General features: G+C 39.6%; 1 protein-coding gene across 5 annotated transcripts; it reads right to left on the reverse strand.

Annotated features, from left to right (window-relative positions):
* Window positions 1-45,335: 45,335 nt before the first annotated feature.
* Window positions 45,336-114,372, reverse strand: LOC131129406 (transcription factor Sox-2). 5 transcript variants are annotated; one of them, XR_009129836.2, is made up of 6 exons: window positions 113,884-114,369; window positions 87,381-87,680; window positions 82,049-82,128; window positions 80,544-80,626; window positions 61,278-61,354; window positions 45,341-45,771 (listed from the first exon to the last, which is right to left on the reverse strand). XR_009129836.2 is itself a non-coding variant. In XM_078790012.1 (4 exons), exons 3-4 carry the CDS (start codon window positions 84,221-84,223, stop codon window positions 83,090-83,092), a joined length of 975 nt encoding a protein of 324 aa, XP_078646138.1. In that variant the 5' UTR covers window positions 84,224-84,310; window positions 87,381-87,680; window positions 113,884-114,371; the 3' UTR covers window positions 82,952-83,089. The 5 variants fall into 5 exon arrangements, 2 of the variants coding, with proteins under 2 accessions (XP_078646139.1, XP_078646138.1); XR_013627255.1 differs by lacking the exon at window positions 82,049-82,128 and having other exon boundaries at window positions 45,336-45,771; window positions 113,884-114,372; XR_013627256.1 differs by lacking the exons at window positions 80,544-80,626; window positions 82,049-82,128 and having other exon boundaries at window positions 45,336-45,771; window positions 113,884-114,372.
* Between the last annotated feature and the right edge of the window lie 29,807 nt (window positions 114,373-144,179).

The following is a 144,179-nucleotide window of genomic DNA, read 5'->3' on the forward strand; positions in this document are numbered from 1 at the left end:
TAGAAAATGAATGAATGAATGAATGAATGAATGAAGTACACATTAGGGGCTGCACGGCGGTCGAGTGGTTAGCGCGCACACCTCACAGCTAGGAGACCAGGGTTCAATTCCACCCTCTGCCATCTCTGTGTGGAGTTTGCATGTTCTCCCCGTGCATGCGTGGGTTTTCTCCAGGTACTCCGGTTTCCTCCCACATTCCAAAAACATGCTAGGTTAATTGGCGACTCCAAATTGTCCATAGGTATGAATCTCGCCTGAAGACATCTGGGATAAAAAAATAATAGAAAATAAATGAATGAATTAAGTACACATTAGGGATTATTGCTCCTGGTGGTGGAGATGGCTTCACAGAGGTAGGGATGTAACACTTTCTTCAATCATGACAGATGCTCCCTACAATATGTACACATAGATAGCTACCATCTAACACCCCTGCACAACAAGAAGAAGATGCATTGTTTCATTGAAGGAAAAAGCACCCTACATCATGATGGCGTCTCCTTCTCTGTGCCGTGTAGATTTTTCCATTTTTCAAGCCAGTTTCTTGTTTTCGCTATTTGTCTATAATGGCTCTCACTGTGGTTTGCTGGAGTCCCAAAGCTTTTCACACAAGGCCATGTAGATTCGGACTTTAATAATACAAAGTTGCATTGAAAAACTGCATTATGTATTCAGTTGTGTTGTCACTGACTAATATGTGTGCCAAACATGCAAATACACACACATATATAGGTAAGTTGAGGATGAGAAACATATATCATCTTAGTCCCTCACCTGGCCTCCACACCTGTCCGGCTAATGTGGGCCACACCTTAGACCAACATGCTAATGCTCACTCTCTCTGACTGCTCTGCAAACTGTTACTCCGCTGCAAGACCAAGCCTGCCCCTCAAACTTTGTTTTTCATCAGCATGTGTGTGTGTGTGTGTGTGTGTGTGTGTGTGATGCAGGGCTAGGGCGTTGCTCCAGCTAGTTTACTCACTTCGAGCAAACAAATCTCTGATGTGTTTTTCTAGCCCTGATAGCTGCAGCTGACATCAAGTCGACAAACTAGGAGACGTAAAAATCTATTCCTTCTATTTTTATTTTCATCTTTTTCTTTATTCTTTTCCAACTGTGTTTTGTTAACAGCTTTCATTTTTAGCGTTCTTTTGTCTTCATCTTCCAGGTCCTCTCTCAACGCTGGTTTCCTTTCTCTTTGCATGCTCAATGCCGATCCACCCCTGTCTTTCTTTCTTTCTTTGACGAGAAAGAGAAAGCCGTAACCGCAGACGTTGTATTTAAAAAGGAAGTGACTGATCCCCGCTTCTCACACTGTTTAGTGAGCTCTGTTACTAATTTGTATCCACGTCTATGAAGCTCCTGTTTGTGTGTTTGTTTGAGCCCAGCCAGGTGCTCTGGGTGTGAGCCAACCCAGATTAAAACCTCAAATCCCATTTCCTATTATATATAGATGTTATAATAGCTTGCTTTGATGTAATTTTTCCTCTTCTATTGAAAGTTTAGTTTGCAAAGTCACAGAGGTGCTGAGTAAGTTTCATGGCCTCAGGCTTCGTGAGACCATTTCAAAACAAATGCACAGGAATCGCAGATGCAGTCAAACATTTAAAAAAAAAAAAAGTCCATGACCTGTCACCGTCACAGCAGAAAGTTATATCAGTACAAAATCCAAACATCTCTCAACACAGGATATATTTGTTTAATTACAAACTTTAATGATACTATATATTTATTATGCTCAACATTACCAGTATATATTTACCAATATATAATTTCTTATGATACCTTTTTCCGATTAAGACATTTACATCTGTTGAAAAATGTCATGGTTTGTATGACAAAGAAGAAGTTCTTGATCCAGAAGTGGGATGATACTTCACGTTCACCCGTGTTCATTGAAGTGGCAATGGTTCAGTGGTGGAGTGGTTGTTTTCCACCCTGCAAGATTTGGTTTGAATATAATGATATGAATATGTCAAGGTATCCGTGAGCAAGATACCGAACTGAAGATGAATTGTCAAAGTGTGTCAAAGTGCTTGGAGCACCTTGAAAGTAAAAAATAAAAAATAAAACACAAGTGACAGCACATTTTACCATTTAGGCAGAACGCCACAAGAGTCCTTCTTCCACAAACATTCCCAGAACTCTCGGAGATGGACGGGTTCATAAAAGTTCGGCAAGTCCGTAAGGAGCATTTTGGATACAGTCATAACTCATTGGTTAATTGGTTAGTGCATTTTGGCAAAATAGGATTCATTTTGATGCTCTAAATACAGTTTTTAACATTATTAGAGCCCTCTAAAGAGGAGATAACACCCCTATAGTCACCTTTACGCTCATATTACCCAATTATATTAGACATGAAATCAGAAAATAAGCAATTTGAGACATAAATACGACACTGTGGTGCTATAAATATGCTATCGGTGTTGGGGTTCAATGTTCAGTGTAATCCCATTTCAAATCTTACTCCAAAAATTCAGTACAGTGGAACCATTAATCCGTTCCAGAAGGTCAGGTGAAACTAGAAACCGAATACTTTTTTTTCTCCCAAAACATATTCAATGAATCTGTATCTATTTTTTGTTTGTTTTGAGTAACTTTTATTGCAAACAAGCATTAAAATGAAACAGGCTGTTCAACAGATGATCAAATGTTTTAGACCACAGCCTTTAAAAGGAAAAACCTTGGCAAAAATGTGGATTCAGTGTAATTTTCTGTCAGAAACATTTGATTGCAAAGGCAAAAAAGCTTTCTCTCATTGAACATGGTTGAATTGTTGAGCTGCATAAGCATAGCCTGGACGCAGTAGGACGGTCATTCTAAACTTCTTCAAAGATCCCAAGAGTTAATTGGTATAGACCCCAAAAATGTCACAGGCCCTGAGCCGCAGGATGCGATTGGCTGTCCATCAAGACATGAGATCATCCTCGGGCCAAATGAAGGTTGTTTGTTAGTAACTATCAGTCCACTTCTGTGAGAGAAGGTTTAAAAACAACAATGAGGGTTCCATCTCCTTCAATGCCACAAAATTGCCCATTTGGAATTTGTACGAGCGCATCAAACATGGGACATGGAAAGGTGGAAGAACATTATTAAAAATTTTACTTTGACGACCCTGATGACTTCCAATGTTACTGGCATTGCAAGGAGATCCATCTAAGGTGTGTTCAACGTGGCATTGTGGAGGAGCGTCAAAATTGCCTCCTTGAAAATATTAGTCCATTTTTTTTGTTACATCAAGAAAATAAATGTTTGGAAAAAACAAAAAAATGAATTAATCAACAAACGTGACATTGATGGTAGTGGTAGTGGTGCATCTTCTCTCTGATGTGTTGTCATCCATCCTTTAACTCCCTTAATGGTGGTTGAAACCCTGGAAGGAGGTATGTTAAAACCTTGTTGAACTATTATGGGTGGTGAATCATACCTTCACTGCTATACATATACACATGCACACTCACTGGGGTGTTTTGACTGGTATGTCAGGGTTAAGAGATCAGTGCAGACCACCCTAGAAGAATGAAAAGAAGAGGAACGGATTATAGTTTTAATGTTTTTTCCTCTTAAATCAGAATGCTGACATTCAAAACACAACCTAAGGCATGAACAGTAAAAAAAAATGGGTAGTGCGACATACATACATGCAACATCTGCATTTGAAATGCTCAGAAAAAGAATAAAAATGAATTATATTGGAAAATGAATGTAGCTGTTTTGAAGATTGTTTCACTTAGAAAAATTAACATTGACAATTAAAACAGGCGTACAAATTAAATATGTACATCAAGGTTTTCGCAAAAACTATGGATGAAAGGTCATGGCAACACATTAGAATACGTTTGGCTCCGTCTGGGGACCGAGTCCAGTCGGTCCGGTTTGTGTTGTGTCTCTCCACATCACAGCTAAGCCTTCTTCTGTGTAACCTGTGTTCCCTTGTGTTTAGTCTCACGGTAGAGCCGCCCTCACTCTGGACAAATACCTTCCGGAAAATATCCGCTCCGCCTCAAAACCACTTCTATCACTGGCCCAGACAATGCACCTCACAAAGACCTTGGAAAGACTGCGACTACTACACTAAAGTACCAGCACAGGTTTACGGATTTATTTAGCGGTACTTCAAATAGCTTGCTTCAGTACATATGATTTCCCACATCATTTTTATTGTAGTGTATATATTTAATTAAACAAAGATTAATTAATATAATAATATATGCCGTTTATCAGGTTAAAAATCAAATAAAACTTTATCTATAAAGCACTTTTCAGGGGTTTTAAATTCAAAATATTTTATGGACTATAAGTCACCCCGTAGTATAAGTCGCACTAGCCAAAAATGCACAATGAAGACCAAAAAAAAAACATATATAAGGTAGTAATGATTTAATTTTATTTGAACATGCATCAGGTTACAATTGAATGCATCACATAATCAATTCACAGTTCCACATGCACAGTTGTTCACTTTTTGCCTTCCTGATATTTTTAAATTTTTTAATTTTAATTTTAATTTTAATTTTAATTTTAATTTTAATTTTAATTTTAATTTTAATTTTAATTTTAATTTTAATTTTAATTTTAATTTTAATACTGAAGCACAAGGTGATGTAACCGGATAATGATGTAATGGTTACCATAGTAACCGTCAAAATAGTGATATATAACACAACATGACTTGTTCAAGACTCCTCATCCTTGTATTTAGCAAACATGAACTGCTTGTATTGGTTCTTGAATTCTTGAGATCCTGCACTGGACAATATGTTTATATTTATATTTACCTTCCGATCCTTCCCAGATCGCCTGTATTCCGTCGAGGGGTGGAACAATGAGGCACACCCGGAGCAGATTGGCAATCAGTACGCTTTTTACGCATGCATCTCCACAGGAAGACAGCGGATCATTCCTTTTGCATTCCTTTGCATGACTACCCCACATCCAGTCCCTGAGAGAGCTACTCCTCCTTTCTCATTTTCTTAGTTTTTGTCAGTCTTCCATGACGGCTGCATGGGACTCTTTGTATTTTTTATTATTGCTCTTACTCCTTTCTGGTGTGGTTAAGAGTTACTTGGCTATGTCTGTCTGCTTTGCCTCATTGTGTGATCAGTTAGGTTTGTTTCACGGGGCTTTAGTCATCTTTTGCTCCTGTTTTTGTCATTTACACGCATCTGTGCTTTTCCTTTGCTGCCTCTGTCACGCTGTCGCTAGTAAAAAGTTATAGTCATAATTTTATGGCTGTAATGTAAAATGGGGGAAAATAACATCATTTTAGTAGCGTGAGGTTGAAATATCTTTTTTTTTAATTTCTAGTATTAGGGAAACGTTGTGGGAAAAGTTCCGTTATGAGAATAAAGTCAAAATATTATGTGAATAAAGTCAAAATTACAAGAAGCAAATTTACAACAAGAAAGTTGTAAACTAGTTGTAATTTTATGACATGATAAAAAAAGTTGCATTGTAACAAGAAAAAAATATAATACATAAAGAAGAATGTCATTTTATTATTATTATTATTTGGGCATTTTTGCTCCAAAATAATATATTTTGAAAATATTTGCACTTCTTTATCCGTCATAGAAGTGACTGCTTGTACTGTAAATTTTTACCATATTTTATATACATTTTCTAGGTATTTTTTTAAAGGTATTCTGAACTTCTGACCTTTTCTTTATTCATGACCTGAGCCAAGAAAAAATACACAACTTTTGTACCAGAAGCATTTTGCTTGTAGATGAGTGTAATTTATGAAAAAAAAGAATGAAAAATGTTTGACACCCCTAATCTAATATGAAATTTTGATTATTATAGTAATAATAATTAATTTATATATAAATAATTAATTTATTGTGCATCAAATGTTAGTAGGATCGAAAAAAATACGAAAGAGAAAGAAACTTAGCTAATAGACATGGTCTATGTTTACACACACACCAGTACACACAAATGTTCATACTATATAGAGACCAGACAGGTTGGAATGAATAGCATGCACTGCAATGTTTTGACAATGAGTTGGGTGTCGAGTGACAGGCAAAGCTTTAACTTGACATCAATCTGGACTGACATCCTCAGCACTTCCCTTCCTAATTAGGTACCATATACGTTTAGATTTGTATCATCAAACTGTAACGACAAGATATCATCACAATGGAAGACATCTAACAAAAAGTGTCTTGTGAGCATGTAATTTAAGAACGCTATGTATGTTCTGTACAGTTAAACTGCGGTTTTGCCTCGGTTTGCGTAATTTTTCATAATGTATTTTTTTTCTTATTCCCCAGCTACATCTTCCGCCAATGACATCATCAGTGGTTGACTCTGTAGTTCTTTGCTAACTCACACAGTTACACCACAAGTCACTACTGCAAAATAACCCACAATGCAGCCAAAGAAAGTTGATTAAACATTTGATTAAGAAGGTTATAAACACATTGAACTCTGGAAATAATTCATAGCAAAAAAAAGTGTCTGTGTGATTCTGCGCTAGCCTCTGCGTCAAAGCCGTCTTTGACAGACAGACAGACTACAGTACTTTGTCAGCAATCAAGTCTCCAATCAAGGTAAAAAAGACAACAAATAATATAAAACTAATTCTGGTTTTGTCCACCTCCTGGACCAGAAAAGTGTTGTTTAAACACACTGAAAAAAGTAGAATTCACGACAGCCGCACACCAGAAAAATGGGCAAAACTGCGTAAAACTAATTGTACAACTGTTATAGTGTTTTGTGTTAACTGATGAATTGATTCAGGTTCCACTGTATATTTATGTGATCATTGCAAATAGCAAGCATTATCATCTTCCAGTATGGCATCACACACAATATTAGTGGTCATAAGCATAAATATGATGTTTATAATATGATAAGTGAGGCATCCACATTTAGTTTCTCCGTGTGATTGTTGTCAGTTAAAACATCCGGCTTTGCCTCAATGTGGGATAACCTGAAATTGTTTATCAGGAACCAAGTTTTTGGCTTCGAAGCATTGTTCAAGTTGAGGGATGTCCCAGAATCAGGGTGGGTGTGGGTTGCCTCTATTGAATGCAGCTTAAAGTCTGACTCTCGGTGAAGTTGTCTGGGAGGGAACCTGTTGGAAAACAATTACCTTTTTCCTGTCCGGATTCACGGTGATATTTTCACTTTGAATGGAATGTTCAGTTAGCATAAAGTTGTAAAGCTAGATTTGAATGGAATGCACTGTTAACCGAAAGGATTAATAGAAGCTTTGACATGAATGGTGGACTGACTTAAAGGAGAGGAAGATGTCTGGGGCAGTTCTTAGAGTTTAAGCATCACTCATTCATAAATATAGCAAATGTTCCCATCCCTCTTCTCGCTATGTCTCTCACCCATACACATACACACTTACTTCCTGTTGTTGATGTTTGTGGCATGCCGGTCTCGGTCTGGTCTAATCCTCACACTTCAGCCAGACAGACAGGCCCACCCATGTGTATGAATGTACACTTAAGTAGAACATGTGTTTCTGCATGCTTGTTTATGTGTGTGCATGTTCGGGTGTGGATGACAAAAAAATAATTATGAAGAAAAAGTGGGAGGAGCCACTTTGACATTTTACATTTTATACATCAACCCCTGTAGATATGCAAATATTTTTTTTGTACTTCAAGAAAAACAACCTGCATTTTTGTGATATAAATATAAAGTGTTTAAGTGCTGTAAACTTTTTCTTCTTAATTCACATTTTTGTTTTTCCATGTCTACTCTTGTGTTTGTTCTAAATATTTCTACATTGATCTCAGGGAAGAACTAAATTTGAAACACACTACGTTAAAAAGCCATAGCCATAGCATTTCAGTATATGGAATCAAACTATGGAATGGATTGAGTTAGGAACTCAAACAATGCACAACGATGAGCCAATTCAACCAGTCATGATGTTCTATATATATCACTATATTGACAGTTACTATGGTACCCATTATGTCATTGTATGGTCATATCACCTTGTACTTCAATACGAGGTGCATTATTAAAAAAAAAACAAAAAAAAAACCTAAACTGTATTATGGAAAGCAGGAAGTGAACAAATGTAACAGTTACTGATTGTAAAATTACCATTACCCATTATTCCATCTATTACCATTTTTCCTTGTCTTACTTTCCCTGTACTCATGTTGCTGCATCATACCTGCTTCCCCAACCCCCCACCAAACACACTATCCACCTTCTTTCTTTCTTTCTTTCAATCACGAACCTCACTCTCTCTGTCTTTGTTTTAAGTGAGTCCTGTGCTCATACTTGTAGGTGTTTAGAACCATTTTGATGTTAGATCTTGATTTCATGGCTGTGTGTGTCTCTCTCACACACACACACACACACACACACATGCTGGTGTAATCATGTCACGTAAATTACCCATCTTCGCAAGAAGCCTCTTCACCTGCAATCAGTTTTTCAGTGCTTTCCTCAAACAGGATCAAGGAATTTAACACATGCTACTTTTCATGATGTTGATCTAACATCATTGTCTAATATATCATAGAATTATAGTGGATGTTTGTCCAGATTGATCAACGTATTGATCAATGTGGCGCCCCCTTTAGGTTGTGCTGAAAGACGTTTGGAAGACAGAAAGTACTACCGTATATGTAATGCAGATATCCTCAAAGTTTTAGACAATGAGTTGCTATGGTCTCATGTTCCCCTGCAAAGACATGTTGCCTGATTACGGTTATGTGCGCCAAATTTCATGGTGACTCTTCAACTTATGAGGCTTTTTGAGGGGAATTTTGTCCATCATCCATGATCTTTATGTGAAACACGTATGTTTTAAAGATATTAAAACAGCTAAAACAAGATAACTCATTACTGCATGTATGGGACGTACTTATTATATATTACTACAGTGATGTATTGTGGCTATGAAATTGTGTGAAAAAGTATCCAAAAATGCCATCAATGCACATTTACATATAATGTGTCCATATTAACAGTGACGTTGTTATTATCATTATTATAAATAATGTTCGGCGGATCGAACACACTGGCTCGCTATTAGTGGACGAGCTTCACTACAGTGTTGCGCTCACAACCCCCCATTGTGGAATCAATGCGCTGAGCAAGGAAGTTCCAATATTTCGGTACACAAAATACTGTATTACATGTTATCATGGATATATCTGTTACTACATGCTCATAGTATGGATATACAATATTGTTAGAGGTTTTTCGAGTGTTTTAATAGTGGCCTGTGTCAGTGGGTCTCTTTACGTGTAGTACTGAGTTATGGCTTTTTATCTGTTGTCGTATCTTTAAAACGCACAGAAAAGAGAAAGACATATGTGTTCATGTGGATTGTGGATGATGAACATGTATATAATTATATATCTAATATATCTGTAATTTAAAAAGTAAAAAAAAGTGTGTGTCGGGGTGCTGCCAAATCTAGTCGGGCTTACTGTATTTTACCTGCCACTGGCCATAATGCAGTTGCAGCTTAATATACGACAGGCTAGGCATGGCATAAATAAAGATTAGCTATTTGTCACATGCGGTGCATAAAGTATAGTTGCAACATGTCTCACTTAAATATAAAATGCAACTCAGCTTTTAATGTCAGCTGGGGATGGCTTGAACATGGATTACTTTTTTTTTTTAATCCTCAAAGTCATAGTTATATTGTTGACATTTTAAGTTGCAGGAGCTCAGGCACCAGATAACCATATGACACAATATAATTAAAAGTGTAGAACTAATGCAGTACTGCACATGCAAGTTTTACCCAGGGAGCAGGTGCAAGATCAGCGTCTCAACTGGTAGGGAGTCAAACCAACAACTGCCTGGTTAAAATTGTTTGTTATCTAAGCAGACATAATACAGACAACATTAGGAGAATAAAGTCATCATATTATGAGGAAAAAAACATTTTTAAATTTCATATCTGGGAAAATTTGTATTTTGGAAAAAAAGTTATCATCAAAATATTATGGATGTATATTCAGAAAATGTAAATGTAATGGTAATGGTTTTATTTCATTTGAACATGCATCAGATTACAATTGAATGCATCACATAATCAGTTCCCAGTTCCACATGTCCAAAAGGAATAGGAAGAAGCAAAGCTTATTAAATCCTACCCCTCTATCTGGTACAGTAATTGTTACATTTGTTCACTTCCTGCTTTCCTAATATAGTTTAAGTTTTTTTTTATCACGTACCGAAGTACGAGGTGATATGACCATACAATGACATAATCGGTACTATTTTAATATAGTAAAATGCAGTGAAGCTTTACAAATGTACAAATATCAAAGACAAGGAAAATGTTTACGCGTATGCACGCGGACGCAGGTGACAGACGGCATGGTCAAACTTGCTGCAAAGCACCTGAAGAAACAACACAAGACTGACATGATAACATCTTCTCTGAGTCGTCTTTGCAGCTGCTGGAGTAAGGATGTGTGTGTTTAGAAGTCTGCCAATTTCACTTATTTGTATTTTCTATTGTCTGAACTTTATGAGCATTGAGGTGATCTTTATGAATTAGTGTCACTTGCAAACATCTAAGAACTTAATCTTTTGCACAATGGACACATGACTCAGTGAATATCCACAAAAAAAAGAAAGAGTTGTAGTTTCGGTCATACAGCTGATGCCGCTAGCCCGACCCAGATGAAGATCCACAAAAGTAGGGGTGCTCAAAGTGCAACTCAGGGCTCATCTTTTCAACTATGCCATGATAGCCAGTGGTGTTGTTTTTTATATTTCCTGGTTTTAAAAATTAATTTGGAGCAAGTTGCATTTTAAATCTCATTCATTTTCTACCGCTCACAAGGGTCGCGGGGGGTGCTGGAGCGGGGTACACCCCGGATTGGTCGCCAGCCAATCACAGGGCACATATAAACAAACAACCATTCACACTCACATTCATACCTATGGACAATTTGGAGTAGCCAATTAACCTAGCATGTTTTTGGAATGTGGGAGGAAACCGGAGTACCCGGAGAAAACCCACGCATGCACGGGGAGAACATGCAAACTCCACACAGAAATGGCCGAGGGTGGAATTGAACCCTGGTCGCATTTTAAAACTTTCATTCAAAAAAATCATAAATACAAATTAAGCAAATATAAAGGTGAGTATCTATGAAGGAATACAATTCCGTGTTAATGTGATTTGGGAATGTACAACCACATCCGAGGCCTGCCCTCTACCGTGTGACATTCTAGTTCACCTATTTCTTTTTTTGGCCGTTTTCTGGATCGCCCAAGCAGTGTTGGATTAGCTGAGTTCTGCTCCGTTTACTTCCACCTGTCAACGCTGTTAGGCCTTGTCTATGTGTGTGTATGTGTGTGTGAGAGAGACTACCTTTGAGAATGTGTGTGTGTGTGTGTGTGCATTCAGCCGTGAGAAACTACCTCTAAGACCCTGCATCATGGGTTCGTGTGTAGGTGACAGCTAAACAGACCCACCCATTACGCACACACACACACCGAGGGATGCCACACAAGCCAAATAAGTTCTATCGATATATCAAATATCATCAGTAGCGATACCCAAAATATGGAAGTGATACCTTGAACTATCCTCCTGATATGTATCTTCAACTGTGAAAGACACACAGCTAAAGACAAAAAGTAACAACAGTGTGTTGTCATGTTGTGTGGTCCCGTGTGAACACGAGGAAGCTGCACCTCCATGCTTCACTGACACCCCCCACCCCCTCCCAGCATCGAGAGCCTGCTCTGGCCTGTTTGCAGGAAGTTTCTCCCCAGCTGACATACATGCACTAAATGTTAAGATGGTCCTCGGGATCACCGTGGACCTCAGAGACAACGTCTGAACCTCTGCAAAAACAACAAGATCTTGAGCTTTGCAATGGAATTTGTATGCTTGTCTGCAGAGATATCTACACAATCAGTGAGTGGTACATCTTAACCCTCGCCACTTACATTAGGAATGAGTTATTCATAAGCACATACTGTATGTTTTGGCCTCTTATGAATGTATTCTGTCCCTGTAATGTTTGAAATCTTCAGTTTCCTGTTGGGATGTTCCGATCAGGGTTTTATTATGCCGATACTGATCCTGATTATCCACAAGCTACCACTACAGTTTACATAAGTCTAACTGCTTAAATGTACTACTGGCTATATTTGGAGAAATGGAAATGGCCAAGAGCAACTCATATATGTAACGTTTATTTTTTGTAGCCAAACAAAGCCAATATGATTGTTTCAGATAGAACTCAAAGTGTGAGGTGTGACAATCTCTGTTTAGCTGATCTGTCAGTCACAAGGTGTGCCAAAGAGCTCTGTTCTGGGCCCACTTCTATTCACTATTTATATACAGTAAATAATGTGTGCCTTGATGTAATAGATACAATAAATCACATTTATGCTAATGATGTGGTTATTTACTCATGTGCATCAGGATTTACAGTATATAAGATGTTGAATACAAACTAAAACAAACATTTACATGTATGTATATATGTATTTCCCAGAAGCCCCCTCTCAATAAAAATACTAATGTTTCCTATTCGGTACCCAAGCATCATAACCAAAATTAATTTGTGATTGAGAGTGCAGCCCTTAAACACAACACCAGAGCCTCCAAACGAAACGGAAAACTTTTCAGTTCTGCTGTGTCTTCCCTTCCTGTGAGTTCAGAGAGGGGTGGCGTGTCTAAATACCTGAGTTACTGTGTAAAAGAGAGCGAGGGGGCAGGAAAAAGGTAATTAGAATGCAGTGATTAATGTTCTAATGAGTTTATTCTCCAAGGGGATTAACATGGAAGCTAATATCAGTTGTGCTAAAAACACTCACAAAATTCCAAAACACAGGAGACAAAAGGACGTCAAGTACGTAGGATTTACGGGCCTAAGAGAAGAAACAACATACGTATATTTGTTGTTGTTTTTAGAGTTTAGTCTAGTTAGACTAAACACTTATGTCTTTCTCTTTTCTGTGCGTTGCAAAGATACAAAAACAGCTAAAAAAAAGTCTGCGACTAGCTTCAAGACATACAGTATATTGCTATTACATGTTATCATGAATGTGCCTGTTACTGCGTGGTTGCTGCATGGATATAAAACCATAAAAACTCATTAGAAGTTTTAAGCGACATAGGTGTGTCCCATTACATGCATTTGATGTCTCTTTTTGGCTGTTTTCGTATCTTTAGAATGCACAGAAAAGGTAAAGGCAAGTGCGTTTCATTCATTCATTTTCTACTGCTTATCCTCATGAGGGTCGCGGGGGTTGCTGGAGCCTATCCCAGCTGTCTTCGGGCAAAATGCGGGGTACACCCTGGACTGGTTGCCAGCCAATCACAGGGCACATATAGACAAACAACCATTCACACTCACATTCATACCTATGGACAATTTAGAGTCGCCAATTAACCTAGCATGTTTAACCGAAGTACCCGGAGAAAACCCACACATGCACGGGGAGAACATGTAAACTCCACACAGAGATGGCTGAGGGTGGAATTGAACCCTAGCTGTGAGGTCTGCATGCTAACCACTCCACCACCGTACAGCCCTGCAAGTGTGTTGTAAAGAAAAATAAGGATACATAAGGATTGTGGATGACGGGCAAAAAAAGTGCAGTTTCCTTAAATAGGATGAAATCAGACCTGCCCATTAGCCAATAAATGGTCTTCTTTCAGCTAAGAGGACTCTGCATGTGAAGAACATGGTTTCAACTAAAGCAAGTATACATAATGTCAACATAGTATGATGACATATACAAACTTTTTTTTCTGATTAGGTGCATCAACGTACAATTTCCAAATATTACTATCATCCACTGCAGACGTCCCCAAATAAATGTGATTTTTCCTCCAGGTGATGAGAAGTTGACTTAGTCGAAGTGAGAGGAAGCTGAGACAAACAAATAAGGGAAACTAAAAAGAGGCGAATATGTATCCTTGTAAGCAAAGATAGGTAGAGTGACACTTGTGTTGCTTTATCCCTATTCCGGAGGAAAAGGAGAGATTAAGACAATCTGCAGTCGGACACCTTCCCTATGCCAAGGTGCTTAGGGACCCTCGGAGCAAAGAGGATTTTAGGAGAGAAAGGACTCGTGGGATAGTGTTGAGGAATCTTAGAGGGCATTAGTACTAACATACTCTACCTGAGATAGAAAGTGAGAGGACCACATTCGCAGCACAGGACACTTTTGTTGACAGTTTTAGTGAACTTCTGTAAGACACAAACACACACAGTGTGAACCTATCTGCACACACACACACACACACACAGATACATCGAAATTCTCTCAAAGGTGCTTGTTGTGTTTCTTTTCTGCTGCTGACAAAATTCAACTTGCATTAGTCAAGGTGTCATTCTGACCTACACGACCTGTATTCACTTCACTATGCTACTGACAGCCAAATGTTGGAAATGGAACGGAGTGGAAGCATTATTTACAGCAGGGGTGCCCAAACATTTCCACCCAGGAGCTGCAGACAGATGTTGGGGGGCACTTTGATACATTTTGTGCATTAAAGATGCTAAAGCCAATCCAGTCTAGGTCAAAATATGTGAAGATAGCTGTATAAAACATTGACATTGTAGCTATGTCTTAGATGTGAGAGTGATATCAAATTATATACTGTGGAATTTTGGTTAGTGTATGCCCAGGTTTTTGCCCGTATTTTCAAAAATGTTGCTTCAGTTTGTGTACTTCCGGGTTAGCCTACTATATGGTGCATTTTTGTCACAAAACGTCCTTGTTAGCAGCGTGTTTGCCTCAGCTTCAGCACCCGTCTATGACATCATCACCTGTTGACGATGTAGTTCTTTGATAACTAACAAAGTTAATCGTTTTTTTATTGATGACGGCTGCAAAATCCCACAAGAGCCAAACAAATTTGCATCTTTCTGCACTTTTACAGAGAAGGTGAGAAATATTAACTGTCATTGCCAACAATCAAAAAAATTATTTTCAAGCACGCAGCCAGGTCGCACAGGGTTTAAAAGTACATCATGTACATTGGCCAGCCATTGCAGTGGCTCCACTTTTGGCAGGCGGCGGGTAACGTACTCCTCCAGTTATACACTCCTGATCTCTGTGGATGCACGGTGGCATAGCATATCTGACATTAATGGCCATGTCAGGCGGCTTCTCTTGGCCAACTCTCTGGTTGTCCTGGTCACAAGAGTTGTTGGTACTTTAGGGAACCAATACGCCCATATTGTAATTGAAGCGAGCGGACTACATCGGCCTCGTACAATGCCCACACACATATGTACCAGGTGAGTGGAACATACGACATCCTTACATGAAGTGCACCTAATTCTCACAAGTCACACACACGACTTTCTCTACGTGCTGCCCACGGCCAACACATTTCCCCAAAATTGTGTAAGTCCTGGTTTACTTTGTGTGATCAGGTTGGATTCCCTGCAAAACGGTCGACTCAGTATTTTGCATTAATTCTTTTTTTGACTGTATTTCTCCATTTCACAGCAATGCCACATTGTAGCAGAAGTTAACTGTAATCTGACTTCTGCTAGCTTGTACCTTTAAATGAGACATTGAGGAATTAAAGTGGAGATTAAGGTGAGAAAGATCATCTATGAGAGAGTTTATTTGTGAAGTTGAAACATGGATTGGGATGATTTTGTAAGTGTATGTGTGGATTATAGGTTGTGTGAGTTGAAGTGTTTGACTTTAAAAAATCCCCTTGTGTGCAGTTGTGCCGTCCCGCTGCTACACTTACATGTGAATATTGTACACAGATTCACACTGTGATCTGCTTTTTTTCCGTTAAGATCAGCTGTTACTGTCTTTGTTAAGAAAGTGATTCATGTGGCAGTAGAAAGGCCTCCCGGCAGTGTGTGTGTGTGTGTGTGTGTGTGTGTGTGTGTGTGTGTGTGTGTGTGTGTGTTCATGCCCTGCAGCTGTGAGAGGCAACAGAACAAACCAACCTCCCTGCTTCTCCATAGAACATAATGGCGGCTTCAAAAACATTAAGTTGTGTTCAAAGCCAATTGATATGGTTTTGAACCATTTGTCTACAGCGTCTCTACTCCATAACTTTCTCCCTTCTATACAATTGCAGGTCTTCTGTACCAGGTGGGCCTTAGAGGAGGCCCAGATCAGTATGATGGATTGATGGTGGCAATGGATGGTGCCAACCTCTGTGACAAGGAGAAGCAGCTGAAACAGAAGGTCCCCTCCTCTTGATTTGCGTCTATGCGAGTGCATTTGTTGTCACACTGCATTGGCAGGGGTGGCACCACCATCTGCCGTGCCATGTGTATTTTTGTGTGGGTGTGCATGTGTGTATATGTGTATTTCACGACGAAGACAAGTTTGGATAAACGAGTGATTAAGTGTTTTCGGGCTGCTTGATGTAATTGAATAGACTACTGGCACTGGAAGATCTACAGTCAGCTGTATCCATACGACATTAGGCTATGGTTGACATGCTTGGAGCACATGCAGTGTTTGCTTACCAAGTGTTTGTTTGTGCAGAAATCTCAGGAAATATACCATTTGTATTTGCTGATTACAACATTGTTTGAGTTTTTTAATATACAGGTAAAGATGTTGTGTTAAAGTCATTTTTGGAAGGGGGAAAAAATGCAAATGTAACGAATGCCAGCTGGTGTGGCTGTGAAAAAATACGTTGGATGACGACTTGACAGCTTGACAGCTAGTATTGCTGAACACTCATCTTTGGACTCTGGTGTGTGCAGGGGTACATCAAGTCTTGTTAGATCTAGAATTTCACTATTTCTTGTAAACTAGTGATCAAAATGTCATTGTCACCTCATTCATAGAATGACTGTTACCAAAAAATAGCAGATCATTGACAAGACAGGACCAATGAGCATCTCAGTATCCTTTACAAAGTAATCTTTGACTGATGTTTGAGTTGGACACATTAGACACATGCAATCCAGAAAATGATATGTAAGTGTTACAATTAAGGGGAAAAAGTAGGCTAATAAATTGCCAATAAAAGCACAAATACTGCGGATTTCAGAAAACAACAGATGGAATGATACAGCACTCTACAAAAAACAATGAAGTCGTTACAAAAATCGTTACAACTATAATGATGAAAATGGTAATATTAATGATTATTATAATAACGGTGATAATGATAACAATAATAATGGTAATAATGATAAAGATTATAACAATAATGATAATAACAATAATAATATTACAATGATAATAAAAACAAGACTGTGGCATGAACTTGATTATGTCTTGCAAAAAGGGGTAGGCATTTATAAGCTTTTGCTTCAGCCTACTCCTTTTGGGCTTGTGATCACATGAATTGAATACAAATGTAAATAATGGAAAGTTATATTTTGATTGATGTAAGAAATGCACTGTAATGTTTCATATATTTGCCTAAAAAAAAAAAAAATCTTATATTTTGCCACTTGACAGTTTTGTCCTTCTGTCTGTCTTCTCTATTTCCATCTCCACTTCTGACTTGGACAGAATTCATTGGGGGCGACTAAAGCAATACAATCTGTTGTAATTGCACGTGTCTGTCTGCAGCCTATTGACTATCTGCTCAACTGAAACCTATAAATGTGTGTGTGTGTGCGTGTGTTCCGGCCTGCTTAGTTGAAACCATACCACTCTAGGGTTCCACTCTAGTGTCACACAGAGGTGATGCATTCATGGCAGACTGATTCAACTGAGAAATGAATGTGTAAAAATAAGTTTTATGGTAATGATCCAAATGTTTTGTAGTAGTCATTTCAGTGTTTCTTAGGCCATAAATTAATTACTGCTGGGAAGTTACCATAGAGTTCCATGAAGTCTGCTTAGCAACAAGTGGCCAACATTATGTAAGCAATTCTGATGACTATATACTCAACAAAAGACATATTGTTCACAATTCTGTCTCAATGTATGTTAGTGACCATTCGTAATCCATCCAACTCACTGATGTGGCATTGCATGTGTGTTCTTTAAGCTTACCACAATAATAGGCCTTTTATTATAGCCAGTCAAAGGCATTAGTGCTGTTAATTTTGACTCATCAGTGCTGACTAATACAGATTTTGACAAATCTGTGAACAGAATTACAGGCCTTTTGAGTAGATATAAAAATATTACACCTAAATCTAAAAAATGGGAGCAAAAACAAAGTGCTGCATTTATATTATAGTCGCTTGTACATTTTTTGCTGCATCTGCACAACATTAAAGTTGCCCGAAATCATTTTTGTTTGCTATATAATTTAGGATATTTCATGATAAACTTGTAGTTAACTAAACTTAACTAAAAATGTTAGAAACTGTCAATATTTATTAAAATGGTAAATAAATGTAATTTACAATGGCACATGATAATGTGTATTTGTGCAGTTTTAATTCCAACAGCGGCTCCAATGGTATTATATTATTGTTGTAATTCCTTTAAGACTTTAGTATTCAGCACCTAGTATGAAAAAAAAAAAAAAACGCCATTGATTAAGGAATTGCTACTTCTAATCAAAGGTACGACAAGTCCTCGTGTGTTCGGTCAAACTCTGTATCGGGGCATCTGCCTCATCCACCTCTCTAGTCATTTTACTTCCACTCATCTGTCCCCCTCCCCACCCCTCTTTGACTTATAAGCTTTCGCCCTCTCCTCCCTCCCTCCTCGTCCTACCTGCCAGCTGCCGCTCAGGGCCTCCTGGCTTTTACAGTTTTCCACCAGACAAAAGAATGGACAGAACTTCAAAAAAAAAAGAAAAAGAGAATGACTAACAGCAATGAACTTCTTTGTTCAGCGGACTAGTTTACCCTCATTCTCTGCTGTTTTATCCCTGAGGGAGTTTTCATGGTCTCTGGTGTCTCGGTCATGTCTAACGGTCACTCACACCATCTTGCCCTCACGACTTGAACTACAATGGCCCTGTTTTCTACTAGAGCAAAATGAAGGATTTTTTATCTGTAGGGCTTCAACAGATGCTCAGTCTTTCCTTTCAATCAAGGCTGACCATGACTGCAAGTAACATTTTTACATTATGTCTCATTTTGTCTGGCTCTCAAGTGTTTTGGAAAGTTTTTCTCGCCTGTCCTCACCTGAGCCATGGTACATTCTCATCTAGACCGAGATACCCAGCTACTTGACCACCTGTCTGCGCTCACCTTGTTGCCCTCGGGCCTCTTAATAATAGAGGAGGAACTAATTTTAAATTTGACACCAATGAATGATTGCCTGGCTTCAGCTTTACAAAACGTCTCCTCCATGAATTATTGACAAAGCAAAATCCACTGACACTGAGTCCAAATGAAATTGATTATTTATTTAAGAGTATGTTTATTGATTATAATAATAATTATGTAAACAAACCTACATGGCCCTGTGTAGAAAAAGTGATTTCCCCCTAAACCTAATAACTGGTTGGGCCACCCTTAGCATTTACAACTGCAATCAAGCATTTGCGATAAGTTGGTATGAGTCTCTTACAATGCTGTGAAGGAATTTTGTCTCACCCATTTTGCAGAATTGTTGTAATTCAGCCACACTGGAGGGTTTACAGCAAAATTTTTAGGGTCATGCCACAGCATCTCAATAGGATTCAGGTCAGGACTTTGACTAGGACACTCCAAAGTCTTTACTTTGTTGTTTTTCATCCATTCAGAGGTGGACTTGCTGGTGTGTTTTGGATCATTGTCCTGCTGCGGAACCCATGCTGTCAGGTACAGAAGGCCGGACAGTAACCTTCAGGATTTTTTGGTAGACATCAGAATTCACGGTTCCATTTTTAACCGCAAGTATTCCAGCTCCAAAAGCAGCAAAACAGCACCAGACCATCACACTACCACCACCATGTTTTACTGTTGGTATCTTTTTTTCTGAAATGCAGCATTACCTTTACACCAGATTTAATGGGACACACAACTCATCTCGTCAGATCACAGCGTGTATTCCCAAAGGTGTTTGGGGTCATCAAGATTCTGGCAAGACTGAGACAAACCTTAATTTTGTTTTTGTTCTGCAGCGATTTTTGTTTTTGTCTTGGTAGAGTATTGAACACTGACCCTGGGCAAGTGAGGCCTGCAGTTCTTGGGATGTTGTTGTGGGGTCTTTTGTGACCTCTCGGATGAGTCGTCGTCAAGGTTCACCACTTTTTGGAATTTGTGGATAATCACTTTTCCCACAGTCACTTTTTCACACACGGCCATGTTGGTTTGGATTTTAATAATAAAAACGATCTAAAAACTGCAGTGTGTGTTCAGTTGTGTTGTCACTGACTAATATTTAAATTTGCTTGATTATTAGTGTGAAAAAAAGAAAGGAAGAGGACATACATGTACAATATATATTATACATACATACCTTGACAGGAATCCGGAAGCAGACTTAGTATTTTATATTTATAGTCGCATTAATATAAAATATAGTATTTTATATAGTATTTTCTGCTGTCATAAATTAATATGATATTATGAGCACAGTTACACTGGCCATAACAAATGTATTAATTTATATTCATTTTTCAGTTGGGGAAATTAAGTCAAATGCTTGTCACTAAACAAAATGTGAATTTTTTTACAGCTCATGGGTGAGCTGGAGCCTATCCCAGCTTACTCTGGGTGGGTAGTCTTGAATATTTAATAGCCTAAAACCAGGTTTTATACCTATAATAGCTGTTTGACATTGTTCTATTGTGCATCTAATTCAGTGTACATTTTACACTCAAGTATGATCACCATCATTATCTTATGTTAACCTACATTTTTCTTTCCTAGCTGCTAAATCCCACCCGGGAATCCAGTTGGGAAACACAGAGAACCACAACAGAGGAAAAACTGGTGCGTGAGTTTGATGTAGAGTGAGGATTACCGAAGCTAATACCAGGTGTTAAAGACCAATCACCCAGTCCACGTACACACAAGTACACACACACACATACAAACATGTGCGCGCCATAGCCTGTCTCCAAACACTGCCGCTCTCCATCAGCACACAGATAAGACAAACACACCCACAAAAAAAAAGCCTGTGTGAGTCATTTCACACACACATACAGGTATGCATGGATATGTACACCTGTGAGCTCACAACCTGAGTGAAAAACATGTATACATTAGCACACACATCATAGTGCATTTCCAGAGCTGGCTCGGAGCCCAAGCTGCTAATTACACCTGTCCTGTGTGTGTAGGTGTGTCTGCATGTGTGTGTGTGGGTGTAAGAGAGAGAGACCTCTCACTCTCAGTGCAGTGTCAAACATGCCAACTTTAAACAGCAGAGAGTGAGAACCTCGGGAAGCTCCTCTATAATCCATATTTAATGGCTTATTTTGTTGCAGCTAGTGTTCAGCCTGTGTTTTCATTACGATAATTAGAAGGATATTTAAAGACACAATCTGTTCCGCTTATCGTATATCTGCGTGTATAAAATGACTGTATCAAATGGCACTGCACATTTTGACCTTTTTCCATTGCAGCCAAAAGGTGGGCTGATGTCAATTTATTCCATGTTCATGCCCAATATGCTAACTATCCATAATAGAACATGTATGCTTTTTGGCTGTTATCAGGGCTCGACAATAACGATGTACCGATGGCCCGGGGCAAGTTAAAACAAAATTGGGGCAAGTAAATCCAATCAGTGATATTCCCGTCGGGCAAGTGCACTTTGGCATGCCATACTGCCAAGAGTTTTTTTGTTGGGTGTTGGTAAAACACGGACTGCGTAATTCCGGTGGTAATTTTGCAAACCAATCCTCGCAAATCTTGAAACGGACCAATCAGAATCGTTTATTTAGACCGCGGTCCATGTTTTACCAACACCCGTTCTTGTTCGTAATCAACCAATCAGCGATCGTTTGACTAGGAAAACATCCATCATGGCGTCCCTGCCAACATCGTCTAATTCTTCAACAACTTGTGAAGGAAAACAGCAAAAAGTGATGAACCAGTGCCGCAAATTAAATGATGGCACAGGTGAGTGAATCACATTGCTGTGACAATTTGAAGTGGTCACAATGAAACACCACCGATTAGATCCAATACCAAGTGCTGATTTTGCACAAGCTACAAAATCTAGCGCTTCCATTTCTCTGTGGATTTTTCTCACCTTTGCTTCACAAATTATTGTTTGAGCGTTGAGCATTTTTTTCTAGATTAAAAACACTTTACTAGTACACAAATGTGTTTATTCAATAATGTTTCATTGTGGTGCACAACTTATAAAAGGCAAAGTGCCTAGAAGTCTCTTGACAATCCAGATTTCCATGCAACGTCATGATCTATGTAGGAAAACCACAAGAAATGATAATCATTTCATCTTTATTTGAGATTCTCATATGATGCCACAAAAATTAGATGATATCATTATGACAGTCTTTTCATTTAACATGGGGCAAGTTCGGGCAAGTAGTTCTCACCTTAAGGATTCCCCATGGGCAAGTCATTTTTGTTTTTAATGTAGAGTCCTGGTTATAAACAGAATGGCAGCACAGTGGCAGTATAGTATGTACTACGTCCGCATTGTGTTTGCGTGTGGTCACTCCAGTACATTCTAAAGAAACTCCCCCCACACCTAAAACCCCTCCCACCACCGCTATTACACACACACACATTGCATATGTTTTAGGGACAATTCCTCCTGCTGCTGAGAGTGCGCCAACTTTCGAACGCATTGCAATTTTATGACTTGCCGTTTTGTAATTTAAGTACGCTGATGTAACACACACACACACATAAACACTTGTTAGCTAATGATAGCAATTTGACAAAGTTTAGCGACTAATAGTTATTTCATGAATGTCTGATCAGTTTTACAGTATAATGAAATATTGTGCACAAACGTGTTTTGCAGGTGCAACTAAAGTTCATTGCACATTCTCATTGTTCTGATATTCCGGTGTATATGTGTGTATGCAAGCATGCATATCCCTCAATTATGGTTGTTCTGTCTCTTGATGTGTGTGTGTATGTGGGTGTGTGTGTGTGCCCACAATTGTGTCAAGGATGAGGTGTTGACAGAGGAGGAAGGTAACAGTTCCAAAGTTTTGGAGTTGAATGCCTCTACGGATGCCTCTGGCTATAAAATAACCACAGATATGTAGTACAGCACAATAATGGGTGTTAAACCAGGTATTGGAGAAAGGTTACACATATTTATCACGCTGACCTCATTGCAGCATAACCCAGGGTCACATCCTCTATGACACCCGTTCCCCCTGTATACAGAAATATTGAAGGTGATAAATTGTTAAAACCAATTTAATGTCGATATATGCAAACATTTCTGAACAAAACATTTTGTGTTATAGGTGACAATGTAAATTAGTGTCTTAACTAATAATTACTTTCATTTTTAGAAAGGTCCCAAAAAAAAACCAAGATGAAAACTGTCCTGGGATGCACTCTGGACGCTCCTTCTCTATAAAATTTATTTAAAATGTATTTAATTCAATTTTAATTATAAAAAAGCACAAGTCCTCAATTGAATTCAAGTCAGGTTGGTTTTTGACATCTTTTTCGCAGTGAAGGTGTATTACTCTACTCCACTAAGTGCTTCCTAACTATGAACCATATAGGGAAGTCCACCCCTCTGTGACATCACAATGTTGCAGTTTTACCACGCCTTTTGAAACCAAGCATTTTCAGCCACCCCAAACTTCTTTCAGGGCTCACTTCCAAATGTTCAAACCTCATTATCTGAAACTTTTGCTTCGTTTAACACTGGAATACAACATTCTAACTACTTTTAAAAGTCAGACAAGTAGAAAAAGCAGAATATGTCCTCTTTAACAGTTACTTAAAAGCAAAACATTTTTGAAGATTTGATCATATTTACATTTTTTTACTGGAAGGAAATAAATCCGTTGAGATTTCACTGAGAATTATCTCCAATGTGTATTCAAAATCTTTTGAAAAGCAAAAAAACTGAAGAAGAAAAAAAGCAGTGGCATTTTTAAAGTTGAACAATCATAAAGGTCATACCATTTGGAAAATACTTTTTTGTTGTTACTAAAATGTTAACTTGTGTTCACACTCGAATGAATTGAATGTCACTCAAAACCTCGGTGTGGTGGAAAAAGTGTATTGAGGAAATTTGTTTTGTGTTGCATATGAATGAATATTGCTCTGTTTTGGTGTGGAAAAAGTCTAAACAAAACAAAAATAATATCTCTTTTGCCCTGAAAAGGTTAACGGCAATTGTATGTAATGTGCCAATTAAGAACTAAATCTTTCAAGGCCCAGCCAGCTGCTGAGTGTGTGTGTGTGTGTGTGTGTGTGTGTACAGGAGGAAGTGGTAAGGATGAGCCTCTGTCAGCAGGCAGGATTAAATGCACAACAGCGACAACAAGAACAACCTTTTCAGTACTTTTCATCAAAGATCCTCCACCGAGGTTCACACACTCACTTCCACACATAAACCAATGCTTCCTGTACAGTTTGACACTGTGTGACTAAATCTGTGTTCACACTAGGTGCAGCACACCTGTTGGTGTGTGTGTGTGTGTGTGTGTGTGTGTGTGTGTGCAAGCCCTCTTTCAAGCAGCAGGGTTTTAGCAAGTACTCTCAGGGTGATAATGCTGTCGATTCAACTCCCCCCAACCAAATACACCTGAAAACACTCACACAGGTGTGTATGTGTGTGTGTGAGTGGGGATAGGAATAGGAGAGAAGGTGTGAAAGGGAGGGAAAGTGAAAATGGCACACAACCACCAGTTCTCATGCATGAAAACAAACATACAAGCTCACTCTTATATATTTTTGTTTTTGTTTCCGCACACACATATACACACACACACATACACAAAGGGACGCAACATACACATTTATGCAGGACTTACAGGCAGGGGATTATCTCCTGAAAGATTACCTACAATGTGAAACACAAGGAGTGCTTCACCTGAACTGTAAAACTAATTCAATAATTACCTCTGCCAGGGTGGTGTTTCCTTTCCACTCTAGTTTTAGTTGGCTGGGTGGGTTGGTGGTTCCGTGCCAGTTCCCTGTCTGTCATTTCTAAATCAGCCCTGCTAAGTCTCTTCCCGAAGTAGACTTGCTTTACTAGCGGTCAGCGCAGACAACCCAGTCTTTCACTAGTAAGTGGATGAGAATAAAAACATGTAGATATTCTCCTTAAAGGGGACCTATTATGCTCATTTTCTGAACTTTGTATTGAGTTGTGGATTCGGACACAAAGCTTTCTAGATCTTCCAGATTCTCCACCTCTTCCTGCAGTGTTACCATTGACTTCCTGCTTCTGACTCAAATGATTTGTTTAAATCATTTGAATTTGTTTAAAAACACTTTCAAGTGCTCCTGAGGACTTCCGGTTATGTACATTTCTGGAAACTTTTGTGAGGGCTCACTTCCAAACCTCATTATCTGACGCTTTGGCATCGTTTAACATGGAAATACAACATTTGAATCCCAAATGACAGGACAATACTAGACAAAGTGTATTCATGTACTTTCTTTATTTTGCAGTACACATTCTAATTGATTTTACGTTATTATTATATTATAATAGTCAAATTTAATTTGGAAATGCATGTCAGTGATTCTGATTGTGTTGACGGTGCACCACTAGTTACAAACATGACTCGTTTTTTATTCCATGAAAGATTTAATAAAAAATTGTAACAAAAAAAAAATCTAAGGTAACCTTTTGCTCTGTTCCCGTCTGATTTCCTCCATTCTACTTGATCTACCTGTGTGTGTCCTGTTAATTATCAGACCACACAGGATTTAGCAGTTCGCTGTAAGAATAGTGTGTATTGTCGTTTCCATGGTAACATAATATATAGGGCACACTGGAGGTTTCAGGCCCTACTGACTCACCTGGTTCGCTACTTTGACAAAGGCTCGCACGTAGCTTTCATGTGGCAGTTACAGATGACTTGTGCCTTCTCAACAAGGTGTTACATGTAACTCACATGCTGTACGTGGCAGCAAACCTTCACCACAACCCACAACTTCACAACTTCACTACACTATAACTTTTGTTTGCAGTACTTGAATATTTTTCTGTTCTTACTGTGACTTGCCTCGTGTTCTTAGCAGGAATGACACTTGACGGATAATACTGGAATATTGGTTAATTATTGTTGACATTGTTGGGAATGTTGATAATGGTAATGATAATGGTAGGTTCCAGCAATGTGCAGGTTGCTCATTTAGAGGTTAACATAAAAAGAAGAACTTCGGTTAAAAAATGTTTTTCAAATTGTTGTCAGATACTTATTTATTTTGTTATGAACTGAAAAACATTTGTGTTTTTACCTTCTACTATATAAGTGCCTGAACCCTCCTTCAACAGTCTTATCACCTCCTGGTGAGGTTGCGTAAACAATCCTCAATCAAAATCATGCATTGATTTATAAGCTTATGAAATAGCGTGCATTTGACTTGTTTGAAAAATGTATCTGTAGTCGACAGTGCTGTTTGTGTATGTCAACATTTTTCCTCACGTGTCAAGTACCTTCCAGTTCATGCACGTCTGACCCTTTTAAGATGCATCGTTACTGCAAGTGCAGTATTGTCCAATTAGCAAGAATAATCATATCATGCTTACATTAACGACATTAAACAGGCTTTAGCAAGTCATTGTGTATAATAAATGTTTCTGAAATCAATTGTGGCCTCATCTTAGGTTCATGTAATAAATAATAGATGTCTATGTAGGTTGTGATGTAAAACATAGCCATGCAGTCAACATTACCTGGGCTGAGAAGCCATCTCTCTCCACCTGTTGTCTTCCATCTGTGGGATAGGCTCCAGCTCCGAGTAACCATGTATAAGATACATTTTAAATGGCCTCTCTTAATCATACCAATGCAAATGCAAAAGAAATTCATATAAATATGAATTAAATTCATTTTCTAATTAATACTAGAAGTAGTTGTCTAGGGAATTTACTCACACAGCATGAAGCTAATCCAGGGTAATAACAAAGATTGATGCTTTGTGATGAAAATATCCATGTATGAATGATGGATAAAAACCCAACAACATAAACAAAAACAATGGTGAGCTCACACTCTAACATTGGTGGTCTTGACGTGTGTGTCACTGTCAACTCACTCCCACCGAGTGAGCATGCATACAATGTCTATATTCAGTTTAAAGTCATGGAAACGTGCGCGAGTGGATGTTGTGTGTGTGGACCACATGAGCTCATTGTAGCACTATGAATGGTAATCACACAGAGCCCTCTCAGCAGCCGTGTGTAACCCACTGAAACCCAAACAGGAGATGGAGTGTGATAATGCAGACACACTTGCACACACAGATAGTTCCACAATAGCTGGGCTATTGTGGAACTTGAACCCTCATGTCTCACTAGCAGGTGAGCTCATGTTTTGGCCGAATAAAGAAGGAGTGAACGAGAAAGAGGAAGACAGAATTTTAGAATTACATTTTAGGGTGGCTTCACAGTCAGAAGATTGAGAGTTTGAATCCTTTTTGGGGGCAACTGTGTGTTTGCATGGTTCCATGCAGGTTTGTTCCCATGCCTGAAGAACATGCATGTTCATTGGTGACTCTATTGTACGTAGGTGTAAATTGTTATTTATTGTCTTTGTTTATTATTGGCTGCACCCATGCTATTGGCTGTTTGATCTGAAAATAAGGGGACCAGAAAATCACCTGAATTTAGACAAATAACATATTTTCTTTAAGGAGACTACGGAGCTATGTATGGCAGGGCGTCCAGGTAGCACAGCTGGGCTCCAAGTGACAGAAAGGCTGGTCATGTAGTCTGATGCATTCAATTATTTATCCGGTTATTTGCTTATCCTTCGAGTGATTAGTGCGCAGATCTCACAGTGAGGAGACCAAGGTTCAATTCCACCCTCGGACATTTCTGTGTGGAGTTTGCATGTTCTCCCCGTGCATGCGTGGGTTTTCTCCGGGTACTCCGGTTTCCTCCCACATTCCAAAAACATGCTAGGTTAATTGGCGACTCCAAATTGTCCATAGGTATGAATGTGAGTGTGAATGGTTGTTTGTGCCCTGTGATTGGCTGGCCACCAGTCCAGGGTGTACCCCGCCTCTCGCCGAAAGACAGCTGGGATAGGCTCCAGCATCCCCGCGACTCTTGTGAGGAAAAGCGGTAGAAAATGAATGAATGAATCTTCTGACTGTCATGCTCATATGAGCGAGTGTTGACTATGTTAGCTGCTGTTCGACCGACTGTTGCTGCACTATGGGACTCCAAAAATGTCAGGTTAAATTAATAAGCAAGATTTTGTATGGTAAGTCTTGCAGGACATTATTATACATTATTGTATTTATTTTCTTGCCTAAAGTCTACTTTTATAAACCCTGTCAGCCACACAAACAAACACATTCACATACAAAGACACTGAAGACCCCCTACCATCTTCTTGACCTCTGACCTTAAGGTGTAAACAAGTGCAAACTTATAATAATCACCTTAATTAGTTTGGTGGCCTGGAAATACTAACATCTCACTTCTTCCAGCTCTTCTTTGACACATTTTAAGAAAATAAAAAAGAAAGAGAAAGACAGCAATCATGTCTACACAGGCGGTCCTCGTTATGATGTTTCATGATTGCACGCCCTTAAATTAATACTGCTCGTAAAGAAAAATACAACTAGTCATGTGGGTGGAGCAGAAGAAAGCATAAACCACTGAGGACATCACTTTTCATCTTTTTACTTAACGTTTTTGCAATCAATCATCATTAACAATAAAGTTGGTATCTTTGAAGATGTGTTTTCACAGAGATCTTTTATTACTATATTTTTTACACCCTTCATGTGTTCTGTGTGCAGTGATACAGACTTGCATCACTTTTTTTATTTTAGGTATTTTTGACATTGTATTTTTTGTACTTTTACTATTTGGGGATATTTCAGGATCTTTCTCACATATTTTGAATTATATTATTTTATTATATTTTTTCAAACCTATCCAACAATTTTAACTGTTTCATAAGCGATACATTGACTTCAATGTGCAGAGGCTCTGTTTATTAAGAGGACAGATACGCAAATGGCTGAGAAGACACAGTCGGGTGAGGAAAAAGGAGGGAAGAAGAGACCCCGAAAAAGGAGGGAGGCAGGGTAAAAGGGATGTAGAGAGCAATGGAGGGCAGTCACCTGCGGTGTGGGAATGGAGCAGCACTCTCCACGGGGGTTGGTGGTCTCTTTTACCCCCTCCTCACACTTACCTCATCCCCCTCATCGCTCCGTCCTCTTCCAGCTGCAACAGAGCCTAAATGGGAGGGGTGGAGTCATGCACAAAAAAAAAAAGGGAGGAGAACGTAAAGATGACGCTCGTAGATGATAATTTAAATGTACTCTACTTTGTGTGCTAGATTGAATATTTATCTATGATTCCAGGGTTCTGTAACTAGTTTGCTACAAAGTCCTATTTTGCAAATTATTTTTTTTATGTTAAGTAACATTTTAGTAATAATTTCCTATTCAAAATAATTCAATTCAAAATATTTTCCATTTTGGGGAGAGTCAAGATTTCTTGAACTTGAACTCCATTGTGACAAATTTGCCTCAATACCCAATTTTTTCATCAACTGTTGGCAGTATTTCCAAAACTGTGAAGACAACTTATCAAAGTACATGTGATGACATCCCTCTTAATGGCCGTCGTATGTGTGTGTGCTGCCCTCTGTTCCCTAGGCAGCTGCTTCCAGATGACCCCCAGCAGCGAGCTGTCACTAGACATCTGCATCACACACACTTGTGTGTGTGTGTGTGTGTGTGCGATTCATGAATTTGAGTATCTGTACGGACATACAAGTGTGGTGGCCTCTTTTCTGCTTGGCTGGGCTTCTGTCACAAGTATTTGAGGCGTCTCCCAGCCACACACACTGACAACCGCTAACATACACAGAAATGTAGCTTTGGTGGGTGTCATTCCTCAACGCATAATAGACCTTCAACAAGGCCCAAGGTTTCTATGAAACACCAAACCAATAAAATAGTATCCTATATCAGCCTGGCAAATGAATCAGAAAAAAAATGCAATATACAAACAGACGTTCAATTCCCAGTCGTTTCCTAGTCGGTCTGCTGTGGACACAAGCTGCATGTCTGACAGGGCAATCTCCTCTAATCTGTTGAAACAATGTGATGAGGTGTGTGTGTCAGTGTGAGAATAGAGTATGGGTAGACTCGGGTCCCACACCACTGTGATTGGGGTCAAAGGTTGTCAGGGAAACGGGGGGCTGTCATGCCCCATTACATGGTGCTATACCGGACAGAGCTAAAAGTGCAGCGCACTAAAAAATGGTTTAGGTCGCTTAATTAACAGCCTCGTTTTACACTCATTTGGACACACACATACTGTACGGCGGTGCTTATTAGGATATAGTAGAGGGTAGAAAAGTGCATGTTCATATTAGCGTACTAAAATAAATCATGTCTTATATTGCATTAGATAACAATGACACGATGCCACCACATGCGAAAGGAGATCATTTGTAAGCATTTTGACTGCTCCATCACAGGTTGAGCACCCCTGAAGCATGAAAACGACCACTGAAGAATGTTGATTGGAGAGGTTTATGCTTTCGTCGGAGCCCATATTCCCACCAGCATATTGTCTGTTTCCCTGACAGACGGTCCTCACGGCTGTCCACAGTCTATTCATCACTCCAACAGGTTGGCTGACTTTATGTCTGCTCACCCTGCAGAGAGACACGTGATGATGGAGAGTACGGCAGGTGTGTGTGTGTGTGTCTGTGTGCGTGCATGCATGTGTTTATCTTCATCTTGTCTGGTTAAACCTTGACATGCGTGATAGGATAAAAGATATAGAATTGACTATTAGCGATAAACACAGTTTTATGTTCTTCCTCAAGGTCAAATTCCAAAACTTTTGAGAACATTTTTTCAAGTTTTGTCAGCAATTTTATATCAGTTTAATCAGATTATATAAATATTTAGTATCATTTATGTACTGTTTACATGCATATACCGTATTTTCTGGACTATAAGTCACTCAACGCCAAAAATGCATAATTAGGTAGAAAAAAAACATACATAAGTCACACTGGAGTATAAGTCGCATTTTTTCAGGGTAATTTATTTTACAAACTATTTGACCAAAACAGACATTACGTCATCTTGGAAGGCAAGTTCTAACAATAAAAGAATAGAGAACAGGCTAAATAGGTGTAAGATATGCTAACACAATGGTTATTCAGCTACACAACAAATAAACATGAACAGAAAAGGTGTCCAGTGTTTATGTAACATAAATAGTTTTTTCCTTTGTAAGTCGCTCTGGAGTATAAGTTGCAGGAACAACCAACCTATGAAAAAAAGTGTTATTTATAGTCCGGAAAATACTGTAAATCAAAATTATTATGTTTGTGTTTTGTTTTATGACTTAAAAACTGTTCAAATTCAACCACTTTTTGAAACACATTCAATTGTAATACTGTTCAGATTAGGGATACTCCAATCAATCAATCAACCACTGATCAGTATCGGCCAATTTCCGTGAAAAATCATGTGGATTGCAGTCTGTAATCGCTGCATATAGTGTAGCATCTTCCTCCGACTTTCCTTTTCACTGTGCAGATGTGCCAAAACATAAACAATCATGTCTGCTGTTTGGAAATGACCTGCTAACACATGACATTATAAATATGTAGGGGTGGGGCAATATGTTAAAAAGCTTTAATTTAATACGGCATTTGAAGAACCAACACTTGATGGCATATGGTAAGTTTGAGGCCAAAAAGTACGACACTCGAAATTTTTGATGAAAATTAATTCAGTTAATCAGACAAGGTGACCAGCCTGTGTCAGCGGTGGAACCCACTACCTGGAAGTCCTGCTACGGTTCCAACAATGAACACTCATTATAAACATTTATAATGAATCCACAGCTGCATGGCAGGCGAGTGGTTAGTGTGCAGGCCTCACAGTTAGAAGACCCGAGTTCAATTCCACCCTCGGCCAGCTCTGTGTTTGGGAGTTTGCATGTTCTCCCCGTGCATGCGTGGGTTTTCTCCGGGTACTCCGGTTTCCTCCCACATTCCAAAAACATGCTAAGTTAATTGGCGACTCCAAATTGTCCATAGGTATGAATGTGAGTGTGAATGGTTGTTTGTCTATATGTGCCCTGTGATTGGCTGGTGACCAGTCCAGGGTGTACCCCGCCTTTTGCCCGAAGACAGCTGGGATAGGCTCCAGCACCCCCGCGACCCTTGTGAGGATAAGCAGTAGAAAAAGAATGAATAATAAATCCATGTTATCTGTATCGGATGATTTCACTCATGGATGATTGTTACTGGAATCGGCATCGTCAAACCCTGATTGAAGCATCCTTAGTTTAGATTCATTTTCTTTCATTTGTAGTTTAGAGATGCTTGAAAGGTGGTGAAAGTGGGCCGATGTAGGTTGAGACCCGGTACTGACCAAAAACTATGGAGCACACCAACATTCTGAAACTGGGACTGGTTGACTGCCAGCAAAAGAGAGTTATACAAAAAACACTGTGGCTCTTGTAAAAGTACTTATAATCAAATATACAGTATCCATATAATAGCTTGTATCACATCATTTCTGTTTTTATGCTGCTACCAGTACCACCCGCATTCTTTTGCAGCATTGCCCTGTCGGACAACTTTTGCCTGTTGATAAGGACACACAAAGGTAACCTGTGAGAACTGCTGTTGCTGAGATGTTGGGATTCCCAGCAGGTCTGTGTGAAGTGGGCGGTGATGGTGCAAGCCGCTCCAAAGCAAGCAGCTCATGTTTAGTCGAAGTCGAATGAAAAAAAAACAACAAAAAAAACTGGCCTAACCTGTCCCATAGTCCTTCTGCTATGTCACTGATGGTGTGTGTGGGCTAACTTACCTCACTGGCTGCTGCAGAAAAACATCCGAACATTCATCAAAACAGCAAAACACAGATAAAGATAAGGCGGACCGCTGTATGACATGTCTGTTTTTACCGCGTGTCCCCCCTCACCCTAGAAGAAGAGAGAGGTAGGCGCTACCTACAGTAGTGTTTGGGAGGGACAACCAACAGGTCACAGCTTGTTTTCAAGGCTTACGCTGCCACCAGGTCAAATGTCTGCCTTTGATTGGAATGCTCACGGAGTGCAGATAAGAAAAGCAGCATCAGTGATGTGTGTAGATCTTTTTCGGTTCTGATAACATTAAAAGGGAGTTCCGCCCAAGCATCTTTTTGAACAGTGTAGGTGGGCGAAGCATCCTAAAAAAAATATATAGAACATGGGTGGTTTTGCTTCCCTGTTGCCACAGAAAAAAATATGATCATGACAAGATTACAAGCAGAAACTGAGTCAGTTGTACTTAATGTAATTTACTAAACCAACACTTGATATTAGAGACCCGTAAAAGTTCTCATGTTTCTAGGTGAGCTACCATGCACCTGTCCAAAGCACGACTGCAGGGCTTTGACCACACAAACCCTCTGTGGAAAATTACCAGTTATGCTTTGAGTTAGAATTCCTTCATACTCACACGTAGATTCTCTCAGGGGAAGATGTGTATACAGCAAATTTTGGTCTGAGTTAAAATTGACTCAATCTGATTGTACATGCGTGACCATCTATTGACTACACAAGAGAGTTAATATAACTCTGCTTTTGGAGTTGATCTTTTACCCCCTATTCAGAGTTAAAACGGAACTCTTCTTCGTGTTAAAATATTAATCTTTAGAGAGTGAAATGTGACTCTTGAATGGAGTTGATTTTAATATTAACTCTTAACCGGTGTTAAAAGGCAACACTTAATATATAGTTAATTTAACACTATTTAGAGTTGACATTCATTTTATATGCGAAAATTATTACACTGAACATTTTACTGTGTACGACATTCATTTTCTACCGCTTTTTTCTCACGAGGGTTGCGGGGGGTGCTGGAGCCTATCCCAGCTGGACTGGTCGCCAGCCAATCACAGGGCACACATAGACAAACAACCATTCACACTCACATTCATACCTATGGACAATTTGGAGTCGCCAATTAACCTAGCATGTTTTTGGAATGTGGGAGGAAACCGGAGTACCCGGAGAAAACCCACGCATGCACGGGGAGAACATGCAAACTCCCAAACACAGAGATGGCCGAGGGTGGAATTGAACTCGGGTCTTCTAACTGTGAGGCCTGCACACTAACCACTCGCCTGCCATGCAGCTGTGGATTCATTATAAATGTTTATAATGAGTGTTCATTGTTGGAGCCGTAGCAGGACTTCCTGGTAGTGGGTTCCACCGCTGACACAGGCTGGTCATCTTGTCTGATTAACTGAATTAATTAATTACCCGAAGAGAACATGCAAACTCCACACAGAGATGACCGAGGATGGAATTGAACCCTGGTCTCCTAGCTGTGAGGTCTGTGTGCTAACCACTCGACCGCCGAGCCGCCCGTCTCCGCTGTTTCACAGTTAAACACAGTCATTTTTACGACAGAAATATAAAAAACATTGTATGATAAAGCTAACCCTGACTTATAAAAGAAAGCGTTTTCGCATAACCGCGTTTTGGCGCTACTTAGAATTGTTTCTTTCCTTACAGTTTTCGACAAGCAGACACAGACTGAAGAACAATAAATATTTTCAGGAATGATTAATGATGAACAGAAAGGTGGTTAGCTAACGCAAAGTAGTTTTTGTCAACAAACTAGCTTCTTTTGTGTGCCACATACGGCGGGCAATACAAAAAAAAAAACTGTTACTCACCAACTCCAGGGGTGTGTCAGTGCAGGTCCCTGAACACCCATGAAATCAACTCCAAAAAAATGCCTGATAGTAGTCCTTAACACATGTGGTAGTCAGGGTTAAAAATTCAACTCTTTAACTCTTTTTACTTTAACTCCAGATTTTTCAACTCTAGAAATTTGCCGTGTATGGAACATACGACACTGTGGGTAACCATTGGGTTTAGTGTTTTAGCAATACTTTAAAGCAAGGGTGTCCAAGGTCTTTATTTGTCCTCTGCACGTTCCAACAATACAGTTAAGTTAAAGAATACACCCAAGTCTAGTCAAAATAGCTTTGGTTTGGTTTGTATTTGTTGCATAATCCTGCTTATTGTGTCTGTTGTCCAAATTTTTGTATTACTGAGTGACAGTTGTTGTGAAAAAAATCACAAAAACAATAAAACAAGTGATGGGCTCAGACTCTAAGTACTGTTTGTTAAACAAAAACACAACAGTACTTTTGATTTGATGGATACATTGGTGGTAAATGATGTGTTCAGTGTCTTGGAAGAGAATATTGCTCGGGGAGATCCACCCTTTACCATTACCATGGTGACCCTGGATAACCTTTATTAATCAATAATATTGATGGACCAGCATGCTATGTTATGTTAGTACTGGTGTCTTCAAGTGTAGTAGCCTATGTAGATGGTTTGTTGTTTAATTGTATGTTCATTTTGGAACATAATAATAACTGACGATCAAAGTTATTTTCAATAAACAGATTCATTCTTTAATTTATGACCTTATGTTAATTTTTACTTCCATTGTGTTGGCTTTTCTTTTCCGAGGCGTATTTCCACCAGAGGAGACTGCCTTACGCTTGGGGGACATAATGAAGTGCAAAAAGTTAATTAATAAGCACCGTTATTCACTCAGTATAGCTGTGAATGGGGCCTGCACTGTTTTCATTTGCAGCGTGTGACAAGATGGATACAGCACACTGCGTTCTTTCAGCATGCAGTACGTATTCATCTCAATAAAAGTCAACAAAATTACGTTTTTAAGGGATCATAAGCACAATTTACTATTTAGCCGCTTCTATCCTTTCTATTGGTGAATTGTCTGTTATACGTCGCTAAATGGGGATTATTAATGTTGTAAGGGTCCATCAAGACACACTCACTATTTTGAGTCAACACAACTGAACACAAAATGCTGTTTTGAAATGACAAAAGGGAGTAAAAACATGGCTCTGTGTGAAAAGGTAATTGCCCCCTAAACCTAATAAGTGGTTGGGCCACCCTTAGCAGCAACAACTGCAATCAAGCATTTGTGATAACTTGCAATGAGTGTGTAGGAATTCTATCTCACTCATCTTTGCAGAATTGTTGTCATTCAGCCACATTGGAGGCTTTTCCAGCATGAAGCGCCTTTTTAAGGTCAGGACTTTGACTAGGCCACTCCAAGGTCTTCAAGGTGGACTTACTGGTGTTTTGGATCATTGTCCTGCTGCAGAACCCAAGCTGGTTTCGGCTCGAGGTTATTCTTCAGGATTTTTTGGTAGACGTAGAATAGAATTCATGGTTGCATTTATCACAAGTCTTCCTGGTCCTGAAGCAGCAAAACAGCACCAGACCACCAAATACGGGCTGCGGTTGTTTGGATGTTGATGTGGGGTATTTTGTGACTTCTTGGATGTGTTGTCGCTGCACTTTTGGGGTATTTCTGAGCCATGTAGATTTTTTTCTGCGTTTAAAATAATAAAAAGTTTCATTTCAAAACAGCATTTTGTGTTAAAAATATTAGCAAGATTGAATTTGATCTTTTCCTTTTTAAATTTATCCCAGGTGTGTTCTTTGAACACATGCTCATATATGACGTAACACGCAGCTCGAGACGTTCTTCACTTTTAAAAATGGAGGTGAGCAATCGGCACTGGACTGCTGCGGAAAGTTTGTTTTTGATTTAAACTAAATTTCAAGACTCGAAGAACGGAAAAACTGGCAATACGGAGTTATTCCAACAAGTGAAAGAAAAACTTGATGATGTTTGACTATTCTGTTTGATTATAGCGGCACATGTAGACAACAGATTGGAATATTCCTTTTCATGTATACCATTGTTTTCGGAAAAGTCATTCGGAAAGAGAAAAAATTCCTCATGTAAACGTGGCTACTGACTAATATTGAAATTTATTGGAGGATGTGAAAAATTCAAGTGTGACAAACATAAAAAAAATAAACTATATCAACACAAATATATTCAACTCATCTATATGAAGGACAAATGAACATTCTATTGGTTGTCTATTTTACTAATATTATTCATTTAAGTTTCATTTGAAAGAAAAAACATTGTCAATGTTGTTATTCACTTTGCTGAATGATGAACATGCTGTGAATAAGTATGTTTCTCGAAACTGTAAAATTATGATTGACCTTTCAGTTTGAGAAGTGCATAGAACTCCATATCATTCAATATATCAATGTCCTTCTCTCTGACTCAAGTACTGTACCGTGGTTTAATCCACAGATTAATTGACTCAATCTTTAGAGGCCGTAACACATTGATTTGTCTCAAAAAGATCCTCCCTTTCTTCCATATGACGGCAGCAAGACAAATCCCGCCCCTACTGAACTTAAAGCCAATCCGTAAACAGGCGACATGTTTTAACAGACGTGCAGCTTTAACGTTTAATCACAAATAAATCTTTAATAATTCTTCAAGCCAAGAAGTATTATTTAGTGCCGGATTGCTGGTGAGGATTTTCAACATGTTCCTTTTATAAAAGTTCAACTTTTAAGTTAAAGTGTTAATATGTTTGATGAGGGATGGGCTTGTGACTTTCATCTCTACCGCCCAACGCCATTTTAATATGTTACACATTAACTTTGCAGACAGTGTCGGAGGTGACAGACCAGTGTGTGTGTGTGTGTGTGTGTGTGTGTGCGGCAGAGGCGTGTAATTGTGTCTTTCCTCGGTTCTAAGGTTTGTTTTCCAAGCTGAGAGATGATTGGTACTGATAAGGTGCGGCTCTAAATATAAAGTTGTGAAATCATTAAAAGCACGTAAATATACCCTTCCAATCCCTTTATACTAATCCTCACCATAGCCAATGAAACTATTCATTAGAAAATCATCAGCTTTGCTACATTCCAGGATTTTTTGACTCTGTGCATGTGTGTGTGTGTCTGAGCGTATGAGTGTGTCATATGGAGCTTAGCTGCAATTATGCATTCGTGTCTGCGTGTTCATGTGTTGCTTGGGTGTTTATTGCTTATTTATGTAAATCACTGTGCCGTTTTTTGTATGAGTAAAACTGACAACATTAGCTTTAATCCTGGATAGAAAATATCAGACTTTATTTCTGGAAATGCTGGTGGGTTGGTCACCTCAAAATGAGAATTCCCAGGTATGAGAAGCAACGGCAAGTTTGATGAAGCATTCAAGTGGACTGTGTGAAAATGTGTATTACTACTACTACTATTACTACAAACTCAACAGAGCTTGGATTGATCAAACTAAACCTGTAACACAGGTCGCTTGCTTCAAGAATAGGACATACTACTTATTAATCAAACCTTGGTTTTCATCAAAATTTGCCTTGGTTTTTGTACATTGTCGCACGTAACAAGCAAGGTTGGTTTACCTGTACTGTATCATTCTGAGGCATCGAGTGCCCTGACATCCTATGTGTTGCTGACTCACTGTCAGTGTGACTGCCTAATAACCCACCATGGGCACAAAGAAAGTTTTCTTTCATATATCAACTCTCTTACTAAAATGACATACATTTTCTTTTATGATTGTATTTTCATGCTCATAAAATTACAGTTTTTTTTTTACATTCTACATTTTTTTTGTTTTTTTTCTAACAATTATGACTTTCATGCCACAATATTTTGACACAACCTAAAATGTAAAGTGTAGAAAAGTGTAAAAAATACACATTATTCATTACATAATAATAATAATAATAATAATAATAATAATAATAATAATAATAATAATAATAATAATAATAATAATAATAATAATAAATGACTTAAAAATATTTTTATTTAACATTTCAAATTTATGCTTCTGAATGATGTCATTTTTTTCTCATAATAGTATCATATTTTCTAATTATTTCAAAACTTCAACTCCAAGTTCAGAAATGTGAGTTATTATTATTGTGTTATATATTATTATGTGTTATTAGTGACATTTTACCAGCAGCCCCTGGTCACCTTATTATACACATTATTATACTTTTTGAGGTCAATTTGAAGCAATGTGTGCTATGCTGCAAATCACATGCCATCATCAAGATGGAAGCGAGGGCCTCCATTTCAGGTCAAGCAGTGGGTATCGGTGAACCTTCCCCCAGGTGTGTGTGTGTGTGTGTGTGTGTGTGTGTGTGTGTGTGTGTGTGTGAGTATGAGACCAGGCAGTCTACTTGGCAGCCAGTTTGAGGAAAGATTATCTTGACAAATTGGATAAACATCTTGTGTGTGACAGGATGCTGATGGAGGGTCCGCCTGTCCACACACAAACACACACACACAGTCACACACAGCTGGGTGGTTGGTTTGTTTAGCCACAGAGCGAGTGTGTCCTTGTTGCGTGTGTGCGAGTGTGAACCCAGCCTAAAGGCAGGTAACAACAGGTCTCCCTCCTCAAACAGAACATGCAGGTTCTCAGGTGTGTCTGCTTTCTCCCTCTCTACGCTGTTCATGTTTGTTTGTGTGGAAAAGGGAACTCCACCGGTGTATTAAGTTGCCTTTCGCTATACATACTTATTTCTCTGCGTTGCATTGAAACGATTATGCAGTATTATAGAAAGGCATCAGATTGACCTTTTCAATAAAAATGATCAAAAAATGTGTACTTGAATGCAATGTTTGAAAAGAAAAGTGGAACATTGAACCAATATGAAGTCCTCATCATGAGGAGTTCCCTCCGCATCCTGTAAAACCAGTTGGCCAATACTTCTTACACTGTGTGGTTTGTTGGTAATGCTTAAAAAAAAAAAAGACTGATGCGGTCTGAGTCTTTGCTTAAGAGATACGCAAGAGGGAGTCCCAGAAGATGCAAAAGTTGAATGATCTTAAAGTCAACACATGAAACTGGTCAGTAGTGAAGATGTATCCACTCATGACACATATTAGGACCACACTACGGAAACATCCTAACGAGGTGCATTATTAATCAAATGGTGAAAAGAAGTAGGGTCCCTTACTTATAAATCAAATAGTTCTGTAGTTAGAGCATAACAAACCTGTTTATGATCTTCTAAATACGGTTTTCAACATTATTAGAGCCCTCTGGACATGAACTAACACCCCCATAGTCAACTTGACATCCGTATTACCCAATATAGCAGACAAAAGAGACAATAAGCAATATAAAACAAACAAGACTCGTGCTTGTGTGTGTTACTATAAATGTGTTCCCTAGGGGAGCTGAGTGCCGGGTGTACAGGAAGTGACATCGGGGGTGCAGAGTTGCATTTTCGTTTGCCATGGGTTACAACCATGTGTTTTTATTAGGGATTTTTATTAGAGATTATTGGACCTGTTGTGAGAGTCTGGCTTTTGTGTCTCAATGAACATTACAGACATCTAGTGGCCAGTGTGGAAAACTACATATCATTCACAGCATCTTTGAAAGCATCTTCTGAATGCCTTATGTTTGGATTTTAGTTCATTTTAGTTGCTTAATTTAAACAACAACAATATGTTAATATTGTTATATAAAATATATGGTGTTTTTTTTTACTAACAACAGGTCATATTTAATGACGAAACAGCATAATTTATTCATTAATATAAATATATATGGAAAACCATGATATAGTTAAGGTGCAAAATTTGAACTGCTAAGAACTGCAAAACCTGCCCCAACACAGATTATTGTTGATTTTGAACGTGGTCAGTCAAAGTGACGGTTATTCCAGAAGCTGACGACTTTCAAGATTTCAGACTGAGTTTTCATCATGGAAGGTTCCTCGGTCTGCTTTGTTTGCACTTGGCAGTTAAACATACTTTCACCATGCGTCATAGGGTTTGGCCAGGGCTGTTTATTAAGGGTGGTTTATTTATAGCATTGGTGCTATGTGCTAAGATCATTTGGGGTTCAAATGAGTTGAAATGAATTCAGGTTTTGATTAACATTCTGCAATTATATTTCCAGTACCAAATATCTCCAATGACAACAGAACAAAACAAGTAAACAAAGAGTTTAAATAATGAGTTACATTGTCAATGGAAAAATGCATTGTTTGATAAATTAGGTCAGGTGTCGGAAGAGGCTTTAAGAGTGTGAGATTGTTACGCACTGGAAATACAGCAGGAGAGACTAGAACAACAGAAGAATGCATTACAAATAGATTGCAACATTGCCACCTAAGCTTGAATATACAGTAGTACTAATTCAGCATTGCTAAATCAGAAAGGTCTTCATAGGGAAAAGTGGCTCTTCGTTAGGCGCTAAAATACTGCCAACAAGTTTTTGCTTGTATTGGATGAATAGTTGAAATACAAGCCAAGGAAAAACACATGATGTATCTGTGAAACACTGATTTATTCACTCATCAATTTTGGAAGATGTCTGCACTGGACCGAACCTGCCCATCAGAAGAGTCCAGTATAGTCACCCCCAAAGCAGACATGGTAACAACAGTGAATTCACCAAAACCATTTCCATAGTTTCATTCAGTAACATCTCCATATTGATCTGAAGTTCCATCGTTAAAGTAAACATGTACTTCTTTTGCAGTTTTTCCCATCATCCACAATCCTTATGGAAGACAAGAACAAACATGTATCAGAATCAATGTCATCTGGTCCAGCTGGCCTTTGGTGCTTTTTTTCCAGTTGATTTTGGGTAGGTGGAAAAGCGTTTCTCCCATTCAAGGATTTGTTTGCAATTCTTTGTTGGTTGTGATGCAGTCTCTTGGGGCAGTGTCCTCCTTGCCAGATACACAAAGCATTCCCATTGATGGTAACACTGTGTGCCAGTCAGCGTGGCAGAAACACTCCATTTCTGTTGGCATGGCTTGGCAAGCTCCACATTAACACCACCAAGTCGTGCCGACACCGGTGCTGACTGTCTGGTACGACGTTTCACCCTCTCTCATCCTTTGTATATTCACACTCAAAAAGAGAAGGTTCCGGATGTGGTTTTCCCAGAGTAGTCGTTGGCAGTGACTTTCACAAAGTCTGTTATTATGAGTAGTTGACGGAAATAGCATTAGTTGCTATGTGTGTCATATTAATGTGCCCAGGAAAGAAGTAATGTTGCAGTTTTGGAATGTGACTGTTGCGTTTTGTGTGTTGGCTATCTGGAACACACAAACTGAAAGATGTGTGTTCTTGTGTCCCATAGGAATGGTGGATGATGGGTTATTTTCTTATGGTTATTGGGCCTGCAGTGAGTAATACTTGATTTTTTTTGTGTACAACTACCATAAGCCTCAGGATATGCTTGATTTAAAATCACTGTCTTGCTGCATCCAAATTCGGCAGAAATAATCTTGCTTTCAACAACCCTGTCAAGTTCAAAGACAGAAAGCTTCTTGCCTTTGCCATCAGAAGGTCGTAACACACTCTAATTTTGGTTCTACCTATAATCTGTTTTACAATCCTCCTGTGCTAAATGCTAATTTTGACATTTCCTAAACATCCACGGTTGTTGTCCATGGTATTTTCTGGTTAGGAATGGACTTTTGCACCCGATGCTTAACTTAATAACAATCTGCCTTCTACTCCATCAATTCCCCTTTCAATACGAGTGTAATTGTTTATTTGAGCAATATAGCCCCTCGATGTCAGAGTGAGGACTGCCACACCGTCTACTATTGTCCTTTGCTACTGCTAATATACGACTTACTGACAGAAATGACCTTAATCCCCTGAGTGTCCCTTAAAGTCTTTTTGTTCTTCATGCTCCAAATACAATTACACACATCAGCACACAAGACGACATTCACTTCATCCTGAGCTGTTCACTGGTAATGTACGGTATCGTCTTGTTTTTTTAAAGAAAAATATAAATGGTACTTTGACACCCTGCCCACTTGCTTTTATAGTTTGGGTTCACGAATGCTCAGAGTTGGTGTCAAGTAAATAGTCTTTAGGAAAACAAACATTCATAAATATTCTTCAATGTATCGAACCTCGACCCAAAAGTGCTTGAAAAACACTACATCAATAAATGGGCTATTATTTTCAGAATACCTTCACAGATTTTAAAGTGTATCAATTATTATATATATATATATATTTGTTATTCAAAGATCCAAAAATAACAGCATTAAAGGGGTCCTCTTATGGTTTTATGTAATAAAGTCACATGCAAGGAGAGACTCGGTGATGTCTGACGACGCTGCCTTCTGACTGACCTCAAAAATGAACTGTAATATTATTATTTTTTTTTATCTAGTTGTTCCTCTGAGGTGAAATGGTGAGAGTATTCCACGGCCCTTGAGGGCATTTCACATTGTGAAAGGTGTGGGTTTTCAATTACACTGTCTGTGAGTGTGGATGTGAAGCCACATTCACTTCCCTCATCTAGTTAGCACATACTGTATACGTGTAATAATAAAAACACTCATACTATACAGTCCTACACCAAAATATGGTATAATTCTTACTACTACTCATTTCAGCAAAGTAGGATTCTTATTTATCAATCAAATTTTTCCATAGTTGAGCATAGAAAACGTGTTTAGAACCTTCCAAATAAAATTTTATACCATCACAGTTGTCCCTTGTTTGTCACGGTTAATGGCAATAAGTTTTTTTAAATTCCCGCTAAGTATGGTCCATATTACTAAAGGCGATATTTTTGTAGTTACAGCATAGAAAACCTGTCTATGACTTTTGGGTTTTAACATTATTTGAGTTCTATAGAACCAAATAATCACTTTTACACTCCTATTTGTGCATTTTGCAGGTTATGGAAATACAATAGATAGCCACTGCTAGCATAGCAAGCTAATTAGTTAGCCTCTCCAAATTTATTTTTTCGAAACAGAGTGTGTTGTACCACTGATACCCGGAATGAGAAGATAACGTTTTTCATTATTGTTATTGATTATTAAATTATGAATGATGTTGATTATTGTGCCTGTTGTGAGATCATTCAAATGTCTGATAAAAGCCTGTTGCTACGGTGATAAAGTTTTTTCCAACATTACAGTAACAATACTGACATCTAGTGACTAATGTAGATGACTACATCATTTTTGAATGTGTCCTTTGAATGCCTTATATTGATATTTTATTTCATTTACATTTGAACCGCAAAGTGGCAAGTGATGACTGTGGTCTGTGGTAAATATATAATGATCAAGAGCCGCACAGCCTAATCACTTGTAATGATAACTGAATTATGTACAACTATCATCGCTGTACCATTTTTACTCACTTGACTATGTTTACTGATTAATCTGCTATCCATCACTATCAGCTCATCTCCACCCAGCAAACAGAGATATCAGTGATTGATCAGCTTGATCTGTGTCAAAAGGCAATGACCTGATCAATAAGGTTAAACACACTAATATAGTTCTTGAGAGTGTGCAAACGTGTGTGTGTGTGTGTGTGAGTGAGAAAGAGAGTGTGTAGCTTGTGGGGGTAGAAGCAAATAGTGTAACAGAATCGGTTTCATCACCCGAGGCATTGAAGAAGAGGAGGAAGACACAAGGGTTGGGGGGGGGGGTGGGGGGGGGGTGGAGGATGAGAATGGGAGTGACATAAGAAGTATAAAATGATTAGGCACAAACACACACTCACTCACATAGTGTCATGTTCCATGAGTTGCCTGCAAAGCTGCACGGTTATGACCACAGCCATGTGATCATTTACACACTTTGCTGTAGATAACCAGGGGCTACTGTTCTCACTCTGAACGTGCGAGTGTGTGTGTGTGTGTTTGTCTGTGTGTGTATTGTGACATAGTGTGGCAGAACATAAACACTACTGCAATACTGTATGATTTTTTTCCTTGTATTGGCCAGTCTAAGGTAAGATTTTACCTGTCCATTCTGTCATGTTATCCAGCATCCTTAAAGGCACTGTTGAGGCTGACACTCATGTTTGTAGTATTTAGTGCCAATGCCAGTTGGCAATCTGTTCAACTTTAAACTCTTAGATATTTTAGGTCCCGGTTAGAGCCTGTTTGTTTTCTGAAGGTTAAAGGGTAAAGCGTTTTGGTTTTCTCGCAAATTGTCACATTATGTATCCCTCTTTTGTTTATTTTCTACCGGAAATGGCCTGTTTCCAGTCAGACGCCAATGCATGATTATAATTTTTTTTTTTGTGGCCTATAATAAAGGATGGACTTTCTACATAACAATGAAGAATAACTTACCAGCTTGAATAATGAATAAATTGTTATTATGTAAAGTGACGTAGGGGATTTGGAAACCATTTGCAAACTAAATTTTTTATTTTAGAATACGGTAACCTACCGAGTCATTGAGTGGTCAAGAGTTGAACTTCGCAGCACAAACACTGGGGATAACCGTATATTTCAACATGAATGGACAGGTTTGGCGGTGCGTTTAATATATAACGATGATTGGTTGATTAAGTTTTTTGACTTTTCGGAAGAAGACAAAAAAAACAAAGAAATGAAAATCATGATCGTACCATCATGACGGCAAGTCAACTGAAGCCTTGACGCCTGCATTAAGCTTAACTTAACCACGTAATCAACCAGACTACAACATCATCAGCAAAACCATGCAGCATCGGAAGTCACACTCATGATAAGAAATATTTTATTATTAATTAGCTTCAGTACAATAAGCATTAAATGGTTCTTATGGAAATACATTCGGAAAAATTGACTTTCGGCACAAAAGGTTGCCGACCCCTGACATACGGTATTCAAATAAAGCATCTCCACTGCAACCTCCTGCTCCAAAAAACCAATCAAATTCATTCCAAATTGTTGCATCAATACTTTTAGTGTCATCTTTTTCCTCCACACATCAAGCAGCGACTTTCACAATCCTGCTTCAGCTAAGATCAGTTCAGTTTCATTGACTTTAATTCGCTTCCGCCAGGAGTTGGCTTAGACACCCATAAGACATGTCCACTTGTGATGATGTGAATGTGTGTCCGTGTGATGTCAGCATCTTCGCCCGGTGGCCCATTGGTCTGATGTAACACCTTCAGTAACAGCTCCTACACAAAAGAGAGAAGGCAATGTCAGTGTGATGCTGAGAGAGAGCGATACAGACAGGTTAGTGTATCCACATGAAAGTCTTCTCTCGCTCCGTGCAATCATCCACGTAGGATGAAGGGATCCGTGTAGGGAAGGGAAGGGGACACTGCTTTTGAGGAATAATGGTAAAAGAAGAGTTGGGAGAAATGCTCCGTGCATTTATGATTTATCTTAAATGTTTAGACGGTTTGGTAATTCAGTTAGAAATTAATAAATACATCAGAGAGAACACTATTTGGATAGATCAGGTTTCTGCGTAGAGTCAGGTGTACACACACACACCAGTTTCTATAATGTCTTAGGAAAGCCTTAGGAAATGTATCGGAGAAGCCTCTCACAAGTGGAAAATCATTTTTGCACAGCAGTGGCAAGAGAACACATATGAACAGTTTGTCATCATTCACTCAAGGTTTATTTATTTTTTTTCAACTTTTGGAGAATGTGGCCTATAATAACTCAGACATACAACGTACCCGGTCTTTAGCATAATGCAAATGTGCAATATTTCCATCACTGCCTATGTTACTACCTCAATCATATTTATTTTATTTAACAACCCAATACAATACACTCATATGTGACTTTACTCATCTGTACACACCATTATTTGCACTATGACCCATTTATCATTGCACTAAAATTAATATATCTGCAATATGTCTGCTCCTGCATATGCTCCTGTGCAATACTAGGTCTATATTTTGGATATCTTATACGTATATATCTTGTGAAATTGTCTTTTTTACTCTACTTTTATATACTTTTTTTAACTTGACTACTGCACCGAAAGGAGAAGCTCTCCAATCTTGTACATCTTGTATAATGACAATAAAGGCCATTCCATTCCAATCAAGGATGCACTTTCTACATAACGATGAAGAATAACTTACCAGCTTGAATAATGAATAAATTGTTATTATGTAAAGTGACGTAGGGGATTTGGAAACTAATTTTTTATTTTAGAATACGTCACAGATCAATAAAATAAAATAAGATGTGGACTGAAAATGGTCCTCGGGCTGCACTTTGGACACCTCTGGTTTGTTAGTGGAATAGTTGCAGCTTGTAGAGCATTCTCGATGTTTACTGAACAATGTTGACACACTGCTTACATCACATGCACCCATCTTTATAGGTACGTATTTCACCAGCGGGACAAGTGTTCAAAACTAGGATATTTTACAAACAGAAGAGGGTTTTTAAGCTCCGAAGGCCTTGTCTTTGGTTCTGCTTTCTGGCTCATGGAGGTCCATCATAATGCCACATGTATACTTCACTTGAAATGTGTTCCGTGTGGGAAAGTGGTATAAGAATTATGCCGCTATGCCTACAAGAACTAAAAATGCAAGAAAATATGGAAATGTTATGACAGTACTCCCTCCTTAATATGACAGAGTGTGTCTGATGGATTTTAGTCCATTCATCAAGAGCATCGCATTGATGAGATAAGAGTTAACTGAGGTTGTTGGGCTCACCATCTCTTTACAATCACCGCAGAGATAGACGGGGTTGAGGTCAGGGTTTTTATGTTCGTCCACATCCAACTTGTCCAAGCCTTTATAGAGCTTTCTTGATGTCACTCTGGAACAAACAATTCCCTATTCTGTTCATATCAACTTACTCAAATTTGGGTTGAAGATTCGTCAATGCTCCCCTTTTTATATCATATCTTCTCTGCACTGTAATATTCCAGTGTTTCACAGGGCTGTGCAATAATTCAAATCCTACAAAAATGAGAGGAATAATTTGTAGAGCATCTCTTCAAACAGCTCGGTTTTTAAAATTAAAGGCCTCTGCCTTCTTTTTTTTTTTGTCTATTCTCATTTTAGTACAGCTAGTTTCCTCTTGATGGATTCCCTTTGTGATTTATCAAATACAATTATTGTGTGACTTATTTCGGAGGACCATTAGTATGTGTGTGTATGTGTCAGCTTGAGTGTATTTAAATAGCATTAAGTAATTGGAAAAACAGGACATTTCTGAGATAGAAAAAAAATAAATAGTCTTGGAATTACTCAACTACCCCCCTCCCATTTTAATATACTCTCATCCTCGCCACGGCACCATCAGAGATGTTTAGAATATAAATTTATAATTATCTTTTGTATTAATAATTACAGAAAATTGGGAGAGGGAATCGTCTCGTTTTTCATGCTATGTCGATTGTGACAAGGAGAAAAACCTCTGCTAATGAAGTGTAGTGGCGTCCTGGACAGTGCAGCTAATTGTAGAGGGAAGATTACAGCGCTCCTTGCTCCTCACTGGAAAAAAATAGGTTATACTCATCAGTCATTGCTCTATAATATTTGTTATGTTTATTCTTAAATGAAATACATAGATAGTAGGGGTACAATAAAAAAATATGCATGAATAGACAAACAAAATGTTATTTAACTGCATCACAAAAAATGTGAGTGTATTTTCAATGTTTATTGTCCCATAAATTGATGCTAAACAATATTATTGTTAACATTTATGGAGACCAAATAAACCACTGATGTTCTAATAATATTTAATAAACCCTAATAATTAGGGATGTCTGATAATTATTGGTACTGATAATTATTGGTACGATATCAGCAGAGAAATGCGATATTGCTTGATATTAGTATCTGATTTTTTTCCCCGATCATTAAAACCGATACTTAAAAAATGCTGTTCATTCCACCACAGGTGGTTATGTTACACCTATCGATATCGGTTGATATCGGTAAGTTGGACAATATCGCCGGTTATCAGCAAAAAAGCCAAAATGGGAAATACCTAATAATAACATATCATAAAAACTGAAAAAAAAAATTTGTAAAGTTGGGGAATTGTCGTTTTTTCTCACACATAATTTGTACTGTGTAACATTTGCAGCATTTCTTGAAAGAGGCTGGTTTGTAAACCAAATCATCTAAACATGCTGAGAAGTTTTTCATATTTAATGAAAAAAAGGTTTTTGATCTAAGATAGATTTCCAGAAAATTGCAACAATATTCTTTGTTTTGTCTTATATTTTTGCTGTTTTTTTTCCTTTAGTTTTCTTGTTTAATTGTATTTTAAAAATATGCTGAGGGGCAATAAAAATCTGCCTCTAGCCGTAAATGGGCTCAACTTGTAAGAAATGAAACAAAGTGCTTTAACATAAATATCTTAAATATGTTAAAAATGAAGCAGGGTAGTAATTCTAAATACATAATATTAACATGCTCCATATGAAATCATAACCCTAAACCACACATTTGTAGTGGTTCATACAGTGGCTAAATGCCAAATTGGTGCAGAAGCTCTAACTGGTGTTTTCAAGTGCAATACGGTGATGTGAAATTGCTTGAATCAAACAAAAGATGCAGAATAAGGTATAGTCTAGTTCTTAATTTACATTAATCTATTGTGTATTTCAATTAAAGGAACAAACCCCCTACAAATACACACAAATACATAGCATTTTCATCTTAGACCTAATGTGAAAATGTTGCCATCTGTATACCCTGACTTTCTTTATTGGGCTCATCCATATATTCCACGAAATACATGCAGCTAGCTAAAGACCCCTTTTCATGCATAGGTGGACAGGACCTTGGATGGACCAGTGACCACTGACAAGTCATTGACAACACTGACCCATTCAACTGGTTTCCTCACACTGCAAGCAGAATTCCACTTGCCTTAATGAGGAGAAAAACAAAACTCTTCTCAAAGTCTGTCACATCTCTTGCCCCACTGTATCCCTCCTCTACCCTTCTACCCTCCCCCCTCTGTTCCCTCTGCAGCTCAGTGGGACCCTCTCTCTCTCTCTCCCCGTCTCTTAACCCCTCTCACCCCCTCCCTCAGGGCAGAAGTAAACCACGCCTTGAGGCCCTGCTCCCATTGTGAGCCCTCTGCTACTTCTGTTTGGGACCTTTGTGTGCCGCTAATCAGGCGTGGGGCCATGCTCAGCCCCAAATGTGTGTCCACGAGTATGTGTGTGTGTGTGTGTGTGTGTGTCTGTGTCCCTTGCCCTCATTACGTAGCCACACTGGGAGGCCAGCATGGGAAGTTTCTGCTGCAGTACACACCTCCCTCCATCACCCTCTTTGCTCCCCCCTAGCTGTCCATCACTCCCTCTTAACCCCCTCTTATCTCAACCACAAGACTTTGAGCTAAACTGCCTATTTATTTTTGCATCATAATCATAACTCAGTTCCAATAATATTACACAGTAACTGGAAGTTTTACTGGTTTGGAGTATGTTAAGGTTCTCAGGATGTTTTCATGGACTTGTGTTGTTGTCTTAAAAAGGTTTCTCAGTCAATATTTAGCCGTGGTAGAAAGTGCTAATAAAGTTTGAATCTCAACCATCAATAATCCCAACACAGACTAGTAATTCAGTAAATGTATTATCACTTTAAAAATATGAGCTGCACTGAGTCAACTGGCCGTTGCACTTTATTGCTCCCTCTGTCACCCGCTGGCCCCCCCCCCCACCCTTCTGTTCCCTCTTTACCTCCCTCTCATCTGTCCATCGTTGCTTTTCACTTGCTGATTCCCGTGAACACCCCATGCCTCCCGCCTCCATGATGTATCACCTGTCTGAGAGGGTGCACGCTTGTGTGCGTGCATCTGTTTTGGTTCGATGACTTTTAGCTACCGTGCACCTTGACATGACGACAACCTTTGTTGTTGTTCTACACGAAGCTCATATTTCACAGCGGGTCAGACAACAACGTCATATTTCAGACTACGTTAACGCTTATATTTGCTAATTGTGTATATGTTACATGTTGCAGCTCATCTTTCATTGACCTGGAACTGGGGAGAACTGGTGTTTGAGACGAAAGTTGTTACGTCGGCCCACATAGCAAATTGATTCAAGTAAAGCGATGCCAGTTTCACGTTTAGAAATAAACCCAACTTCAGCTGTCGTATATATTGTGCTAATTTCTAGCCTATTCCATGGTAGCTGGCTGACTTACTTTTGAATCATGGCCAATTTTGAGTCATGTCAGGCATTCTTAGTCGTACAAGGATGACGTGAGGATTTATATAAGTTCCCAATTGGTCCATAAAGTCTCTTTAAAGTTTCTAACAAATGCAAATGAATAGAGAAATATACGGAAAATTGCTAAACTGTTATATGTGAAAAAAACGTAACAAAATGAGGCTGCGAAATTCAAACCGCAAAATAGTGAGGGATGACTGTATATGGTATAATGATATTTAAAGGGGACCTATTATGTGTTTTCCACTTTTCTGACCTATAAATATTGTTAGAATGATGTATTCTTGTGTTAAACAATGCCAAAGTTTGGACATGAGGCCTGAAAATGTTTAGGATGGCTCTGACTTCCTCATATAGGTGTGCCCAGATACAAGCTGTGGGACCAATCACAGCGGAGTGGGCATGCCCGGAGGCGGGACTTGGTTGGAAGAAATTAAAACAGACTGGAATAGGTGCAGATTCTTGGAAGATCTAGAAAGCTTTTTGTGCAGGTTATTGTGTGTAGCTGCTCGAAAGGAGTCCACAACTCAATGAGCATGAGTACGTATTATATATGTATAGTTATGCAGTTAAGGGTACTGGTAAGTACCATACCTGTCAACATTCACATTTGAAAAGAAGGGTCATTTACTCCCCTGACAAGAAAAATTCTCTAGCCGAGGGGTGAGGGGCTATCATATAAAGACCACTGCCAATGCCCACCGCCAATGCACCACCTCGCAGATTGTTGTCCCTCAAGGGGGGATACCACCACCATTGTCACATGCAGTACCAGAGAGCTAATTTAACAGGAAGGCGGTAGGAAAGAAGTAAGGTACTATAAGCACACCTTGGTGAAGTTATATGTTATAAACAGGCCGGCACTTGACGGTAACAAACCCTTCATAAATCTGACATCCGATCTTACCCATTGGTGAATGGGCTCATTGGTCCACCCACTTAGATGCATGACTCATGTGTTAGGTATAAACAAGAGAACTCATGAGCCACTTTGAGCTAGTACTGAGCATACTGTATGTATCATTAGGCGAAGCAAAAACAAAAATAAAAGTAAACTAATTAAGTGAAAGGTGCGTGAGAGGTCATATTCACAGTTACTATATATCATTATTTAGAGTTTGTTGGACCACTAAGTAATTGAGTGTGCATGACGGAAGTCAAGAAATAGAAAGAGGTGATGATTACTGGTGACTCAGGGTTAGTGCGACTATAATCCCCTGAAAATCTACACTCCTACAGGTGCTCAGTAAATCCCATTACCAAGCGAGGAGGTGGGGAAATGAGGAAGAGAACGCAGAAAACCTGTTACGCTGCATTCATCATGGAAGTGAAATAAAAAAATATACAGTATTTATAAACCTCTCACAAACACGATTTTTTGTATGATATTTCACATGGTGTCGATGCATACCAGTGAAGCTCACACTCTTATGGTCATTGAGCTTTGACTCACGGTTAATTAGCACATCATCTCAGTGGAGTTTCATTATGTAAATCCAGATGTACAGCTCGGATGTGTCTCTGCAGCAAAGTACATACCTCATCCTTTGATCCACTTAACAGTGAGCAGACCACACAGCTCTGAAGAGGCTTACGGCTCATTCAAAACAGCACCAGAGTTTGTGTGGCTTCTAATTGAAGGAGATCACTCCGGGGGCACCGTTGAATTGGAATACTCAATAAAAGTTATAGCATTTTTGTGTTTTGTGGTGTGTAAATTGAAATCATATTCAATTAAATTCAATATTTTGGTTAAAAAAATATATGAGGTGTGAAGAATTGTGCACAAAAGATGTTCCTCCTTGTAGTAACTGTTTGGCTAAGTATCTTCCTGTCATCACATGACTCATTATCCAACAACGGTGTGGTGCGGCAGACAGCTAAACTTTACAGCCTTGTTTTACACCGACATGTACAACGTGCTGTAAATGTGATCCTACCATGCTGTTTTATTGGTTTACACAATACTGTGTTCAATGCTGTGATCATCCGAGTTTATGCCGATCGTCAACATGTAAAACTGGTATTAAAAAATACTTGAAAAGAACACATTCTAGCAGAATCAATGAGTGTGATGTAATGTTGGAGAATGTTGTTCTTTAGGTGTTGAAGCATCTTACTTAAAAGGTGATTACAGACGTGCCTCACCACTTTGCAGGTTGAATTTCATCCATCACGTTTTTTCATTAAGTCATGTTGCTTTGTAGTTGAATATGGCGAATGAATCCAAAAAAATATTGAAGCAAATGTTACTTTTTTTTGCCTAAATTAAGCATTTTCAAGCATGAAAAAGGCTAAATGAACAAAATTACATACAGTACATAAAGCATTCAGATTCGACACTTGTGACTGTAATATTACTCAAATATTACTCATGACTCAGTCATGTATGGTGAGACACACACACACACACCGGACTTGATCACCGGAACAGGCGCTCATTGCAGGTTTGAATTATCTCACATCAGGCACATTAATCCATGATAAAAATATCTAATAGAATCAACTCAATCCCAGACTGAAGGTCTGATGTCACTTCCTGTCCACCTGCCACTCAGCTCCCCAAAGAAAAGCTAGTCATTGGGGCACTCCACATCCTTTTTTTTTTTTTTTTTTACATTTTTACAATATGTGTATGCAATTTAGTCTACTTTTTTCCTGCTTTTAAAATCTTACACCTTAGTGTCATCTCACAGCTGAAGTTGCTACTTACATAGACATGTTTACATAGTATCACCCCCCCAAATCCATTTGAAATATTAATATTTATCATCAAGTGTGAATATGAGAAAAGGCTCATATTCCCAAGGCCCTTGGAAATTTGGGAGCCCCGGGCAATTGCCTGTGTTTGCCTAATTGTAGGTCCATTCCTGAATATTATGGGTAATTAGTAAACAGTTTTGTGGTCATTCGTGTATAGCAGCAGTGTTTTACATATACAATAAATACAGTGTAAGCAGCAATTAGGCAAGATTATACTTTAAAATACTGCAGTTGCACTGTGTGTTTTGGGATGTACCTCATCCCTCATTTAGTTAATTGGATCCAGACCTGACAGTGATAAGTGAATTGCGCAAAGTCAGATTATTTATTTATGAAAGGAATATGTTTATGATTACAGCATAGAAAACATTTATTACCTTCTAAATATGAGTTTAACATTATTAGAGCCCTCTAGAAATGAACTAGCAACCCTATAGTTACAATTTCACTCATATTACCCAACAAAGCGGACATAGTAAGAGTAAATGAGCCATTTAAGACATAAATATGACTCATACTCGTGTGTGTGTGTTACTATTAGTGTGTTCCCTCGGGCCCCTAAGTGACTAAATACACCTCTGATAATATTATGAATGATAAATTATACATACTGCAGTCAGATTTTATAGCCGTTATATTTGTGGAGTGACTATAATGTCTGTCCCATTGTGATACATCACAGCATGTTTACATGTAGATCTTTGCATTGCTGCATTAGTTCTTCCGCCCGTTTGATTGTACAGTAACGCAAATATTATGACTGACGATCGCGTCCTCCTCTTAAATAATAAAAGGAAAAAAGCAGAAGAAATAAACAAGGATAAGACTGCTCGAGCTTCCCGCCAGACTAGTAATGGAGGTTTGATTAGCAAGCATGTAATGTACTTTACCCCCACAGCTGGAGACACAGGAGGATGGTGAAAAGAGGAGAGGGATGGAGGGAAAGGTATTGCAGGAAGGAGGAGTGCGTATAGGCAGCCCTCTCAGCAGGTCCCCTCATCCCCCTTCCTCTTACACTACTTTAGATCAGGACAGAAGCCCCCCCCCCCACCCTCCTATTCTAAAGCCTAACATAAACTCCACTGGTTGCAGCCCCCCCCACACACACTAACGCCATCTCTACCGCCACCTCCCCTCCTATAGATGCATCATGCTGTGTAAGCGGCGGGTGTGGGAGGGGTAGGATGGGGTTGGAGGTCAGAAGCAGGAAGAGTTTTTTTTTTTCTTCCCGCCCCCATTAACAAGCTGCAAGTCTGCATGCAGGAAGTTGTTTGTGCACAGACAATACAAGTTTATTCGAATCCAGCAGGGGAAAATTGGCTGTGTTGTCACTCAGCTGCTTTTAGGGTTAAAGGCTCAAGAAAATGTTGAGGTAGCATCCACCAGTGTGTTGTTTTTACTGCAATAAAAAAAGATGAGTGTGAAAGGAATTTGAAAGAAAAGGACAGGAGGTAAGATGCAGGAATTCATCAATGAAAATATGTGACTTTTTCCTTGAGAATAATGTCATGAAATATTTTACTTTGCTAAACACAGGAAATATCACAATGGTTGTTTAAAAAAAATGAAAATGAAAGTCCTACATTTTACATAAATTTGCCCTTTACCAACAAATAAGAAAATACAGTTCTAATAGGTCAGCCAAAATCTAAAAACGAGTAGAGGGAGGAGAGCCAAACGGATGCCGTTTCATTCTAATCCGTAACAAACTTTACTTTAAAAAGAGTGGACGGTTAGAGATGTATACTTGCTGACTTTATTGTGAACTTCAGCAGCAGGTCCAATCATCTTTACACACACTGGTCGGGCTCACTTTCTGCAACTTGTATGAAGAAGATCCATTATATTACAAAACCAATTCCAACAGATCTTCAGCAAAATCTTGGCAACTTTTTGATATTATGGTGGGTTATTTTTCAGGCAATACAGGGAACATAGTACTTATTAGTACTTTCTTCTATGAAGAAATAAACCAACGTGTGGATGCTTTGTTAAGTGGTTTAATTGCGCGAATGATATGTTGGCAAACTGACTACTTTGCCAGACACAAGAAAAAACTTTTGAAGACAACTTTTGTTGAAAATGGAATGAAATCCTACAAAAATTGAGGTTCTATTGGTGCAAATAATGAGCATACTATTAATGTGTATAACAGGTGAAAATGGACAAGAGTGTTGATTCAGGACTATTAATTGATCAACAGTACATAAACAATTAAAAAAAACACACAAACAATTAATGAAGCAAAACTTCTTTACCCTGTGTACCTCCCACCATGCCAGATCAGCATTTCTGCCCCCCCCCCCCCCCCACCCACCCACCCACCCTCTGCTTCACTGTGCTGTCGGCTCAGGGTGTGAGCAGAGCAACGCTAATGTGTGGAGACACCTGACAAGCTCGCAGGCCTTTAGGGCTCAGCCTAACCACTCTGGACCCAAACCCATTGGGAATTAAACCTGCAAAACCAAACAGTCGCTGTGGGAGCTGGTTGGCATCTGCTGGGCAGACGAGGGAAAGGGTTTTCTAAAGGAAAGCGGTGGTGAAATTGTACGAATGAGAATGAGTTTCAACTTTTTGGGAGATTAAAATGACTCCAAACTCATTTTATTATTCATGTCAAGCGGTCACATGAGGAGCAAGTTAAAATAAAACCCTGTCTAAAATCGGTGATATTAAATCTGGCAGATGCGTGTATTTACTTGACATTGATAGACAGAAAATTAGAATTCCTAAATGCTTTTTGACAACAAGAGGGCCAAGAGTTAGTCTAATGTCCCCACAATGTGTTTGAACTAGCACTAAAGCTCTTTTCCAACAGTCAGAGTACAGTAGTGCATTAAGTTAAAAAAAATTAATGAGGATTTCCCAGTGTTTAAAGTACAGTAGCTTGTTAACTCCAGTATCTGTTAAGCCACACACGGCCCCTCTCTACTGTCTCTCTCCAGATGCCCTCATTAATTTTAGATTGCCTCTAAATGAGTCCCCTTCATCGTAGCGGAGGTTTGCTAAATTAGATTCATTTATATTTAAATTGTGAAACAGCCATTGTTAATGAGAAAATTGTTATTTTGGGGGTTATTCTAGATTAGCTGATAGTTGGGCAAGTGCCGAGTGGACTAAAGTCAATAAAAGAGACCCGCATTTGGAATACAACATTAAACTCATGTTAAAATATCTGTCTTCAATTTTAGAATTTGGATCATCTTTATTCTTGTTTTAACCTCCCAATACTGGGGGCAACAAGAATTTTAGATTTCGGAATAACATTTGCAATAAATGTGCAATAGATTAGCTTCAACTCCTCCCCTTCTCTCTTCAATATCTCTCACACACTTATTAAACACAATTTTAATTCTAAAATGTATCGATACTCAACATGAATTAATGATAACGAAAGATGATCGATGAACTGATGGAATCGGAGAAGAGGTTATACATAAGTATCACGTTTGCATCTCACAACGGATAATTTTTTGGAGGGAAAAAAATCAGCAAATGTTGAATTGTGAGTATGTATGGTATAAATTAATAATCATAGTCACTACACCAATGCTATATATATGCATGTAACGTGATGCATATCAGCTGAAAGCCCAACAAAAGCATCAGACGCCAATTCAAACCACCAAATAAACAGGAAAATGTCAAAAGCACGCGTACAGTACAGGGACTAGCATATGTCGCAAACAAGTCCATAAAATGGTAAGACTTCCCCAACAAACTTTGACTAAGTAACAGTGAAGTGCAAAAATGATGCATTATGAAGCAATGATCATAACATGAGAGCTATCACTTTTGAACACGCGTGCTTTGTGCCAAAATGTGTTACTTGCGGTCGAAAAGTGCTCACATGTATCCTAATCAGTTCTAAATTGTCCATAGGTATGAATGTGAGTGTGAATGGTTGTTTGTCTATATGTGCCCTGTGATTGGCTGGCCACCAGTCCAGGGTGTACCCTGCCTCTTGCCCGAAGACAGCTGGGATAGGCTCCAGCACCCCCCGCAACCTTTGTGAGGATAAGCGGTAGAAAATGAATGATTTTTTTATGTGGAAACATACAAAACCGTCAAATTCAGTAATGAAAAGCTATACAGTATCGATATATCAGATCTGTTTTACTATATTTTTGACAACAATGTTCGAGGGCTGAAGGGTTAATTCATATTTTTAAAGTAGGCAAACTCAAACTACTATAACCAGTAATAACCAAATACTGTGTCCACTATTTTTACTTTTCTGCATAATTCAATCAAAAAGAAAATTGACAAAAAATGTCCCGAGCAATCAGTGCACCTTCAATGCATCTCCATCGTTTTCCAACAGTGCATGGGAGACACACACATGTTGACTCAACAGGTGTCTCTAGCATCCATGATGCGCACAAAGACAAAGCAGCCCTTTTGACCTGAAGTTCTAAAAATAGGGGGTTGGGCTGCTCTAGCCGAAAGAACAAAAAAACAGACAGAATTTCCCTCATTTTCCATCCAATTTTCCGCAAAAATGTACCTTATTTTCAAATGTAAATGTTGACAGGTATGCTATGGAGATGAGACGTTAGGTGGAACAAGAGTGTTTCCTCCATCCCCATGAGCCCATCCATCCAACCCGCTCATATAAAAACACACATCACACAGTGTTTTACAGCTGCAGGTTTCCTTACAAGACTTCTCACAGCTCCCAGCGTCCTATAGCAACCCCCAGCTTCTCTGCGGCAGGAATTTGACTGTTAGCAATCTAAGTGCCAGGCGTTTAAAACCCGAGGAATGCTATTGTTCTGGTCACAGCTGCAGTAGCTTGAGCCCAGCTACTGCTGCCACTGTGTGTATGAGTGTGTGTTTGTCAGTGTGTGTGGTTTTTTTTTGAAAAGGGGGAGGAGGAGGAGGAAGGATTGCAGGAGGAGTGGAAGGTGCGAAAAAGACAACTTTACGTGTTTCCAGCGCTCTGTGGTCTCATGACAAAGCAACACATAGTTGACAGCAATTTGACACATTCCTCATGCCCGGGAGGTGGTGTCACTGATGTTTCACTACAAACCTTAAAAAAACACTTACCAACAACAACATGAGGTGCAATGTCATACAATTTAATACAAGATATCATCTCTACCTTAATGTAGATTACAATCTTCTGTTTTGACTGACAACGTCAAAGAAGCAATACTAATAATAATGGGAATGTTTGTTAATGTTGTAGTTTGCAGTAGTGTAGAAGGTCATACTACAGTCACTACAATGTTATTACATATTATAATAACCTACTTTATTATTATAGATTCTGCAGGCGCACCCAATGAAATGATCAGAGAGAGTACACTACATACGTATTCCCATGAAAAGTGTTGTTTTAAATAATTGATGGGTGTGTGATGGCTGCGCACAAAACATTCTTCCAACCCAACAACATTTGAGTTATGCTTGTGGATTATGATCCAGACTTATTGGTATTTTTTATGTTTACATTATGCAGGCATGTAAAAAGACTGACAGATGCACGGCGTGGAAAAACAAACTTAATGTGGTCGGACCAGTTCACAGAATTAAAGTGCCCACAACTCAGAGAGGCTATGTACTGCTGCTGTACACGTTGAGTCACTGTGCCTTTGTCAGTCCAGTGGACTTAAAGGCAAAAAGGTCACCAACATGCGGCGCAGTGATAAAACAAACAAAAAAAAATTGTGGTGGGTTGCTCAGTGAGTATAATAACTGTAGAGGTATAGTAGAGTTCTGCATTGATGTCTTTGAAATTATGATGGATTTTTCTTTTTAAGGCGTTTTTAATGCAATCAAGCATTCTTCATAACTTGCAATGTGTCTCTTGGTTCCATTAATGGTTCCATTTATCATAGTACGTCTTCCACTGAAGCAGCAAAACAACCAAAGACCATCACACTACCACCACCACATTTGCCTGTTGGTATGAGGTTCCTGCAGGGCTGCACAGCGGTCAAGTGGTTAGCACACAGACCTCACAGCTAGGAGACCCAAGTTCAATCCCACCCTCGACCAACTCTGTGTGGTCTGGGTACTCCGGTTTCCTCCCACATTCCAAAAACATGCTAGGTCAGAGGTAGGGAACCTATGGCTCGGGAGCCAGGTAGGGCTCTTTTGATGACTGTATCTGGCTCTCAAGCATTTCTTACCACAATAAAAATGTATTTTTGCTAACATTTTAAAGTAAACATCACAGAAATGATAAAAAATAATATTAAAAATCAACAACTTTTTTATGCATTTTAATTCGTCCATCTATTTTCTACTGCAATACGGCCGACCATATCCATCTTTCCTGATATTTTCCAGGTCAAACACCAAAACTCGATTATTACTGGGTAATGCGGTAGTCTACCTCGGTCATTGAGATGTCAACATGTAAATATAAAATTTTCTCCTTTAGTCAAATAGTCACCTAGCTAAAGCTGCAGAACCAAGCCTTCTGGCAAAGATGGCCAAAAGAATGAAATATACTGAGTATGGTGCAAAATTATGCAGCAGCAGAAGTTGTATTAATGGCAACAAGTATTTGATTTATTATTAGACACTGCGCTGCTCACGAAAGTGTGCTGGCCACACCCCATTGGCGTGGGGTAGTGTGCCTGGTCTACGTAATTAGAGCCCATTATCTAAAACTGTTGGTCTTACATAAAAATGCACACATTTTATTGCATTCAATGTTTAAAAAAATGTATATGGCTCTCACAGATACACATTTTAAAATATCTGGCCTTCATGGCTCTCTTAGCCAAAAAGGTTCCCGACCCCTGTGCTAGGTTAATTGGTGACTCCAAATTGTCCATAGGTATGAATGTGAGTGTGAATGGTTGTTTGTCTATATGTGCCCTGTGATTGGCTGGCGACCAGTCCTGGGTATACCCCGCCTCTCGCCTCTCACCCAAAGACAGCTGGGATAGACTCCAGCACCCCCGCGACCTTGGTGAGGTTAAGCGGTAGAAAATGAATGAATGAATGAGGTTCTTGCAGTGTAACGTTACTTTTACACTAAATGTAATGTGGGACACACCTTTCAAATGTTTCAATATCACTATTTTCCATTGGTTAAGGTACATTTGCTTTCACCTGGTTTGTATCTGTGTTTACACAAAGCAGAATGATGAAACAGCAGCACACCTTTGTGCTGTTTTTACAAGTTAAACAGCTATTCTTACATAAGATACTGAAAACATGCCACTTAAGAACACACAACCCACAGAAAGATCTTGAACATAGAACCAACGGGCTATGTATGAGGCTGATGTGCTAACCACACTCCAAAGTTTGAGTGTAACTAATCAAGAAAGATCACCACGTGTCTTTATGCGGGTGTTCAGGACCGTTGATAAATAAAGATGGTTAGATCTTAAGCGCATGCAGAGTGTGTGAAAACACAAGCCTATACAGACAATGAGCCGATATTGTATAACCCTGAAGGATTAAAAGTATTTTCAACAATAAATCACGTGTTTATGATACATAGAGCCGGAAAGAAACTAGTGGGGCAGCAAAGCTTCTCTCACTTTCACTATATTTCTCTCATTATTTCTCTTTGCTCCTGTCGGTCTTTCTAGTAATTACCATCCAGCTGCTTGGAGGAACAATGCTTGGCATTCTTCCAGACGGCTGACTTCATACACTGTGCCACGCTCAATTTGGAGCGCAACGGAAGCCGGGCATGACTGGCACCCTCCAGGGCATTACTGTGTCTCTCTGTGGGACCTTGTGTGTGTGTGTGTGTGTGCATACCCTAAATCCTGCAGTTCTTCTTTGCCATCCAGCTCATTCATTGTCTTGTCCTCTTTATTACGTCTTCAGTCACCTCACTGAAAAAGTAAAATACATGTAAAAAGTTAATTAATTAGTTGCAGTGTAAATAATGGATTGATGGATACGCATAGTCCTACAATGGAGAAATTCGGGATTTGCAAATCAGAACATATTTTGATTGTGTTGATATGTTTACAGCAAAAACCAGACCTACCTATACTAAATAAATCTAAAAAATCTAATACTAAAAAAATCTAAATCTAATACAATTTATTAATGAGATATAGTATAAAAATCAAGACCATTTTCAATCAGCATTACATATAATTTTATCATACTATAATATAATCACCATAAGAAAATGAGAATTTTTAGAATGAGAATGTAAAACTAGAGTTAATCTTTAAAAAAAAAGTCAATAACTTGAACTAGGTCACTGTTTAAAGTGAATTCTTTGATTCTCCAAGTGTTTTATGATACAGTAAATTACTAACATCTCCATGATAACTCCTCTTTCCCCTTTAATGCGCCGAACTAAAGTTAAGCGGCATAAAGCTTATCATGGTCTGATGTGTTGCGTTTATTAAGGTGCAAATTAAGCACCCCAAATCCAAACTTAAAATGAAAACCTCATTTTTATATGGGTCAAAGGAGGTCATTGTTGCCCTGTTCCACTCTCCAAGCACACCCCGGCACCCAAACAGAGTATTTTGGTGAGAGATACAACATCCACAACTTCATTCTACATGGACAGTTTATACAGTCATTGTACACACTGTACACACATACAAAAACACACAATGCCTCTCTCACTACAGACTTGAGTGAATAGGGAACAGTACAACCAATCTCTTCCACTTTGAGTACAATGAGGACCTGTCTGCATCCAGTTCCCCCAATCTTTTTTTGCCAAAAAAGCAACATAACGAAACACAACACACACACACACACACACGGCCCATCGCAGTAAAGCACTTATTTTTAGGACAGAAGCTCATTTAAAAAGAGGAGACAAACGATAGTTGATCTGCTAAGTATAAAAAATGTCAGTGTTCTACACAAAAACATAAAGCTTCACAGTGCCTTCTGATAGTCCCAACATTCAGCTGCGATTCGACACTACTTGACACCACTTTAAGAGCACACACATTATTGTTTCTACAATACAAAGCTCATAGGAGTGTTTGTTGTTGAGTGTTTGTTTATTCACTGAGAAAGTCACACTTTTCCTCCAAAAGTCACTCTTGTTCTTGACCATGGCATGATAAACATCAGACATCTAATCTTTCTAAAAATCCCAATCATTACTTACATTTCTAGTTTAAAAAAATAATCTGACAGGATTAATAAATCTTACATGTCGACATTCTCTTCAAATTTCGGATCAACCGTTGCAATAAATGTGACTGCCGTAAGCTCCTGACCCCACCCCTTCTCTCTTCAAAGTGACTGACACATTTTTAAGCACAATTTAATGCACAAAATGTATTTGTACTCACCACTATTTAATTATAATGTAAGTCACAGTGTAGAAGTTTCACTTTTGTGTCTCACTGCAACTACGATGTGTTCAAGGACCCCCAAACAAAGTGCAATATTTCAACAGCAAAACAGTGGAACATAAAATCTTACATTTAAACTATGTTCTTTTGTAAAATGGTATCATGTTTGAATACCGAAGACTGGTGATTTTGGAAAGTTTTTACATTACATTACAAGCTGTAAAATTGGAAGCGTGAAGTAGCGACGGATTACTACATTATAGTATAACATGACATAGATGCAAGCATTACGCAGTTTTGTTTCTTCATGTGAAACTTTGACAGAGAACTGAAGTACGCATGAGGAAAATAGAACATGTGTTCTACTCGTAGTCTCACAGAAGGCAAGTCTGGTGGGTTCAGGTGGAGTCAAAGAGTTCCCTAACGACGTGTGGTTTTAATCTCAGTCTGAAAGTAGGTGGGGAACTGTATTGAAATTGTATTGTATTGAGAGGCTACTTAAGGTATTTATCTGCCATTGTAGTGATGGAGGGATGAGGTACTGAGATACACACAAAAGGAGAAATACATTAGAATAGGCTTTAGACTTTGTATACGGTATCGCAAATAAATAAAGACAAAACTTTATCAAAAAACTGGAAGCACGAGGAAGCAGTGGTAGCTTCGATGTTTTCAGTTTCAGCAGCTCCCCTACAGTACGCCATGGTATAGAAACGTGTTAGCATGGCTTCTCACAGTTGGCATCTTTGCATGAGCTCCATGTCAAATGCAATAAGAGTAATGTCATTCCCGGCTTGAAAGGCATGCAGGCCGGGCTGGTGCAGCGTGGCAGAGAGCCAGGCCAAAGCAAACAGAGGTGTGTTTTAGATTTGACTGCTCACTCACCGGCTCTGGCAAATACTGACGATGAACCAAACTGTCTCATTTGGAAGATGAATGAATGTGGTTGCAGTACTGTTTGGTACTAACAGGTTTACCAAGCCTGTGTACATTAATAAGTATGTATTTAAAGTGTTTGTCTGTTAATGGCAGCAAACACCCAAGACGGGGCCCCCCAACAGTGCGCAGTGGGATTGTGTGTAGCTGGGAAAGGTTTTGGATTCTGGCTTTGTTTGTCTCTGTGCGCTGACATCACTGTGCTGATGGCACCAAATCCCTGTTCTCCCGCACACAGCATTTTCTATACAAAACACCACCACATGCACATTGTGCACACATACGTGCGCGGTACCGCTAATGCCAGCTTGGCCAAAAGGGAAAAAAAAAAAATCCCAGCTCCACACATATGCCGACACCAATTTATGCACCAGTGATCTACATAGGCAATGTAGGGTGCCTGTCAGGTTTGTGGCTTAAATTGGCCTCATGTCAATGGCGAATCTGCATTGGAAAAGATGTGCGGTATTGTCTTATGGCCTCATGCTGTGTTGTCATATCACTCACTGACATGATGCTAAACTGGTTTGCAGTAAGGAGAATATCAGTGTTTCTCTCAGCCATGACAGGATCAACCGTTAATGGCCCCCTAATGGTGGCCCTCTCAGGTTTTTGTGGCAGTACTAATATACAACAGTATTAGTAGTATACGATAGATATACAATACATGGATCATGCTGGGACAACTCGTAAATGGGGAAAAACTTGTGCCCATAAAAATGTCAATACTGATGTGTCTAATTTACACGTAATCTACCCCTCCAAGAGAAGACGTTATACATTACATATACAAAAGTTGTCATTCATTCATTCATTTTCTACCGCTTATTCTCACAAGGGTCGCGGGGGTTGCTGGAGCCTATCCCAGCTGTCTTCGGGCGAGAGGACTGGTTGCCAGCCAATCACAGGGCACATATAGACAAACAACCATTCACACTCACATTCATACCTATGGACAATTTGGAGTGGCTAATTAACCTAGCATGTTTTTGGAATGTGGGAGGAAACCGGAGTACCCGGAGAAAACCCACGCATGCACGGGGAGAACATGCAAACTCCACACAGAGATGGCCGAGGGTGGAATTGAACCCTGGTCTCCTAGCTGTGAGGTCTGCGCGCTAACCACTCGACCGCCATGCCGCCCTACAAAAGTTGTAATATATATATATATATATATATATATTTCCATGTGGCATTTGTCATTTTATTGACTTCCAGCAGGCGGCACGGGGGTCGGGTGGTTAGCGCGCAGACCTCACAGCTAGGAGACCAGGGTTCAATTCCACCCTCAGCCATCTCTGTGTGCATGTTCTCCCCGTGCATGCGTGGGTTTTCTCCGGGTACTCCGGTTTCCTCCCACATTCCAAAAACATGCTAGGTTAATTGGCGACTCCAAATTGTCCATAGGTATGAATGTGAGTGTGAATGGTTGTTTGTCTATATGTGCCCTGTGATTGGCTGGCGACCAGTCCAGGGTGTACCCTGCCTCTCGCCCGAAGACAGCTGGGATAGGCTCCAGCACCCCCGCGATGAATGAATGAATGAATGAATGAATGACTTCCAGCATGTACATCTTATAGATATTAGTTACTTCAGTGCCCATCAGAGCTGCAGTATACCCATGCATGTCGGCCATTAAGCTAATTGTCGACCCACACACAGCTTATTTACTCATAAGCTCAGCTATTTGACCGTGTCTTTACATAGCCTGATTAAACATTAATCTGGTGCCTTTCTCTTCCCTCCAGTACCTTCTTTGGTATGTATGAAGCTCAGGACAGGGAGGACTCTGCACTAATCAGGCTGACAACACTTCCTCTGAAACTAAAAGGAGGGCTAATGCTCTTTCTCATCACTCCATGTTACCACTTCTTTGCTATTTACAAAAAATGCTAAATTATTTTCCCTGCTTGAGTAATTGAAACATTGTAGAGGATCAAACCGAGGTTGTGGCATGAAAAGACGATCCAGCAAGTTCGGTTTATGAAGTTGAAAATGCAAAAAAAAGTGCACAAAACGAATGAAATGGATGAGTTGTTTTAAATACTGCCACCTAAAAGCATGTTTGAATGAGTTAGGCTAACCTTACTCCAGGAAATATTTTATTGGAACAAATGATGTGTTTGCTTGGCATCTCAACCTTTATGCTCAAATAGTTGGAAAATCAGCCACATGGGAGCTCGAACAAAGGACAACACTGGTGATTTCTGTGACATTATATTTAGTATGTGACAGTATATTTATCTTTTCATGATTATTTTCATTTTTATCTGAGGCAAGAATGACATTATTTATGTGTGATGGCGTGATGGTTTGACATATCCTTACAGACACATGACCACACATAGAAATACAATACTGTACCAAAGCAGTGCTTACGTGCACAAATGGCCAACCACTCACTCCAGGGACCCGGGAAGTGGCTGGGCTAGACCCAGCACTCACAGATACTCAAAGTCAATCAGAGCTGATGATAGTGCAGACATACACACCACACATCCATCCTCTCTTCTCTCTATCTCTCTTTCTCTCTCTCTCAAGCACACACACTGTTTTTAGTGTAGTAAACTGGACACCTATGAAGGCGCTCTCAAGAAAGAGAAATAAATATTTTTCGTGAATAGCTGTGTGTTTTAGGTTTGTGTGATAAGTGAGAATGTCAAAAAAAATTGATGAATGAGGTGGCATAGGCGACGCAAATCACCTTCGCATTACGTCAAGTTGAGACTATAATATAAAAAAAGACCAACTCAAAAGTTAACATTCATTATTTTTGATCAAATGAGTGTTTATACCTTGCTTTCAGTCAAATTTACAATCATAGTTATAATAATTAATAATAATTGTAATAATTAATCGTCTATAGTGGTTTCCTGCAACATACGGTTTGAACGTTGTGACTTCACTATCACAGTTTTTCAAAAATATATTCATAAATCATTCATAAAAAATTGTGGTTGAATACGGCCTATTATTGATTTTAAAAAATGCATATTTAAGCAAATTGTATTTTTGCCTAAATTAACTAAAATACAAATATAAGGTATTCAAAAAATGGATTTAAAATACATTGAAGATTTATTACACTGGTCTTTAAGTGTCAGACACACAAGCACCAGACTTGTACGTAGGAAAAACAGGTTCCCATTGCATGTTTGAATTATCCCACAGCAGGCACAGCAATCAATTTTTAAAATCCCTAACCAAAACACCGGCTACTGTTGTGGCCGTAACCCACGCCAAGATGAAAATCAAATCTTAACCATGACATCACTTCCTGCCTGCCACTCACTCACATTTGTAGTAACACACAAGCCCAAATCTTATTTACCATTCCATGATATCTATACTTAATACGAGTGTAAAGGTGAGTGTCGGTGTGTTAGTTCATGCAGGGTTCTAATAATGTTAACTGTAATTCCGCTGCGTTTAGAATGTTGTAAAGATTTTTTAATACTCTAACTACAAAAATATTCCAAAATCCTACATGGCTGAAATTCACTTTTCACGGTCAAGTCTTAAACCTTCCTTTCCTGTTTCCACACTTTCTAATACATAAACAAGTTTTAACAACTTTCTAATAAACTTTTAATGACCACTCAAAAGGTTCAGCTCATCAGCAAGTGCTACTTAAAACACACACACACACACACACACACACACACAGGGTCCTGTCAGGGCTAACTAAGTGAAGTGGCCGGCAGGGCAGCATTTGGATTGGCTGGACAGAGGTTGCCGGGGGTTACGGGGGATTTGGTGGACCACCTGCTGTGTTCCAGCCACCAACTGACTGAAAACATTTACATCAGAAACCCCTCGCAATGGAGACAGGTGAAGAAATAGAAAAAATAACATTTGGCACAAGGGAGGAGAGAAGTTTCATTTTTGGGGAAAAATGTTACCAAGATGTCTTTACCGAACAACTCGGACAATCAAAGTCCCGCCTTTTCTTGTTGCTTAATAGTCATGTCGCTGAAGTCATACTGACCTTTAAAAGTATTTATAGGTACAAGTGATGGCTTCACAGGAATTTAGCCATTTTCTACCTGCTATAAAACAAATATTTGGGTTGAGGATGTCAACAAATATTAGTTGTGGAGGGTTTCCATCTTTACTTTGAGCATCCATAACTTTGTTTTGCAGCTTATTTAAACTTGTTTATTTACTCAATCTGACACGTGTGCCACCAACATTTCAAATCTGTGCTCGACAACAACTAATTAGGTCTCCAAGTCAACTCCAATACCGGACATTTTGGAGTGGTTGTCATGTGACTAATGAAGGATACGACCTCCTCAAATGGCAAACGGGCTTTTAGCCTTAAAAGGTGCTATGGATGTGTAGTTGTCACAATAGCAAAAAATATATAATACGCCACTCAAATTCCATTGATTAATTTACTTGCAATTAATATATGTTCATTTTTAAAGTATATCTGAGGTATTATGCAGAAAAAGGGAATACATTTACTACAGTATGAATACCCATCGCAACAAATCTTTGACATTATTTATTTGTATTTTATGGGGGAAAACATTAAAATATGTTTTATGTGTTCCATTTGGTCTGTGTTATATCCTTTTAAGCAGACACGGGTCTGGGTTCTTATTCATTAAATAATAACAAAACAATACTTTATATTGCACTATTACCATTACAGTAATCATCATTATATTCTATTAATTTCCCAAGACATCTAACATGATGTCTAATGCCTGTGAACAGTTACGGATTTATATTGAAAAAAGGGTTGGCTGTCACTGAGGTGTATACAGTATTGTTATTGATAGAAAAGTAGACAAAGATGAGTTCAAATGTCAGATGTCAGCTATAATCAGCTTAATTTCAGTTCCTGAAAAACTTAAGGTGTCACAAAAGTTTTAGATGCTGAGTTTGGCAGTGGCCCCTTCACCTCCTAAAAATATCCATTCAATCTCCTCGTGTATATGAGCCCGGCTCATAAAGAGTCCCCCACAGCACCCCTGCTCTCTGTGTGTGTGTGTGTGTGTGTGTGTGTTGCTGGGTTGGGGGGTTGTGCTGGGCAGGGGGGTACTCTGACCCGCAGACTGACCTCCTCAAACTTCAAACTAAATACTTCTGGCAGTTACCACGACGACAGAGCTCTCCAAGCTTTATCCTACTTACTGACATGAGACGAGGAGTGGGGAGAAGTAGGAAGATGAGGATGAGGAGGAGGGCAGCCGTGAGAGACCAAAGACAGAGGAGATGGAGAGCGAAAGGTGTGGACATGGAGGGAGAGACAGAGATATGGGTGGAGAGAGAGAGAGAGAGCGCGAGAGAGGAGGGGGGTCAGCAGCCACGCAGAAAGCGAGAGTTGCTGCTGTTGCATCTCTGTGTTTTTCATGAGTAGACAGTTTACTGGGAGATTATTCACAGTCTGGTATTTAGCATTATTAGGCCACTGCTCCCCACCCATCATCCGCAAAACATACTGGGGTCTTTTGTGTTTGTTTTTCTTTCTATTGTCAGTGTTTTCCCTTTGTTAAAGATGATGGACCAAAAATGTATTCCATTTGCTTTGAACTGTTCTCTATAAATACACTTGACAGTGGGTCGGGTATAAAATGTGTTTTCCGCATACTCAAACAAAAAAAGACTTGACAAAATATGAGACAATTCAATTATCTCATTATAGAGCACACCATTACAGGGCAAGAGGGTCTAAAGTGTCATTTTTGCCCATTTGGAGACTATATGACATTTCTTATTGGTCCGTAGCACATTCAAAAAATACAATTAAACAAGAAAAAAAAAATGTAAAAAAGTAAAAAAAAAAAAAAAAAGCTGCCTGTTACGTCCCAAAGATGTCAAGAGCAAAAATGGGACATAACAAAAGTGTAAAAAGAAAATACCGGGCAAGGAAAAGGTAGCACACAAGCAGTATTTAATTCCAGCAGCAACAGAAAACAATCTGGGTATGGAAACAAAAAGCAATACTAAACACCAGGATGCAAAATAAACTAGTGAAACTAAACAATAATTGACACAAAATGGCTGAGTACACAGCAACACTTCCAGGTGAGCAGCACGAGAGCCAAAGAAAGAAAGAGCACTGCTTGCTGCCTGCCTTCCTATATGGAGGCTCTACCTGATTGGCAATCAGGCTCACCTGGGATGCACCTTCCAGGTGTGTGTCACCACTCTGCAGAGTTGGGGGAGGGGGGAAGAAAAAAAAAAAAACACACACACACACAAAGCGTACGACACACTATGGGACGTTCGTTCATTCATTCATTCATTTTCTACCGCTAATCCTGGAATCTATCCCAGCTGTCTTCGGGCAAGAGGCGGGGTACACCCTGGACTGGTCGCCAGCCAATCACAGGGCACATACAGACAAACAACCATTCACACTCACATTCATACCTATGGACAATTTGGAGTCGCCAATTAACCTAACATGCAAACTCAACACAGAGATGGTCGAGGTTGGACTATGGGACGTAACATATACGAAAAAGTTGGAACGGTTCCGTATATATTCATAAAATATATACAGTATAACTTCCTAGCATGTCTACATAGGTTGATTTTGCCTTTTATATCAAAACTACCCTATGACCTTTCGATTTTTTAGTATGAGTCCCTTGTGAAAAAAAAAACCCTCCGTTTAGAACGTTTTGTTGGGTTTATTCAATTTTATATCTAGTTTTTTATTGGCATCAGGGTGGTATTCAAACAACAAGACCATGTGTTACATAAAACATATTGATTGTATATGCAAATATTTTACTGTGTTGATAGCCATGGGAAGACTTCAGTCAGGGAGATGTGATGGAAGGCGACTCAAAATCAATAGAACCCATGTTTGTGTCCCCCGGCTAGCCGTCACTGAGCAGCCAAAAGACTGAAGTGACTGATACATCACTGCTTTAATCTGTGCTCAACACACACACCTGGCTCGTTCTCAAGCACACACTCTCTTACAGATAATGTTACTCCTCATGACCCTCACCACACTTATTATATTTATAGTTACTGTGGAACCTCGATTTTTGGGATTAATTCATTTCAAAGGTCCGACAAAAATCAAGAACATTTTTCACACAGGAAATTAATTTGTTAAAGACACCCAAAAATATTAACAAAAAATAACTTATCAAAAATAATAATAGTTTTACATACAGAACACAATGCATTCACACGATTATTTGGAGTCACACTTGCTAAAAAATAAAACACAGTGCGTTAGCAACATGGACAGTGCGAGGTTTGCGGACCAGATTTCACAAAAGAAAACTGTACATGGCGATTTTTTAGTTTGTTACGTCCTTTTCGCTCAAAACATACACTTTTTTGACGATATTCTCATTTTAAGTGTAGTTATCTTGGCAGGGCCAAGTTAGCTACACTTAAACTGTTTTTAAAATGTAAAGAATTTTAAGAGAATAATGTAAATAAATAAATAACAAGAGAATGTCCTGTCAGTAATATTTATAAGCATCGAAAACAGGATTACTAAACAACAAATTTGAGAAATTTTTCATGCGGTTGGTTAATAAAGATATTTTCCTTCCTATATTTTTTTATATACTTCATGTCCTTCTTGACATATGTTGTACTGATCATTTTTTTGCATTAGAAATGAACAGTGTACTCCAGTGTGCTTCCTCCCGGGTCACAGTGGGGATGGAGGATGATGTTCATATTAAAGGGGCCCCTGTGAACATAAAGTGCAGGCTGTCATGGCTAACAGTCCTGAGCCCTCCCTGGGGGCTGCGTCGCCGCCCGTTCGAGCTCCGCCAGTTGGTAAATCGGTAAATGATCTTGGCTGTCATTTAATCAATATGAACAGGCAGCAGCTGTCACACATCATTGTCTCCCCTGGGGGTCATTGTCAACACAAGATGAAAAAATGTGTGTGTGTGCCAAAGTGTGTCTGCTCTCATGTAGTATTTCATGCGTTTGTCATTAGCTGTTATTGAAACAAGCAGATGGACTTCCTGTAGCCTTGGATGGAAGCTACATCATTTATCAGATGAATAATGGCATTTGCAAATGCACAAGAAAATTAACGTATTTTCTGGACTATAAGTCGCTCCCGGAGTATAAGTCGCACAAGGCCAAAAATGCGTAATTAGATAGAAAAAAACATACATAAGTCGCAATGGAGTATAAGCCGCACTTTTTGCGGATTACAGACATTACGTCATCTTGGAAGGCAAGTTCTAATATTAATAAAAGAATAGTGAACAAAAAGGTGTCCAGTGTTTATGTAACGGTTTTAAGTAGTTTGTTTTCTTCGTGGCAGTCAGAGTAGCCTCCGCTTTACGCCAGTCCCTAACAAGTTCTCACTTACTTAAACTTTCTCTCTGCTGCTCGATTACTGTTTTCAGATGCTAATTTCACTACTTGCAGCTTGTAGTCTGCAGATCAGGGGTCTAAGCTAAAGTCGACTGTTTAAATATTGAATTGTTAAGTAGTAGGAGTTATCGGTGTAAAAGTCTAGAGTGCCCTCTTGTAGCTGTCTGTGAAATTTTATATATATTTTTTCATTTATAAATCGCTCTGGAGTATAAGTCGCAGGAACAGCCAACCTATTAAAAAAAGTGTGAGTTATAGTCCGGAAAATACGGTAATTACTACATTTCTTTCATCATTTCAAATCATCCTGCGAGCAGTAGAATGGCAACCCCTAGAGCACAGACCTCAACCAAGGGCAATAATTTGGAAGAACAACAACTTGTACAACTTGGCATCCGCCTCTTGAATTGCGTCATGACTCAGATTGATGTAAATAATTATTAGGGCCACTCTAAAATGAAAAAAAAATACTTAATACTGTAAAAGTAAGTTAATTGAATTACAATAATAATAATTATAAAGTAAGCAATTCATTTGCAATGACTTTATTAATATAATCTAACATTGGTTCCGATTTTATTCAAGGTCAATATTTAGCTCATGTAAACGATAGCATGCAAAAAAACTGTAACTTCATTCTGATTAAAAAAGGAGAACCCATGTGACTGGATACATTTATTGCATATACAAACAAATCCAAATCCGCAAATAATTGAGACGCCCATAAAAATGTACTTTGATGTTGACGTCCTTCAATTTAGAGTGAGTGATCATCCAGAACCCCGAAGCTAACAAGCTAAATGCACAATCTAGGTTTAAGCCCAAAATATGCTTCACACACTTAAACGTAAATACATGCTCACCACTAATGAATGATAATGTAAGATGATTGATAAACAGACACAACCAGAGTCACAGTGTAGATGTTGAGCGGATTCTAAGTTATTATCATTAATGCTTTCCATACAGTCCGAAGAAACCTGAAAGGTACTCTTTATAAATTATTACCGACTAAAACAGAAGGAAAAATCCACAAATCTGGGCGACTGGGAATGCTGAATCGCGAATGTGTGTAGATCCCGTGTATATGATTACACTTAAACAGCACTGTTTGTCTCATCAGTCTTGATTGGTCTTAACTGTAGGGATGGTCACATCAGGGCTTCACGCTGCCGATTGGAACGCCGATCATCGGTGATTGAAATCGGCCAAATTTTTGTAAGGAACCATAAAAACTTAATTTAGACAAACATATTTGACTTGTGAAAGTTACAGAAGATGTGACAACTTCTTTAAGGAGATTTAGGATGTAAGGTTGTACACTAGTGGAGCTCAAGCAGGACTTCTAGCAGTAGGTGGGTTCCCAGTGAGAGAACAGATACAGGGTCAGGCAAAATGATCTGACACATTTGTAGGTTAAATAAAAGGCAAATAAAGTAAAGAAACAAAAAAGTGTTTTTATTTTTGCCATTTTGCTTTGTTTCTTTATAATATCATTGTTTTTCGTTTCTTTTTCAGTTGCTGCTATGAATTGGACTGGTGAGCATCACGCGTTCATTGTGGAAACGTTTATCAAAACAAACAAATCTGTAAATGCAACACAACGAGCGTTCCGTTTGCACTTCAATCTTGGTAGACATGATCCCGTACCAGCTCGAAACACCATCTTGTTATGGGTTACCGACTTCAGAGCTACTGGATCTGCATTGAAACCTTGCACCGCCAGAACTGATTTAATTTGTAAAATATAATGAAACTGAATGGCATTACGTATATGTACATTTCGAAAATAAAAACACTTTTTTGTTTCTTTACTTTATTTGCCTTTTATTTAACCTACAAATGTGTCACATCATTTTGCCGACCCTGTACAAGTCCATGCTACGTTTTGGCTGCGTTAGCTGCCGTTTGACTGATGATCACACCGTGAGCCTCCAAAACTCACCATTCTCTGTCAAGTGTTTGTTCTTGGTGCATTAAATTAAAGCGTATTACTGTGCTCCCACCGCATGGCATGTGTGGGCAGGCCTGCGCAGTGCGAAGGGAACGCGCAGAGGACAAGACGTTAGGGCATGACACTGCAATGCATGCAGGGATCGTCTGATCGTCTGATCGTCTGATCGTCTGATCGTCTGATCGTCTGATCGTCTGATCGTGATCAGTGGGAATCAGAGCATCACTCGTCTTAATTTTTATTTCACAAAGCATCTGTTGCTCCAAATGTATGAGTCTGTGTTCATCCTCGTCCTTTTCTGACTCTGAGAGATGGCAAAGCCGGCAAAGGTTCCAGGATGTTAAACGACTGGGGGGTATTCCTCTCGTCTTTCTTCCTTTCCTTTCTTTCTTCCCTCCCTCCTGTGTCCAGACGTGAGATAGTGAAATCTCATCCAGCCACTCTGCCACCAGTGATAGCCAGCAGGGAGGGACATGTCATTTCACTTGTGTCCCGTGTGTGTGCATGCGTGCGTATGTATGTGTATGTGTGTGTGTGTGTGTCCCTTGCTGTGCAACACACAATGACGAGAGCAGAGGGAGGAGGCAGGTGATAGGTGGGGGGGGGGGGGTGACAGGGCTCTGATCTCTCAGATAGGGAGATAGCCACCTGATTCAAATGGCTCGCTTGTTCCCAGCAGTCACTTGATCGGCGTGTGAACTGACTCCTCTCTTATTTACAATCAGATGCTACTACTGACCTGCCCAACTCAGCCAGTCCAGAACCCCAGCTCGCTCTCTCTGTCCTATATTTACCATGTCCCTCTCCCACACAGACATACAGGTGGGTGAAGGAAAAGCCACGAAGGAAACTTGCAAAGAAGAGGCTTGCATGCTAGAGCTAGTTCTGCAAGGAGTAATCTAACCTTTGGAGCTACTTAAGGACATCTTTATCACTTTAATGCGTAGAATTAATGAAAGCAAATTTAATCTGTGACACAGTATGCAACGCTGTGGGTATATACTGTATGTACCGGTAGTTCCATCACGTCTACTTAAATGTTTTGATACACTGCAAGTATTGTATGGCGAAGCTCACCTGGTATGAAAATATGTTTGAATTTATTGTACATCTACAGAGTTAATAGTGCATGCAGGAGAATAGGTAATTGCATTTTATTTAAAATTCTAAATCATAAAGTGGAGCTATATATACGTATATATATTGACTTTTTACTGCACAATAATCATTTGCAGTGTCTATGTGGTGACGGCAGAATATGCAAGTATCCTCAGTCTCAAGGCAGAGCTAACGGTAAGGCCATTCTATTTAATCAGAAAGATAAAAATATTCCTTTTCTAAAGGCTAAAATGCATACACAAATATAAAGTGGAGGAAATAATTCAAGAAAAAACATGAAACAAAGGTTTTAAATTTGGACTTGACTGAATAATAAAAATACATATTGTGGTAATCAATATAACAGTCTGACTCACAGTGTCATCTTTTATAGAAGGCTAAAATCCTCACACAGCAACTTAACACTCAACATCACCAATACAAAGTCTTAAGAGCACGTGCTCACACTTATGTGTAACATTTTATTTTGCCATTCAACAACATTAGATAATATTGTGTTTGTACTGTTTTGGGGTCAAGACGGACTCAAACTGTTCTCAAATTTGACAGGAAACGTGGTTGACTTAAAGGGTAAGTATAGCCTTTTTTTTTTTTTTAGATAGAGGTCCTCACTGTTTGAGGAGACACGTTCAGTCTATACTGCATCTGCCTGGCTGCCAGTCTGTAACTGTCCTGTCTGATTATCTCACCCAGTTGGCCCCAAGGGGACACCCATACTGAAAGAGGCCAGTCTTCCATTCAACAACAGCTTCTGTCAGAGAATCAGAGAGAGACCTCAGAGTCACCAGTTCTATATAGCCTGATAGCGACTGATGCAATCAATAGAAATCTACACTGCAGTCAACTGGAAATATTTTTGGGGGGTTTTTAAAGTAAAATGAAAAAAATGTGCTCTTCATAAAAATGTCTAGTGATTGAACCATTCAGTGTCCACACAGATTGGCATAAGTTAGTTCTTGGTAAGACCCATGAACTTGGAAGTCGGCTTGAAAAAAGATCCTGTTTTCACAAGAACTCAGTAGAGTGTACGAATGGGTCCTCCGTCTTGATGACGCACTTGCACAGAGACAGGGGTGGCGGTTTATTACAATAAACTTTGACAGTGATCAGACCAAACCAGGATGGCAAACAGATATTTTACATATGAAATTGATGGCCGCAGCAGTGTATAGAAATGTGATAATTGAAACGCATAACAAAACGGCCCACAAAAATTCCCGCTCCCCATCCTTTCCTCTCTCCTCCTTCCTCCCCTGCGCAAGCAAGTGTGCCCCATTTATTGCCCCACACCCCTCTAGACCCCGCAGATACCAAATACCGTGCTCTCCACCAAATCTCTTACAATTCTAGTGTGGCTTTAATGCCTGAAAATTAATGATTAAATATAAGTCCTTTTTATTATCCATTCCAAGTGTATAACTGCATTTAAATTATTTTTTAAAGGTTTAATGGCGTGACTTTTATGAGTGATATGAGTATTTATGTGAAAAACCTATGTTATCGGAAGAGGGAAAAAAATGTGATTATTTAGGCATTATGCCGACTACAATGGGAGTAAAGCAGCAGACAGGTCGTATGCATTAACCCCTGAAAGCGATACCGCATTTTCACATGCAGGAATGTAACATTTCTTATAACAAAAGGGTGTACACCTGCCCTGAAGAGTCTACATCCATCAGCTTGTGTTTTTTAATCAAACCCGTAACACAAATTGTGTTGTTAACTAATGTTTTGAGAAAATATTCATTAAGTTAGAGATACTTGTATCTAATGTACAGACACAGAAACACATTTATTTGCTTTCCCTGTCCTCTGTTCTGTTTGTGTGTGTTCTGCTACAAATTTGTAACTGTAACTTCATGTATGTATGATTTAGTGTAAGTGATGCAGGGGCGTGTCGTCATAGTATATTTTCACTTTTTGTGTGGGGTTAACTTGCTGTGGATGTGTTGTGTTTTCGTTTTTTTTTTGCACAGTGAGTATGTCGTTGTTTGATAACCACCTATATCAAATTTTTTTAACCCAATGTGGCCCATGAGTCAAAAATTTCACCCGCCCCGTATTACACCAATTTGCTTACGATATGAGTTATAATGTTGTACGTTGGATTGGTTTTCGCATCTTTAATGTACAAAATGAACAAAAGTGGCTCCCCGTGTTCCGTCAATTCAGTGGAAAAAGTTTGGATATCCCAGAAAAAGTGGTTCAGTGCGGTTCTACACACCAGAACCTGAAATTATAATAATAAATAAAAAATATTGTCAATTAAAACTATTGTAAAAAAAATTTACTTCACCATAACTAAAAAAAATTATTCAATTTTATCCAGATTTTTTGTAATTTTGCACAGTGAGTATGTCGTTGTTTGATAACCACCTATATCAATTTTTTTTAACCCAATGTGGCCCATGAGTCAAAAATTTCTCCCGCGCCGTATTACACCAATTTGCTTACGATATGAGTTATAATGTTGTACGTTGGATTGGTTTTCGCATCTTTAATGTACAAAATGAACAAAAGTGGCTCCCCGTGTTCCGTCAATTCAGTGGAAAAAGTTTGGATATCCCAGAAAAAGTGGTTCAGTGCGGTTCTACACATCAGAACCTGAAATTATAATAATAAATAAAAAATATTGTCAATTAAAACTATTGTAAAAAAAAATTACTTCACCATAACTAAAAAAAAAATTATTCAATTTTATCCAGATTTTTTGTAATGGTGACTCATCTATCCTCAGTGGTGCTTCCTTTCCCAACTAAAATATTTCAGCCCCTGTTTTGTCAACATACAATTCTGGATGTGTCATATTAGAAATTAGGACAACCCTTGTTGCCCTGCTCTTCGTTTAATGTGCGAGTGGAGTTGTTGGTCAACAGTTGGGTTGGGGGACTTAGGAGAGGGAGGAGGACTTGGAACAATGGACGGTGCTGTTGTAAGCTGGAGTCGGTGGAGAGAGAGAGAGAGAGAGTAAGATAGAGAGAGAGAGAGACAGAGTCAGGCTGATGACAGAGTGAAAGAGGTTAGTGTCTATGCTGGGAATTGAGACCAGAGAAGGGGGGAGGAGGATGGGGTGTTCCTGTGTCTGTTGGCTTGTTAATGATGATTCAGTTCCATCAGCTCAACAGCCTTCTATCAAAGAATCTATGAATGCCTACAAACAACGTCCAGCATGGCCGGGGCCTTCAAAAAAAAACTTTAAAATAGCAGCTGTTAAACGTGATTAAAATCACCACAATATCAACAAAATGTTTCAGAAAGTTGTATACAGTTTTACATACTGATGTGGTATAAATAATGACCTCTTTTCATCTACAGTCTCTCTCGCTCCCCATCCTGGTGGAAACTCCTTAAGCCGCTCATCAGATTCATGTTATGCTATAATATCGTTCTTCTTTGTTTAAAAAAACAACATGGAAATAGTCTTATTTTTTTACCCAACAAAATTAGACCATGAGTGCTTTATTTTCCTTGCAGCCTAGCAACTCCTCTGCCCCCCCCCCCCCCCCTCTCCCAAAACCTCCCCAGGCCTGATGAGGAGGGGCAATCACCACCACAGCTACCAAATTTCCGGACAACAAAAGAGCAGCAGACCATGCAGCACTTTCACTTGTAGCTGCTCCCATGCAGTCACCTGTTGCCTCATGCTGCTTGCAGCTGCTCAACAGTTTCCTCACACTGAGATGATCATGTCTGCTGCCTACGAGCATTTTGGTTTCATTCAGAAATGATTCATTTGGAAATATGATGTGATTTCTGCCATAACTGTGGTGACAAGCAGTTGCGCCAAAGGCTGTTCCCTGTATCTTTCTTGGCTGACTGTATATAGCAGGGCGTAAAGCTTCTTAATTTGAGCTGCATTGTGCTGTTTGCATCAGCAGTCAGCACAGCCAGCCAAGCGTTTGACCTTATTCAAATAATAAAGAGATGCTGATCAATGTTGGGAGACGAGACCAATTAGAGGGCTTTTTATAGTGTTATTATGGATGTATTAGGTCACATTTGTTTTACAGATTCACATTTTTTAAACAAATGTGATAAAGTGATCCATTTTTTTTAATGATTTGTCAGCTTTTTTTTCCCATGCTGACAATTATTGTTCATAATTAAACGGTGATCTTTGAAAATGCATCAAATGAGATGGAGTTGCCACGGTAATGTAGCATTTAAATAATGATCTCATCTGATTTATTAGCGCCAAAGTTATTTTTAGTGCTGGTTTCAGAACAGAGTAACCGCAGAGCAGGATTGCCCTAGACAACAGGCCTTATATTGTTGTTGGTGGGCTCTTCTCACAAATCCTCCTCTCCACAACACCCTCAGGGGCCTGCACCCCCACCCACCCCCTTCCTGCACTTTCTCCTAGCCTATATGCTAATCTCATGAAGAAGCAAAATAGGAATATGTTATCAGAGGCGTGAAAACCAAGGTTCTGTGTTTTCTATATACTCTTATGACATAAAATCCATTAAAAGTTATAACTTCACTCATAATGACTGTAATGCATAGATCTGTGAAAGAAGTGCAACCTAAGTGAATTTGTCAAACACCCCCCTATCCCACCCCCATGCTGTCCTTTAAAGAGTAGTATGACAAAAATGTAGCGGTTTGTTGTGGCTGTAGTCTGGAGCGGTGATTCGCTATGAACCGTGCATGCCATTAATGATGGAGCTTTATGAAGCTGTCAGCATCAATGAGCAGAGATGATAAACGGAACTTGCTGGTGACGTGATGGTGGGGGTGTGCGGGGCGCACAGAGGCCTCGAGCCACCTAGAACACAGGCCTGATGGCATGCTGGTGTGTTAGTGTGTGGTCCTATTCACTGGGACTGTGCGTGTGTGTGTGTGTGTGTGTGTGTGTGAGTGTGTGTGTGTGCGCCAATGCAAGTGCAGGTGCAGGGAAAAGAAGCAGGCGGTGCTCTCTCTCCCTTTCTCTTACACATACACACAGACACCCACACTACAGCTCTCTGGTCTGACACTTTAGCTATTCAAGCCCTCTTGCAGAAGTAAAGATGGCTGATATCCTGCAAGGTTGTGGGTTGCACAACATGACACAAAGTAGGAGTAACATCAGCAAAAGATGCCCTCTATGAATAATGTGGAGAATTAAAACTGTATGTTTAAAGTTATATTTTTATGTTTGATTTAGTAACTTTTTATTTGGACTTTAGGGTGGGGTGACAGAGGGGTGTCACAATTTCACCAAATTGTTTTAGGACACATTGACAACATGAACCTACAATAACCTGAGGTTTTAACCAGGTTTCATGGAGGTGGTGTTGATAAAAGCCCCTTTGAAAGCTAGCCAGAAGAAACATTGGATAACCACACACCATGGCGGGTTATCATTTGTAACATCTGGGGTTTTTTTTCCATCCCGAGGCAAAAAAGGCAGAGGCGCGCGCTTACCACCTGTTGCAGTCCAAATATCCTCCAGCGTCACCGCCACACGCTGCACGCGAGCCCCGGAAGTGGTCAGACCTGGTGGGGTGCTGGAAGCAGAAGAAGACCAATACACGCCAATATGCGCATTCAAGAAGACAAATAATGTTAGCAATTTTGTAAACAATTTAAAAATATATATTTTTTAATCATGGTGCTTTCATTACTTGGATTTAGAGTAAAGGGCGATATTTTACATTTGAAGAGCACGACTAATTGCTGGCTAATTTTAAAGCGTTTTACATATTTTACTCAAAAACATGGTTTGTGAAACGAAAGCGATTTGTATATATGTATACCGTATATGTACTTAGAGAAACCTCTTCATTATTGGACCTTACAATCTCAAAATTGAGATAAAAGTGAGAGTCTGTTGGAATGACACAAATTAAGCAACATTTTTAAAAATCTTATTCTTGCTTTGTAACACTTCACCATTTTTTTCACCGCATCAAAGATTAAAAAATAATGTATTCTGTCCTCGGGGCCTCAAAAGGCAGGATAGGCAGGGGTGTTCGTACAAAGAGAGAGAAAAAAGGCGACAACCAGAGACTTTCTAGTACATTCTTTATGACACAAATTCTTTATCCTCGGTGTTCTCGGTTATTAGAAATAATTGATCGTCTTGGATCAATAAATAATGAAGGGACCAACGATCCCTTGACCTCTTGTAGGCCCGGCTGGGAGACAGACACACATAGGGGGCCTCTTCAAATATTCATCTGCCGGTTAATGTGAGCTGCGCTCCCCCGGGACACAGCCTACAAAACACAACGGCCCCTAATCTTAATCTACCTCGCTGTGCCCGCGCTCGCATACACACACACGCACGCACGCACACACGCACGAAGGCACCAGACCAGATTTAAAACCGTTAGTAATTCAAAGCGAGCTGTTAGCTCATTTTAGGGATTATTTTTTTCCCCGAGATGAGAGCGCTGGCTGGCTGGCTGGCTGGCTCAAAGACGCGTTTGGGAAGGTTTTATGGAAGAGGTTTGATTGAACATTGTATTAAAAATACACAGGCTGGATGATATTATTCTATATATATATATATAATTATTTTAGAAAGAGGATAGAAAACGTGAAAGTATATTCACCAAGAAAGTATTGTTTCATTTCGTTACAATTTTGAGCCTTATCCCTTACAAACTAATTGTGCAATGCAAATTCGAATTGTGCAAATGAGCTAAAAAAAACCTTCCCAAGCCTTTTAACCGGTCCTCAGCTTGAATTGAACTCCTGAAATTTAAAACAAACAAACTTTTGCAGGATATTCCAATTTGATAAGGACTTGCATTGTTGTAAAGCACTGAAATTAAAATCAAATGTAAATAGCAAGTAAATAAATGGGAATTATTTTGTTGTTAATTGTATGTGTCATGACATAACTTGTTTCCAGGTGTCATTCCAGTGATTTTCTTTTTTCTTTTCTTTTTTTTTTTTTTTTTTACAAAAGGAGCCATATGTACCTGCAGGTCTTGGGTATTTTGGTGGATTTATCTTCCCAACAAACTTGAAGGGGTTGTGAAGGGGCGAGCATCCACAGTCACTAGAAAATAAAAACGTGGTTAACCCACGAAGCACAAAAGCAAGCAACTATTTTGAATTTTAAATGGACACTGAGCCCCACCAGGAGTGGTTGTAAACGCTCCAAATCCATTCAAAATGCAGAGAATGGGTCTTGTATAGAATAAAACATTAACATTCAGCCCTTAAATAAAGGTGACAACTCAACATGTGATTACACACACACACATACACACACACAATGGAAACACATAAATAAAATCAAAACTCAAACCATTTCAAGTATCCAAATTTCCAAAATTTATTCTTTTCAAACTGCATATTGGAAAAAAAATATACTCAGTTGAAATTGTAGCTGTTATAAGGATGGTATTAGTTTCAGTATATACATAGTGGTTGGCTTCTGCGTACAGGCCACAGTGTTTTTTGTGTTTTTTTTAAATACAACTACAGGAATGAATTCTGAGATAAAAACATAAAATATCACAGTAAATATACAGAAATTGTACAAATCAAATAGAAAATAAAGAGCACAAGCGTCATACCTCAAACAGATGAGAAGTGGGAGACGGGAATATAAATTAACCTTGAAGATGTATGAGCAGGGGGGAAATTAAAACCTTTTAGTAATATTGACCTTAATTTAAAAGAAAAAAAAACAGTATTACCTGTTTCGTTTCATGTCCCTTTTCTTTCCAAAGTATGCAGTAAAAACGAGCATAACTGATCGCTCCAATAGTTCTGCATCATTCTTATATTTTCTGCAAAGCTGGCTTAGTTATTTATATATATTTATATATATAAAAGAAGGAAAAAAACGATGCAACCTCTTGCCGTTTAACAATTTCATCTGATTGTAATGTTTCTTTGATAAATACTGTACAAAATGTGATTGCAATAATAAAACATTTGATTGCGACTCCCAGTTTCTCGTCTTCCAAACTTCATCCAGCAGTGAAGAGGGCATCTCCCACACCGTTCCTCTACAGCTTCCTTAAAGAAATGAAAGGGAAAAATTTGTCCTTTTCCTGGTGACTTTTATACAACTTTTCCCACCCCATTTTTTTCTGTACAAAAATAGTCCAACGTTAAGTAGTCCACAGTTTGTTTTTATATAAAAGTTCATTTCCTTTTCTTTGTCATATGTCTTACATGTGTGTTAAGGGCAGCGTGCCGTTGATCGTCGTCCCGGGCACGGTGCTCTGGTAGTGGCCGGACATGTGTAGTCTGGTCTGGGCCGTCTGCTCGCTGACCTCCGCCCCTGGCAGGTACATGCTGATCATGTCCCTCAGATCCCCGCTTTGGCACCCGGGGGCGGCCCGGTGGGAGGACGAGGTGACGATAGGCGGACTGGAGCTGCTGGACTCGGATTTGACCACCGATGAGGGCCCCATGGAGCCCAGGGCGGTCATGCCCGGTGTGGTCTGCTGGGAATAGGACATGGAATAGGTCGGAGAGCCGTTCATGTAGCTCTGGGAGCTGGTCATGGTGTTGTACTGCAGGGCGCTCATGTCGTAGCGGTGCATGGACTGCATCTGGCTGGGGTTGTGCGCATTCAGTCCGGGGTGCTGGTAGCTCAGCTGGTCCTGCATCATGCCGTACCCCCCGTTGGTCCAGCCGTTCATGTGAGCGGCGTAACTGTCCATGCGCTGGTTCACCCCGCCGCCCAGCCCGGCCCCGACACCAACACCGACCCCGGTGCCCATCCCGTTCCCACCAGGGGCCAGCAGCCCACCCGGCAAGGTGTACTTGTCCTTTTTCATGAGGGTCTTGGTCTTCCGCCGGGGCCGGTACTTGTAGTCAGGATGCTCCTTCATGTGCAGGGCCCGCAGTCTCTTCGCCTCATCGATGAAAGGTCTCTTCTCGCTCTCCGACAGAAGTTTCCACTCGGCGCCGAGTCTCTTGCTTATCTCCGAGTTGTGCATTTTGGGGTTCTCCTGCGCCATCTTCCTCCTCTGCCCCCGGGACCACACCATGAAGGCGTTCATGGGTCTCTTGACCCGCTCCGGACTGTTTTTCTGGTTGGCGCCGGTTCCGGACGTGTTGGTGTTGCCCGTGCCCCCCGTGTTGGTTTGGGGGGCTGGGGGCTTCAGTTCTGTCTCCATCATGTTATACATCAGGAACAGCTTTGTCGGTGCGCGCTCCCAAAGCAGGTGAAATCGAACACACACACAAAGTCCAACAGGACAAGGCTAGGTGAAGATCTGCCAAAAAAGTTACCTGTCGATTCTCTCTGTAACTTTTTCTCTGGCCCCCCTCAAAAAAAAACAACAAGCCGAGCCTCCACACACACACGCACACACAAACACACACACACTCGTCCTCTCTCTCTCTCCCGCTCGGTGAGTGTGTGTTCGACAGCCACACACGGAGCGCCTTCTCCCAAAAAAGGTCCCCGCTAAGCTGTGTCCACAAAACTTCTTCTCTCGACGCAAAAAAGCATCAACAAACTCGACTTTTTCTTCCCTGTACGCCCGAGCCCTGACAAGTCCAGATAGTTTTGGAACAAGTTAATAGACAACCATTCAAGTGACGCGGCTGTCAGCAAATAAATGGCCTCGACCTGGCCAATCACAGCCGGCTGGCTCCCCTGACACACCAATGGGAGGCTCTAATTAGCATAAAGGGGCGTGGTTTGTTGTGCCCTGAGAAACGCACTCACCCTGAATCTGCCTGGATGAGTCAATGCAAAGTACATATTTAGTATTTCATATGCAATAATAACACATACATGTCAACACTTTCCTAGCATCATGCAGGTAATGCTGTGAAGCGTTGCGTTTGCTTGACTATAACGATATTTTCGTTCCATAATTTTAAAAGAAATGTAAAAAAAGTTAGCGATTAATTAAAATATGAAATTGGTAAACGAATACAACTTAAATATATATTTTAATACACACACTTCTTTCAATAAATCAAACTACCCTGATGAGTCTGAAATGAATAGTGTCACTAGGCCCTGAATGTGAAGGTATAATTGTTATTACAAGTGCCAGTAGTTCAATATCAAAACGTCACTAATGCCCCCACTTACGACCCCAATAACATAACAACACTTAAGTAAACTTTGTTAGTTAACTCAAAGCATTGAATTGCTGTGTGAATGTGTGCGGGGTGGGGGTGGGGGTAGGGGGGGTTGCTTGTTGCTTTTTAGCGTTGAAAAGAGTAAAAGGTAATCCAAGATGTTTTCCCATGCAGCCCCTTTTGTTTAGTGAAGTTGAATGCCGACACACAGAAGGCAGACGGGCTCATCTCAGCACAAATAAGCGCGTTTTGTGTGGGATGTTGTCGCTACATCTGTCCGAACAAAGACACAACTCCACTCCACTTCCACTGCCACAGTGCTGCTGTTGTTGGGGGGTGGGGGGTGCTTTGCTGGGGTGCTGCTGCACACTGCATGCAGACGATTTACAAGTGGACGAGGAATAAAAGTGAGGAATATTTTAAGGTAAAGAGTGTTTGGAGTTAAAGGCAAAAGCTCAGCCAATCAGCCAATTAACGATGAAAAGCAACTTCTCTTCATGTTTTCAATCAAACAGAAACCGAAAAACAGATATCACGACATGAGGCCAGCCTCACACACACTTTAATTTAAATAATTCAAGCATATTGGTTGATTTTTTGTACAAACTTTCTGTACAGCCTCAGTCTCTGATGACACTTTTGAATCTCCAGTCTGAGTGCATGGCGTCTTGCTGCGTGGCAACAATGCCGTCTAGTGGCATTGTGAAGAACTACAAGCAAAGTTGTATTGCGTTTAGCTACAAAAAGTGTTCATGTTGTGTCCACGGGGGTTAATTAATGAATGGAACACGGTAAGTGAAACAAAATGAAATAACAAAAATGTACATGAATTATTTTTAGCAGTTATAGACACGGGGAAGAGTTGATATGAAATGATTTTTGCTTTAATTGGGAGTTGAGGTCCAACAAACACTCGATCTGCAAAGACTCCATAGCTAATACATACACCTGGATTAATTACATTAAAAGGAGTGCCTGTAGATCAAATCGTAATTGTGCGTGAATAGATCAAGCCTCGTTATTTTGTTTTAGCCATTTGATATTAAACGGAAGAGCAAGGCCCCAGTGTGCTCATTATGGCAACCTTACATAAGACGCTTCTTGCTCTTAATGGGCTGCGAGAGGCGACACATGCAGCTCGCAGCATTATAATGCAAGGTTGAAATGGGCCGCTCGGCTGCTATCTGCATATCTGCATGCTGTCTGAGTGTGTTCCCCGCTACCTCTAATCTGCTTATGATAATAAAGGAACAGCGGGGACCTGCGGCTCCCTGAAAGCGGGCCCCAGCCAGGCCGGGAATGGCCCTGCATCCACAATCATCGTGAATTAAAGCAGTTGTTTGACAAAAAAAAAAAAAGAAAAGAAAGAAAAAGCAAGCACTGCGGCTCCCTTGGAGTATTTGTAAAAGCCCCTATGTTGGAATGGGTGCAATAATGCAGCACGCCGTGACATCTAAAATGTTAGTTTGTGGTTGCACACACTACTCACAAGACATGCACACTTTTTGCATAAAAAATATTTTTTCACAATTAAGAAATGTATTTTATTAAGATATTACAAGTGTATTAATATGTTTAAATGACTAGGTTAAGTTCAAGTGCAATCATAAATGATATGTTTTTTGCCACTAGGGGCCGTACCAGGGACTGGAGACGCAGTCAAAACATCACCGCGCCTGCTTCAACAATATTTTGGAGAATCAATTCCCATTTAAAGAAGAGCCACTAAATTGCACTGACATTTATATCAAGATGAATTTTTTACTGCGTCTCCAATTAGATGAGAATTAGTTCAATGAAATAAAGTGTTTTCTTAATGGTCCGTGACACGCTCACGTAATTGCATTATTGCACAATAGCATGTAAAAAAAGTGAGAAGTGACAGTAAATTAAAAAGTAATTATAATTTTATATGCACTGGGAAAAAAGTTACAAACACGTAATGTTTAAAAAACATGATAATAACTAATATTATTTCGAAAAAATGAAAGATAAAACGTACGTATTTCAGTATTTCATGTATACGACAGCATACAAAATATAACCAAGTGTTGCTATTATTATTACTGTTATTAATAAATATGAATATGAATATTATTATCAGTAGTATTAGTACGTTTTAGACGGTCTGTCAAGCTTTACGGCCAAAGCCATGTCATTCCAGTGCAACACACCCACCGCTGTCTCACACGCACACACAAGCACACACACAAACTAACCCACGGAAGGCTTCTCGCTCCAACTTACTGGCACTTTGGGAGTGTTGCGTCTTCCTCTCGTCGTGATTGGCAGGGGAAAAAAAGTTGCCTTTTCCTTCAACCACCGTCAAATCTTCTCCAGCAGTACACCGGCCACGAAGGCTCTACATGTCCGCTGCAGAGCTCCGGTCGCCCGTCGTCACATGTCCAAGTGAGCGGCACCCTCCGCGTGTTTTACCCCGACAAGTCCGAAGGGTTTCGATCCGACCACCGGCGCGCTGAATCCGGGCTTGTATCATCGTGGAGCCCGTCGTCAGTGTGGAGCTTCAACGTCTGCTCTCGGCTCGCCCTGCAACAAGAAAAGCCGTTTATGGCGACGCACAATGTGAAAAGGGGCCGATTTAAAAAGGAGAAGAATGCAAGCAAGAACAACAAAAGTCAGTTATAGCAAAGTCTATGCCTCTCCTCTCCTATCTTCCACCCCCTAGCTTAGCCCACATAATGAGCAGGAAAAAGCTTTATATTTTGTTCACTGGGTATTCACAGATAATTTGAAGCCATTGTTTCTGCCACAGATGGTTCTTTTTAATACAATAACGGTGCTCTTTGTGAATAGCGAGCCCACAATAAAAATCTAAAGCGTCCTCCTGAATAACCATTTTGTTCTCCCTTGTATAGGCCGAACAAAAGCAGCAGTGAGGTAATGGCCTGCCTTATTGAAAGCTCCAGAAAGGGGATTTGATAAAGATTCTTTGCACTCCTTTTTCCTTTTGCAGTACATGGCAATGCCAAAGAGAAAGTGACACTGCATGAAAAGGAAAAAACATGTTGGAAAGTGTTGGTTGCCTCAGTTTTATAATAATAATAATTATTATTATTATCAATAATAATAGCTAATGAATGCAAAAGTCAAAGGTGAGAGGTTGCATTCAGGCTGCAGCCAAGCACATCCCGTGGAAGCATCTCATAGATTTTACAATGGAGCTTAAATCCAGAATACATTATTCCACAAAGGTCTGCCGTGGATTTGATACAATTTCCAGTCAAGTTGCAATTGATAGAATTAAACAGTCAGGGTGCATACACTTGAAAGCTCCGGTTTTTAATCCAACCTATTTAACTTCAATCCCCTCATCACATATCACATGCACTGTGAAATGTCATGGATGCTCGTATGCTAATAGGGTGGGGATATGGGAAGGGGGCACCATGAAACCCAACATAAGTTGCTGAGGTTGAGATGTGAGCCTGCAGGTATGCAGTCACGGACAAGCGACCTCAATCTGTCCACGGTTCATGTCATTTGTAATTAACTCATGGCTAATCAATAAAGCGTTTAACAGAAGCCACAATGGGCACACAGGGGATGATCCCAGGCCAAACATATTGGATGTCAACAATCATCACAAGGTGAGAACTCCTTGTCTATCAAAGGGGCCATAGGTGTGTATGTTTGTGTGTGTGCAACCTTTCACTTGTGAGGTTCTCAGTATACCATCCGCATCCATGACACCCCATTGTGGTCCAAGACAATGAAAGTCGCTTAAATACTTTAACAACTTCTAATATTTGAGACATTTGCAAATGGGAATATAGCACAATAAGTCATCATAGATTTGTTCAAAGCCAATTGGTACTAAATGTATATTCATGAGGGTTTTTTCAGTATTTATTACTGCATAATGTCTGAAGTGGTATGAAGAAATTAGCAAGAAACTGCAACAAACTCAACAGGACGTAATCTACTCAAAAGATGAATGCTCTGGCTGAACTGAATCTGTGACAAAGCTCTCGGAAACTATAACATGGCAATGACCAGGATGGGTCACAAGACTCAAGGGCAAATTGGAAAAAGAGGAGAGAAAAGCAGCAGGATATAAGTGCTGCTGGAGATTTTAAGCCTCAGAGACAAACACAGAGGATGACACAGAGACAGGCCGAGAGGATCAGTGCTCTCGCTGTGAATAGGCTTAGTGGGGGAAGAAATGAGACTTTGACTTGGTATCTGATCAATCTGTGCTATATACTCTAAATTACAGACATGCCACTCATATTAGAGAACTAGAGCAACTTTAATTATAAACCCATCCGCAGAGGATGTGCAATGTGATAGCCAGGCTGCAAGAAGAGCAACAGAAAGAGTCCGGTGGTACCATGGGAGCTTTGAAAAACTGGTAAAAGTTATAATACTTTAGAGTGAAGTTGAGCGTAAGTACATTTAAACAGACACAAACAAAACAAAAGTTCAAAGATGTCAAATGTGTGAGGTCAATTCCTCTTTCATTGCAGTGGAAGAAGTTCATTTGTGGCTCTACGTCTACATTCATTCAGTAATAGTATAATAAAAGAGCAAACATGACACGCAAATGGAACGTAGCAGTGCACACTTCTCTGTCCTGGCTACTCAGTACAATACGAGAAATAACACTATGCTGTGGTGGTAGTGTCAAACTCGCAAAATACGACTGTAGGCCATTTGTAGCCCGCAACATGATGAAGATGGAAGAATAGTAGACGCAGCCGATTAAGTCTGAGGGATGCTGGAGCCTATCCCAGCTGTTTTTTGAGCGAGAGGCGGGGTACACCCTGGACTGGTCGCCAGCCAATCACAGGGCACATATAGACAAACAACCATTCACACTCACATTCATACCTATGGACAATTTGGAGTCGTCAATTAACCTAGCATGTTTTTGGAATGTGGGAGGAAACCGGAGTACCCGGAGAACATGCAAACGATGCTACACTAAATATTTATTTTTGTGATGCTTCTACTTATATAGAGTGAATCTACTTGATATACACCAGATGTGTTTTCTGAAAGAGTTTAAACTGGCATTACTGACACCTACACTAAATTCTTGTTTACACTTATGTTGTACTCTTGCTGCTTATATTCTGGTTGAAATAGGCTGCAAAAATTCCACCCATTTTCTATACTTTTGGCCTCATTCAGAAAATTACAACTTATGATATTTTTGAGGGATTTCACACTATCACTGTATTGGAATATTATCATTATCATGAGCCATGCATTACGTACCATACTGTATTGTGAGGTACCCTGATATTCCCGGCTCTACTCTCAATACTTCATGCAGCCCAGCCTCACCCAGACCCAACATCCAGCGGCCCCAAGTAAATTTATTTGAGACCCTGATTTGGAGTCTTATTTTGGATCATAGTGCTCATTTTTACTGCACGGGACTTTGGTTCTCAATCACAATTAATTAAACGACTTTGTTACTGTATATACATTTTGTACACACCCCTACTGCTACCCTTTTGTAGTCATCAACAAAGCTTGTGGAATAATTCTGGATATTGGACCACTCTTCTTGGCAGAATTCATTTAAACTTTAAGGATGGTCCACCATTGCTTTGTTTGGTTGAGGTGAGGGTCTTGGAGGACCATTCCAGAAGGTACATTTTATCCAGCTTTACCCATTCCTGAACATGTTTTGATGTGTTTTTTGGATCATTGTCCTGTTAGAACACCCATCTATTGATCTGAAGAACATTTGAAGAATTTTGAGGTAGTTTTCCTAATTTATGATTCATCTATTCTGTACGGCCCCAGTACATGATGCTACCACCACCGTGCTTGAAAGTTGGTAGTATTCTTGGGTATGAAAATGTCATTTTGCACTCTTTCAAATACTCTTTGTCTTGGGTGAAAATAAAACTTTTGTCCCACAGAAGTCATCTGGCTTATCCTTCGATCCATCTCCAAATCTCCTTATCGCTTCTTTAATATTGTTGTAAGTATCGGTTCATCCAAATAGCCACCGAAAGTTAGAAATTGCTGGTATGCATTTTAGTCAGATGTTATGCATATTTATGAAAAGATTCAGATTTCAATCACAATGCAAGCTTCTCTTTATGCAAATGCACTGAATATAAGCTCATGAATATACAGCTGCCTCTCGATAAATATCATACAAAAGTTATTTGATTTCAGGAGTTCTATTCAGACAAAAAGGCTTTCACTTGCTGATTAAAGAGCCAACCAATAGTTTACAATATTGAACTTGACAATTTACTGAATTTGAGAAAAAAAACTATATCTCAAATATAGTTGATATTCCTGTTAAACATTGAAATAGTGTGTTCAGAAGAATGTCCAATGTCAAAATGAAAAACATCAACACTGTAAACACCAAAATACTGATAGTAGAAATTAATTCCACACATGACAACATTTTCAAATGGGCCTGTCACGGTAAACATGGGCTTCAAATTTGCACCTCAGTCAGAGAAAAGGATGATAGTCAGCAGTTCTCTTGTCGTTTGTTCAGGAACCGCAGGCAGGAAGACACACACTCGCTATATCCCCTCACACACAACAGTTGTTTGGATCTTTATAAAGTACACATACCTGGAATCTCAACAAACAATACCATATACACAGATTAAACACAACACTCCAAAGACAAATATTTGATGACCTCTTGCAAAACACCACAATTCTTGCCTTCGGTTCATGCAAAGGTTGTGTTTTTATACGTACAACTTTATTTGGTTGTAACATCAACCTGTTTACATGGCTGTATGTCAGGATGCCCGAAGGCGCCAGGCTGCGTGGTTGAGTCCTTCCACAATTTACAGGGTAGGAGACAACATAGGAGAGCAGTTTCTAAAGGCCCAGAGTCAGCAGTTCATTTGCATCTCAAAAAGAAGGGACATTCCTTTGAGAAGAACACTGTCCGAATTCTGGATCGGGAGGACCGCTGAAGCCATTTACGTCAAACTAGAAAGGCCCTCTTGTTAAATTATTCATGACAACAAACTGCAACATTGGATTGTCGGTTTTGCTACTGCCACTCACGTTGCCCTATATGACTTCTCAAGATTTAGGCCTGGGACAATAATAATAAAAAAATTATTAATTAATCACATTTGCTAATTTTGCCAGCCTCTATGTATTGCCATGTACATGAGTGTCTGTTTTTCTCATCTCTCACCTCCAAACGGGCCCAATCTCCAATCCCCAATCTCCTGTTTTATGGCACCACTACTGCATAGTAACAGATTATAACTACCATATGATTATTTGGGGGGTAAAACCAGATGAAAAGAATCGTTGATCAGATTAACTAAATTATGAGATTAATTTAGACCAGTTTAACATGATAATTTACACTATGGAAAAACAACTATGATAGCTACAATAAATCAAAAGAGCCAATGACCATTCATTCCCAGTCGATTGAAGGGCATCAAGAAATGGGATAATATAGCAGATTGGGTCAGTCGTAGAAGGGAAAAAGATCATCAGTCATCATCAGTTGCTCTGAGCAGCCTGTTACTGGGGCTGAACCACGATTACCAGAAAGAAAGTGTTATTTAAAGACACCAGTTTAGTTTTGTGTGCTGAGACTCATATGTTAAAACATTTCAGCAAAATCCTTTTTTTTTTTACTAAAAATTTATTTGCTTTTCAACAACTTTAAATCCACTTGAACTTGGTCATGTATGTGAAGCATGAGTAAAGCGATAAACAATTTTCCAAATGTCCTGTGCTACCGTTATTTGTTACTGCATTAAATGCACAGGTTTGGAAGGTCCGTTCATGGGAGCAAGTAACCACGAGACGTCGGAACTCGGACTTTTGTAAACCAAGGACCCCTTTTATCTTGAGAGGGCACATCGATTATACAATCCCCTTTGCTTTTGTTTTTTTCTTCCTATGAATGGGTATTGGGTCTTATGAGATAGTGCCTGTAAAAACAGTTATTTATGTGTTCAGTGGTTAACCTCAGGTCATGGAGACATAAAATATATGTAGAGAGTAGTGTCAAATTCAAAATATTTGTGTATGCATGTTAAATGTCATACATTCACTTCAATCTTCTTTATCAAGTATGCAACAGAAAAAGATTTATCAAAGTTTTGTCAAAACTGCATGGCACCACAATACGAAGCTGCATATCTGGGTGTCATGATAAGGGAATAAATGTAGTAACTTTGTAAAGTTGTTGTACAAACTGAATGTCAACATTCCCATACAAACCTAAACACTACAGTCTGAGTCCAGCAGCTGCTGTCTCTCTTGAGGGACATGGCACAGATGAATTATGTAGTATGGGGTATTATATTTGTTAAAGCCACTTCTCGTTGACAGTTGAACAAACCCAACAAAACAAGGTTTCAGTCTAAGCAGTTAGCAGGGGGCAAGTCACCATTGCTGCAGCAATGTTATAATATTATATAATAATATAATAATATAACATTGAAATATAATAATATTTCAATATTATTGACATCTCCCAATAATTGTGCCTCACAATTTCATGGCACGTTACAATGTTTTTAATTGCAATCAATTGCATGTCCTTCCAGTTTATCCAAAACTTTATTCTGCATATTGTACATTCAACTGGGTTGAAAATGTGAGTATTATGTTAGTTTTAGTCATTTTTCTCTGTCGATCAGAGCAAGTGTATCTTGACACATGCAGCCCTGTGCTCTGCCATTCACAAAAAGGTGTCACATACTTTACAATGCGTGTTGTATTGTGTTGAGTGTTTACAATCAAACAACAATGGTGACTTCTCACCAAAACCCTTAAAACTTCACTTCACTTATAAAAAAGGCTGTTGTCCTTTAAACGAATGGTGTGTTCAAAAATGGGACATATAATAAAATAGAAGTGTGAAAGGTCAGTTGCACATGTAATTTACAATGATATAGAAAATAAAACTACAAAAATCAGCAATTCAGGAGAATCTTATCTCGTTCGCTTTCTGACAGCAGAGCTTCCGACCCGCACTGGAGCCCGCTAGCAGTAAAGCTCATGGCTCAGCACACAAATTCCAGCTATTATGACACATGTATACATCCCAGATGCTTCTCACTCCATCACATAGTCGTCTCTCTCTCTCTCGACCACTCCTGGTTTTGTTTACAGGCCAATTTGAATGTGAATGAATCTCTCTCGGATGTTTCTAGAAAGCGGTCTAATCCATGCAGGCTGCTGTGAGGCCCTGGCCCTTTGTTTGGGATTACTGCAGCTTAGCGCAGGCTAACAATGAGGAGATGAGCAGCTCACCTCATTGCCGCTAATGAAGTGTGGAGCGTCATATCGCCGCTAGCTGGCTGCTACCGAGCCGAAGTGATACCTTCACACCCGTCTGCGCACACACGTCCACACGTATTGCTACAAATGTGAAAATTGGTGCTGAACCTTTTATTTCTAACCATTTTTATTTTTTTATTTGAATTCCATTCACAATTTTAACCCCATTTTTAAAATTGTACACACATTTCCATTTATTTATATGAAGCGTATAGTTGACTTCGATGATTTCACTGCTTTGTAAGCCAGCGGTAAAATGTATAAGCCAAGGTCACTGGGGTAAAGAAGCCACTGAGGCAACAGGAGCACCAGGAAGATTTTGGCTTGGCAGTCACATGCAGATAGCAGTTGTCCGTACTGAGAGTATGTTGGCTTGTCTTCTGACAAAGAGGCTGGCATTTCACTAGCAGGGATGAAGGGACAAACCTCAATCACTTTATTGGTCCTGTTTCCGTGGCGGCTACAAATAACTAGACAAAACAATACAAACTACAACTGCATTCTGCAAAAAAGAATTATACTAAACCTTTAAAATCTGATGGTCCCTTGGATTACTTGACCCCAATGCATTTCTGTTTTTTCTTGAATATACAGTTTTAGGTGTCATGTGATGATCACACGATATGACTACCTGAGAGCAGCACTGCTTATTTAAATACATATAAAGGAGCTAGGAAATTTCCCAAAGCTCAATTTTTGCTCCTTTTTAGCCATTTAAATCCATCTAACAATTCTATAGGGTGTGGAATTTCTATATGCCACATACTCACAGGCTCAGTATCTTTGTACATTGTTTGGCAGGCTAGAGCAAGTGCATGCTGTTGAAGTTATTTGCTCCAATTGTGTGAGTGTGCATGGTATGTTGCATAAATACATACAATAGGATACGGGTCATCACACAGTGGTGGCACTCCGACAACGTCAGATATATAGAATGTAGCAGATATATTAGAAATAGCACTTCTTACATGTCTATCTGCGTTCTTACACCAAGTTCGTCTACATGAATACATTCTTTGATGAGTCCTTCATTATTTTGCATGGGTGTTTTTCCATAGGCGTAACAGTAATAATAAATCATTTGATCTAAACAATACAATCAAAAGTTGTATTTACTATGTTGCTTCCCAGTAGCCTGCTGTTGAGATGTGCTATATTTGCTGCTAGAGTGTATTGCTCTGCCAGAACACCAGTTTATTTCTAGAAATATTTGATTCAAAGGAGAGCTATTATGCTTAATCCACTTAAACGATGCCCAAGCGTCAGATAATGAGGTTTGCACATTTGGAAGTCAACCCTGAAATAAGTTTTAGATGGCTCTTCATGCTTATGCTTGATTTTAGACAGAGTTCTACTGCTATCCAGACTTCCTTATAAGGGCTGCAGATTGACTGCACTCAGGAAATGTGGACTTATGTATCCGGAAGTCCTCGGGAGCTCTTGTGAGCATGACCAATCATAGCAGAGTGGGCTGAGGGTGGAGTAACTTAAGCAGACCATTTGGGTCGGAAGCTGGAAGTCCATGAAAAGCAGAAAGAGGTGCAGAATCTGGAAGGCTTTCTGTGAGGGTTATCATGTGTAGCTGCTCTATAGGAGTCCACAACTCAATACAAAGAGACAAAAATGAGCATAATAAGTCAGGTGAAGGTGTGTGTTCTCCTCATCTAGTATTAATAATGTGAGCATTGTATCTATTACTTTACGTCGGGATGTTTTATGGGATGTTTTTTTATGTAAATAACATTGTCAAGCAAACAGTTGTAGCAGAGAAAACGCACCAGAGTTCATTTTAACCAAACATGACAATTGTGAATGCACCTATAGGAGGTGACTTGAGATGGGGACACCTTGGTATGCATACTGAGGTATGCATACTACCGGGATAGAGATATGCTGAATAAAATAGATACTGGAGGATTTTTGATACAGCACTTGCATCAGATTTAATTAGAGTGTGTAGGTGTGCTGAATATACTCGGCAAGTAGGTATTGAGCGTGTATTGACATGCCTCTGAAATTACAGTTAAAAACATTATTCACAGCTCCCCTCATTTTGCCTTTGCATCCACATGCAAAGTGCCAGCTTGTTTACTGTCACAGTTTGGTGTCAAGTGTACTGCAGGCCAGGCGGCTCGAGAAACATAGACTCCCTACGTACACGTCAATATTTGAGGGAAGAATTCCTTTCAAGGACTCACCATGATTGAGGGGACAGGAATGCACATGTTTTTTGGTGGGCTGGTAAAATAGGTCATTACATTTCAAAATGTAATTCTTCAAATAAACATCTCACGAGGGCATTTTATTTGCCAAGCTATTTCACTGCTAGAAAATACCATTATCAAGGAGGGACGTCCGATAATATTGGCATAAAAAAGAGGTTCATATATATACGTATATATATTTTTTTTTCCACAATAATGATAATGGTGCCTTAAAATACGATCCACGATTTGTTTCGGAGGAGTATGACTCTAGCAACCTTGCGGTCGAAATGAACGAAAATTGTATGTGACCAAACATTCGATTGAGGGAAGAGTTGCTGCCTTTATCGGTATTGATTCTTATCGGTATCGGTAACAAAGAATCTCTGGTGACAGGTATTGAATCACACAAACAAAAGCACAAAGTAAGTACTTCATCTGTAGGTATAGCCAACAGTACTATAGTGTGTCCAACAGACTGAAACCACAGCAATAAACTGAAGAAGCCATAAATGTTCAGTGTTTATCTTCAGGCTGAGAAACCTCACACCGTACTGATAATGTGTGTGCATGTGTGTCTCGACACAGCAGATTCAAACAGTGTGGTCCGAGCGAGTCGTGACACTTGGCGAACAGACACACACATGTCTGTCTGTGTACTATTTAAACAGTATGTGTTGAATTTCACAACAAGCTCATAAAGGATGTGGAGATGTGTTGGTGTCCACGGGAAAATAAATCAAGACTGTTTGCCTTACTTAGTGTGTCTGTGTGTGTAAAAGTTTAACAATGCTAGAGAGCAAATGAAAGATGAAAGCATGTTGTGGCTAAAATAATGGCGTCAAATATATTTATATATACCAAATTTCCGGGATTAAAAGTCATACTTTTTATCATGGTTTGGCTGGTCCTGCAACTTATACTCCAGAGCGACTTATAATTGTTTTTTTTTTATTCTAACAGCCATAAGAGGGTGCTTTGGGCTCTTTTTTTAATCTGTTTTGTATCTTTTAAAACGCACAGGAAAGAGAAAGATGTGTGTTCATGTTTTCCTTTAAGTGCTAATTAGTTTTAATTCCGGCAGAACAACAATTTTTAGAGGGAGAAAAGCTCAAAGTTTGGTCCATCTTCTGCAGCATGCCGATAACTAAGTATGTCCGATAATTATCAGGCCTGTTACCGATAATTATCAGGACCGGTACCGATAATTAAAATGCAAAAAAAATGCGATATCAGATTTTTGCCCTATTATGAAAACCGATATTTAAAAAATGCTGTATACAACACATGTGTTCATTCCACCTATCCACCATCCATATCAGTATTGGAATTGAGAGTTGCACAATATCGGCATATGAGTTTTCGGCAAAAAAAGTCAATATCTGACACCCCAACCAATAACTGAGCGTCTGTTTTTAGCGTAAACATTCCAAACCTTTACTCACATGTCATATACATGATGATGAATCGTATACAGTACAAATGATGATTAGCTGTCATGTCAGTTGGCAAGGGTGTGGTGTTTCTTTACTACCAACAACTACTGGCCAAAAAGGCAAACTCAAGTAAATGTTTGTGTAAATGTTAACATCTGCTCCTTTTAGTGCTGCCATGTTCCTCTGTGATATGCACACATGTCTAATAGAATTGAATGATCACACAATGCCACGGTTAATCAGGCCACATGTCAACGTGGCAGCAAATAGGCTAAGAAATCACCACAGCTGAGATCCCAGAGTCGAACACTTCAAAGCCGTGTCAAACATCTCGTCTCAAGATCCAATCTTTTAAAAGTGCTAAAGTTATTAACTGGGAAAAATAGATGTCTTCAATAATGTTCACGTGAGCAGGCCGAAACACCAAATATTTCTAGGTTCCTGGGCCCAAACAATGGCAGCATCTGCTGCCAGGCCAATTCTGTAATGGACAGCCTCTCTCTCTCACTCTATGAGCTGTGAGCCTTGTTCGCCCGGCCAGTCACTAATGTAAATGAAAAGCAGTGGAACGGGGAGTTGCTAATGTGTGGGCAGGAACAAAGCCAGGGTCCCAATGTATTGTATCAGCTCTGTGACATATATCCCAACATCTCTCTTACGCACACGCATGCACGCACACACACACGCGCGCGCACACACTCTCCTTTTGTCTTTATTGACATCTCCTCAAAATCAATAAAAATGATCTTGGAGTCCATCCCCATTTGGCAGCATCATCTTGAAAGTAGCTTCTCCAGAATATAGCAGCCATACTGTACAATGGTCCAGCCGAGCGCATGTAATTTACCATTGATTTCCCCCCCACACTCCTGCCTCCTCTAAGTCACTGCACACAACACAAAAAAATCTAACTTCATCACATTCACCGTTAATGCACATGCACAATAACCCTATTTTCTCTTGCCCTCTGGTAATTTCACTCTTTCTTTATCTTTTATGCTTTCTTTCTATTACATCTTTTTTCTTCCCCTTGCTTCATGCTTTGGCCCTTTTCTTGAAATCTCTTCACAGGTCACTGTTCTTTCACAGTAATGGACCACTTCTGCAAATGTTGTGTTCTCAACATTTTTTGTCCACTCTAAAATGAAGATGTTTCATATTCTGAAGCTCTGTAAAAATAGTGCTTTATTTGAATTGTAAGTTAGCCCCAAACTGAATAATTATATTATTGAACAATATGCTAAGACTAAATATTGTATCTACTTGACCATTGTATTACATTTAAAACATATAAAATAAAATAAAATAGCACAAAATTTTACGTATTTTCCGGACTCTAAGTCCCGCCAGAGTATAAGTCGCACCAGACAAAAATGTGTGGAAGTTATGGTGATCAAAATAAAATGGAGACCAACAGACTAAATAGACATCTGTTAACATAACGAGAATAGCTGTACCAGATACTGGAACACAAGCCTACTGTGACAATCTAGTGGCCGTCAATGTGGAAAAAACACAGATAAAAGTCACTCCGGGGTATAAGTTGCAGGACCAGCCAAACCATATAAAAAAGACTTGTAGTCCTTAAAATCTGGTTATTTCTACCTCTTTTTATAATTGGTTTATCTAAATTTGGATGTGTATATAAAATATTCATAATATTTGCTATTACGACTTTTGCTGACAATCTATTAAATAAATTAAAAATTAAAGACTAACAACTTTAATGAACAAAATTAGAAAATTAAACTTGCCAGCTGGAAATCAGCCATAAAGTAAATATGTTTTTTTTTAATAAGGCTAAAAGTGGATTTTTCTGAAAGAAGAATAAAGGTGCTATCACAGACAAGACAAACAATAATACGGGAGAAAAAAAGCACTGAAAAAGAAGTGTAATAGTAAAGTTAAAAGAAATGAGGGGAAAAATTGACCACTATCCATTCTATTCTGCTGCATAATGGTATACACTCTGATGACGTATATGACATGCTTTCTTCTTCATACATACGTACGTCATTGATTGTAAAATCAGAAGACAGAAAACATTTTGTCAAATCCTACCCTTAATCTAAGGATCTTGTTATATTTCAAATGTAACATTTACTGTATGTTCTCGCAAATATGATTACACACACACAGACAGCTGTCAGTCAGTCTTTTGAGAGCGCTATGTTGTTGCTTACGTCTGACACCGTGCCTCAGCCACTCTAAGCCTATTACTGTATTCATTCACTGCTGTTCACAACACACACACAAACATTGGTGCTATCATCCAGACCTTATTCAGTAAGCCTAGCCTATCCTCCAGTCATATCGTACATCAGGCTTGCAACAAACACACACTGTGTCCCAAACTCTCTCACACATACACACACACACACACACACACACACTATCTGAATCAATTTTTTCCAGAGAGGGGTTGTTGTCGCTATTTGTTGAGGGTATCGTTTACAGCCAAGGTGTTTGGAGAAAGACACCTCTCCCATGGCGTAGTGTGTGTGTGTGTGTGTGTGTGTGTGCAAGTGGGGCTTTGCTGTTTCCTCCACGTTATCAGTTCTATTCCAATGTATTTCTTATCGAGGTGGAGGTGTGAAGGGAGGTGGGGAAAGAGGGGGGGGCGACGACCGACAATACAAGCTTATCAAACGTCCTCAGCCATGATTCTACCTGTCACTCAAGACCCACATGCACACACACACACACACACACACACACGCAGTATCACTAACAGCGAGCGCGTTTGATTGATAGATGGCTTTACCAACAAGTAGAAAGCAGGGATCAACATCACTTTTTTTCCTGACATACACTGACATAAACTGCGTATGGACGCGTGTGTGTTTGAAGTGAGCCAGAACATTCCAAAGTAACAAAGGTGGGATTAGGGATGCATTAGTTGGCCTTGCAGCAAGAGTCCTGTCAATAAGAGTGGCCAGAATAAACTGTGAAACCTCGATAAGAAGACAAAAGACAAGTGAGATAGCACCAAGAGGAGCGAGTGGGAGAGGAAGGTGGAGGGAAGGATCAATAGAGAGAGAGGGAAAGATGGGTAAATGACATGAAGGAGAGAGAGAAAGGATCGATATGAGGAGAGGAGAGAAAGTTTTCACAAAAGAGTTGGCTGAAGATGGTTAAGGCATGGTGGTGAAGGGTATGTGGTTAAGATTGAAGGATGGAAGAGGAGAAGTTGGGTGTTTGGATTTAGGTCGTCTCTCATTTATCGCAGTTTATTGATTCCAGACCCGACCGTGTTAAGTGCATTTCTGCAAATTGGGATTCCATATTTTTAAATTGACTATTTTCATAATTACAGTGTGGTAAACTTATTACTAGAACCCTCTAGACATGAAATAACACTCCCATAGTCACCTTTACACTTATATTACCCAATAGACAATTGAAGATATATATATATATATATATATATATATAGATATATATATTATATATTGAAGACATATTATCTACATACTGTATTGTATATAACTCTGGGAAAAACTGGGAAAAACTGTTGATTTTGTTAATACTTGGGTTGTTTATATTGTTTATTTTTCTATATTGTTTATTTTGTACTGCTTAACTGACTCTGTACTCTTGCTGCTGTGCAATGCAAATTTCCCCACTGAGGGACGAATAAAGGCATAACTTATCTTATCGTATCTTAAGATATAAATAGGACTTGTTGCTGTAAATCTGCTCCAGTGGCGCAGACAGGAAGTGGGGTTGTGGGTTTATAGTTGAGGTTTAGCATAGAGTGATGAGTGAAAACTGCAATTAAAGCCTGTTGTTCCTGGTCTCATCAAACATCACAGTAACATTACTGACACCTAGTGGCGAGTGTAGGTTACTACATATAATCACAATGTCCATGATTGCGTTTTCTGAATGCCTTATATTTTCCATACATTTTCTATACCGCTTATCATAACGAGGGTCGCGGGCATGCTGGAGCCTATCCCAGCTGTTACTCTGAACTGGTCGCCAGCCAATCACAGGGCACATATAGACAAATAGAAGGAAACAGAAGAATCTCATCGGAAAGTTGTAAGCAAATGTGCAAGCAATGGCTAGTTTCAGCTTTCATTTCAGCAGAATTTTGACACAACCTTGAGGTAGAGAAACGATGATGAGGTCGTACGAGTGGGGTTGTGTGCTATTTCCTCTTCCTCACCTATATGCTATTTATCAATGGGTCAAATACACACAATTTTCAATTTGTTGTTGAAGAGCTTTTAGTCCTACAAAGACTGGCGCCATGAGAGGAGGTTGAAGGCCAGCCGAGAGCAGCAAGGGAGGGGTGGTTGGGATGTATTGTAATTGTTTTGCAGACTGCCGTTAATTAATTTTCTTCATTTATACCGGGGACACTACATAGGCCTGGGAGCTATAGGTAATGATAAAGAGGGTGAGACGTGAATACACAGAGCGAGAGCTGAGGGAGGCAGAGCATCCTGTTACTGTCAGCAAGGCAGCGAGTAGCTCGCTGTCACACAAAGACACAATGAGCCCCTGCAACAAACAGCCACTTAAAAAGCAGCCTGGCAACAGAGAGCAAATTCAATTAGAGAAGTAATTAGTAGATACAGGACCAGGCAAGCAGGCTGCGGAGACCCCACAACACAGCATTTAATAGGTGCCAATAGGAGGGGGACGCCGTCATAATTAAGAGGCAATCGCCTATGTCAATGAATACCTAAAAATACACAGCCTCCCCAATGCTGAACTATTAATTCAGTGATCACAAAATATTTCAGAAGATGATTAATACAGCAAATTCATTTTGAAAGACTAATTTCTGGAAAGATAGCAAGACAATTGCACATAATGCATCATGACTGGCATTTATATTGCTAATTAATTTTTTTCTCTCCGATAATGTGTGGAGGGACTCTTACCATGCATGAGTGGGTGTTTATTGCCTGCGAGGCAGCCCTCGCTCAAATACACTGTTGAACAGAACCCGGAACGCCTCCTCATAGAACGTCGCCGCTCATGAGCGAAAAAGAAACAACAAAAATACAAAAACAAACCATTAAAAGTAAGTACAGCTTCTTCCCTTTCCACCTCAATACCCCTCCGCTCTCTCCTCATGTAGCTCCCTTTCCACGCCAGAGCTCCACGGAGACAAAAGACAGCAATTAAACTAGATGATAAGGATGTGAAATAAATCAGCAGGTTATTGATTGATTTGTTTCTCTCTTGAGGACGGACGGAGCATGACAGTGGCTATCTCTTCACACATGCGGCTTCTCTACCTCGAAAAAAAATAGCTTCCTCGCCTACTAAAATTCCTTAACATCCATTCAACAAGCTTTCATACAAATGACAAAGATACATTTAAGAACATAACAATCACTTAAGTTAAATGTGTTTGTTGGTGACCGTGTGAGACGACATCCTAGTTTGTTCCTGGGCCTGATGTTGCTGTCACCACCTCAGTGTTTAAGTCATGATCTTGTCAGGAAGGCATTCATCTTAACAATAACAGGCCAAAAGAGCTGCAGGGTGACTCTCTCATTCAATACAGTGTTTCCGTTTCATCGACTAAAAATGCTTCAAACCCAAGAATGAAAGGAAAGGAAACATTTTAAACCTTTGTAATATTTCTTAATTTTGACCTAAATTTGTATTTGGAGGACACAATATTTGGACCGAGATTTCAAGGCAGTATGCATGCATCCATCAGCCAAAGTGGTCATATGACTATTGTGTAAAAAATGGTGGATGTCATATCATGTTGATATTAATCATGATTTTCTCTAGAAAATAAATGTAAATAAACATTCTGAACATTGTGTATAGGTGGGTATCATACTCTCATAACAAGACCATAATGTAGTGATAATTTTTTTTCTGAATGCAGCACTTTGATTGGCCATCCTCAAATTTTTTTGCTTAGTTTAGGTCACTAATAAAGAAAAAGTAAGTCAGAAGTGCAGAAGTACAGTGTGTCTACAAGCAACCAGTTCTATCTGAAAAACCAGTCTGCACATTCCAATATATTCATTTTAACATTGATATAAAGGGCTCTAATTCCGTACACCAGGCGTAGGCTCGGCACACCTGTCTTGTGCCATCTAGCGCTGCCCCACCAAATTAGACCCCATCATGTTTTGTTTTCATTTGCTGTAATCTTTTTCTTGGAAGTGGACAAAATGAGTGCATGTAGAGAAATGTCACAGAAATTGACGTTTGCGCCACAGTTTCTTGGAAACGACAAGACAGATAATTATAAGCAGCTGGTGGAAAACCTACTGAAGTCCTACTAAGCCCTTGGCTCACTGAGATACACTTTTTGCATTCCCATCTAGATTTCTTTCCATTGGCCTGTGAAGAAGAAAGTTATGAGCACGGGAATTCCACCAGGACAATGCTACCATGAATCAAATCAAATAAAGATATCAGGGAAAGTTTATGATTGCTGACTACTATTGCAATGTGGTCAGTGATGACCCCACTGCTGAGTCTATCAGACAAGGCGAAAAGCATCATTCAGATGCTGAAAAGAGGGGAACTTTTTTGTTTTAAGTGATACTTTAGCTTGTTTTTCCCAAGATATTCAATCACCTGATGTCTTAAGATAGTTCTTGTTTATTTGTTGACACATAAAGAAGTGCAACTTAAATATTTCAAAAGAGCATTTTAGTTTGAAGCAAATCTATTGTATAAACAGATGTGATTTTGATGTGAAACGATATCATTAAATATCTTGAATGCTATAACTACTATATGCTGGTTAGCTATCAGTGTATCTTATCAAAATAAATGAAATTTGTATCTGGCCTGTGAATGACTGGCAACCCGTCCAGGGTGTCACTGGAAACTTCCTAGGTTTGAATTTCATCACTAGATAAAAATATTCTCATATTTTGTTTTATCTTTGGCACGGGAATGAAACGCAGGGCCCAAGTTGAGTGGGGGCATGGGGATGGGGGGAGTTCAGGCTCTGATGATGAAGTGAATTTCCACATCCACATCTTTTAAATACAGATTTAGTTTCTCAGGCTTGGTTAAAAATGGGAGAGGGGGGGTGAATCTCCATATGCAGAATTTACATATTCATCTATGACAGTTGGAGTTATTTGCTGCCCCATTTTTGAGTGATGTGAGCGAAAAATATCCATTTAGCCATATCATGGCGAATGATCAGGACTCATAAGCCAGGCAATAGGCTGAGAGGGGAGGATAACACTAATATGGCCTCACATTTCTTTGCAGGACTAGTTAATGCCATTCACTGAGGAAGGTAGATGATCGACTGGGGAGCAGAGAGATGGGAGAAAAGGAGATGGACATTAAGTGGCCTTCGGAGTCCATGGCTGCTGCTTTAAGAGCCAATTACCACTCTAATGGAGTTAATGCCAGAGATGAGATGGGCTTGCCAGATGAGAGGGGAGAGAAAAATGACAGTCAGACAAACTGCAGCAGAGAAAATGATTAGTATTTGTTAATCTGATGGGAAAATCATTAAGCATCAAACGTACTGTAACACATCAGGAAAGAAACCAAAATGAGACGGAGGGGGCAAGGACACGTCGCACAAAATACACAGAGATGTGTCTCAGTCTCATGATCCATCATGTTAGGATGCAGATTAGAACTGTGATCTCCGGGCTTATAAACGATTTAGCCAATTACCAACGTTATCTAAAAACGCTTTAATTTGCCATTCAGGGCTGCAACAGGGGCCCTCAGAGCTGTCAATGAGGGTGATTAGAGCCCAGATTGCAGCTTCGGAGGGCCCAAACATCTGCTGCCAGAGTGACTTGGAGATGTCGATGCAGAAAAAAACAACTCCTCTTCAGAGCCTGGCATCTGATTAGCAAGGAGAAGACAGAGAGAAGAGAAGAGGAGATAAAGAGGATGAGCGTAGAGAGGAAAGAAGAAGTGGAAAGGCCTGTCTTGGTCGTCTGCCAGCGAGCACAGCGACAAGGAAGGCCCATCTGTGCGCCCTCACACTCAAGGCATGGCAGATGTCGAAGCAGATTGATTTTCATTCAGCTGCCATGATACCCAAGTGGAAAAAAAAACACACACACACACACAATCACGGTGTTTGAAAGCTCCGTCAAGTACCCGTGCTGCTGTTGGCTGTCACTTTGCCAAGCGTTTTCTCTCCTTCCTGTCATTTCCTCATTCTCCAGCCCTCCCTCTCTCTTTCCCCATCTCTCTTCCTCCGCCTATCGCCCTCAGCGAGTGCAAGCAGAATCTAAACGCCACATCTGGTGCTCAAATTAAATCATTTACAGTCCATAGAGAGAAGAGACGTTTAGTGACAATACAGCCGGTAGGGAATCAGTGTGCTTTCTCTTGTGGAGCTAACACTATCGTCTCTGCTGGCATCTGATTAGATGTCAATACAGACGTGTTCAGATATGCAAGACGCATTTTCTTGCACCATTCTGTAAATGAGAAGATTGAAAATGTCATGGAGACGGCCGATGGTGTGCCAGCGTGGCCTCTGACACCTGAACTCCCTCGTGTCTCCGCTAACATCTGCACCTCTCAGTGTTGGCTTGACAAACTTATATCAGAAATACAGTTGATCCATAAATAATATAAAACACTGGCAAACGCACCTGAACATGATACGGATGATGATCAGTGGATGTTTAACACAATACACTATGGAAAACTTTGTGTACATTGCTGGATAACTCTCAGTTTTCCAACACCGCAGTTTTTGTATGATTCAGTTCTCTACACAGATTTCTGCAACAATTTACTTTGGTTCTCGTACACTGTTTTGGTCCTTTGGTATTGCTTGTAACAAACTTGTATTTTACCCAAGATGCATGATGGACAAGAATGGACAGGCAGCATGCAGTGATCCAACTGAAGAGAGGAACACAACACCGTGTGAATGTGAGGTCAGATTTTTTTAAGGAGGTATTTTTGTGATGTAAATGTATTTGAATACATATTGTTTCGAGGAGCCAAACTCTCTACGTAAGTAACCCCAGAAATTAACCGGAACTACATTTCTCATCACCAAAATCTGACCAGAACTGGGCGGGCTAAGTCACGGTTGATGGACGATACCGCTGATGGGGATACCATACATTCATTCATTTATTTTCTACCGCTTATCCTTATGAGGGTGGCGGGGGTGCTGGAGCCTATCCCAGCTGTCTTCGGGCAAGAGGCGGGGTACACCCTGGACTGGTCGCCAATCAGCCAATCACAGGGCACATAGAGACAAACAACCATTCACACTCACATTCATACCTATGGACAATAACCTAGCATGTTTTTGGAATGTGGGAGGAAACCGGAGTACTTGGAGAAAACCCACACATGCATGGAGAGAACATGCAAACTCTACAGAGATAGGTGAGTGTGGAATTGAACTTGGGTCTCCTAGCTGTGAGGCATGTGTGCTAACCACTCGACCACCATGCAGCCCGGATGTCATACAACTTCATGTAAAAAAAAATTCCCAACTATCCCTTTAAGTTTACACTCACTCGCAACACTGCGATCTGACTTAGTTGATCTTTGGTGATTAACAATGAAATAAAAACGGTATCCTAATATAAAGTTATAATGATATCCAAATGTTATGACTTAGTTTCAAAGGCTGTATGTTTATACTGATGTGATAATGACACTTGTATGCTAACAATGGACAGAACTGCAGCATTTGCATGTTCTATCTGTGTTTACATGGGTCTTCTCTGTGTACTCCGACTTCCCTCCACATTCCAAAATTGGCTAAAATCGTCTAATCAGACAATCAAACTTGCCCATAAGTGTGAATGTGAGTGTGAATGGTTGTTTGTCAATCTGTGATTGACTGGTGACCAGTCCTGGGTGTATCCAGTTTCTTGCCAAATGTCAGCTGAGTTTGGTTCCAGCTAACCTGTCACAAGCAGTATAGAAAATGGATAGCTGAATGGCTAATGATACATTTTAATCAAAAACTCAAAAACTACACTACAAAATTGCAAGAATGCACCACTTGGGAGATATTAAGGAAGTGTGATAAAAAGATGTTGACTAGTAGCCCAGCCTGGGAATGGAAGGACTTTTGTGAAATCCTTGTGGTCATCCATCATTATAGTCAGACAGCAAACGCCTTTGTTTGTCCGGTTCTGGTCCGCACTAGACAGGTCTGCATGGCTACTGGATAGACTGTAATGTGTGTGAGAGAGAACAGAGGCAGACAGCTGAAACTGTGTCAAACAGTGGAAGTGTGTGTGGCGGGAGGCAGTTGACCCGGTGTCAATTAGGGAGCCCATATCGTTCCATTCCCTGGGGGCGAGGCCGACTGAAACATTAAATCATTTCATTCATTTCAAACCGATCACGCTGTTTCCCCCCCTTACATGTCTGAAAGCTGAGGTTGCCTGCTGGTTTGCTGACATTTAAAGAAAAAAATGGATCAAAGTAGCTTAGTGAATTTAAGATGTGGCAGTAGAGTTATTCACATTTTAAGTAATGATAGACCAAAATATATACACATTACATAAAGTACTTATAAGTAGTTTATGTGAAAAATGTAGACGGTGTCTTAGAAAAGTCCACTATTGGATGATTTGATCCGGGGGAGTCTGATTCTACTATCAATCATACTGTCCAATCATACTAAAAAGGCCTTTTGATCAAGAATGTACCATTTTGACTAGGGTTGGGCATCATTTGAAATTGAACAATTCCGATTTTGATTCCTATTCCTGGTTTAGATTCCATCTCCTAACGATTCTCCATTATGATGCATTTAAAAAGCAGGGTCATAAAAGTTTGCATAGTTGAAAAGAGCGTGCTAACCAGGGTTCTTTTTGGATGAATTGCCTAAACTTCCCCATTATTTTTTTTATATGAACATTTAACTTCTGCAGTGATGAAGGAAAGAAGGGAAAAAGTGATTTAAACAATACAAAATAGGTGAATAATAAAATAAAGAAATCAGCAATAAATAAAAGTAAATAAGACTGAAAATAATTAATCATAATACAAAATGAAAAAATAAGTACAATGATTAAATATTAATGCATGATTAAAACATCTGATAGAAACATGCGTAACAATCAATGAATGGAATATTGACATGCATTATTTAAAAAGAAATTCAGTTTTCATCAGTTGTCGATGAGTTTATTCCATCAAGCTGGCAATTGGCAATACATGAAAACTTGCTTGCAAAGTCTGATTTAGTGTTAAATCCAGTATTTCTGATTGCTGTTTGTTGGTGGCAGACTCCAAATCAGCTTTTCCATGAAATCCTCTCTGACAAAATGTGACAAACTATTGTTGTTCTTTGTCTCCATATCACTCTAATCCTCTTTCTCTCTCTCTTCCTGTCTGCATCCCTCCATCTCCCTTCCCAATTGCAGGAAAATGCCTCACTACTGGCCGCTGTGAATGCACACACACACACACACACACACACACACACACAGAGCTAGACCATAGCAATGTGGGTCTTACTGGGGGGCTAATCTGTGTGGTCACGTTTTGCATATGCATATGGGTGTAATAGAGAGCTGGCTGGGGTCATTTGGCTCTTGAACATTGCGTATGTGTTGGCAACTATGGCAAACTAACTTGATCGGACTTAGGAGAGGACCCAATGGATTTGGATATTAGAGGCACGTGCATGCATATGTGCATGTTGGCTCATTCTCAGGTTGACATACAGTATGTCCTTGTGTCTGTTTGGCTGCTTTTGTAGGTATGCTGTGGATCAGTATAAGCCTTGAAAACCTATTGTACTGCAAAACCCCATCCTCGCTTATATTTTTTTTACCTCTTTATTTCATAGTCCGTATCCATGCGTCTGCTAATATGCTAAATACACAGATGTCTAATACAACACAGTGTTCTGGATTTTTCTATTTCATAAAAAAACATTTGCCTGACAAAAAAAGCACTATTATGACTATTGTTATGACTATATCTATTTTTTTGTTTTTAACATTACTATTAATATTTACCTTATCTGATAATATTGTGAACTCCTCTAAAGGATCCTGTGAAACGTGAAGCATAATCTTCTGCTGTTCAAGCAGAAGCTGTACATTTTTAAATGTGATCAAAGTTAGTTAAGATTTGTCAGATCAAAACACAATCCCTGCAAAAGATGTGTGGTACTAGCATCATGCATTATATGAACCATGGTTCTTTAACATAAAAGTAATATCCTGAAATCTGCAATATATTTTACATGTGTCCGGCGACCAGTCCAGGGTGTACCCCGCCTCTTGCCAAAAGTTTGTTGGGATAGACTCCAGCATACCCCTAATGAGGATAAGCAACATAGAAGACAGATGGTGTCTTTACATAACTACACATCAACATGAACAATTAGTAGTTACAACTGCTGATATTATTTTCATTTTTATAACTTGTAGTTTTTGTTTTAATTTGTGGAAAAATGTTCAACTGATAAAGGCATCATGCTTAAGTTATGCACGCAATGTTAGAAAACATTTCGAAATGTCCTTTCATTGTTTTGTGACTCAGATAATTTAATAAAAAGTCTATTCAGACCTAATATATTTTCTTAAGAGTGAAGTCAAAATGTCATTGCATCTCTTTTTGTGAGCCCAGTATCATGTATTGTCTCATCTCATGAGTTGAGTGTGACACCTCTAGTTCATAGACAAATAGGCCATTAATTTTGTAGACCAGGCACAGGCACAGCGCACCTGCCTTGCTGTATGTATTGCTGAATAGAGGAGGTCGGAGCTGGCAAGCTTTCTTCGCACCTTTGGCACGTTGTTTTGTCACAAAATTGTTACTTCGCTAAGCTGAATATGTGGACTCCTCTTCTGGTGCACCGCCACGCCCATCTCGGCACAGTCCAGTCTACAAAATTACCAAATTGGCTGCGCACAGTGGTGCACTGGACCAAATTGCCACTGTGTGGCCTGCGCAACGGCGCGCAACGCCGCGCAACGCCGCGCAAAGCAACGCCACGCAATGCCACGCAACGCCACGCCACACAGTGCCACACAGCGCCACCCTGCGCCACCTTGCGCTGCGCCAGAAATTAGAACCTATAGTGTCTGAATAAACTTCTAGCACTTTTAATGCAAAAAGTTACAGCAGCGACTTCCTTTACTAATGCCTGAAACATTAGTCCTAACAATAACTGGGTAGCCGGAACATTGAGCCACTAATGTGAATTGACTCAATTGTTACCACACACGCTGATATCCCATCGTATCTTCTCAGAAAAGTTTTCTCTATCAGCCTCTTAAATGTCTGGCCCTCAGCTATTACCCGCTTTCCCTCCTCCCGCCATCTCTACATCTTAATGCATTTCATAAAACATCAGGCGTAGAGGGAAGGGCACAAGATGGATGATGTGCTTTTTTTTGGCAACAGCTAAAGGATGGGGATAAAGGGTTGAGTCCTGTCTGTCTATCTACCTGAGTCTGTCCGTCCACTTGCTGCATTAAGACGCTGTCCGGCTTCTTTTCAAAGCCAGCCACTCTCAACCGTCACAGGGCTTTTGTCCCCCCCCCCATTCTCCCCATCCCACCACCGCATCAACGAATCCCTGCCTCTCAGCCCACCAATGAGTGTCTCTGTAATGGCCCAGAGGGGAAAAACTAAGAAAGTGTGTGGAATGGAGGAATGGAAAGAGAAAAAGATAGCGAGAGGGAGCAACTGGAGGGTGAAGGAGGGAAGGGACAAAAAGAGAGGAGAGGCTGAAGACGTGAAAGGAGACACAGGAGGAGATGAACGGAGGGGGTAAAGATGGGCAAGTCTTTAGGAGGAAGCCAGGCAGCACTAAGAGTCTCTGTTGCTGCCCAGTCAGGCCTGCCGTCCCCGGGGCCACTAAAACCTTCCCTCCTCCTCGTACCACATCGCCCCCTGACTGCTGACTGCCTTCATCACCCTTCATCACACAATATTTGGATTGCTATACTTGTAGGGACTTTTCACAGGATAAATTAAAACCAATCTAAGTGGCGATTGTAGTTCATGAAGCTTACATTAAAGTTACATAACAACATAAGGCCTAACTGTTGTGCCTTCATAGAAATATGTTGGATGGGAAGATGATTCTTAATTGAAATACAGTAGGTTTAAGGTGGCTTTGTGTCATCATTTTTGCATAAACTCTGTTTTATTAGAAAAATTTAAGGCAAACAATCGACAAAAGGAGAGGCGTCTAAAGTGGGGTTCCCAAACTAATGGAGTGGGGACACCGATGCCAAGGCTGGACAAGATATTGGAATATATCAAGTTATTAACAGAAATTAATAGTGTAAAAAAAAACAAAAAGGAATTGGCAGCAACAAGTGCAAAGCTTGTTGTATTGGAAATCGACTCATCTCAATGTGGTTCAAATTGATCCGATGGCATGAACTCTTATTTTGAAAGGAACTGTCAAAGTACAAGTAAACTAAACCCAGATGCCGACACATTCCTTCAGAATAAAAAGGATGCAAAGGACAAAAAAATAGAAATTAAAAGTGTAAAATATATGGTACACACACACACACACACACATATATATATATATAATTTTTAAAAAATAATAATTATGGGCGATTGTCTGCTCGAGATTCATTTTGCAGTGACAATGATGTCACAGTTGATTTGTAAGAGTTGGAAGTAGATTTCATAAAATATGTAAAATGTTTTGATAAAAAAACTAAAATTTTGTACATACTGCATAAATAAATATAAATAAATAAATAATAAATACATACATAACATCGTATACTCAACTGTAAATAGAAATATGTTTGGAGACAGTCCAAGATATTTGGTATATTCTGTAATATACCACTTTAATTGTACACAAATACACCGACAGGATCACCACGAGTGTCATCTCTGCTCCAGTATTTGGTCCTCATAAGAGTGGCATCAGTAAAAGCATGTAGACACACATACACACACACACAAACACACACACAGCCAGTGGCCTTGGGACTAATTGCTAGATTGAAGCAGATTTTCCTGTTCACTTCAGAGCTGTAATTGTGAAGAGAGCAGAGAGGAATGACAGGGCTTCAAGCTGAGAGGACAAATCACCAGGGGCCACCGATTATGATGTCGGTGTGTGTTTGGGTGTGTGTGTGCGTGTGTGCACAGAGGGTGAAGGGTTAAGCCTACCATCACTCAATTCCAGGTTTCCGTGGCACTGACCTCAAACCGCCACACAGAAACTCACACACACACATACTCACACATCACAAATGTTCTCATACAGTAGAACAACTTGAAAAAAACACAGTGGAGGTAAGAAATCGGTGTGTAGTGCAGTTTCCTTTGATATTTACCAGAAATCATGTAAAATATGCAAATACTTAGCATATATGGGTCAAAGAGTAAGGGGCCCAAAGGTAGCCAATCGGAGTGGATTGCAAAGGCTTTCTTCTTCTTCTTTCATCATCATGATTATCATAACCACATCGTGTCAGTGTGAAAATATGTAAATGAGACTGAAAGACCATACTGTGGGTACAGTAACTACACAAAAATATTTGTACTTGCTAATTGAACATGATGTCCCTGCACATTACTATGTTGAACGCACAGTCGAGTATAAACACAAAGACAGATGAACAGCAACCCCATTGCCTCTTTAGCACACTTCCTCCTCCTGCAGGAGCCTCGTCAGACTCTGCAGGACAAAATGGACTGAAAATGACAAAATGGAAATACACATCATGGGCATGCAGCACAGCATGCTTTTTGCTTCACACCCGGGAAGGCCTGTATAGAAACAAGCACACAACAACACAACTAACTACACATGGAGCGTTTCTTTTCCATACTGTAATTTGTTGAAATACCAAAAAGGCAGAATTAAACCTGTTCGAGCCAGTTAGTCAAACATTAGTGGAGTCAGTTCAGTCTTCTTACCTTGGAGTGATGTCATCAAGGTTCTTATGACAAGGCCTCTCGTCTTGTTCTCTGATTGGCTGCTGCCACATCAGGGTTACATCCATTGCAGGAAAACTAAATCAGAATCCGCTGCTGGGAGGCTGGAATATGGAGCTTCGTTCTATTGGTCCTTTTGGACAAATTATGTAAACACTAATACAAGACTTAAGATTTAATACTCCTGTCTACCTGCCAGCCTGAACTTAGCGACTCACAATAATTATTCATGCACATTTCCCCGTCTATCCACTCACACAATTTGGCCTCGCCACCCTCATTCTCACTTCTCAACCTTCACCTCCATCTCTATTTACCTGAGGTCCAGCCCACCCTCTCATCCCCATCCCAGTCTTGGAGCACCTACAGCGGGCCCAGCTCTGCGTTCCCTGCGTCTCCTCTAGCCTGCCTTCCCTGCCTCCCTCAGCTCAGGCTTTCTGCTCAGTGTTCAAGGGGAGAGCCAGCTAGGAATGCTGTGGCTCTAGACGTTTTGCCCAAGCCCTACGTCTCTTTCACTGAGGCAAGATTAGTTCATACAAAAACTCAACAATACACCACTGAAAGCCATTGTTGATATTCAACATTTTTCACATAGCGGAGCAGAATAGACAATGTGGCAGCCGGGAAAGCACGAAGTGGACTAGGAGGGCCGATGGCTGATGCTATCTCAGCCCAGTGAGGGCCTTAATCCTTTTTTTGTACATACACAAACACACTTTCAACATCTTGAAGACGGTAAAAATCAATAATGCCCGCCTTTTTGTGTCTGCATTGGGATCAGTTGGTGGGTGAGTGTGATAGGAGGAAATAAAGAGAATGCGTATTGTGTGCCTCTGTACGCGTGTGTGTGTGTGCGTGTGTGTGTATTTGTGTGTGAGTATGGTATTGTGCTGACATATAAGAGTGTTCTATCAAAAGACTTCACGGTTCTGCAACAACCTCATGATCGCAAACAGATTTTTTTAGTTTTTTTCAGTTGGTCAAATCCAAAACAATGGACTTTAATAATATTAATAATGATAAAAAATTGATTTAAATTTTCACAACTGAAAAAATGTGATATGGAAATTCCACCAGTACTATGTCAGCTGTTTAAGTCATATCAGAATTTAGCTATTAACCACAAGGCAATAGCTGACTTATTCTTCATCATTTTGTTGAATAATTAGAAAATGTCAAATTAGTATTTAGTATTTTAATTAATTATTATTTATTTTATATTTTGTCTATTAAAAAAAAATCAGCCAATCAACCTATACAGTTTTAAAACATTCTGCAGCCTTCCCTGACATCTTCTAACATGGTTACTATCTCGGCACAGAGACAAGGGAGAAAAGAAAAATACATACGAATATTTATTTGAATGTGATGTGGTATGTAAATGACACTGTAGGTGCATTAATGGGAAGCTGAGCAATAAAACCTGATTGCAAACCTAAAATAAGCCATTCCTGTTGCAAGGATGCGGTGCATCATGGAATTCAGCAGTGTGAGTACGGCTGGGTAATGCGATGTCATGCACAACTCATAAATCACGCTCTGCTGACAGAAGCACTTCATGAAACGCGACTTAAAATGTTGTGTAACATTAGGAGCCACGGTGTCAAAGTGAAACGTCTTAATTGTGTGCTAATGATATTTAATGAATGTCATCAGCCAGGAGGCTTCTGCTAACGAGCTAAATGAACTGGCACTAATAGGCCTGTTCGCTTATCTAAGCATATACATTAGCTTCTATCATAAAATGGCTTCTTCTCTGTTAAAAGGAGCAGACTGCTTCAGTCATATTAATTCCGAACCATGCATTATTCCTTAAGGTTCTCAATTCTATTTTGCTTTGTTTTCCTCTTTCGTGCTCTATCTCTATCCTACACTCCAGATCCGGAACAATCCACTTGCCAGGCTTTCCATTATTCCCCCAAGTTCGGGAGGTGGCATTGAAGAGGAAGAAGAGGAGAACCAAGGGAGGGGACAGCTCCTCTCTCATTCACATTCTTTTTTTTCCCTTCCAATAGACCAATTGACAACTGATTGATGGCTTATCTCTGCAGCCTGACAACAAGCATCATTAGCATATCTAAAGCGGTGTACAGTAAAATGGGAGAAAACACTGAATTACATGTTGCCTCTGCTTCTCTCTCCACTCCGCACCACTCTCTATCTGTCTTTCTCTGCCTCACCACACAATCCCTCATTCAGACTGTGCAGACAGGAAAACAAAACAAAACAAGTATGAATCTTGTCTCTCGTGTAAGCCTTTAAACAGTGTAGCTTGACAGTTTCTTTAGAAGGCTCAGAAAAGGCCTGAATGGTGACACACATGTGCAACAAGTACACACATACACACAGAACATTCATCATAGATAATGGTGTGATTCCCGCTTTTGATATGCCCTTGACACATGACACAAAAAAAACATTTATATATAAAATTTTCCTTAGTACATGCATGCGTTCATGTTATGCATGTGATTTAATGTTCATAATATGGATTTAAACCAAGATTGCAGGTAGCAACTCCCATAAATTCATTAACACGAGACTTACAGCGGAAGAATGCAGTAAGTACGTCTCACATCGTTCTATACTGGACTGTCACGGCCATCATTAAGGATAAAAATCAGATCTTCTATGTGTCAAACTCAGGAACGGTGATGCAATTTCATCCAGCCCGTGGAACTGTTTGACTAAAAACAGCAACACTTTATCTATTACACTCTATCTGTACAAAAATGCATAACACAATCAAAGTTGATAATTTTAACTACTGCAAATCTGCAAACTCTTCCAGGTTGTACAAATCACGGATTGTGATGCTTTTGTGTTGATATATCCACATTGAGAGAGTGATTAGGAGGTAGTCGATCAACAATCACTTCATTAAAACTAGGCCAAAACAACCATAGTCGTATATTCATGGACTATTGAAAATTCAACATTTCAAGCAGGCATTAATAGAGTCAATCATTCTGATATCACATTTCACACCAAAAATGGCCAGGTGGGTGGGCGGGGTACTGAGTTCTAATTGAGTTTGACACCCCTGGTCTATCTGGACGTTGTACGGATGTCAACAAGTCTCTTTATTACAAAAACACAACTGCCTACTGTCGACCGAACTACGCCAAAAACATTTGCAAGCTCAAATGTCCTCCCTGCCTGGAGCCATTTTTTACTCACTTCTGTCCTGACCTGCTTCAAGAAGTGAGACAATTGTGGCAACAAACCTACTTGCTGATCTCACTGGCTCATGATGGAGGTGACAAGATATTTGCTCATCTTTTGGCCTTTTTCAAAACAGGTTCTATCCACTATATTTTGATCTGAATTCAATAATCAAGCATCAAGGGCATTCAGGTCCGAGGTTGTTTATTCTCACAACAAATGCTAAAATGTTATGCCAGTTTAAGGGTTTGGGTTTATTAATTAACTGAAAATGTTACTGATCTGTTTCAGCATCACTGTGGGGAATTTATTTCAGTTAAAAATACTTCTTTGGATATCATCACAAATGAAGCCATAACAAATATCCAGTTTGAATCCACATCTCGTATTCTCTCTCTTAGTCTTTCCTGCCTCCACACCCACTTAGGCCGGCAATCTGTAATTGTTCATTCATCGTGTGAATCTTTAAATTGGAGCCCGAGCTAAGCTAAGATAATGACTCACTTTATGACATTAGCTATCTTAGCAAAATTACTGCTTGGCGCAGATCTATGATGGAACAAGGCTACAATGAGAGTGATTAGTCTTGTGTCTTCTATAGATGCTCTGCAGTTCAGCGGCAAACGGAGAGACGCTGCTTTTCTCCCCCTCACGTCTCTTTAGCTATACAAAGAGGTAATGTAGTATAATAAGAGTTAGGTTGCCTGTTAGAAGGCTGCGCCTAGATATTCTGTGCATAAAAGTAATGAACAGAATGCGTGACAAAGGGTCGACCTTCACTGGAAATGGGTCCGACTTATTGCGGGCAATGTGAACCAAACTTCGGTCATACAGGGAACGAACAGCATGAATTAGCCGATCCGATACCACATACTCCAGAAGTACTCCCATAGAATTCCCAGAGGAACACGGTCAAATGCCTTCTCCAAGTCCATAAAACATATGTAGACTGGTTGGGCAAACTCCCATGCACTCTCAAGGATCCTGATGAGAGTTTAGAGCTGATCCACGACCAGGACGAAAACCACACTGCTCCACCTGAATCTGATATTCAACCATCCGATGGATCCTCCTTTCCAGAACCCATGAATAGACCTTACCAGGGAGGCTGAGGAGTGTGATTCCACGATAGTTGGAACACACCCTACCACCCGGGTCTCTGATGCCCATGCGACGCTGCAGAGCCGTGTCATCCAGGCAATATCGATATGACCCATATGCTTGTTTTTGATATGGTGCTTAAAAGAAATTTTGCATTCATTTTGAATGCTTCTTTTTGTGACACATTGCTATAACAATGCCTTTCTGATTAGCAGTATAGTATACATATATTATTATATATATATTATATTACTATTATTATAAATGCTAAAACGAGGCCATGGGATGCACACAAAAAATGATGCAAAACAGAGTTTTCAGGATTTTAAGGGGAGAAGTAAACAACAGACGAGAAAAGCGTAGTGTGTCGGTCTCACAGTGTGAGGCTGCCAGTCAATGTGAACATCCCAAGGAGAGGCGCTTGAAATAGCCATCATTACCTGGCACCCACTGTGCACGACACGCACATATGAATCTGTTAGTCCAAGCGGTGATATCCAGAAGACAAGTGATCATAATATTTCCCACAAGAGGAGAAATAATCAAAAATGGAGATGGCCTAATACATACGTACATGTGGTGTTGAGTTGAACGTCTTAAAAGAATAGTTCAGTGACTCATGGTTTATCTTGATTAAACTTGATGCCATACATACATCAAACCAGCAGAGAAAATTGGGGAAAAAGGAAAACTGAAAATGCAAAGCAGTAATAAGTAAGCAAATAAGTAAGCAATGTACTGCGTGATACTCCATTGTCAGCAATATGGGTGCATTTTTAGTATTTTTCATGCTTCTTTTTTTCCTCAAGGTCCAATCTAATATGGCAGAGCTACAGAAAGCATTTGCGATATTTCATCCATGTATTGAACATACAAATTATGTAAAAAAAAAATGCATTCGATGACTTGGAAAAAAAGAGTGAAACTCACTGCACGTCACTGAGTACGATATACATTCAAACCCAGAAAGATAAGGCTCATCAAAATCTGAAGTGATTCGTACTAATCCTGTTTCTGGATTTTGGATAAGCTAGGAGGTCCGATTTCCTCTCTTCTCTTTCACTGGCCGGTATGGTATCGTTTATAACAAAGCATGATGCAAACTTATTGGAATAATCTACCTAATCACTTCTGAAAACCTATTTTGGAATATGAATCAACTACCGCTCCTGATGTTGTCTATCTACTACTTTCTACAATCAATGACATGACAAGGTCCGTGATAATGCTCTTAACACATATTACTTGTAGTAATCCTCATCTCCAAGCCAAAGCTGTTGTATGTGGGCTGTAGTGCTGACAACAGGTGTTAAAGCCTCAGCTAACCCTGCTAACACCGCCTAAGACAGGAAATGCCGGAAGTAATGCTTAAGCGTGCCTACTTAATGAATTATGTACTTACACCTATGCAACTACATGCACCCATCACTGACTCTCATACCCAACGGGCGTGGATGTAAGACAAAAGCAGCATGTTAAATGCAGGAGATGATCGTTGGCAAGCATTTACATGATAGTTCAGCACCGCAGGAAATCGTTGGGCCTTCTTAAATCCTCCGGAAGAACAACTGTCAGCCCTCAGGCCAGTATATGCACAGTGTGTGTGTTAACCAAAGAATAGCGCATTTAAAATTGTAACTACATTTACCATTAAGCTTAACGCAGCATAAATCAGTGACATTAGCACATGGCAAATCAGTCCAAACAAAGGAGATATTAGCTTATGCAGCCAGGCGCTCCTGACAGGGCACTGGCATCCACATTCAAAACATTTAAAGTATTTTATGTTAAATTGTTCATGCAATTTCAATCTTGCATGGAGACACTGTAAAAGCAAGTCAGAATGTATTTGAAGACAACCTGAACAGTCCAGTTGTGATGGAGAATACATGATCTGGATGAATGGCAATATTCACATTACTGTTAATGAATGTGGTGTTCACGGACATGTCGTAGTGCCTACACACGCACTGGAGTAGTCTCAGAGAGGTGACCAACAATTAGGATTGCCAACAGTGCCTTGAAAAACAGATATAATTCCATATTTAGAAATAAAAGTAGGCGTCTACTGCTTGTCCAAAGCTAAGCCAATTGATGCCAACATGTCGATCGCTCATCTATCAAACTTATTGCCGTTTTCAGGCATCTTTGTTTACACACTTTGACTGGCTGCCACTCTGCCTCACATGGGCGGCGAGTTATCCCCAAAGCTTCTGGCCTTCAAGTTCCAGATGTGGGTAAATGTTTATAGCCAGGGAGTTCAATCAGAGCATTTACATATGGACCTGGATGAGAAGTGAAACAAAAAGCTGAAAATGAAACCAGTTGTTCTGATTCAACACCCAGCAGGTAAGTTTAATAATAATAGGAGGACCATTTATTATATAAATCACCCCTGTGTCTGAGCCAATAGAATGAAGAGCCTTCCAGTCCTCTCATACTGTACCGAGTAGTCTTCATTGTGGGCAAAATTCCCCCACACAACATAATGTGTGCTCCAGCAGTGTGCTATTTTCCAGCAGTACATCAGACAGATGGGCACGCTAAGTCCACATCCAATGTCATTCCCATCTCGCCATAAACATGGCAGACACCTCGCTGTGGCATAGCAAGCACATAGCACAAATGCCGGCAATGTTGGCACCTCTACATTCAATGATAGCTAACGTGAGTAGCTAAACTTTGCCAAATTGCTATCAATTGCTGACAACAAACATAACTAACATGTGTGTTACACAGTGTGTACTTTACCTACACAAAGTAGGAATAAGGTGTGACATTATGCTTGCAGCACATTCGAATCTCACCAACCTATTTGTTGTTACTCGCCAAAGGCAGTCAAATTTTAGAGTTGTGTGCAGGAGAGGACAATTTGACCTATCTTTGTTGGAGGTCGGATTTTTTTCTTCACGGTGAAACTATTAATCAACATATTGATTAGCGGTAATTATCATTCCACTGTGTTTAACTCAGCAGGTGAAGTCTGCTGTGTGTGTTTGGGTATTCATGCATGTATGTGTGCCTCCATACATGCGTGTGTATGTGTGTGTCTTTGTCTCGGCTGTCACCCTGAAGGTTATCTCTGTGGTGGCAGCATTGTCAGGTGACAGCCATATCCCATGATGCCAAGCGAGACGTCAAAAAGTCCTTCCAAACGGGGATCCCTTGATGACTTGTAACACACACTCACACAAAACACACAAGGTATGTATGTGTGTGTGTGTGTGTGTTGCAGACGAGGGGCTGTTCAGACTTTGATAAGCTATCACATGTCCCGGGCTATGGTCTCTAACGGCACATGAGTCCAAAAGCAGTGCTTGACAACCAAATCAAGCGCACCCAGCCTAAACACCATGGCAACCAAAACCAAACAAATGCAAAGCAGCAATATATAGAATAGATACGTTTCACTTATTTACAACTGGTTTCCCAAAAAACAAACATTCCTGATAAGAGCGGGTAATTAAGAGACATGGAGGTGGTCCACTTTACCAATGTTCACACCGCAAAGGTCATGAGGGTCTGCTATCATTCAAGCAAACAACTTCAACACAACTTATGAAAAATATATATAGTACAGGTAAACAATAAAATATTTTTGAAATTGAAGGATCACTCACCTAAGGAGCTATAGTCAATTTGCGTTAAATATGTACATAGATATTTTGCATTTGCATTTTTGGGGGAATACAGTCATCCCCACTATATCGTGGTCCGAACATCGTGCTCCCTCACTCTCTCGGGATTTAAAAAATTTCATAATTACTAAATGGCCACTGTTTTGAGGTTGACTGTGGATTATTTGTCAAAAAAATATTGCAAGACGAGTTATATGCAATAGTCTGGCCACTAGGTGTCAGTAAGGTTGCACTGATGAAACATGACATTAGATTAGATTACCTTCACTCTGCATCAAGTCGGCCATGACATGACATAATGGAAAAATGTTCTCCTCCCATTCCGTGTGGAAATGGTAAATTTTTGGGTTCTTACTTTCCCTTCCTCCACACTGCATTTGAAACACTTTCTCCATTTTGAAATGGTGGCCGACTCTTGTGTGTGGATTACAGTTGAGCAATGTGTTGCAAATAAAGAATAATTGACGTGTAAAGGTGGATTTAGGGGTGTTATTTTATGTCTACAGGGCTCTAATAATGGTAAAAATTGCATGAAGGGAGTTTGGAAAAAGGTTTTCTGTGCTCGTAAGTATGAAAATATTCTATTTATTAATATTAAATTTAATGCACATATCACTGCCGGGTCTGCAACCAAAACGAGGGACGACTGTATCAAGTTCACGATGTAACAGCTACTCATAGTTGTATATTTATGTGTATGTCGATTATAGATAAAGACATCAAACCAGCATAATGACTGTATTTTTCTACATATGTATTAAAAGTTACTTACTTCAATACTTCAAAAAAAGTACAGGAGTAATAGGAATGTTAACACCTTTCATGTTAACACCTAGCATAATAGTGCTGTGAGTGAGTGTTTGTATAAGTTCATACCTCTAAAAAAGGTAAAAAATGTTAGTATAACTATGCTAGTATAATGATAATAGCAATAATAGCATGCTCGCGCCTGGCATGATAGCATGAAATGTCTACTTAAGTTTATATTCAGAAAAATCGCAAAAATTGCTAGTATGTTCATGTTAGTGTGCTAGCAATGCTAACACTACCATGCTAACACCTAGCGTAATAGTAAGTAGTGGATTAAAAAATGCTACTATGCTAATGTTAGCATGCTAGCAATGCTACTGCTGCGGTTTAGTTTGTCTTTATATATTTTGATTGTTTTTTGGTGTATTAACTTGTTTTTGTTGTCAGGTATTCTTATATAGATGTCAGATTTTGATTGGAAACAAATTATTGTGGAAAAAAATAGCAAACAATTAAAAAAAAATCAGTTGATTCAAACTTACTGCGTGTCCAGTCCAGTATGTAACCATGTTTTGGACTACGTCTGTGGATGTTGGCTCAGGCTCCCCCTGATCATGCAAAAGAAAAACAGTAATGAATAATTTGTTTGACTGTATTTGCGGTGATCATATGTAATGTTGAAGCAGCCTGGAAAAAGTCAAACAGGAATGTAAATCTCAATCTTTCATCTGACTGAGCTTTCCTCAGAAATTATAATACAAAAATTGTGTAAAACATTAAAATCTAAAATAACATTACTTCATATTGAAATTACTTATATAATATTAAGTAATATCTACATTAAAATAAGAGCTTCTTATAGGATATTTTCTGCTAACTCCAGTATATAATGTTTTGAGATGTAACATTTTTTTTCTAGGGTGCATACAGTATTAGAAAGTTAGTCAGTATAGTCAAACGGTTGCAATCCTTTGGAATAGGAAAGGCAGAACCAGGGAAAAAAGTACATTTAAAGAAGAATGCATTGAATAAAACAGCATCATCAAATTAACAAACCCTCTCAGTTACCTCCTTTGTGTTCGAGATTGTGGTTGAATTATCAGGACAGAAAACAATTCACGGCCAGCAGTTCGCTCTCACACGTACATCATCAACATGCCATGTACAATTACAGAGTTACAGCGTCTTGGAAATGAGACATGACAGAGAAAACATGCCCATACTCCAAGAACTGTGTTTTCCTTCACTTACTGGTATATGCTCTCCTTCTCTCCCTCTCTCTATCACGCACACACTGGCACACACAAACACACACACACAGCATGAAGACACTGAGAGTTGTAATGTCACTGCTTCCATTACCCGTCCTGTCAGAACGTCACCCTGGTGATGGCATGTCGATTTTGTGTTGTCGCTATTTTGAGGGACACTGAAATCCACATGGTTCCTTTGCTTGCAAGGTCTGATTGGTGTAGCTGTTTAAACCTTGACATGTTGTGGGCTATTATTTCTTCAAAACACTTTGAATTTAGGACCAAAATTACACCAAGAGAGAGCTTTTCACAGACAGACTGAAAGATATCACATATATTTCAAACGTCCTAATTTGTTTAAATGAATGAATACACAAATTAGGTTAGTATAAAATTAAATGTGATGGGAAAACAATTTGGAAGCAGATATTTGGGGGACATTTGAGGGCCGAAGGTTACAACAAAAGTCTTGTAACCTTAGTTATCATCGGTCATAATGACTTTTCTTTTCAGTGTGGCCCAGATACTGCATTGTAAATTAAAAAGGAAATGATGTGAAAGTCGGGCTGCACGGCGGATGAGTGGTTAGCGTGCAGACCTCACAGCTAGGAGACCTGAGTTCAATCCCACTCTCTGCCATCTCTGTGTGGAGTTGGCATGTTCTCCCCGTGCATGCGTGGGTTTTCTCCGGGTACTCCAGTTTCCTCCCACATTCCAAAAACATGCTAGGTTAATTGGCGACTCCAAATTGTCCATAGGTATGAATGTGAGTGTGAATGGTTGTTTGTCTATATGTGCCCTGTGATTGGCTGGCGTTTCTACCCCGCCTCTCGCCCGAAGCACCCCCCGTGACCCCTGAATGATGTGTAAGTCATGACGTAGATGGTACTCATTCCCAATCCAAATGGAATTTAACTGCGGTGCGGTTCAGTTCACTGAACCAACATCACTGCAATTTGAAGGCAAAAGTTCAATTGTATTTTGTAGTTTGTCCCTCGAATTAACATTGACTGGAGAGAGGGTGAATGAGAATATTCACAGACCAATTTCATTTTTTTTATGTTTTCATACAAAAAGTGGATTCATTCATTCATTTTCAACTGCTTTTCCTCACGAGGATCGTGAGGATCATCATTTCCTATCCCAGCTGTCTTTGGGCGAGAGGCGGAGTACACTCTGGACTGGTGGCCAGCCAATCACAAGGCACATATAGACAAACAACCATTCACACTCACATTCATACCTATGGACAATTTGGAGTCGCCAATTAACCTAGCATGTTTGTGGGAGGAAACCGGAGTACCCGGAGAAAACCCAAGTATGCACGAGGAGAACATGCAAACTCCACACAGAGATGGCCGAGGGTGGAATTGAACCCTGGTCTCCTAGCTGTGAGGTCTGCACGCTAACCACTCAACCGCCGTTCCACCCAGTAGTGGATTAAATGTTTTGTTAATGTTCTGGCAAAGCAAGCTTATTCGGTTTGTTTGGGTTGAAACACTGTAAATTACAAAGACAAAACAAAAAAAGGGCAGCTATTGCAAAAAAAAAAAGGTTGGAGAGCTGAGTTGAGTGTTTTTGGTTGTATCCGATCATCTAAATGACAAATGTTCAACATATTTTCCCCATCTAGAGTCAGATCCACATGGTTATCTTCCATCCAATCTCACTTATTCACCGTCACCATCCTTCTCTTTCTCCGTCCCTCTCGCTTCTCATTTCATCTGCTAATTAACTTTATTACGCTGATAGCTCCCCACTGCCTCTGACAAAAAACAATTACTATTTCATTCCCCCAACCTGGCATCCTTTGCTCCTTTTTGGCAAAGAGCAGCAATTAGTCTTGTGGCTTTGTCTCTGTCTGTGCATGGTCTTCAATACTTCTACTCCAAAGACTACTTGAATAGGTTCTTCGCAAAGCCTTGGAGGCTAGGGCAAGTATGACTGAAAAGCTGACACTCACTGGGTTTCAGAAACATTGTGTTCATTTATTAAAGTGATAAATGTCTTCCATTATTCCAAATGGTGAAAAATACATTTTTCAGAAACTGAACGGGATTAATCAGTACTAAGTGGACCGTATGGTCCAGCCAGCGCCTTGTTCTTCCTGAGCTCGAACCAGGGTCTGCAGAATCAGAATCAGTGCTTTCCCCAGCCTGACAATTCAACGTCCAGCAAGATTCTTAATGTGTCAGGGAGAGAGGTTCACTAGTGGACACCAATGACAGCAGTCTTTTGGCATCATGCCCCCCCGCCTTTACGGAACCAGGTTTTCACTTGACCAAAGTGCATCTGACGTGGGCGGTCTCCTGTCTGCTGAGTAAGCACTCACCAATGTCTGGGTCCGATACCCGGGACTGCAGCCAAGTGGGCCACACACATACGTACATCAGCCCCATTCATCTGTCATGTGGCCATTGTACTGCAAGCCATAATGGTGCCCACACAGTTTGTGTCTTTTCCCACTACGTTAGAATAATGAGATTAAGTCAGGTAAACCCATGATTACAGATCCTGACTCAGACTGACGTCAGGTGTTGGTCTTTATGATCATTTATGGAGCTAAAGGCTGCGAATTAAGGCTAGTCACTTTGATACGCAGGCTGCTTATCAGATGGTAGAGATACAAATCAGACAGTAAATTGTACTGAATCAATCAGATCACAATGTTATTGGATACAGTCATCGCAATCTGAATTTCGTGGCTTCGGTGTCATAGTTTTTCAAAAATACAATCCTATCAAAATGTTAAGACCATTTAAAAAATTGCAAGAATTTACATTTTGTATTGTTGGATCTTAAGGGGATTCTAAATGAAGCTTCAAATGCAAAAAGGAGGAAGTGGTTTATTGCAAACAACCATTAACATGAAATAGGCTGTCCATCAGCTGATCAAAGGTTTAAGACCATCGCTCAAAACATTACAATAAACTCTCCAAACCAGAACAAAAACATTTTTCAGTCCGAGTCAGTAATTAGTAGCTCCACCATTCTAGTTAATCACTTCAAAAATTGGTTCGGGTATGCTTGATGTGAGTGTTTCCAGGAGGCGATTGGGAACATTGCTCCAAGTGGTGAAGATGGCGTTACGACGGGGATCAACTATCTGGAACTGATGGCTATTTTTATAAAAAAGATGTCCACCTTTCAAAGTCCAAGGTTTGATGCTCCCTGGCAAAGTCTCATAGGCAGTTTTGTGGCATTGAAGGAGACAAAGTCTTTGAATTTGTTTTGTTTTTGAAACCTTTTTCCTGCCGATGCCTTCTGATGGTTATTGTGCTGCAGTCGGCACCAGTAATGGCCTTCATTTGGGTCGAGGACCGCCCTTTGTCTTGACGGACAGCCAATTGGATCCTCCGGCTCAGTGCAGGTGTAATTTTTTGGGGTCTACCAATTGACTTTTTTTGTTCAAAATTTCGAATGACTGTCCTACTGAGTCCTGTCTTACTGTCTTACTGAGTCCGACCTCAGCAGCAATGGCACACTGCGAGAGGCCTCGGTTCAGGAAGAAAAAGCTCCTGAGCTTTAGACATCAGGAGGGAATGACTGTGTCAATGCCTGACAAAAAATGTAAATTTTGAGCAGATTTCGGCTTACAACCAGTTTTGTTTTTAAATTGCAAGATGTCCAAATGTCTTCTGTCCCACTCCACCTTCTTGCTTTTGCATATTGCAGCTCTACTTAAAACCACATTAAGGGTCCAAATGTGCACAATGCCTAATATAGCAATTTTTCAACGGGTCTTAAAATTTTGATCAGGTCTGTATGTATAACTGTTTCTCATGTGGACCCTTGGGAAAATGAATTGTACACCCCTGATCTCGATCACTGAGCATGACAATATTAATTGTAATGATGCAAAATGATTTGTGGTGTCATTTGCCCGCTCTCACTGTTATGTCCATCTCTCAATCTTTTGGTCTCCAGCGGCACACAGACAGGTTAGTATTACACTGTCCGTGATAATTTCCCTTTCATTTGTCTTCATTAATTATTGTCACATTCATCAGGATCATCAAGGCAAGGGGGGGGGGAGGGGGGCTCTTGTGAGGATTGCACCATTTGGTGTTAAAACAGCATTGCTACTAGATCCCAAGGTGTGTGTATGTGAGTGTGTGTCCGTTTGTGAGAGAAGAGGGGTGAATATTCGCCGCTAATTAGACCAAACTGTGTGATTAATTATACAGGTCACTTTTTCCTTTCCCCTCAGGGCTGAAGATGGTGATGTTGGTCAGAAGAAAAGTAAATATAAAAGGCAAGAGAGGAGACGGATGATATTCGTGAGACAGAACATGAAGACAAGTGGAAGCCGAACACTTGAAAATATTCTGTAAAAAAAAAAAAAACTCAGAGTGAGGGAATAGGAGTGAAAAAAAAAGTCTGTTGAGAGAAAAAAAAACATGAGAGAAATTAGAAGCAAGGGAATGTATCAGTGAAGTGAAGTGTTTTGTCATGTGCTCTCAGTCTAATTCCCACCTGACAAAGAAGCCTTGAATTGGGGGGAAATTGCAACTTGTCACCCAGCAAATAAACTGCCCTGATAACTGATTAATAAAGCCCACCTGGGACAGCTGCACACACACACACACAGACACACACAGACACGCTTACATGAGGATGCCGACACACTGTATGCAGACAGATATTTGCAATGTTAACTTACAAAAGGCACATTTAACCATGTAATTTACCTTACCTTAATTTACCTTATCATACAGTATGTCTATATGTTTAACTTTAAAGTCCATGTGTTACCATTATAAATGTCAGCAAAGGTGACTATACAATATCGATAAAAATAATACAAAAGTCATTCAAGGCTTCTGAGTGACTTAACAGTTTGTAGTATTTAATTATAATAAACTCCATTCCCGTGTGGATGAGAGGCTGAAACGATAAAATACCTGCATTGCCTCTAAAACTGGGCTAATTCAGCACGTCATGCATGAACGCAGCATGAATAAAACATCTGAGATTACGCCTTACTGCCCCCTTGAATAAGTAGCGATTTCATTGTAAACAATTGTTACAATTCAAATATGAAACTTGAATCATTCCCACCTGCAGGCATACTGAGCTAGCATGTTTGTTGCCATGTTGTCATGTCTTTTGTCAATTTTATGCCAAAATTGGCCAGTAATATCAGACATCCCTAGCGGTACTGACTCTTTCATATAGTAGAGAACATTGATACTAACCTTAACACACTAAAACATTATTACATCAATAACATTATGCTTTATCCACTTTTCTGACGTATAAATGTTGTTAGAATGTTGTATTCTCGTGTTAAACAATGCCAAAGTTCACATAATGAGCCCTGAATGAAGTTTGCGATGGCTCTGAACGCTCGGTTTCAGACAGTTTTTTCTAACACTGACAGTGCCGGGCTTACTTATATGTCCTCCCACAAGTTCTGCTTCTCTGTTTATGATGCAATGTCTCCCAGGAAGTGTTTTTTTTTCCTGTGTAACGGAAAGCTACATTTGTTTACAATTTGTATACAAATCAACTCCTATACCATTTATCAACTCTTATAAAGTTAGGTTTATAGGAGTTTACCAGCAATCCCGAAGTCCTCGTGAGCACATGAGTGTGTGACCAACCACAACGTGTCTGGAGGGAGGTCGTGGATGGACTAAATTAAACAGACTTTTTTCCGGAAAGCACGAAATCCAAAGAACTCCAGCTGGGATTGGTGCATATTTTGTAAGAGCTAGAAAATTCCTGTGCTGGTCATTGTGTGTAGCTGCTCTATAGGAGTTAACAACTCAATACAAAGGGACAAAAATGAGCATAATAGGTCCCCTATTTTGTTTTTCTATTGCTATTCACAAAACTGCCTCACCCCGTATATAGCTACAAGATATTTTGTAACAACCTATTCTAAGCAAAATGTATAGTGTTTGTAATACATCTGGTACATCTGACTGTATATATTTTTTTAAAATCTGAGCATCTAGTAACCGAGAGGCAAAGACAACAACAATGGGAAAGGGAGAAAAAAATTCAATTACTGATGGATAGAGCTTCTGATAGACCAAGAGGATCAGCTCAGTTCTTTCGGTTTCTTTTTGCTCTCCTGAGATGATACGCGGGCTTAAACACACATACAAACACACACACACACACACGGTCAATATTGGCACACACTGACCCACCCAGGAAAAGCCATTTAGAGTGACATCTACTCTTGGGGTTTAATAAGCCCCAACACCTCTCTGTCTGCCCTCATACCCCCCCTCTATTTCTAAACACACACGGTTGTGGCCCCTGATCTGAGCTGTGATTGGACAACAACGGTACGATCGAAGCCACGCAAACTGCCCTAGAAGCCATACATGTGCATGTACGCAGACACACACACAGAAGCGCACACGTAAGCACAGACACACACACCAAAGCCGTCCATCTCCTCCAAACAAAACCTCTTCATCTACAGCACAATGGAACCTCTCCTGAAAGCCTATCATTTTCACTGGCCATGGGTCGAATGGTGACGGAAGGGAGGAGGAGGGAAGAAATGGGAGGAAGAGGATAGTGTTGAAAATTGGATCAGAGCCTAGTGTTGTCACTTGCAGTTTTATCAGTGGAGCCTGATGCCAAAAGGTCATCTGACATAATGGCTGATGAATTTAAAAATGCACCAAGCAGGATTTTCATTTGCAATTTTCAATTTAGTCAGACGGAGCCTCTCAGCGCAGACCCTCCGATAACCGTCTCCAGCCTGTCAGCGCTATCGCAACCGCCTGTCACAAACATCAAGCAGCTGTTGAAACCAACAGAGGACTTTTAGAGAGATATTGTATAAATTGAAAAAAAAAAACAGACTTTGAGAAGGAGAGACAGATAACAAATATATCATCTTGAAGGTTAAAAAAAGGGAGGAGGTAAAGGGCTGTTTTTTTTTAACAAACTGTTGATTACGCTCTTGTCATGGCTTATAAAATTACAATCAAACCTCGGTTACCGTATTCCCTAATTTATGTATGATTCATTTTCGGCAAGTGTGTCAATTTTGGGTAGGTTTTCATACAATATTGATTATTTGCCATGTACTGTATTGTTCTGTGAAATTGATGTGCGGACAAGGACGGACAAACTGATCCGGAAAGCCGAAAAAGCTGTTGGTACTCAGTTGGAGGCGTTTGTAACAATAAGAGACAAACTGCTCTCTATGAGTGTAACAGACTCATGCAGTTCCGCACACACAGTAAACGCTTCAAGATTTCATTTATTCCACATGCCATCTTTGCTGTCTTTGTAATCCACCACATTATTGTGCTGTACTGTCTGCCATCCCTTGTATAAAGTGTACATTTACTTGCATTTGCCATATTGCTACAGATTATTTTCATTTTTTTATATATTTTTTTACTATATTTTGTTAATATTCCCTTGCATTTTATTTAAGAGTGTGTCTTTTTTTCTTGAGCTACTGTAACCAAGCAATTTCCCTTGTGGCCAATAAAGTCTGTCTAAGTCTAACATGTTACACTCTTGCATTAGCGTGACTGCTAAATAACTCGTCATGGGGCCAATTAAAGCTGCGATTAACAGGGTTTTGATTAAAAAAAAGGTGCAAAACACTATTAAATTCAACTCCATGTCTGCTTCAGCAACAACTGTCAGCTATTTGTCATTTATAATTATTTGATAATGTTTTCTGTATGTAAAACTATAATTATGTTCAATTAAATTGTTAATATCCTTGTGTGCCAAAGGATTAATTGACTTACAAGATTTCCACTGTTTTTTTTATGATTCAGCTTCATTGAATCTTTTGAGAAATTATATCAAAAAAGGAGGTATAACTGTGCAGATACAGCACAATATATTTAATTAGCAAAATGTAAATGAAGGGAGATTCTAACTGGAGTGTTTACCAAAAATGACAAAATAAAATAGCAAAATGACCTTAAATCCAAGACTGCCTATCATATCAACAGGTGGTACCTCAAAAAGTATATATTTTTTTGGGAGTAAAGACTAAAAGAAATTGATTTGCAGTATTATTTCTGTGACCAAGTAACTTAACTGTTCCAGTCATACACAGCTTTAAAAAAAAAGCAAATAATAATGTAAATAAACAGGAATTGGAAACGATTATTTTTAAGCCTCTTCCAGCACCAGTGTGAATGTAAATACAGGTAACTTTCCACCTTGCCTTGTATGTCCTCATCGGACCCTTGCACCCAGAACATTGAGGGTGCTATTGAGGGTACACAATGCATTCCTCCAATACGATTATTTAAAAAGTCCTGCATGTTAAACAGGCTACACGGCTGCATTTTCACCCCCAGTCTATTATGTTTTCATGATATTGCAGCAGTCCGAGTCCTGCTTCATCTGTCAGTCGAGGTAGACATTTTCTTCCTCCTTTGAAAGTAACATCAGTGGTGCTCCATTTGTAGCATTAATTCAACCTTCATTATTGGTAATGTATGAGAGGTTTTAATCATTCTTAGTGTCTAATTACCATTTTAAATGTAGGGTCTTGTTTGCAGTAGAAAAAAAGAGAATGATTAGCATGAGCAAGGAGCCAACGTTTCCAGAGCAGCCAGAACAGCTTCACATACTGTAGGTCCTCCCCATCACCGCCTATTCATCCCTCTACATCACACCTGACAGAAAGACAGAGACGGAACAACAGAGGGAGAGGAATCTTGGCAGGGAATTCTGCCTTTGCAAGATTCATTTGAGCAGCTGTGTCTCATAAAGTGTGGCAATTAAAAAAAATACTACGCAACAACACAATGCAAAGGAAAGGAGACAGAGGAGGAATGGAAGGATGAGTAGTGAAGAGTTCTTGAAAAGTAACAAGGGACAATTTCATTACTTATTAATTGATTGGGTTCAAATGGTCAGTCACAAGGTGTACAGGTATGTTTTTTACTGTTATCATTACATTAAGTAAGTGCATGCCTGCCATGCATTCAATGACGGCATGTGCAGTCTGCAATACTGCAGTATTGTTGTTCCTTAAGGTGAACACCTTCAGAGAAGTATGTGCTTATTTACTGTGACCAGTAGTCACATTATAGATATGAGTACAATTTTAAAATTATTAAAAATGTTTTTGAATAAGACGTGGGTGGACAGAGACTTTTGTACAATGTTTGCCTTGGTTTGCATTCACCTGCTTGGTTATCATGTTGTATTTGTGCTTGGTTTGTTTACACAGCCATCTTTGACCAAGACAAAATCTGGGAATGCTTAGTTCCCCCTTAACTACGACAGCCTGTAATGCACATACATGTAATCATGTAAGTCAAAGTGCCTCCAAACTTTGCTAACGGTGTCCACTATCTACTACAGGTAAAATGATGTCAAATGATCATTTATGCATTTCATATGTCATGATTGTGGTGATGTTTTTTGAATGTAAAATTGGCCTCTCTGCGTTTCTGTCCCATGAATGTAGTAACCGTTAAGAAGGTTTATAAAACTAGGTAAAAGTGATGTTAAACATTCAGTTGTGCATTTGTCATGATTTTTGCACCACTTTCTTCATGTAAAACTATAACTATTGTCTATAAAATGTGTTTTTGGGTGTGTGAAACAGATTAATTGGATTTCCATTATTTTCAGAAAACTTGACTTAATTAAAAGTCTGTTTTGGTTTGAGTCAGACCTTCTGGAATGGATTAATATGCTAACCAAGGCACCACTGTATTAGTAAGGAAACATGTGAGCTTCATGCTCGCTGGCCCCATCTATAGGAGTAACCTACCTTTATACTGTGGACTCTTATTGAGCAGCTACACATGATGACCCGTACAGAAAGCTTTCGAGATCTTCCAGATTCTGCACCTCTTTCTGCAGTGTTTCCATAGACTTCCCGCTTCCGACCCAAACGGTCTCTTTAATTTACTGTACCCCCGGCCATTCTGTAGGTATGCCCACTCTGTTGTGATCAGTCACACTCCCAAGCACTCCCGAGGACTTCTGGTTACACGTAGATGTAACTCGGTGTTAGAGAAAACTCTGTAGACCCAAGCATGTAGAGCCATCCAAAACTTATTTCAGGGCTCACTTCCAAATGTGCAAACCTCATTATCTGGCGCTTAGGAATCATTTAAACGGCTCCAAAATATTCCGAAAAGGTTTTATAGTTTTATATACATACTGTGACCATGTAGTAACAGGCACATTGCTGATAACATGCCATACATTGTAATGGAAAGTTATGTACACAGAGAGTATAAATGATAACCAATATGGACAATAACCAATATGAATTGGTCCATAATTTTAACAACTTGGTATTCCAAATGGAAAAACAAGTTAGAATCACAATTCTCAATGCAGCCACTTCAAATGCCATTATTTATCTATTTTTATTAATATTAATATTGCATTGGGCTGCATGGTGGACGAGTGGTTAACGAGCAGGCCACACAGCTAGGAGACCCCAGTTCCATTCCACCCTCGGCCATCTTTGTGTGGAGTTTGCATGTTCTCCCCGTGCATGTGTGGGTTTTCTCCGGGTACTCCGGTTTCCTCCCACATTCCAAAAACATGCTAGGTTAATTGGCGACTCCAAATTGTCCATAGGTATGAATGTGAGTGTGAATGGTTGTTTGTCTATATGTACCCTGTGATTGGCTGGCTTTGGATTTTATTGCTCTATATCGACCTCAATTCCTTAATTTACATGAAAATACACTCCTCTTGCAGTGTGATCAATTAAGTAGTTTTGTGCATGAGCCACTGAAATGTAGCATACCAACAAGAGGTATTCCATTTAAAAGATAAGAAATTAGTGATTTAGAAAAGAAAAAATACAACAACAACACAGTGGCCTTGAGAACATGGATGATGGTTGTTTGCCTCAGAGTGCTATAAGATAGATCTGTGTGTGTGTGTGTGTGTGTGTGTGTGTGGTAGGAAGGAGGTGCAGGGCTGTGTGACAGAGTCCCTCTGCATTAATTGCTTAAATTGAAGCACTGCCACGTCTCTTTGAGAGAAGCTTTGATATGATAATGGAAGCCTTCTCAGCTCAGGAGAGGCTTGCTGTGTATGTGCATGCATTTGTGTGTGTGTGTGTGTGTGTGTGCGTGTGTGCCATGCACCTGCCAGTACACCGCTGTTTCCTGTCACCATCAACATGAGAGACAGCCCGAGTCAGACCAACAAGACTGAAAAAAAATAGATAAAGCTCAGCAATCAACGTTGAGTGAAGATGATGACCAGTCTGCAAGATTTTTGGAAGCAGTTTTTACTTTGGTGTAGTTTTTTAAATTAGTAAAGGGGACATGTTGAATACAGGAAGTGCACAAACAAATGTATGACCAATATTTGACAAAACATTGATTGTTTTCCAAGTCATGTAAGAAGACATTCAAATGACAAAAAAAAAATGGTGTTGATTGGCCTTTGGATTTTCCATTTATTCCACCACAAATGCCAACATCACCTGAAACGCATCTCTGGCTGCTGACCAACCGACCAAAATGTTCAATTACACAGTAAGCTAATCCTGTGATTATTTCCTTTCACTCTTTGAATAAAAGTGCTTATTTCTCTGACCATCTCAAATTCAGCCTTCTCTACAACCGTCGCCCGTGTCGGACGACAAAGTAAAGGCTGTGTTTAATAAAATAAACAGCTAGTTAATCATGCACACTACATGATGACTAGATAGTAGGCTTGTAACAGTATGTGTATTTCATTTGGATCATTGTGTTCGGTGCAGAGGCGTACCGATTTCCCACGCAGTACACATTAAGTGAGGGGCAGGCAGTGTGCCTCGCGTTATGCATCATCTCCTTGGTAAACACATTCTGTGCAATGCAGCCTTTGCCTAGCAGGTGTCCTGGTAGTGATAGTACTACTGAGAGTAGTATCAGAGCTTCCAAACTCTGTTCACCTTCCTGGTGAAACATGTAAATAGACAAAAACAATTGGATGAGATGAAACTGGGAGACAAGGCTGACACTGCATTTGTCCAATGGCTAGTGGTTGGAACCTGCAGCTCCCATTTAAACACGATGAAATATAATAAATATGTACAATATTATCAACAAGTATCTTAGTATTTCAACAACTTTTGTCCGTTAAGCTGCTTTTGCTTCTTTTGTTCCCGTTCCAGATGATGCGGTCATTCTGACTGACTAATTCACCTCAGTCCTTACAAGTCACCATTAGCCCTTCATCATCATGTCAATGCCAGCACCAATCAACTGCAAGTTGTCCCAATGATGTCATAGGTCAATGAGGCTGCCATTTAAACACTGAGAAGAAACCGTGGCAACGATGGATATGTTTGCCAGTCATCACTGTTGTGAGAGGATTACTGGAAGTGAAGTGTGTGTGTTTACTCCAACTGGGTATTGGGCACTCAGTTGAGTCAGTGACTACCCACAAGGCACTGCTGCTCCAGTAGGAGAAAGGAAGTACTGTGTTCAAAGGTCTGACACACACACACACACACACACACACACACACACAAAGAACGGGCAGATCAAACACACACACACGGACACACAACACAGAGACCTCCCAGATGCTTGCTAAGCCAGCTGACCTTTACACAGCCTACCCACAGCTGACCGGTCCACAACCATGTGACAAGGTGGAAGGCCGGAACTAACAAACCACCCAAATGCACCAGCCATTCTCAAACCTTGGATCAGGACCAAAAATGGGCCTTGCGTCAATTTGTATTGGTTCATGGAGAAGACCAAAGCACTTTTTGAATTATGATGTAATAATTATTATGTATGTACATATACATTTTACATTTAAGTCTGGTGAATTTGGAGATTGTGGTGACCGGTCAACAGGCAACGATGCATCTACCATACCACTGTAGTTTTCACTGCAATTCAGATTTTAGTCTATATACTAAATGCACTTTCAAACACTAAAAACACAAAATAAATATAAATTATCGCAAATTCGAAATGGGAAATTAAGTATTTATTTCACCATTTCTCATAATTTGAAAGTCCCAATATTCATTCATTCATTCATTTTCTACCGCTTTTTTCTCACGAGGGTCGCGGGGGTGCTGGAGCCTATCCCAGCTGTCTTCGGGCGAGAGGCGGGGTACACCCTGGACTGGTCGCCAGCCAATCACAGGGCACATATAGACAAACAACCATTCACACTCACATTCATACCTATGGACAATTTGGAGTCGCCAATTAACCTAGCATGTTTTTGGAATGTGGGAGGAAACCGGAGTACCCGGAGAAAACCCACGCATGCACGGGGAGAACATGCAAACTCCACACAGAGATGGCCGAGGGTGGGAATTGAACCCTGGTCTCCTAGCTGTGAGGTCTGCGTGCTAACCACTAGACCGCCGTGCCGCCAAGCCCCAATATACCAAATTAAATTATCGGTTTTATAGAAGATGCTTTCCTTCTTAATTGTTAACGTGTTGATGTTGATAGTAATATTGGTCTGAAATATTTGTCAAGTATGGAATATAACTTTAAAGGGAACCTATTATGCTTTTTCCACTTATCTGACCTATAAATGCAGTTAGAATGTATTCTCGTGTTAAACGATGCCAAAGTTTCAGATAATGAGGTTTGAGCATTTGGAAGTGAGACTTGAAAGACATTTGGGATGGCTCAAAATGCTCGGTTTCAAAAGGCATGGTAGAACTGGCCATTTGTGATGTCACGGGGGTCAGACTTCCTTATATGGTTCATAGTTAGGAAGCACTTTGGGCGTGGGACCAATCACAGTGAAGTGGACATGCCCGGAGTCGGGCCGTGAGTGGAATAAATTAAAACAGACCATTTTGACAGGAAGCACAAATCAAAGGAAATACAGCTGGAATAGGTGCAGATTCTGCAAAACCTAAAATGTTTTCTGTGCGGGTTATTGTGTGTAGCTGCTCTATAGGAGTCGACAACTCAATAGAAACGGTCGAGTATAATAGGTGCCCTTCAAACATGATGTATAATTCTGGAATACAAACTTATCATGGAATTTCAGTTTTATTTCCTTCAATCCGAATTTCAATTGCAATTATACTTCCTTTTTACAACCCCAGTTCAAATTCATGGATTTTTTTGGAATCTTTCCCATACGGTTCCAACAAAGTTTGAAGCAACAGATTTGTCCACAATGACTTAAGATATCAAAAACATTATTTACTGTAAACTGTATGTATGTTAATACCAAATTTGAAATCAAGTTAACAAGGAGTTAGAAAGGATTAAGGCAAGGAAGTTTTGTCCATAAACTCTTGAGCCACCGCTCATTTGACAGGTTTAAGAGAGGTTCAGAAGCTGTGTTTTATTCAAACAGTGGTGCCAACTGACTGCCACACACATACAGTATAAGTGTGTACCTTTAGTGTGAGCTTCTACCCCCCTGTTGCCAAAGGCCTCTTTCCCATCCCTTGATCTGGAACAATGTGCTTCTGTCACAAAGACAGAGCATGTCTGAGAAACCGAGGGGCCCCCAAACACACGCACATGCGCACAGACACAACACAACAGGCAGTTTAAACATATTCAGACAATAGTAAAGCAGCACTTCTGCATCCAAAACATCAACTAAGTATAATTCCAGTTTGCCACACATGAATGCAACACGACCGGGAGACCCCGCTCACGCACAAACAAGCTCTTGTCCCATGAATAATAAGTGTTCAGCTATGGCAGAGGTCAATCCACGCTCCACTCCCCACAGCTTTCCTAACCGACGCCCTCATTAGGGAAATATTTGTCCCAGTTGGGAAAGTGGAACGGGTGAGAAACTGTAAACGAAAAAAAAACTGGGAGGTGAGCACATTAGGATGTCAGATTTCAAGCACTAATTACATTTGGCAAATGTTATTGGTTCAGGTCAAAGAGAAATATTTAATAAAATAAAAGTGTGCTCATCTGCATCATGCATTAATGCTTAACTGTATATCCCTCATTTAAAGGGCAAAGGCTGTATCAAAGAACATCTTATTTACTTTTAAACACAATTTATTTTAACATTAGATCATCCTGACTCGTCCATACTGAACCACGTCAAAACAAAATCAGTAAACGCAACTTCAAGGTCAGCATGCATACACACAAACAGTTGGAACTCATCGCTAATATCTCAGTGCAGTCAGTCTAATTGCACACATTCACCATCGAGAACACAAACACAATCAAAGTTGCACAACGATTATATACAGTAAAGTCTCGTTATATCGATATTCTCGGAAGTCGGAAAATATACCGATATAACCGGACTATCCATATATCCGATCCTGCGCCTAACTGCATTAAAAGTGGGCGGATCTTTGATATGGCATGTAATTTTCTCCTTGAGTTCATGGATTGCGTATCTAACATGCTTTTGTACTACAATAAATTTTGTACTACAGTAAATAAAAATAAACTTACGCTGTCGTGATTACCGGTTACCGGGACATAATTCACCCCGGAACTATCGATAGGGAAGGTGTTGCCACCCGGAGGGGTAGGCGCGAGGGACGGGTGTTTTCCGCTGTGTGTGCTGCACTCTGGTGGTGGAAGTGTGAAAAATGAAGTTGACTGGAAGCAGCCGTTCGCCGTGTTCTTTTTTGGTATTGAAATCCTGAAGCAAAGATTGATTTAAGCTGCTTTTGTATCGATATAAGCAGACCAAATTGGCTGGCGGGAGATGGAAACGGCATCGTAGTAACCGGATTATCATAATAACCGGGTATCGTACTAACGGAGCTAATTATATCATAAAAGACTAGAAATTTGCCGGGAAATGAAAATAGTATCGTAATAAGTAGTAATTCGTTTTAACCGATATCGATATAACGAGACTTTACTGTACCACTTAATGGAAAAATAAAGTTAAGTTCTTAAAACAAACAAATAAAGTTTCAGTTGTTAGAGGGGCGGAGTAAATGCTATATACAGTGTACTTTCATTCTAGGCTCGATATTCCGAAATGATGATGCAGTCCAGGGCTGCAACCAAATATGGTCCTCTTATTTTTTTGAACACACATTGAAAATCTTTTAAATCGCGTGACTACTTCTCTAACAATTGACTACTTTCTAGGAAGAAAGAAGAGGAAAAAACAGTTTAACATTAAAGTACACCACTGTCAGGCCGGTGTTCCTCTGAAAGCAATATACTGTATCTAAGCAGTATAACGTATAATAACCAAGCAGTGTATTAACATGAGACTTCTTTGATTCTTTGATGGACTCCACAAAACTCAGTGTGTTAATGCATTGCTAGACTGCACGCTTGAATGATACGCTAGCCTTTAGCTAGGTGGCTTGTTGAGCTTTGAGGTTCGAACCCCAGGATGCAGAGAACAGGACCAAATGCAGGTAAAAAAAATATTTAGTTGTTGCAAAAATTGCAGTAGCAGGAAAAAGCAACTCAGGGGGTAGACGGACAAACGATAATGATCCCACGCAGGGAGAAGCACACACCTGAACTAAATACAAGCAGAAATTAGGGACGGGTGTGGGTGATTAGGGCAACGAAGGCAGACAAGGCAAAACAGGAAGTCAGATACAAAAGTCAGAAAAACAGAAACTAAAGCCAAGCCAAGAAGGTAACTTGCATAGCAAACTGCGTAGCAAACTGCGTAGCAAACTACGTAGCAAACTGCCACGCAGGAGCCTACACAGGACGTGACAGCTTTGTGTTCAAGCCAGCCACTCAAGCTAGCATGCTAACCATTAGAATTCTTAATATGCTGAAGTTAGCATTTTAGCGATTAAGCTATTTTTATCAGTATAAACTTACATAAAGACTAAGCACTATCATGCTGGCTATTAGCATGCTAACAGCTAGCATCTTAAAATTGTTGTAAATAGTTCATGGTGTCATATTTTTTTTTAAAGAAAACCAACACAAAACAAAAAAAGGTTATTTTTATGGAAACTATTTTTTTTGTGTTAATTATGTTGTAGCATTGTTGTTTAGAGAGCTAATATATATATATGGCTAAATTTGTCAAAGTGAAAGATATGCTTGAAATGTATCTTTTCACAAAAAAACCTTTGTTCTTCGTTTTTTATTCAGAACTGATGTTTTGCTCTCTGTGATTGGCTGGCGATCAGTCCAAGATGTACCCCGCCTCTCGCCCGAAGACAGCTGGGATAGGCTCCAGCCCCCCACCCCTGCGACCCTCTTGAGGATAAGCCGTAGAAAATGAATGAATTAATGATATTTTGCTGAAACTTACCTATATTCTAGTGCTGATTACTAAGGAACGGAAAATGGTTGAAAAAAAAATATTGTGATGAAAGATGAGCGTCTAATTTTCATTTTCTACCATGTCGATGCAGCCTTTTTTTCAAGGCCAGTCTTGAAAAAATCAGTCAAGATAATCAAAAATTATTCTAGTTTATAAGATCCAACTTACACCAAAACTTGACTTATACGACTCGGAAGTCGGAACAGAACTTGTACATAACCTGAGGACCACCAGTATTTATATAGTATGCCTGCATGCACACCAAGCACACCAAAAACGTATATTCATGACTATATTCAGCATACAGGATTGGAATCTGAGTGTAACACATCGCAGTAAAAAATAAGCTTTGGTGGTGAAATGTTACCAAACTCATTATACTGAGTAGCACACACACACACCAATAGTCCTGCTGTGCCATTCAAAAATGAATGAGACATCCTCTGTTAAAAAAAAATACAAAAATGTGTCATGCATGAACACTAAGACCAGTATTTTCACAAACCTCTACTTTGAGATTTTATTTTTTTTATTGATATGTTATTCAAAAACTGCCTTGTGGACTTGGCAGTTCAGTCCTGATGGAGAAGGGAGATTGAACAGGATGTGGAATGTGAATGTTAACCATCAGATTTTGGTTGGAAAAACTAATGCAAATATATTCTAACCATTTCAAACTCTTAAAAATGCACTGATCACACTTCACATTCTTACAGTGTTGTTTAAGGTTCGTTTTATTGTTTTTTGCCTGAACACCAAACCGATTTAATGAGAAAACTAATCTATTTTAATAAATGTCAAAACTTCTCATCAGGCCCACAGTTACTCATTGACTGACACTGACTTGCTATTGATGTAGGTATGAAAAGATAACTTTATTTTTTAGTGGGGATGCAAGCACACACACACGCGCACACACACACACACACACCACTGTCAGTGGTTCACGCTTCCTCTGAATGAATGAAGCCTTCTGTTCTCTCTAGCTCTCATCCCTCTTCATGCCTTGCCTGAATGGAAGTAACAAATTGCTGCATCCTCGGAATAATAATTAGCAAAGCCTTGAAGGCTGTTTTGTTCAAATGACCATAAGCAAGCCAAACTTCCTGCTTTCTCTGGTCACCTGACTGACTCCTATATTCCAAAAACGTGACAACTCTCAAATAAACTTTACATTTTTTACTTTGTTGCTAATTTTAAGTGTAGTAAAAACATAGCTTCATGTCCTTCTTGTAATTAGGTACCAACAGTGAAGAGAGATTCCTCCTCTTGCTGCAGAGTGAGCGCTACTCTCCAGCATCTCCATCAACAAGTCAATAGAGGTTCGGGCTTGCAGACATTAGTTTGGAAGACATAGAGGTGTGCAGGGCTTATTTTAAGCCTCTTAGTGATTCTCCCACAGGTGAAAAAACGGTCTCTTTTAGGAAAATCAATCCCTGAGTAATTACCTACCAAACTGCCAGCATCTGTGAAGGACTACGACCAACCTGATGCTGCAGAAACTACCGCGCTACAGTTCAATAAGAGCCTCTTACAAGTGCCCACTGTCTGAGACGAATACAGTGATAATGGTAACCATGACAACAATAGTGATAAATATACAGCCATTTATCAAGTGGTGTTTGAGGAACACAAGTGCATAACAGTGAATGTAGCACACTGACAGCCCATCTATAATCCATCTATCTGTGAGTGTTGCTTATACAACTGTTTCAACTATTGTATAAGTAGGTTTGCTTTCATACGAAATTACGAGTTATGTGTGAGTCATGTGATTTCATTTATTACGTCCTCAATTGAGTCTCCAGTTCTCACTTACTCCGACCTGTGTGTACGACAGCTCAAGAGTAATCCATCATATTTTTATTTTATTATACATCGTAACACCGATATTAAAAGTGATATACAGTAATCCCTCCTTTATGGGTTCCAGACCCAACTGTTCATTCATTCATTTTTTACCGCTTATCCTCACGAGGGTCCCTGTGGTGGACTGGTCGCCAGCCAATCACAGGGCACATATAGACAAACAACCATTCACACTCACATTCATACCTATGGACAATTTTTTTAGCATGTTTTTGGAATGTGGGAGGAAACCGGAGTACCCAGAGAAAACCCACGCATGCACGGGGAGAACATGCAAACTCCACACAGAGATGGCAGAGGATGGAATTGAACTCCGGTCTATTAGCTGTGTGGCCTGCACGCTAACCAATGACCACCATGCAGCCCGAGACCCAACAGAAACAGATTTTTTTTAGTAGTTAGAGCACAGAAAACTTGTTTACAACCTTTGAAAAAAAAAACATGTTTAAAGCCCTTAGAGCTCTCTAACAATATTAGAGCGAACAGGAAGTGACATCAGAGTTCAGAGTTGAGTTTGGATGCTTTAAGGCCGCAACAGTGCCTTGACTTTTTATTAGGTATTACTGTGCCTGTTGTAAGATAATTCAAACCTACAAAAACCTGTTGTATGCCTTACTGAATATTACAGTAACATTATTAACACCTAGTGATCAGTTTGGAATACTACATACAGAGTCATTGAATGCATCTTTTCAATGCTTTAATTTGTATTTTAGTTCATTAAGCAAGTTTTATGCTTGGAAGTGCTTAATTTTGGCAAAAATATGTAAAAACTTGCTTTAATATGCATATTTTTGAGTAATAATAGCCCGTATTCAGCCACAAAATACCATGATTTATTCATTAGTATATTTTCAGGAAAAATGTGATAGAGTAAAAACGCAAAATTTGAACCAGGAAGTGGTGAGGGATGGCTGTATAAGTCACACTGGACGATAAATCGTATTTATCATTAAGCTATAATCAGAGTGAACTCTCCCAATTGTTGTTTTGTCTGTTAATTCTGACATAGGCTAAAAATTCTAAAATTACTATATCAAACAATCTTATATTACTTTGAATATATTCTTAATTTTTGTTTAAAAATAGCCTCTGGCGCTAACTGATTCTGGCCCTTTGACAAATGTACTGTATGTATGTCCTTGTCAAGTGAATACATCTTGCTTCTAATAGTGATAGAATGGTGATAAAATGAGTGGTGGTTTAGTGCTTGCAATATTTCTAACATGGTTTATGTTTTTTTAACTGAACATCTAAATACAGGCTTTTTCCTTTTCCTGTGCTATTTTTGGGGTGGTAGACTGCAGCATCAAACACTCCAACGGAGTGCCCTCAAGAG

Source organism: Doryrhamphus excisus, linkage group LG4, assembly GCF_037039965.1.
Source record: "Doryrhamphus excisus strain RoL-2023G ecotype Guam linkage group LG4, RoL_Dexc_Guam_v1.1, whole genome shotgun sequence".
NCBI lineage: Eukaryota > Metazoa > Chordata > Actinopteri > Syngnathiformes > Syngnathidae > Doryrhamphus > Doryrhamphus excisus.

Coding starts and splice junctions, on each gene's coding strand:
- LOC131129406 (XM_078790012.1), bottom strand. CDS start 84,223: ATGTATAACATGATGGAGACAGAACTGAAGCCCCCAGCCCCCCAAACC.